The sequence below is a fragment of the Bombina bombina genome, chromosome 2 (genome assembly GCF_027579735.1).
Source record: "Bombina bombina isolate aBomBom1 chromosome 2, aBomBom1.pri, whole genome shotgun sequence".
In the NCBI taxonomy this organism is placed as follows: Eukaryota; Metazoa; Chordata; class Amphibia; order Anura; family Bombinatoridae; genus Bombina; species Bombina bombina.
The window spans coordinates 127,666,607-127,810,785 of NC_069500.1; the positions used below are offsets into that span (position 1 = coordinate 127,666,607).

At 35.1% G+C, this 144,179-nt stretch overlaps 1 protein-coding gene across 1 annotated transcript; it reads right to left on the minus strand.

The window, feature by feature from the left end:
- Positions 1–8,147: 8,147 nt before the first annotated feature.
- FGF10 (fibroblast growth factor 10) lies at positions 8,148–103,944 on the minus strand. The gene is made up of 3 exons (XM_053701259.1): positions 102,884–103,944; positions 13,523–13,626; positions 8,148–12,594 (listed from the first exon to the last, which is right to left on the minus strand). Exons 1-3 carry the CDS (start codon positions 103,308–103,310, stop codon positions 12,394–12,396), a joined length of 732 nt encoding a protein of 243 aa, XP_053557234.1. The 5' UTR covers positions 103,311–103,944; the 3' UTR covers positions 8,148–12,393.
- Positions 103,945–144,179: the final 40,235 nt, after the last annotated feature.

The window sequence follows — 144,179 nt, forward strand, 5'->3', positions numbered from 1 at the left end:
CTCCCCATGAATCATAATAGACTCTGGGTGAGACTGGAACATGACCTCACCAACTCAGCACAGTTAGGGAAATACTGTTGGCAACCTAAGGGAAACCAACCTTTGCTAGTTAAAGATTATCCAATCATAAAAGAAACACTTGATACTTGGTTTAACATACTACATAAATATCCACATATATCCACGATCCCTTCCCCCTTGACAACTGTGTTGTCTAATTCCGACTTTCCTATAGGGATACCATTGACACCGAAATTACCGGGTGGACTGGATGACCTGCTCCCATTATACTCCCTACTTGAAGAGGGTAAATTGATCTCGAAACAACACCTAGAGGAATTAGAGGTCACACAATTCACACCCTGGTTCAGATACCTTCAACTCAGACACTTTGTTGACTCTCACAAGCTCAAAAAACAAATTACAAGGGAGCTTACCACACTTGAGAAACTTTGCATTCAAGACTCCCCACAGATACACACAAATCTCCCTCCTATATCAACTCCTAATCACCCCTCCCAAGACTTTACACACCTCAACAGTCATGGCATAAAGAACTCCCTTACACTCTTACAGAGCAAGAATGGCTAAAAATCTTTCAGAACACAGCTAGATCCGCACATTCATCAGCCCTACTGGAAACAAATTATAAATTCCTGCTCCGCTGGTATCTTACTCCCCACAGGTTGAAATTTATGTTTCCCGAAGCATCTGATAGATGTTGGAGAAAATGTGCAGGAAATGGAACCCCTTTTCACATATGGTGGGAGTGCCCCAAAATAGCAAATTACTGGAAGAGTATTAACTCAGAGATGAGTAAAATGCTAAATTGTAATATTCCATTAGACCCTATGGTATACCTGTTTCATACAATCCCCAAATTCCCCTTCAAACAATACATGTCACTTTTCCAATTAGCCATATGTAGTGCAAAGCAAGTCATCCCTAGGCTTTGGAAATCAGATACAGAACCCACATTAGCTATGTGGGCAGCGCAGATGAAAACTAACTTATCGCTAGAAAGATTCTATTATTACACAGTAGGTAGATTAGATTACTATGCAGAAATGATGTTCTTCTGGGACTCCTACTATCATCCTAGACCCGGGGAGAGGGGAGACCTGCAGGAGTAGGATTATGTGCTAGTGTAATGCAAATGCAAAACAGCAAAGTATCTACCCACGTTGAAATCAATTTTGCAGATTTAACTGTCTCACTGTTAAAGACAAGAAAACTGTAGATAAACAATCTTGTAAGAAACATGTTGATGTTGTAACTTGAGTTTGATAGCCTCTGACTGTCTATTAATGTTGTTTTGTGGTGCCATACCTAGATGTCACAAACAAATCTGGGATATTCGAACTTTGGAAGCTAGGGACAAACTGATGGACTTGAACAGTAATGCAAATATAAAAAAGCCATAATTTTATATTCTGTGGAAATTCTTGGAATGTTTTGAAAATTTCTGGTTGTTTGTAATTTTCTTTTGTTTCTTTGTTGTTGTATAATTTTTTGAAACACCTAAATAAAGAAAAGATTAAACTAAAATTATATTACAGAGAGGCACTAGACAGGGGTGTCCCCTGTCCCCTGTGCTTTTCAATATTGCTTTGGAACCTCTAGCAATACGATTTAGAGAGGCTCTATGTGGAATTCCGCTTGGCACACAGCACCTTAAAACATTGTTATATGCAGATGATGTGTTAGTATTTTTAGTCAACATGCAACAGGCTATACCGACTGTTGTACAAATTTTGAAAAGCTTTAGCTCCTTTTCTGGGTACAAGATAAATCTTGAAAAAAGTGAATTATTGTGTTTTAATAACACACAGATAGTAGTTCCTAATGTTCCATTTAAACGTGTCGACGCTATTAAATATTTAGGTTTAGTCCTGCACAAAAACCCTACTTTTTGGTATAAAGATAATTTCGGGCCACTATTTCAAAAGATTGAAGCTGACCTACAACTCTGGGCGGCGTTTCCATTATCTTTGATAGCACGAGTCAATTTAATTAAATCTATTATCTTTCCACGGTTGTTATATCCTCTGCAGAATCTCCCTCTATTTATATTAAATAAGGATCTGAAATTAATCAATGCTCTTTTTTCCAAATTAATTTGGAATAATAAAAAGCCTCGAATTGCTCTTGTAAGATTAATGCAAAGTATTGGAGTAGCAGAACTTGCTCTTCCTAATTTTAAACTGTATTTTTAATTTTTTAATTTTTAATCTGGCTGCCATGGTCAAAACAGCGATAGATTGGCTCACAGGATCTAATATAGTAGCATCTGAAGAAATAGAATCTTTTCTAACTGCGCCGTTTTCTTTAAATGCTATCTTACATGTACAAGTACAGAAACTGCCGCAGAATGTGAGCTGTCTTATCTCCATTAAGAACATAGTACAGGCTTGGCAAAAATTTTGTGGAAGTTTAGAGTTAGATTACTCTGTTTCAGAATTTCTACCGATTCTAAGTAATCCAAGTTTTCTTCCGGGTCTATATCAGAGAGTTTCCGAAAAAGGGCTATGTTGTGTAAAACAACTACTTGATGAAAACTATCAAATGTTATCTGCGGAGGTTATCTTTAGTAAATACGGATTATCTAGATCTAGTTTATTTGCCTATTTTCAAATCCGTCATCTCATTTCAGAGCAGAACTGGTATGCTTCTTCTTTTGCGGTTTGGTCGGATATTAAGCTATGTATACAAAAATTCACAACAGGGGACTCTTAGATTTCTTTGATGTATGACATTATGCTGAATAAGCAGAGCTTGCCTATCTGTGACAATATCTGTAAATCTTGGTCACCCTTAATCCCTTCGGTAGAGCATGGAACAATTAAACAGAGCTTTGAGTCAATACGCAAATGTAAAGTCCCGGTAGCTTGGAATGAATCACATATGAAATTGATTAATAACTTTTATCTTTCACCATGGAAATTAACTAAGTTTTATCCTTCCTCGGTTAATATATGCCCACGTTGCGCATACATTAGAGCAGATACACCTCATATGTTCTGGACATGCCCTAAAGTTAGACAATTGTGGCTGAAAATTATTTACTGGTTCAATAAACTATACAAAGTTACAATAGGCCTATCTACGGAGGATATCATCTTTTTATTTCCGCCAGAAGATGCTTTCAATAGTAGTACCATAAATAGTCTAAATACAATAATACTGGTAGTTAGATATTGCATACTTAAAAATTGGAAAGCTAGATATGTACCAGGATTAGCCATGGTTATTAAAACACTTCAAGATCAAATCCTTTTTGAGTCATACCATCTCCATGATGCTTCTGAGAATAGTATTAAGAAGTTTCTATGGAGATGGTCCCCTGATTTTTTTATCCTATTCAAATACGCTCCAAAAATTGATCCTCTCCCTCTTTCTTATCATCAGTGAGCTTTGCGGAATTTACCTTATTAAATATTTCCCATATGATTGGATAGTGCAGCTTAGTGGGGAACATCATAGGTGATAGCTGAGGTGGAGGTGGAGGGGCGGGGGGAGAGGAGAGGGGAAATATACACTTTTTTTTCCTCCACGTTTGTTTCTGTTTTGTTTTGTTATTGTCTTGTTTTATTCTATGGTTATTTATCTGCTGATGTATATATTTTCCTAAGGAAGGATTAGGAAAGGAGTCGGAGCTTGAGGCCCGTATTAATTTATTGCTTACTTAAGAGTATCCTATTCAGTAGGTTAGGTATTCATGGTAATTTGTCCTAAACATATGCTGTAAAGTTATTTTGGGAGCTTGGACTCTTTCATATTTTGGAAGTCGTTTTTATATGAATATTTAATATATGATATGTATTTTTAAGTTGTTATTGTTATTGCTTTTTTTTTTTTTTTTTCTGTTGTTATGTGTCTTTGTTAAAGAGACAACAATAAATAAAATATAAAAAAAAAAAAAAAAAGAATGTCAGTAGCGCTTATTCTATTAACTGATTTGAATTTGAAGGCTAAAATCAGCCAATAGGAATTCAAAGGATGTCATTTTTAATTGCGTACCTTGAATTCCTATTCAGTGTACGGCGGAGATCGTATGAAGAGGATCCTCCATGCTCCATGGCTCCGCGGTCTTCAGTTCCAGCGTCGCCGATCTTCAGTTCCAGCATCGCCGGTCTTCAGTTCCAGAGTGGACAGTCTTCAGCTCCGCGGTCATCGGTCTTCAACGCCTCCGCTCCGCGCCGGCTGGGGGGCTTTTTTATTTTATTAGGGGGCTTAGATTAGGTGTAATTAGATTAAAATTCTTGTAATTTTTTTTTATTTTTTGTAATTTAGTGTTTGTTTTTTGTAATATAGTTTAGTTTATTTAATTGTATTTTAGTTTATATAATTGTAGTTTATTTAATTAATTTATTGATAGTGTAGTGTTAGGTGTAATGGTAACTTAGGTTAGGATTTATTTTACAGGTAATTTTGTAATTATTTTAACTAGGTAGCTATTAAATAGTTATTACCTATTTAATAGCTATTGTACCTAGTTAAAATAAATACAAAGTTAGCTGTAAAATAAATATAAACCCTAAAATAGCTACAATGTAATTATTAATTATATTGTAGCTATTTTAGGGTTTATTTTATAGGTAAGTATTTAGTTTTAAATAGGAATAATTTAGTTAATAACATTAATAGTATTTAGATGTATTTAAATAATAATTAAGCTAGGGGGTGTTAGGGTTAGACTTAGGTTTAGGGGGTAATATAGTTAATATAGGTGGCGGCGGTGTAGGGGGCTCAGATTAGGGGGTAATATAGTTAATATAGGTGGCGGCGGTGTAGGGGGGTCAGATTAGGGGTTAATATAGTTAATATAGGTGGCGGCAGTATAGGGGGCTCAGATTAGGGGGTAATACATTTAATGTAGGTGGTGGCGGGGTCCGGGAGCAGCGGTTTAGGGGTTAAACACTTTATTAGGGATTGCGGTGGGGGATTGCGGTTGACAGGTAGATAGACATTTCGCATGCGTTAGGTGTTAGGTTTTATTTTGCAGGCATTTAAAGGAGTTACTGGGCTCCAAAACTCAGCGTAAGGCTTGCTACACCTGCATTTTGTGGCGAGGTGAAAAGGGAGTAAGATTTCTCCATTTTCGCCACGTAAGTCCTTACGCTGTATATTGGATACCAAACTGCGCGGGTTTGGTATATCAGTCTATGGGGCAAAAAACTACGTGCGAAGGCAGAAATATACGAGCATAACTTTTATGTTACGCCGTATATGTGATACCAAACCCGCGCAAAATTTGGCGTTGCTGGCTTTTGCGGGCAACGCTGCATATCGGATCGGGCCCCATGTAGGTCTGGATGTAGCTGTCTAGGGAGGGAAATTGAGGCAGTAGCCTTCTTTGTTTTTTCAGTGTTATAAATTATTTTCTTGTCTTTAGGTACCACACATAGCTTGGGTGATTATAAACCTCTCAGACAGCTTTTGAAAGAAAAAATAAATCAGTGGAAATTTAATGTAATAGCTAATAGTAGTCTATACAGTTAATTATTGTCAAATTATAATGAATAAGGTCCATATCAATCTATATCACAATACATTTTTTTATCAAAAAAATATGAAAGAGTTCATTTTGTCTGATGCTACAATAGGCATAGAAATCATTTATTAATATACATGGACTAATGAGTCAACATGTAGAAGTCAAATCAAGTGTCTTCCTTCTAATATTTAGATTTTATTATATGTTGGCATAAATCCATTTATTTTTTAAGCAGACTACATAAAATTTGTTTATAGAGAAATTATTTATTTATTTTTGTATAACTTGAGTGATAATCTAGAATGCGCTCCAATCTGCATGTTGGATAGCGCAGTGAGCTAAATCCCTCACATAATAGACTTCTGAGAGGGCTTCCCGTAAAATCCATATAAGCTATAACTCAAACATTAAGCCAATGTGCAATAAGGGGAGTTCTTCATGTAGTTCTGTGCTTTACTTTTAATAACAATGGTTTACTTCAAGCCTTAAAAAGCTGTATTGTGATCAAGCTCAACACTTAAAGGGACAGTCTACTTGTTTTAATGTTATAAATATAGATAATCCCTTTATTACCCATTCCACTGTTTTGCATAGCCAACATGGCTATATTAATATAGTTTTTACCTCTGTGATTACCTTGTATCTAAGCCTCTGCAGACTGCCCCTTTATCTCAGTTCTTTTGAAGACTTGCATTTTAGACTGACTCATAAATATCTCCACAGGAGGGAAGCGCAATATTATCTGTATGGCACACATGAACTAGCGCTGTTAAACTGTAAAAAAAATTCAAAATGGACTGCGATAAGAAGTGGCCTTCAATGGCTTAGATATTAGTATATGAACCTACCTAGGTTTAGCTTTCAACAACGAATAACAAGAGTGCAAAGCAAATTTGATGATAAAAGTAAATTGGAAAGTTGTTTAAAATTGCATGCCCTATCTGAATCATAATTTTGACTTGACTATCCCTTTAACATACCACTTGTAATACAAACATAATAAACTATTAGTGCTCCTTGGGTTTTCCTTTACAAGGATAAGGCATGCTAAATAAAATGTAGCCACTTCAAGTTTTTTTGTTAAGATATTTAACCATCTTCTTGAAATACCAAATTGGTTGTTATTCTTTAGGTAAAGTTGCGCAAACGATAGCACACCCTGCACTATCAGTTGCACTTCACTTGTAATCTAACTGTGTATTTGTTTTCGTGTTACAACATATTATTTGCATAAGAAAATACAGCAATGAAAAAAGCAGAAAGTTGTATTTTGAGGACATTAAAGGGATACTAAACCCACATTTTTTCTTTCATGATTCAGATAGAGCATGCAATTTTAAGCAACTTTCTCATTTACTCCTATTATCATTTTTTCTTTGTTCTCTTGGTATCTTTATTTGAAAATGCTGGAATGTAAGGTAAGGAGACGGCCCATTTTTGGTTCAGCACATGGGTAGAGTGGGTAGAGCTTGCTGATTGGTTTGCTACATTTAGCCACCAATCAGGAAGCACTACCTAGGGTGCTGAACCAAAAATGGGCCGGCTCTTAAGTTTACATTCCTCCTTTTTCAAATAAAGATAGCAAGAGAATGAAGAAAATATGATAGTAGGAGTAAATTAGAAAGCTGCTTAAAATTACATGTTCCTATCTGAATCATGAAAGAAAAAAAAACAGGTTTAGTATCCCTTTAATACATTTCTTGTTTCTGTTTTATTAGATTATTGCAGTTAGAAAAATGTTAAGATCCAACTGTAACAATGTTGGAGCTCATAATATCAAATCAATCTCAGGCAAAGTTCACAGTTATGGTTAGAGTTAAAGATCAAGGGTTGGAATTTAGATTAGGGTTAGTTTTGGTGGTAGGTTTAAAGGGACACAAAAAACATCTTTTTCTTTCATGATTCAGATAAAGTATGCAATTTTAAGCAACTTTCTAATTTACTCCTATTATATTTTTTTATTTGTTCTCTTGCTATCTTTATTTGAAAAAAAAGTTTGGTTCAAAACCTGGGTAGTGCTTGCTGATTGGTGGTTGCTCACATTCCTTTTGTTCTCCATGTTTATCTGCTTTGTCTTCAGGCCATAAAAGAGGTAGCTCTCTTTCCAGTGAGAGGCCTATGTGCATTTGGTGACGTAATCTAACTATGAAGTTCAGGATTACATATATCATTTTTGGAGAAACCTATCTTTTGATGGAAGCAGAACAAATTAGCCAATCTAGTTGAATGCCTTTATTTAAAGGGGTATGAAACCCATTTTTTTTTCTTTCACGAATCAGGTAGAGCATGCAATTTTTTTAAAAAAAACTTTCAAATTCACTTTTATTATCAATTTTCTTTGTTCTCTTGGTATCTTTTGTTGAAAAGCAGGGATGTACGCTTAGAAGCCAGCCCATTTCTGGAGCACTATATGGTAGTAGTTTTGCAAAAATGATATCTATTTGCAAGAGATGCAAATTTAGGAAACTCTTCAACAAAGAATATCATGGGAACTAAGCAAATTTAATAATATAAATAAATTGGAAACTTTTTTTTAAATGGTATGCTCTGTCTGAATTAGGAAATTTTTTTTTTTTCTTCACAAATAGATGAGTCAGAAATAACGAGCATAAAAAAAAGAGTAAGCACAATAAAACACATGACATTGATATATGGTATAGGAAATTAATGTTACCAATCAACTTTATTGAGGAACACAACAAAATCTAACCATTTTGCAGTTTATGGGAAAGCTCTTTTTCAACAGCTAATATTTAAATAACAGATTAACATTGGAAGTGCTGATAAAAAGCATTGACTCAAATAACTTATAAGACGACAAGAGATCAGTATTTCTAAGGGTTAACTTTTTTTTTTTAGTAAAAAGACACATTGGTAAGTCTCTCATTTGTACCAAAATACAGTTTCCAAACAATAAAAATAAAACATACTTTTTTTTTTTTTTACAAGAACTTAATAAAACTGCAGCATCAATATAATCTCATGTTATCACGTAAAGTGTTTTTGAATAAAAATAATATTATTAAACTACATTTATCTGGCTAGGACACGGCATAGTAGGCTTATGTTTTTATTTAGTGGAATACAACGTGAAGCCTGTGGTATGTATAATAGATGAACTGTTTCAATTTATCTGCTCTAACAAAAAGAATGTTATTATGCATAAAATGAACTTGAAAACGTTCTCTAGAAGAACACAAAAAAGAATTGACCAACATATTTGAGATTGTTAGAATATTGAATTTCCTCAATTTAAAACATATTCAAAGCAGCAATATCTCTCTTAGCTCACCTACAAGGCATTCTATATTTCAGGGCAAACATAATTATAAAATAAAATAAAGCAGCACATAACATTTAGATTTTTAGCATAGATGGAATAAATGTGTCATCTTTGTTACAAATCATGGATAAATTATTATTTTTGTTTGAATTTGCAGTTGTTCATGCTGGGTTTTTTTTTTTTTTTTTTTTTTTTAAATATCTTATTTAAAAGGGACACAAAAAAAACGATCAAGATTCAGATCATGTGATTTAAACAATTTTTCAAATTGATTCTGTTATTTAATTTGCTTGGGATCCTATGTTTTTAAAACTATACCTAGGTAGGCTCAAAGGAAGCAATGCATTATTGGGAGATAGCTGCTGATTGGTGGTTGCATAAATATGCCTCTTGTGATTGGCTCATCCAATGTATTCAACTGGCTCCCAGTAGTGCTTTGCTGCTCCTTCAACAAAGGATACAAAGAAAATGAAGCAAATTTGATCATAAAATTATTAAAATTGTATTTTCTTCCTGAATAAAAAAAAAGTGTGTTTAATGTCCCATTATTAACATATTAACTCTTTAAAGGGACATGATACTCAAAAATGTTCTATGTTCCATGTAAATCAGAGTATTTCATAATGTATCACAGAACTTTTTTTTTTTTATTCCTGGGCTAAATAAACCAGCTTTTTCTTTGGGAGTTGTCCCTGTCCAGTCATTGAGAGATAAACACATTTATTGTTAGTTTCACTTCAAACTTAAATAATTTTTACTTAAAGGGACAGTTTACCATAAAACTTTCTCTCCTTTAATTTGTTCCCAATTATCCATTTTACCTGCTGGAGTGTTTTAAATTGTTTACAAATAGCTCCTTAGCCTTTATATTGGCATTTAAAATAGCTGATTTAGCTTGTAGTATCCCTACCTATACTGACATTTCTATACCTAGGTACAGGCTTTTGACAAACTATGTAAACACAGCCAGCAGAAGAAACTACACTCACAGTAGGAGGTGGAAGAGATAAAGCTCTAAAATTATAATTTTCCATTGTTCTTTCTAAGTATTGAACAGAGACAGAGATAAGAAAGGAAAGCATTTGAGTGATAAGTTAATGAGATCTTATCTGTCAGCAAGCCAAACCTCTTTTGATGGGCTGTGGTTTCATAGAGCAAATCCAGCTATTTCTTTCGCAAACAGAAGCATAAATGAGCAATTTCTCATACACTGTGGCTGGTATTACATTTCACGGGGAACACATTCAGGGAAAAACTAGTTTACAGTGAACTGTCCCTTTAAGATTTTTTCATGCCAAAAAAATATTTTTAACATGTTACTCGTTCATATACATTATATAAATTTTGTGAGCATGTTATCCCTTTATTTATAAAATTAGAGCAAATGGATTTTACAAATGGCTACCATAAATTGGGAAAGAAAGCTCACTTATATCAAAAAAAAGTTATATATAAATTCAAAAGTAACATGCTTCTTTGTGCAAAATACTTAAAGGGACATACTACTCATATGCTAAATCACTTGAAACTTTTGCAGTATAACTATAAAAAGCTGACAGGAAAATATCACATGAGCATCTCTATGTAAAAAAGGAAGATATTTTACCTCACAATTTCCTCAGCTCAGCAGCGTAAGTCCTGTGTAGAAAGTTATACTTCAGCTGATATTCAGCTGCTGATAAAAAAAATAAAAAATGAAGAAATGAACTACAGCCAATCAGCATCAGCAGTGCTGAGGGAGGTCATGAACTCTTTTACTGTGATCTCATGAGATTTCACTTAACTCTCATGAGGTTTCATAGTATACTTCCTTTAACTGAATAGGGAAATAACATGAGTGGGCACGAGGCTCACTCCCTTGGCTGTCCCAGGACAGACATACTGATTTGCAGCTTATGGTCTTTTACAATGGGGTTTGAATACTTTTGAGGACATTTTGAGGTAAAACATCTTTCTTTTTTACATAGAGATGTTCAGGTGATATTTTCTAGTCAGCTTTTTGCAGCTATGCTGCATCACTTTAAAGTGTTTCAACATTTGTGTATCATGGCCCTTTAAGCAATTGTAACAATTCAAAAACATACCTACTGGAATTAGTAGCAATTTTAAATTGTTCAAATTTGCACCACCTTTGAGTTTATACATAAACCTCTGGATTAGCATCCTCTGTGTTATTCATATAGTGGATTTATAGAACCTCTAACAGTAAAAAATATACCCTGTCTTTAAGGCAGGCAAAATGTGTTATATGACATATCTCTACATCTGAGACATGCAGCTTATATAAAATGAATACAGTAGCAGAAGCTGTATATATGATCTTTAATTTTACTGTTGATGGAGCAAATAAGGAACTATCCACAACGTAGATACATTATATTATTGGTGAAAAATGAATCATGTAGAGCTAAAGCAGTATATATAGCACTGGATTTTATTTGTTAACAAAAAATAGCACTGATTCATCTTCTGCATTGCCTTGCACCACATTGACATTGAAAGATAGCTTTCATTAACCTAGATGGGAACAGCCCAATGTGATGAACAGCAATGCGCTTTGTTTTGAACGTAGGCCAACATGTTTATTTCATTATCTGCAATACTGCTGATCACAGTGCAATCCTTGCATGCAATATATCTGCAATTGATTTGTATGCCTGCTTATATTTCTGCAACCCGCAGTATTGTTAATTTATGCCTGATTACTCTCTAAAGAGCTTTCAATCCTTAACTATATAATGAACAGGTTAAGGAGTTCTTTAAGGGCATTACTAAAATTTTATGGACATTTATAACAAACAGATTTATCAAATTAAATTCCCTAAAACCTATATCACTTGCGCCTAAATGTTATGCTTTATTAGTGAAGATTAAAAAAAAACTAATACACTATGGACTTACTGTCTAGAATGAAGTAAACACCTGTGTGAATGTCTGATAAATAATGTTTTCTAATTGTAAATGTTAATCTTATTTTTTTTTAACAGTCACATATAATGATGTTGAAGCAGAAACAACTATCTATGATACTGATAGTAAAACAAATATGGAATTGTAGACAGACAACTCAAACATTGAAGACATATTAAACATTCTATTAAATAAATAAGTTACAAGGAAAGAGATGAAGGTAGAGTACACAGGCATACCATAATATTCATTTTGTTAGAACAGTTGCAATACATTTATATTTTATACTCCTATTTATTCTTCATGATGCCTCTTTTAAAAAAAAAAATCCTTTACTTTTTGCAATTGACCCAAGTGCTTCCAGTAAATTCTTGCATATCTAACAACTCATTGGATCCTTGGGCGTGAATGAGTAAAGAAGGTCTTTGATTTGAGTCAGTATTCCATAAATAACATTCCCAGAAGATCAGTTTGTCTGATTGTCTTATGTCCTCGAAATTATATCGTACAAATATAAACATTCTTCACACAGACTGTAGCTGCTTAACCATCTGGCCAGTAATTGACACAGAACAAATTAAAGTCCCCTTAAGGTCCAAAATACTTATGCCATCTAATAGAACTTCTCACTGTTTCCTATAAAAATGGAAATCTGAGGTGGAAGATGTATGAAAATGATTTGCAAGAGCGTAACGCATCTCCTTTACATCCCTTCTACAACGATGGGAAGAAAGTGAGCAGCTGTATTTCTTCTCCTTGTTTTTGGTCCAATTTTTGGTGCTCCTTTTCCATTTAAGGCAACAAACATTTGTCTTTTATTGTTCTTCCATTTAAGTGATGCATATGTGTTGTAACCGTTTTCCTCTATTCTCTCCTTTAGCTTGCAATCAATATTAAAATCTTTCTGTGGAAATATAATAAAATGTTAACACGTTTAGAAATGTAGCATATTCCAAAAATATATAAGAATACTATTTCATTTTTTTCATATCTATTACTGGTAAAACAAATAATACAAAATTGACAGTAAAAATCACTAATAATTACATATCTTCATCAACTAGAGGCAGGCAGGTAGAAAGACTAACCAACTGATCCATAGATAGATGATAGATTAGGTAGGCATGTAGATAGATAGATGATAGATTAGGTAGGCATGTAGATAGATAGATGATAGATTAGGTAGGCATGTAGATAGATAGATGATAGATTAGGTAGGCATGTAGATAGATAGATGATAGATTAGGTAGGCATGTAGATAGATAGATGATAGATTAGGTAGGCATGTAGATAGATAGATGATAGATTAGGAAGGCATGTAGATAGATAGATGATAGATTAGGTAGGCATGTAGATAGATAGATGATAGATTAGGTAGGCATGTAGATAGATAGATGATAGATTAGGTAGGCATGTAGATAGATAGATGATAGATTAGGTAGGCATGTAGATAGATAGATGATAGATTAGGTAGGCATGTAGATAGATAGATGATAGATAGATTGTGTTGGAATCATTGTATTCGGTCTATTTGTGTAACATAAACAAACCATGAATGCATTATATCATGTAATGATCAAAGTAAGTAAAAAGGAATACTGGCTACATTTTTGATAATCACACATATGTGTTCAAATGATCATATAGTTTTAGCTGTTTTATAAAATTTGCAATCATTTAAATGACTGGAAGAGTTGATCGATTATAATATCAGCATAGAAAATTCTTCTTTCAAAAACACTGGCCCCTATAATGCAATTAGGTATCAGTGGTAACTAATGGTATCAGTCATATATAGTACAGTATCTATTAACAAATAATGTTATACTTACAGATCCATAAATCTTTCCTTTTCTGTTCATGGCTAAGTAATGGTTGCTCTTAATGGCTTTCACTGCCACAACACCCACGTCCACTGATGCTATCTCCAATATACCTAAAATAAGATTACAAAGGTCCATTAACTTACAGTAGCAATATAACATAATATAAATTTAAATTTAAATTACATTGTATTACTTTCCATTTTAGTTATTCTTAAGAAAATATGAGTACTGTATATTAGAATTAAGAAAGAAAATTTTGCAACATTTAAAAATTATCTAATGTGACATTATGTCTTTGCAACATTTTTAAATTCCGATAAGTGAAATCTACTACTGAACAATATCATATTTCTAGCTCTCAACAATTTTGCATGAACAGAAACCATGCGACAATCATCTGAAATTTACCATTGGTACAACTGAGTGGGCAGAAAATTATTTTTTTAATGTGGATGAGCTACCATTTTTAAAATGATTTTCAACACTTGTAGAAAAACCACCTTCATACTGTTGAACAGATTGACAACCAAATTATTTATTCTCCCCTCTGAATCAATTGTTCATTATCATCACATTTTCTATGCAATGTGCAATTTCCAATATAATGTTAATTATTCTGCAACTATTAACATTAAAGATAAACTAAAACTTTGAGAATGTAATATAAACTGCTTAATTATACATAGTAAAACCACTTTGCCATATATTTTAACTATTTATTTGTTCTTTTTTCCTGAAATTTAATTCTGAAATTTGTGAATTTTCCCAACCTGAAAACTGAAAGAGCACATGGCAGGCTTCCCAAGCCTAAACCTGCCACATATCTTTCTCTAATTTGCAGTTTGCTATTTTTTTATTTCTGTTGAAGCCAAACAATGGATATTTTGCAAACACAATAACAGTGGCTTCTCCAGACGCAAGTCCCGATTTGTTCCTCAAAATATGGAATGTGGTGGGTGCAGTTTGAGTATTGAAAAATAAAGTGCAAATCTGTTCCAGTAACATTAAAGTAATGGTAAACTTTAGCTAATCAATTGCCATATATGTAATCTTTGCCATTAAAAAATGTATATGTGTACCTTTTTTTGAAATCTATCCATAAAAAAGGGTTAAATCTGTACTTATATTAATGCTTCTATAACAATGCTGGCCCATTGGGATGAACTTTTTTTTATGACAATTCAAATTAACATCCAATCAGTGTGTGTGTGTCATATGACACTCTTAAAGTCCAGCTCTTTGAAATCCCCTAGGATGTAATTTGTAAAAGAAACACATAAATATAAAAAGTATAATCCTAATTTGTTACACAGAAACTGAGAAAGCATAATCTGAATTTTTAAAATCACAATCATAAATACACCGCTATATACAAAATAAAATACAATTTTTTTTAAATGTAATAAAACTTAACCTGAAGTGTGAGGTAATATAAAATACAACAACGTGTAAATGCAGCTGAACTGTCATGTCATTGCACTGGAATTGTCTCTCCTTCATATACAGCAATGCAGGGAATGCCCCTTGGAGAAGTATAGCAAAATTTGTCTTTTAAGAATTTCACTAGGGATTTTGCAGTGCTGGGGGATCATTTTAGATCATCTCAAATGAGCCGTGAGGTTTAGATCATCCGGCCCTTACAAGATGGGTCTCTCCTCGCCAGCAAAACCAATGCTGATAAGATGATAATTAGGAAGTACAAAACTACAGTATACAATTTAATTTAAATTTAAACAGCTTTTTTTTTTTTTTTTAAATAAGTCAGACAACAACATGTGTTTGACATGTCTTAATAAGCTTTAGGAAGATTGTTCACAAATCTCAGGCATTTTCTTATTGCTAGTAATATTACCCTTTACTTAAATAAGTATTATTATTAATAATAATAATAATGATGATGATGATCATCATAAATCTAATAACAAAAGATCTTTTGAATAACTAAATAAAACCTTTTACTTACTATATCAATTTTAGCATAAATAAGCCTATGCAAATCTATTTATGCTAGTGCTCATTACAGAGATAAAAAAATAATAATTATGCCGTTGGCTATGTAATATTACTGTGCAGGTGCTACACAGGTCTCATTCTGTTAAGAAATATTTTAATGGGGCACATAAAAGCCTAATAAAATGTTGAAATGGCCACTGGAAAATCTGACTAAAATTGTTTCACATGGAATTTCACACATCATTAAAATACAGACACAGCCATTTATGTGAAGTGTTGTGAGGTGAGTGAAATCTATACAAGAATATATATGTGAAAGGAGTGACACAAAACACCACATGCCAAAACATATGGGTTACAGATAGATGTCTTTTTTTCTGAATAGTAATATAATAATCCAAATATTGCAGTTGTGATTGGGTAGAATTTTATTTAAATTTTACATTGTATTTATTTGGATTCATTTATTTTTCTTGTTTATTTTCCCCAGTTGTCAGCATATTTTACATGGTGCAAAATATACTTGTTATATTTTGTTATCATATTAAAGGTTTTGAAGCCAACTAACTAATGTGGAAAGTGCATAAATGTGGTTAAAGTGAAGGTCCATTTTGATGAATTAGTGCCCGGTTTTTAATAAACCTATTTAAAACAAAGGCACTTTAATTCATCAAAATTGACATTTTACTATTTTGTTCAAAAATTTACCTTTTAATCCTGGCAGCTGCTCCAGCACTTCCTCCGCCCGTCGCAAGCCATCATCGCGGGTCCAAAATGATGAATCTGGCTTCCTCCAATCACAGCGTTGCATCAGGCCAAGATTCCCCCGGGGGGGGAAGCTGTGATTGGAGGAAGCCTGATTCGTCATTTCTGACGTCTGCGGAGGCTTCCGACGGCCGGGGGAATCGCTGGAGCGGCATTCAGGATTAAAAGGTAAGTTTTTGAAGAAAACAGTGAAATGTCAATTTTGAGGAATTAAAGTGCCCTTGTTTTTAATAGGTTTATTAAAAACCGGGCACTAATTCATCAAAATGGACCTTCACTTTAAAAATGCCCAATATCATCCCTTCATTTTTTTGTTGTTGTTTCTTTTGGGGAGATGACTCCTATTAAAAACACTGGAGTTGTAAAGAAGTTTAAGATAGTAGCAACTGTCAAAATCTGTCTAGAGGAAATAGTAGTGAAATTTGCCAGCAACAGACATAAAAAAGTGTAGTGGTTCTGGTTAAATCATGTGTCTCCATATAAAATCCCTAAATAAGCTGATAAAAAGTGCAGAATTTCAAAGTCATAATTAGACATTTATGATTCGGACAGAGAATACAATTTTAAACAACTTTCCAATTTACTTCTATCATTTAAAGGAACAGTCTAGTCCAATTAAACGTTCATGATTCAGATAGAGAATGTAATTTTAAACACTTTTCCAATTTACTTTTATCATCAATTTTGATTTGTTCTCTTGGTATTCTTAGTTGAAAGCTAAACCTAGGAGGTTCATATGCAAATTTCTAAGCCCTTGAAGGTCGCCTCTTCTCTCAGGGCATTTTAACAGTTTTTCACCACTAGAGGGTGTTAGTTCATGTGTGACATATAGATATAGACACTGTGCTCATGCATGTGGAGATCCAGCGAGCCATCTCTGGCTAAACTGGATGTCTGTCAAAAGAACTGAAATAAGGGGGCAGTTTGCAGTTGCTTAGATACACAGAGGTAAAAAAGTATATTTATATAACTGTGTTGGTTATGCAAAACTAGGGAATGGGTAATGGGATTATCTATCTTTTAAAACAATAACAATTCTGTTTCCTTCTCTCGTTATCCTTTGTTGAAGGGTTTATCGAGGTAAGTTAAGGAGCAGCAAATCACCTGGGTGCTAGCTGCTGATTGGTGGCTGCATATGTATACTGATTGCCATTTGCTCACCGCATGTGTTCAGTTAGAAACCAATAGTGCATTGCTGCTCCTTCAACAAATGATACCAAGATAATTAAGCAACCTTGATAAAAAAAGTAAACTGTAAAGTTGTTTAAAATTGAATTTTCTACCTAAATCATGAAAGAAAAATTTGGGTTTTCATGTCTCTTTAAGTCATATGCTTATTTAGACTAATTAGGCAGACAGATACTGAAAAACACTAAATTATGTTCTGTGCCATTATTAGGTCTCTTAGACCAATAAGAAGTTAGTTTATGTAATTTAAAGGGACAGTAAACACCTTGTAATTAGAAGATATCTCTGTTGTGTTGCTATAGATTGGTATAGAATAACAAATCAGCCAAGTCTCAACATTTTAAAACAAATTTAATTAATTTTTCACTGCAATTTTTCAATACCCAAACTCCTCCTACCATTTGCCTTATTTGGAGTAGTCAATCTGGACTTTAGTCCGCAGACAACAAGGTTAGTCACTGTCAAAAAGTTAGTATAAAATTAAATGTTTTGCAGTTGCTATCTAATAAGCTAGAAATAGAATCATTTGAATATCAGGACCTGAGCCTTAACAGGACATATTTTTAAGTATTTCCCTTCTAAGGCTGTACATTAGCTCAATCCGTATAACTGTCTCATCTGTGCTCGGGTAGGGAAGTTCTTTAAAGGGACAGTCAAGTCCAAAAAAAACTTTCATGTTTCAAATAGGGCATGTAATTTTAAACAACTTTCCAATTTACTTTTATCAACAATTTTGCTTTGTTCTTTTGGTATTCTTAGTTGTAAGCTAGACCTAGGAAGGCTCATATGATAATTTCTAAGCCCTTGAAGGCCGCCTCTAATCACATGCTTTTGTATTTGCTTTTCACAGCAGGGGAGAGCTAGTTCAGGTAAACCCTATAGATAACATTGTGAGCACGCCCGTGGATTGTGGCAGACACTGCACTAATTGGCTAAAATAAAAGTCAATAGATAATAAATAAAATGTCATGTGATCAGGGGGCTGTCAGAAGATGCTTAGATACAAGGTAATCACAGAGGTAAAAAGTATATTAATATAACTGTGTTGTTTATGCAAAACTGGGGAATGGGTAATTAAGGGATTATCTATCTTTTAAAACAACAAAAATTCTGGTGTTGACTGTCCCTTTAAATGTGGCCTTGAGGACTGGAATTGAGAAATACTGATCTACATGACACTACACAGGATATAATTATCCTCGAAATGTTTGATACTAATTATATATATATCTTTTTTTTAACAAACACATTAATTAAGCAACATGTATGGAAGATTTCCACCAGGAATTAGAAATACCAGTGTACCACTTGGATTTGAAAGTCCAAGTTCCCCATAACATCCATTGTATGTTGTTGTTGTTTTTTTGTTTCATTAGATTGAAACAACTGTAATTTACTGATGTTGCATGAGGCAAAAAAAGGCCCAAATAATTTGTCTCATTTACCATCTCACAATACATTTTAAGGTGTTAAATTATATTCATAACTTTGTTAAACTTTGACTTATTTTCAGAATTTCAACTTATTTAAAAAAAATAAACAGATTTTGACATATTTATAAAGTAGCTGCATTTCATTGACTCAAGTTCACTAAACTGGAATCTGATTGGCTAAAATTTGTTTACCTGAGATTTTACCTCACACATCTTAACTAAAAACAAATTCAGGGGAATTGTGTTTAAAAATGTATCTATATAACTAATATAAATTAATTTATATTAGAAGTATATGTTAAAACAAAATTAAGTATTGTTTGCATTTGAATTATTATATTTAATGCTCTCTCCATGTAAATTGTCCTAATTAATTGACATATGTCTCTGCTAACCATTTTACACCTGATGCTTGCTTTAGGTAGGTTCTTGAGTCTTTGTTGTTTCAAATCAGCATGTGAAGAGTATGCAACTTGTAATTAGATATAAATTTTGCTGGATTTAATGTCAGTTTGAAGTTGCTGCAAGTTTATTCATAGATAACACTTAGATAGATAAACGTACTATATTCTTTTAAAAGCAAGTCAGATTTTTATTCTTTAAACAGACTTGGACCGACTTATGATATGCAAGTGTGTTGCACAGGGAGCCTTTGCAATTGACTTGCATTTATAGCAGGTAAATCCAAAAGGATTTACCAGTAGATCGCTAGTGTTTTGATTCACCAGTAGATCACTAAGAGTTTGCCAGTAGATTATATGAGTGTTTTGTGTGAATTTAAAATTATCTCTCAGCCAGTAGTGATACTATGGGACAAGATAAAAATAAAAAATTGTTTTGCACAAGGATATCTGGCACCACTAGAAGACCCTTAATTATATAAAAAGTAAGTCAGCACAATAATATTGGCCTTTGGCTGTATTTTGCAACCAGTAAGAATATGTGGAGCCAAACAGTGGTATTTGTATATAGATATTTTGAGAATAACCCAAAAATTAGGAGCCAGTGGTAAAATTCTAGGAGCCAGGGGCTCCCTGGCAATTGGGTTTTTCTAGCCCTGATTTAAGCTATATTTATATAGGAACCAACTTGTATATTATATTTTAAGTGAGCATGTTCAATGCTTAAAGGACCATTAAATTCAGTAGAATTGCATAATTACCAAGTGCGTAATAAAAAGACAATGCAATAACATCTACTCACAATTTCAAACAAGCAGTAGATTTTTTCCTGACAAATATATTTTTGTACTCATTTGCTGTCCCCGTGTATCATGTGATGCAATCAGACAATCAGAGACTAGTATATGTATACACTGTGAACAGTAGGATCTGGTGCCTCAGAAAGTGTATATATAAAAAGACTGAGCAAAAATTGATAATGGAAGTATATTGGAAAGTCTCTTAAAACTGAATGCTCTATCTGAATCCTGAATGTTTAAAGCAGCTCAGGTGACACAGGTAAAATGCTATTGAATTAGAAAAGTCCAAACATAATTTGAAAAACTGCTTGGGGAGTGTTTTTCTGATCATTTGGAATACTACTGTCTATGCGGTCTCAATGGTAAAGTTAACACAATGCAAGCCATTGGAAGACACACTCGATTACTAGGGATCCTAATGAACTGAAATAGTTTGATTTTTAATATCCTATAAAACAGAGCTCAACAAACCCAGGAGTCTGGGAGCCACTGGCTCCTAGAATTTTACCACTGGCTCCTAACTTTTTGGGTTATTATCCATATATCTATATACAAATCCAAATATGCCTGGCTCCTAAATATTCTTACTGGCTCCTAAATTTTGAACATATTCGTCAACCACTGCAAGCCCTGCAAGACAATTTTCACAGCTCTTCTATTGGAAAGGAACAGACCTCAATGAACCATAAAACTCCCAAACAATTTCCATTAAAAAGAGTTATTTGAGAATATGTTTGCATTTTCATGCATTTCTTAACAATGAGGATTTCTTAAGAACATGCTGTGCACGTTATATAAACACAACATTTGTCTTATATGAGATCCTCATGAGAACAAATGAATATAGACAGATAAATGGAAATAAGCAAATACCCAGCTTACAACTCATTTCAAATAAAAAATTGATTATTTTTGTTTTGTAGTCAATATTGGATACAGCATGTGACACCGGAATGGGTAAAGAGTCAGATGATTATATAGTTACTAACATTTGAAAAAGAAAAAAACCACTTTGGGGCTAAAGAAGGTAAGAAGGTATTAAAGGGACACTGAACCCAAATTTTTTCTTTTGTGATTCAGATAGAGCATGACATTTTAAGCAACTTTGTAATTTACTCCTATTATCAAATGTTCCTTATTCTCTTGGTATCTTTATTTGAAATGCAAGAATGTAAGTTTAGATGCCCGGCCCATTTTTGGTGAACAACCTAGGTTGTCCTTGCTGATTGGTGGATAAATTCATCCACCAATCAAAAACTGCTGTCCAGAGTGCTGAACCAAGAAAAAAGCCTTCTTTTTTATATTAAGATAGCAAGAGAATGAAAAAACATTGATAATAGCAGTAAATTAGAAAGTTGCTTAAAATTGCATGCTCTATCTGAATCACGAAAGAAACATTTTGGGTTCAGTGTCCCTTTAACTAGCTACAACCACTAACAGTTTCCATAGCTCTGCCCACTCTTCTCCTGTAAATATAAATCGCACATATCATGAATAAAATAATTAATATTGTATTATTCAGTCTCATCTGTGAACTGCAGGAGACACAGATTCCAAAACAATCTAACAAACGTATGACCAACAAAGACCTTATGTCTGATCTCCACACTGGCATCTATGCCAAGATGAAACTTCAGAGTATTTTTTCCAATGAGGGACAGACTTCTAAGATGAATATATCATGGGACAGTTGGACAAGAACAAACAATATCATGGGAAAATCACTACATTTTAGAAATTATTCCCTGTGGGGTAAGTAATGTTTGCCCTCCATTACCATTAAAAATATAGGTAGCCTTCTTTGACCACAAAATAATTTCTGCAAATATAATAATATTTATAGAAGCAAAGAGATGGAATATCTCAAGACCTATTGTATATTTAACAATTTTGAAGAACAATACATATCAAGTGTATAGTACAATTAGGCATGGAAGACATATTGTTTTATGTTTTATAAATATGCAGATTTCTTAAATATTAGTTCAAAAATATTTTGAGCTCCTATTTAAAACCTCTATTATTAAGCCTATTCCTTTTAGATATTGTTTGAATAAGAACTGTTTTAGATGTCTCATTTGTGAAGTACAGATAAGATACCAAGGCATCTAAAGAAATAAAAATAAGCAAAAATGTAGTTCAAGTGCTCTCTTTGAACATGAAAGTTTCTGATTCTCTAAGATTATTGTCAAGCACCTGCAGGTACATACCACTTTATTACGTGATAACACGAATATGGGGTGTGTGATGTCAAAATGCGATCATTAAAATAAAGAGTATTATAAATAAGCCTGTAATTAGCTTTCATTTATATTGATTTGCTTTTATATTGATTCACAGATTTTACTATTCATACATTTCTTCTGCAGCACTTTCAAAATAAACAGAAAAAAAAAAAAAAAATCACATCTCATCATAAATATAGTCACAGGTAATTAATTGTGGGAAGAAACATACTAAAGCATTCTTAGCTACTATTTCAATTAAATACACGGAAGAGCTATTTCAAACATATCTGTCAGTTGATTTGTTGTGTTACAATAAGCATTTTAATCGGAACAGTGCCAATCGAGTACAACCGTGGACTTTTTCCCAAATTATTTCTTCATGAAAAATGAAAAACAGCTGCAAACTGTGCAGTATACCAAGAAGAGAAATTAATTATCTGGTGATTCTGGAGTAGATTAGATTTAAATAATTGTATTCTGTCCTGTAACATAAACAGTTTCTTTTTCCCTGAAGGTCTACAATGCACACTGATTTCATAAACATTCATTCAACACATCATCAGAGAATGACGAAGACTTAAAACTTACAAAACATTCTTAAAGGTCTATCGTATGGTAACAGTCATCAGCTTACACCTCAACAAATTCATTAACATCATGTGTCTTTTTCAAAAAAGACAGGTGATCTTGCGGTTAGATCACATAGTCTGGTGTCATAATGACATCCAGACATACTGTGATCATAACCTTCGTGTGAATTCAGCTGGTGTTTACCTATGGGTGACTAGAATGGTATAAACCAAGTAAAACATAAACAAATGCAAATTTCGCACTTTGAAAATTACAAAGTAAGACATGAACGTTATATTTAAGTACTTTTCTCCCATTCGCTTTGTTTGCTTGTATATTGGAGCATTGGTAACTTATACTTAGTGTAGAGCGAACATTATTTATATATTTATATTTTTAAACAAACGCTCTATATTTTTTTATGTCATCTATTAAAGGGACATTGCTGTCAAACTAGAAACAAAAAGAAGTATATTTGCAATATACTTTATTAAAGTGGCATTAACATGACATTTAATATTTCCATAAAATATTTAAAAAAGGAAAAAAAGACAAAGTTGTGACATGCATTCTTTATTTATTCTGTCACTTTTGCTGTAAAATACCTTTAAAAAACATGTGCTTGCTATATTAACACATTTTATTAAGTTAACAGGAAGTGCAACTGTGCCTTAAGGACTGATTGCTTACTGGGTAATAAGCCAAACTTGGCTAAATAAATCTCGCATGTAAAAAAATAAACAAACGTTTTTTTTCTCAGAACAAAAATATCTAAAAAAAATAAAAAAATATTACATGATGTATATATTTAAAACAAAATGACTTTTGTTATGTTTTAACTACTCTGTTATTTTACAGAAACTATATTTTTTATTCAGTATAATCTCTAAATCTATGGTATACAAATCTAAGATCAAAAAGACAAAAAATGAATCATTCATCTAGCATAGTAGGTAATTTTACATATTGTAAAATGGGTGAGGTAGAGGAAAAGTGTATAATATAAGAGAATGTAAAAGGTAGGCCAAATACAAAGCTTTGGATGACCTTAAGTTTTAACTTGGTAGATTCATAGAATATTTCAACTTTTTTTTTTTTTTAGAAAAAGTAAACATATTTTTTTTCTGAAATATAAGGCCACATACTTTGGAAGTGAACTGATGAGTCACAATCTAAAACTGACATATGTTTAGACATGATTCAGAATGGAATGCATAGACAGTTTTGCTGTTTTACATAACTGTTTACAGGGAACAACAGATTTTTATTTATTTATTTATTTTGGAGGGGGGAGTAATGCTGGATGTGGTATCTTGAACATAACATTGTATTTTAGGTAAGGGTCATGTAAGTGCAATATGGGTTTAAAGGGACATTAAACACTTTGAGATGGCAATATAAAATGATAACCTGTATATATAAAATAAAGTCTGCAATATACTTCTATTATTTATTTTGTCCCCTTTTCCTGTAATTCCATTCTGAAATTGTGAGTTTTTCAGTTCCTATTAGAATTGGAAGTGCAGAACACTGTTATATTCCGCACAGCCATTGGCTGCACACTCTAGTGACCTATTTATAGCTGTCCCTAATTGGCCACGGCAAAGAAGGTAACCTAAGTTACAACATGGCAGCTCCCATTGTTTTATAGACACTAAGGCCCCTATTTATCAAATGTCTTGCGGACCTGATCCGACAGTGCAGATCAGGTCTGCAAGACCTCACTAAATGCGGAGAGCAATACGCTCTCTGCATTTAACATTGCTCCAGCAGCTCACAAGAGCTGCTGGTGCAGCACCGCTCCCTGCTGACTCACGTCCAATCGGCCGCCAGCAGGGAGGTGCGGCGATCTTTGTCCGTCTGCTCAGAGCAGGGGGACAGGTTATGGAGCAGAGGTCTTTAGACCGCTGCTTCATAACTGGTGTTTCTGGCAAGCCTACAGGCTTGATAGATAGGCCCCAATAACTTTACACTTATTTTGTCAATATTTAAACAGCTAATAAAACGTTAAAAAATACATCTACAGTACATGCTATTCTCAGACTAATCTTTTCTTTGAATGCTTCATTCGATCTAGCATTTATTTAGTGTTTAATGTCCCTTTAACCACTACGGGCAAAGTTGCAAATTTAGTGGCTTGCGCAGGAGTGGCAATGCATTGCAACTCTTCAGCAGATTTTAAAGGGACCTTAAACACTAAGGGCTAGATAACAAGATATTAGCGCTCCACTTTGTAATACCAGTGCACGCTAATGTGTGCTCGTATTAGTTAAGCGCAATGTGAACGCAATCTCACGTTCACGTTGCTGGGAAGCATTGTGCTCCCTAGAGCACGCTTCTATAAGCTCCAATGGGTACCTTGCTCTGATGCCGTCAGAGATAGCATCAGAACCTAAGCAAAGCGAACAGGGTAAGTCGCTCAGTGATTGCAGCATTTTTAAATATATAAATATATGTTTATACACATATACATTTATGTGTTAATATGTGTATATACACTTATAACACATAAATATATATGTATATAAGCATATACAGTACATATATATTTACTGGGAACACACAGTTCCCATAGACCGCAATGTAAAGGCACTTTTCAGTGCCGTTTTTTTTCTAACACCCCACACCTGCCAACTTTACCCCAAAAATGCTGCCTAGTGCAGTTATTTTATTAACAAATAAAGATGCTACTATCTTCATGTTTTAATAAACTACACTGCACAGTATTTTGGGGGCATTTGGAGCACATTTATAAAATTATCTAGAGATCTGATCTCTGGTTAATTTTATAAGCGCTAATTGCTATCGAGAGCTCACGGTAGCAATACTTTTAATGGCTGGTTAGGTTAATAATCTAGCCATAAATATATTTTTATAAACATAGTATTAAGGTTATTCTCCACCTCCCTCTATTTATGGGTGTTGCCATCATACCATGTTGAAATTTAGCTTTCACTGCTTTCTAGTGCAAATGTGTTTTCACATGTGCAGCAACTCTCTTCTAGATACCTGCAGTGAAACCTAGGTTCCAAAATGGAGGCACACTGAATTAGAGGGAGGTGGATGAGATGTATTTAATATCCCTTTAATGCTCTGAGTCCCTTTAATATAGAGATTTCAAGAGCAAATAAATAATTTACATAAACAACAACAATGCTCATACAAGCATGCAGATACAGGCAGCTCAGAATTAAACTACCAAACATTTTAGACGCAAGAATACTGGTACTGTATATTCATAAAATCTAAGTAATTGGAGGTAAAACATTTTTTATTATTTTTTTTTTATTTAACTTCAAGATTTTGAATAACCCTGAAAATTATTAAGTTAAAATTATAAAAACTCTTTTTACGCACTGTAGAAGTAAATGAAAACAATCAGAGTGTGGCCCCTTTTGTATTGAATTTGTTAAGTGCAAGAAAATTGAAACCACATTTACGAATGGTTTTGTAATGCACATTCTTTTTGTATATATATCTTTATATACTTTTCTTAAGTCTTTTTTTTCCTTCCTTGTCAAGCAACATATGTATTGGACTAGAAAATAAATTGCTATGCTATAGTCCTACTTACTTTCCAATTGTATTGTTTTTAACATGTGTGGTTTTATGTGTGTTCTTCATTCTCTTATTATTAGATTCTTCATTTACAGAGAGAGATGGTTAAAGGAATTTTACTGGTAACATTTGTTCCAAAAGAAAACTTTTGTAAGGTTTTGTAAAGCACACTATGAGCAAGGTTACAAATTAAGCGCACATATGCACTTACACAATTGCGATATGTATGCTTAACTTGGCAATAACAGCGCATGTACATGTGCAGTGGTATTACAAGTAAGGCGTAAGGCGCATGCATGCTGGCATTCGCATTGCTGGAAGCTAAGCACTCATGGGAATGTGGTTCCTTAAGCTCTAATATGAGCCTCATTTTCATGCCAGCAGCCAGAAACAAACACCTTGCGCAGTGTAGGGGGCAAGTGGGCAGCGTGGGCAGCAGTAAATACATATGCATATTTACATATATAGTTATGTGTTTATATGTGTAAATACATATATATTTATGAAGAATAAATAGAAAAATACAGTCCCCCATTGACTCCTATGAAATGGAAACCATTACATCCCCTCACTTTAATCCTTTATATCTGCTTAGTGCAGTTATTGTTTGGAAAAAAAAAGTCCAAATGCTCATGTTTTTATTTTATGTGAATGTACTGTCCGCTTTATTTTGGGGGCAATTGGAACAACTTTTTATTTTTAACCAGAGGTCTGACCTCTGTTTAATTGTGCTTAGCGCAAAGTGAAAACATCAGCTTGCGGTTGCATTAACCAGCCACTTGTAATGCCTGGTTATTTAAAGTATAGTAATCAATAAGCAAGCACTATCCAGGGTGATGAACCTAAAATAGGCTGGCTCCTAAGCTTTACATTCCTGTTTTTTAAATAAAGAAAGCAAGAGAACGAAAAAAATAATAGGAATAAATTAGAAAGTTGCTTGAATTTGCATACTCTATCTGAATCATGAAAGATAAAATTGGCTTTAGTGTCCCTTTAATGTTTATCAACAGAAAAACACCTTTAATGTCTAGGGGGATTTTATAAAGTATTGCGATCAACCCCATAGTTGCCAAGGGACATTAATGTAATAATAAAGTATTCTAAGAAGGTAAACTAATGCCACTTTTTATTGTTGTTTTTTAAAAATAAGAAACTATTTTTCATAGGAGGTTTTAGAAAAGAATCACGTTAGTGGTTATTTTCTACGGAAGGTTGTTTGACCTATGTTACTAAAATATAATTAAAGGACCAGTAAACACAGCAGATTTGCATAATCAACAAATGCAAGATAACAAGACAATACAATAGCATTTACTCTGAATTTCAAATGAGTAGTAGATTCTTTTCTAACACGTTTTAAAGTTATATATATTTCCCCTCCCCCTGTACCATGTGATAGCAATCAGCCAATCACAAATGCATATACGTATAGTCTGAGTTCTTGCACATGCTCAGTAGGAGCTGGTGACTAAAAAAAGTGTAAATATAAAAGACTGTGCACATTTTTTTTAATGGAAGTAAATTGGAAAGTTGTTTAAAATTAAATGCTCTATCTGAATCATGAAAATTTAATAAAGCCTGAGTGTCCCTTTAAAGGGATATGAAACCCCCCAAAAAATTGTGATTCAGACAAAAAATACAATTTTACAAAAGGTTTCCAATTTACTTTCAAATAGTTCCCATGATAGTCTGAGTTGAAGAGATACCTAAGTAGGCTTTTGGAGCACTACATGGCAGGAAATAGTGCTGCCCTCTAGTGCTCTTGTAAATGGATAACATTCTTGTAAACTGCTCCAGAAATGTACCAGCTCCTAAACATACATCACTGCTTTTCAACAAAAGATACCAAGAGATCAAAGAAACATTTTATAATAAATTAGAAAGTTTTTTAAAATCCCATGCTCTCTGATTTATGAAAGAAAAGTTTTGGGTTTCATATCCCTTTAATCAGTTATTTTTATATGATCCTTGCTTGCACTAATTCCATAATTATTTTCATTTATTTGTAAAGTTCTACTACAATACAGCACTGTGCATATCATAACTGCGGTATACAGTGCAATACAATAGGACTTAAAGGACCAATCAACACAGTAGATTTGCATAATAAACAAATGCAAGATAGCAAGACAATGCAATAGCACTTAGTCTGAACTTCAAATGAATAGTAGATTTTTTTTCTGACAATTTTAAAAGTTATGTCTTTTTCCACTCCCCCTGTACCATGTGACAGCCATCAGCCAATCACAAATGCATACACGTACCATGTGACAGTTATCAGCCATTCACAAATGCATACACACTTATTCTTGCACATGCTCAGTAGGAGCTGGTGACTCAAAAAGATTAAATATAAAAAGACTTTGCACATTTTGTTAATGGAAGTAAATTGGAAAGTTGTTTAAAATGGCATGCTCTATCTGAATCATTAAAGTTTAATTTTGATTGAGTGTCCCTTTAACAAAGCAAAATGATATGAAAGTGTAGGACACAGCCCAGCAAGGGTTAAAAATCTAGAGTTTTTATCATTATAGTATAATTATAGAATGATTTCAGCACTTACAAAGGGACAGCATGCAACACCAATTGCTTGTGTGCAGGACATGGCTATTTGATGTTATATGATGAAAGCTACTTCCTGTGATCACAAAATACAAGCTGAATGCAGGACATGGAGTACGATTTGCAGTTTGTCTCTACAACTGACTCAATAATATTCTTTTGAAGAACGCAGTGCATATCTTGATGATTTGTATTTATGTTTAAGTGTTGTCCTGTTACAAGAATAAGCAATGCTAACTTGTCTTTTTTTAATGAATGTGATTTTTTAAATTTGTTCACCAATTCCCCAAGTGAAAATAAATCCAATAAGATTCTTTGTTGAAGAAGGTTGGTTAAACCAGCTTTAAATTTTAACCATACTTTTGTAATGAGCAAACAGAGTGCATGATGACTTGTAAAGAAATGTGGTAAATGTAATAAGCTGTTCTTTGGCATATGGATGTAATCTTCTAATTAGATAGATATTTCCTAGAAAACAAAATCTGATAAAGTTCTAATAAAATGTGAACCTGTTCAAAGGCACCCAATGCATAAGGCGAATCAGACTATAAAAATAATTCGTTTTTTTTTAGTTTGAAACTTTGAAACTAATCTGACTCTCAGGGGTCGATTAATGAGGCAGTGAATGCTGCTTTTGACCCACTCTGCTTCAGTTCCGCGTGAAGAGGAAATTAAGCAGCAGCGGTCTTAAGACCGCTGCTCCTTAACTCGTCCGCCACCTCTGAGGTGGAGGACAGTAATAACCCCGATCTAATACGATCGGATTGATTGACACCCCCTGCTAGTGGCTGAGTGGCGGCGAATCTGCAGGGAGCGGTATGGCACCAGCAGTTCACAAGAACTGCTGGTGCAATGATAAATGCCAACAGCGTATGCTGTTGGCATTTATCGATGTGCGGCGGACATCATTCGGTTTAGAGGATCATGTCTGTCCGCACCATGATAAATTTACCCCTCAATTTGAACTGCTTCTTTTAATGATTAAAAAAAATAAAATTTTCGTTCAGCTTTGTAAAGTACTTTATTCAACCAGCGCAACTGGCAACGACGCACTACTAGGGCATAGCTGAATATATCTGGTGACCCAATGACAATAAGCACATGTGTATATCCAGCAATCACCAACTAGGTCCACCAGTGCATTGCTTCTCTGAAGAGAACTTCAACAATGTATTTTTCCTATTTGCAGTGGCTAAACACATGGTTCTATGGAAGCAACAAATCAATAATAACATTTTGTAACACATTACTTTTTTTATGTCCCTTTAGGTATATATCTCTTTGTTTAAATTATTTCAACTATCTGTGGTCTATTTCCAAAGATCTGACTTTAGGATACTAACTTCTTTCAAATCAGGTGAAACAGCCGACTTGGAGAAAAAAAAGTATTTACTAACGTTGTCAGTTGCAAAGTTGCCAATTTCAATCAACTCACTTACTTATAAGCTAATTGAAGTCAGTTTTACTTGAAAACTGACTTGCTAGAACAAGCAGGATATTCTCAAAGCCCAGACTTCTGACCTGTCTGAGAGCCATGAAGGATTAGCAAACAGTCATTTGTTTTGCTAATCTATTTGAATATATTAGATACCAGTATTGATGCAGTGTGTGAAATAACATGGTAACTAATATTCCTTATTTATTTTGTCTGATTTTACTTACTGTAAATCACCTATGGAAAGCGTGCTTGGTCTCTCCTCCCAGAGAGACTGCAGTGCCTCCATCATACTTACATACAATCGCATTTCTGGCCATGCACCATTCTAGACAAAGATGGGATAGCTCAGAGCTCAATCTTATTTGCATTTGTCCCTAACTGGACACAGTAAAGAAGGCCATAAACATATATTCTATCAGGCATTTCAAGAGGTTTATTTTTGAACTGCTCTTGATTTGCAAAAACCTAGTTTATTTGAAAAATTAGCTAGAAATTCGCCTTTAGCCAGACTTGGGATTTATTATCAAATCCAGACAACTTTATGGATAAAATATTATTTTCATCTATTCAACTGGAATATTTAGGATCTAAAGAGATATAAAACTTGACACTGAATTCCTCTTAAAATCAGGGACGGCTCAAGAAATTGTGCTTTCTGGGTCCAAGAATGCAATGACGCCCCCCAGTACTATCATCAATGATTAGCATATAAACCTACTAGTCTGGCCGCTGTACTAAGCCTGCCTACCTGCATGCAACCAATGCTTATGCACAATTGCTCAATGAGTGCAAAGGGGGTTATGGAAAAGATGCACTTGTCCAACCTTAAATGTCACCCCTGACCAATTCTGTGTTTTTGTGTATGATGAGGTTATGCTGCTGGGAACCTGAATTCCCCCCACTGTGACAGAGAACAGGAGTGATCTGGGTCTGACAGTATTGACCTTATCAAGTGCTCCTTCTGTTCATTGGACCTATTTGGTCCCATGGTTGAGTCGGCCCTGCTTAAAATTTGAACAATATTTACCAATGTATGTTAATCAATTATTTTACAAGCTTTTCCTATTTTTTAATTCTGAGCATTGTGTTTTTTCAACTTCTTCAGAAAAGCAGACTTTACAGATTCTATAACATTAAACAGTTAAGTTTATTTGAAAAATGAGCTAGAAATTCGCCGTTAGCCAGACTGGGGATTTATTATCAAATCCAGACAACTTTATGGATAAAAACCGTCTGGTCATATTATTTTCATCTACTCAATTGGAATATTTAGGATCTAAAGAGATATAAAACTTGACACTGAATTCCTCTTAAAATCAGGGCTGGCTCAAGAAATTGTGCTTTTTGGGTCCAAGAATGCAATGACGCCCCCAGTACTATCATCAATGATTAGCATATAAACCTACTAGTCTGGCCGCTGACCTTACTTATGCACAATTGCTCAATGAGTGCAAAGGGGGTTATGGAAAAGATGCACTTGTCCAACCTTAAATGTCACCCCTGACCAATTCTGTGTTTTTGTGTATGATGAGGTTATGCTGCTGGGAACCTGAATTCCCCCCTACTGAGACAGAGAGCAGGAGTGATCTGGGTCTGACAGTATTGACCTTGTCAAGTGCTCCCTGGGTCCATTGGACCTATTTGGTCCCATGGTTGAGTCGGCCCTGCTTAAAATATGAACAATATTTACCAATGTATGTTAATCAATTATTTTACAAGCTTTTCCTATTTTTTAATTCTGAGCATTGTGCTTTTTCCACTTCTTCAGAAAAGCAGACTTTACAGATTCTATAACATTAAACAGTTAAGTCAAAATGAAACATCCATGATTCAGACTGGATACAATTTCAAAATTACTTCTATCATAAATTGTGTTCTTGATTAAAATCATTAGGTAGGCTCATGAGTAGTTATGCATTACTGGGAGATAGCTAAACACATTGGGTGAGCCAATGAGGCATATATGTGCAGCCACCAATCACCATCTAACTCAAAGCAGTGCTGCTCCTGAGCCTACCTAGGTATGCTTTTGAACAAAGGATACCAAGAGAACAAAGACAATTTACAGAAGTAAATTGGAAAGCTGTTTCAAAGTACATGCTCTATATGAATAATAAAATTTTAATTTAAACTTCACTTTTATTATTCAGTAAGATTATGCAATTTTAAAAAAAACTTTCCAATTTACTTCCATTATCAAAATGGGCACAATCCTTTTATATGCACACTTTCTGAGATACCAGTTCTGTACTGAGCATGGGCAAGAGTGTACAGTGTATACGTTTATGCATTTTGTGATTGGCTGATGGCTGTCACATGATACTGGGGGATGGAATTAGCTTTGGAATTTGCAGAAAAAATATCTACTACTCATTTTAAATTCAAAGTAAATGTTGCTGCATTGTTTATTTATTATGTATTTGTTGATTATGCAATTCTACTGTATTTAATGATCCTTAAAGGGACAGTTTACTCAAAAAAATTCTCCCCTTTAATTTGTTCCCAATGATTCACTTTACCTGCTGGAGTGTATTAAATTGTTTACAAGTAGCTCCTTTACCCTTATATTGGCATTTGAAATTGTTGATTTAGCATGTGGTATCCCCACCTATTCTGAAAGTTTGTGGCCGCGCGTACCAGCTATAGATAAACTTTGTAAACACAGCCAGCAGAAGAAATTACACTCCCAGTGGGTTATAGAAGAGATAAGGTAATACAATGTTGATTTTCCATTGTTCTCTCCAAGTACTGGTGATTGTTTTATGGACAGATATAAGATAAAGAAGCAGGTATATGTGCACAATGTGATACAGTAATGAGATCTGATTATACCTACAAGCTCAACCCATTTTATTAGGTTGTGGCTTCAAAACACAAAATCAGAGCTTAAATATACACAAAAAAAACATAAAAAGCTATTTTTCATACATTTTTTTTCTCTGCAGTTGGTAAAAAAGCAATTGTAAACACATTAAGCGAAAAACTATTTTTCAGTATACTGTCCCTTTAACTTAAAAGTACTGTTCTGTTGCCTTATATGCTGAATGGTTTACAAGTAATTTTAAACAACTTTACAAAGTTTAAAGATCTTTATGTATAAAATTGGTATTTGCTGCTATATAGTACAAGAAAAAAGATTGATAGAGAAAGAGGCACAGTTGATAATATAATTTTTTTTTAATTTACATTTTTTAACCTTGATCACAAAATATTATTTTGATAAGCATATCCCTTTAAAGGGTACAATTTGTTTTTATTTATTTTTTTACTTTTGCAGATAATTCCTATCACTCTATGGTTGATTAGAAAACGTAATTATTTTGAAAATGATTTAATGTTCACAAGACTTTTCTCAAACAACAGTATCTCAAGTATTAAACAGTTTAGCTTCTCAGTTACAAAGTATCTTGACCAGATCTGTTAATGTATTCTGTCTTTCATTCCACATGTTACAATTAACAGATGTCTTGTCTTGTGTTACTTTCATTAGCATGCATTGATGGCTACATCCAGAAAACGTCCTCACTGCTTTAATTAATAAAAACATATGTGACATTTATTTTCACTTTAATAATTTCTTTGCTCAAGTGTTGTACAATTACTTTACTGTTGCATATTACAATGATTACTGAAAGGAATGCTCTAAAAGTAGCATTTACCAAAACCCACAAAGAGGCAAAACAATATAACAATTGCTAGAGAGGGAGACAGATAGAGAGACAGACAGAAAGGGTCAGAGAGACAGGCAGGAAGAGACAGACTGATAGAGAGATAGATAGACAAAGAAATAGATAGATAGATAGATAGATAGAAAGATACACAAATAGATAGACAGATACACAAAAAATAGATAGATACACAAATAAATAGATAGATTACTTTCACGTAATTCCTGTGGTAATACCGATGAGCACAAAACCCTGTGATAAACCCCTTATTGCTCATGTACAAACATTTGTTCTCCACTCGTAATCTGGTCTAATCTGGTCTAAAGGGACACTGAAACCAAATTTTTTTTCTTTCGTGATTCAGATAGAGCATGACGTTTTAAGCAACTTTCTAATTTACTCCTATTATCAACTTTTCTTCGTTCTCTTACTATCTTTATTTTAAAAGCAGGAATGTAAATCTTAGCAGCCGGCCCATTTTAGGTTCAGCCTCATGGATAGCGTTTGCTTATTGGAGGCTTACATTTACCCACCAATAAGCAAGCATAACCCAGGTTCTCAACCTAAAATGGGCCGGCTCTTATGCATCACATCCCTACTTTTTAAATAAAGATAGCAAGAGAATTAAGTAAAATTGATAAAAGGAGTAAATTAGAAAGTTGCTTAAAAATGCATGCTCTATCTGAATCATGAACGAAAAAAATTGGGTTTAGTGTCCCTTTAAAGGCAGCTCCAGAGCTGCTATGCACTAATTAGTAACTAGCCAAATACATCTGTTGAGTCAAAGACAAGAGACACCAGTCACTAGCAAGCTCACAGCAGTATATTCATCTTCAAAAAAGGATACCAAAATAATAAAATACATTTGAAAATAGAAGTGAATTTAAAAGTGTCCTAAAATAACATGCTCTGTCTGAATCATGCAACTTGAATTTTGACCTTCCTGTCCATTTAATTTATGAATAACTAAAAAATGATCCTCTTAACTAATGGGAAAAATGATTTAAATGGAAATGTATGAAGTAAATGTCTTTAAATGTAGTTTTAATTTACATGAGTGTATAGTGTTTATAGGAATGTAATTGTATTATGTATGTTGTAGGAACCAATACTGTAATAACATATATACCTAAGGTAACCCAGACAATTGAAATGATTACTTTTATATGATCTCTTTTCACTACTGCAAGAATAGACAAAACACGCAGATCAGTTGTTTCATACTTATGTTAAAAACAAACCAAAAAACCTGCAAAAGCTTTTTAAACTGATGTTAAAACTAAAAAGAAATGCAAGTTAACACTCAAGTAATATTTAGGGACCATTGCTTAGTGGCTGATAAGGAGATAAATATATATTTACACAATATGTATAACAATAGTTAGTCATTATTATTAAGATTTTTCAATATTTTATATTTATTATTTCAATAATGCACATTGAACATAGCAAATCATGTGCATGTTCTTTACAAAGATTTTGTTTTATTTTTTATTATGAAATATATATTTCTATATATATGTGATAATGTTAATGTAAAATAGATATCTATACCTATATATCTATAGGAATAGATATACAGCCATATATCTTTGAGTCTTTATAACTTTTTAATAATTTTTTTTAAAATAATGTTTATAAGATAGTGTTTATATGAGCGCAATAATACTTTAAAGGGACATTATACACTAGATTTTTCTGTGCATAAATGCTTTGCAGATGATCCATTTATATAGCCTGCATGTGAGATACAATGTTTGCCAGTTTGTTCTTATAGTACATATTTTTTTATTTATTTTGTCCTCTTTAAATGAAGTTTTCCTGCAAGAATTAGAAGTACAGACACTGCTATATTTCACAAAGTCCTTGTCTGCTCAGTTAAAGGGACACAACCAAAAAAAAATTATTTCCTGATTCAGATAGAGCATGCAATTTTAAACAACTTTCTAATTTACTCCTATTATAAAATGTTCTTCATTCTCTTGGTATCTTTATTTGAAATGCAAGAATGTAAGTTTAGATGCCGGCCCATTTTTGGTGAACAACCTGGGTTGTCCTTGCTGATTGGTGGATAAATTCATCCACCAATAAAAATGTGCTGTCCAGAGTTCTGAACAAAAAAAAAACCTTAGATGCCTTCTTTTTCAAATAAAGATAGCAAGAGAATGGAGGAAATTGATAATAGGAGTAAATTAGAAAGTTGCTTAAAATTGCATGCTCTATCTGAATCACGAAAGAAAAAAAAATTGGGTTCAGTGTCCCTTTAACTAATTTATATTTTCGTCTTCTTTTCCTTGTTTACTCCAGAATTGTTATTGTTTACAAAGATAGAAAATCCCTTTATTACCGATTCCCCAGTTTTACATAACCAACATGTTTAGATAAATATACTTTTTACCTCTGTGATTTCCTTGTTTCCAAACCTCTGTACTGCCCCTTATTGCAGTGCTTTTGACAGACTTGCATGTTAGCCAATCAGTGCTGAAGTTTAATTTTAACTAGATTGTCCCTTTAACTGAATCAAGGTAATAAAAGTTGGCCTATTCTCAGAAATGAATCTCAATTTGATCAACTCAGACATTAGCTGAGACTAACCAATGTATAAAGGGACTTCTCAAATCAGCTATCTGATTGGCTGGAATTCATTAATGATGTTATCTATCTTTGCACCAATTATAAACAAAATGATTCTTGAATTTGTATAATAAATATAATTGTCCCAAGCTCCCTAGAGATGCTATAAGCTAATTCTTTAAACTTCTGCAAATACCTTAGCCACCTATTGATTTGCAGCATTTTGAGGGAAATTTAGCTTACATGATTTTGGCTTCTCTATGGATCGTTTGGCAACTATAATTTTTATTCAATCAAAAAAAAGTGATGATTAATAAATCTGAAATAGATTTTGATCTAAAAGTTAACTAAAAATCCTGTCCCTGCAATGTATTATATCTTCATTCTTTAGTGAATGTGCTGAACAAAACAATATGAAACTGAAGAGACTGTAGTGTCTTTTAGTGGTCTACAGAGTAACTAACACTCAGACATTGGCTTGGTATGACAAGTTTGGTATGCAGATATTATTAAATTTATCTTGATAATAAAGTTTAAAAAATGAGTAATAAAAGCTGTGGTTTGTTTTAATTTTTGCTAAAACATTTATTTCTGGCATTTAAAATACGTTAGACATGAGACCAACACTGAAAAGATTATAGGTCATTACTTGTCCATATACAGGTTATTATCCTTTCCTGAAAAATAATGAAAGTTAAAAAAATAAATTTATGTTTCAGTTGAATTTCACTTAAGTATGAATGAAAAACAAATTGTTATTATGTTTGTATAATTGAAAATAACTTGGAAAGCCAAAGCAATATGTTACTAATCAAGCAGGAATTTTCTTAGAACAATAACTGAGGAGAAAACAATAAATGAGGCCTAAATATTAAGAGAGGGATATTAATGAGTTCTTTATGTGTTTGATGTTTTGATTTCAAACTAAATAGATCCAGTGAGGTTGGACAGGAAAATAGTTTGAACTGATGGGCCTCTCAAATAGCATTACATTTTAAAGAGGTTACAAATATTAAAAGAACAGTACATGCAAAATGTAATTTTCCATAAAATGTGTAGTAGAAAACCTTTGTAACATATTTAGTAATTGTATTAAGCCCACAAGTACCTCTGAGGTTGCAGTTTATCCCCTTAAAAAGACTTTATCCCCTTAAAAAGACTTTAAAGGGACAGTCAATATAAAACTTTAATATCTAATTTACTTCTATTACCTAATTTAATTTGTTCTCTTGGTATTGTTTGTTGAAAGGCATATCTAGGTAGCCTCAGGAGCGGCAATGCACTACAGCTAGCTTCTAATTGGTGCCTACATATATATGCTTCTTGATATTAGCTCAACCAATGTGTTCAGCTAGCTCCCGGTAGTACATTGTTGATCCTTCAACAAAGGATTCCAAGAAAATGAAGTAAATTTAATAAAATAATGAAATTGCAAAGTTCTTTAAAATGTTATGCGCTACCTGAATCATAAAAGGAAAAAAAAATGGTTTTCATTTTCCTCTAATGGATCTTGCAGCATTTTTTGCTGACCCTGTAATATTGAGTAACTGGCTAATCAGCACAGGATCTCCTTTATATCTGCCCCTAGTTGGCCACAGCAAAGGAGATCATATAAACACACACATTAGCCTTTTCAATAGTAATATCTGAGGACTTCAAAACAATGCAACTTTTGCTTACAAAATACATTTTCTATACTTTAAAGGGACAGTCTACACAAAAATTGTTATTGTGTAAAAAGATAGATAATGCCTTTACTACCCATTCCCCAGCTTTGCACAAAAAACATTGTAAGATTAAAACACTTTATAACATTTAAACCTCTAAATTTCTGCTTGTTTCAAAGGCTCTATTGACAGCCTCTTAATCACATGCTTTTGTATTTGCTTTTCACAACAGGAGACTAATAGTTCATGTGTGCCATAAAGATAACAATGTGTTCACGCCCGAGGAGTTATTTAAGAGTTAGCACAACACAGTATTAAATGCAAGTCAATAGACTACAAATTACAAGGTCATGTGATCAGGAAGATGCTTAGATACAAGGTAATCACAGAGGTAAAAAGTATATTAATATAACTGTGTTGGTTATGCAAAACTGGGGAATGGGTAATAAAGGGATTAGTTATCTTTTAAAACAATACAAATTCTATTGCAGACTGTCCCTTTAAATAAAAAACACAAGCAGCTTAATTGCTAATTTATACTATGTATACATAAAAAAGGAGCTTAATGTACCTTTTGGTAAATTAGCGTTAACTTACAGCTTAAAGTACAACAACATTAGATGGTATTATTTATGCAACACCTGTTCATTTATTTATTTATCTTGACACTTTATTCTCCAATTAAGGACCGTCTGTGGGGATATGAGAATGATTGTATCCAATACACCAGTGTTTCCTACAAGATCAAGTTCCCGAACTCAGAACAGGTAAAATAATAGCTTTCCCTCCTCAGCCTGAGGTTCAAACTCCACGAGTAGGGAAGGGTGACACATAATAAACAAAAAAGATGCTGAAGAATTCATTTTAAATCCTCAATGATCAAAGATACTAGTCGTCCAATACAAAAGAATTTCATGAGAAGCATGTGGGAGTTTCGCTAGTCATTGACGCTTCATCCACTTGGCTCATTATTTTTTCTTAGATAGATAATTCTATGCTTTAGAGACTAAGAAAATGAGGTACAATTCACTTTAACAAAAGCACATGCCCTGCTTGTTTAGGGTTTCTTAGACTTTGATGTGGTGTTAAAAACATCAGCACAGTTTTATCCCGGCCTATCCTGATTACAGCACAAGTTCAAAGAAACACTTACTGCAAACAGTTCAAGTTGTTGTGACAGAAAATTAACCCAAGCTTTGAACATCAACAGTTTTTAATAGCCTTTTTCTTCTTCATTTAAGAAATAAATTATGTAGGCTTAAATTGTAATTGATGTAAAAATATTTATATTTCACTTGTAACTAAAGTGTAAGGCTAGATATGGTTTCACAGCATTAAAATATGACTTTCTGATTAAATGTAAGTCTTGTGTTGCTACAAATGAGCTATATAATATATAACTATGACTATGTCGATCTATCCAATAACTAATTACCCATTTAACATCTAACTATCGATCTTTATATATATATATATATATATATATATATATATATATATATATCACGTTATCTATTTTTTTCTATCTGTATACCTAATATCTATCTTCATCTTTCTATCTATTTATTTATTCATTCAATACATATTTTTATCCATATATCTTTCTATCTATCTATCTATCTATCTATCTACCAAGCAAAGACGCTCCTGCCACATAACACCTGTTCTCCACTCCCTGCACTGGCTCCCAATTAAATGGCGAACATATTTTAAAATTGGCCTGCTGACCTTCAAAGCCTTAAACAATCTAGGCCCACAGTACCTGAAAGAGCTCCTAACACCCTACATCCCTTCCCGCTCACTTCGGTCAGCCAGCACATCCCTCCTGTCAGTGCCAATAATAAAGACAATCTCAGGCTCCAGGGCATTCAGCCACGCTGCCTCTACCTTCTGGAACTCTTTACCGTGCGCAACTAGAGACGCACCGTCCTTACAGAATTTTAAAAAAAGCAAAAGACCCACCTCTTCCATCAGGCATTCAGTCCGCTTATCTGACCTTCAGAAACTCCTAACTTTTATGTCTTATGTTCGTATCTATCTATCATCTATCTATCTATCTACCTGTCTGTCTCTCTATTTCTGTCTAATATATATCTACCTATCTAATTAATCTCTCTGTCTATTTATTAATCTATCTTTGCAAATTTAAGGTATACAATTATTTAAATTTTATATTTTTATTAATCGTCATATATGCCAAAATATATGCACGCAAATACATTTTAGCAAGCAAATAATTTTTGCCTAAGTACACAAGTATTCTTTTTAAAAGATAACATTAAATGACATTTTTTCAACAAAATTATTTTATTTACGTGACAATCATATTTAGCAAAGAATGTTTTGTTTGAACACTTAGGAACTGGTACAAGCAAAACTATATAAGACATGCACAATTACCACCCACCATTTAAAGGAAGGGAGGAGACCAGGAGCAAAACTACAAAAAGGACAGTAGTAAAATTGTATGTGGTGCTTCCAGCCTTTGGAATCCTGCTATCTAGCAACTCCACCTGCTCATTGTGTGCTCAATAAGGTGATAATAGTTTAGCCTTGAAAAGATACTGGGCGTGCATACCTCACTTATGTTATTTTCTGTAGCTTTTCAAAGACTTGCAATGCAGAAGGAAATATATAAAGATGTGGTCAATGTTAACAATGTTTTTTTTATTTTGTACACTTTAAAGGGAGAATATATACAATATCCAATGTATTTAAAGTCTTTGTGGCATACAGTATTGTTTTATTTTGCAAAGAAAATAAAAAAATAAAAAGATATTTTTTTCTACAAAGCTTTAGAAATTGGTTGCATTGATTTAAATCACTGGTTTTAAAACCTGTCCTAGGGCCTCCCTAACAGGCGAGATTTTGAGGATATTTGAACTGGAGCACAGGTGAAATAATTAGCTGAATAATAAACATGGTTATTTTACCTGCTCTCAGCCAAGGTAATCCTGTAAATCTGGCCTGTTGGGGAGTCCTAAAGACAGTTTTAAAAACCAGTGATTTCGATCAATTGAAATAGATTTGGACATTAAAAAACAAAAAGAAAAAAAACCCAGTACTTATATATAGATATCTACTATTCTCCATTATGTTTACAATACAATAATCAGATATTTTTATAACCGAGTGTTAACAAAAAAAATCATAATTTTCAGAGAGTAAATTGGGAGGGGGAAAAATCAACCAAAATTAAAAGAATAGTGAATTTAATTTTTTTTTTTTAAAAACAATGCATATAAAAAGTACTACTTAAAAATTTTAAACATTGGTAAACAAAAAGGTTAAAGCTGTTCATTTTCATTTTGAAGCTAACAGGAAATTCAACTAGACATTAAAGGGATGTTAAAGTCGGTTTGATTATTGTAATAAAAAAACACTAAGCAATGGCATATACTTTATAGAAATCATTGCAATATGTATTATTTATCAATTTTAATGGATTTTTCCGTTTATTTATTTTGTTAAACTTCCTTTTTGCAATGTTCATTATTTCCTGTCACAGCCCTACAAGGAGGCTGTGGTCTTTACAGGAAGTTTATTTAGCATGATGTCATAAAACTTCCAGAGTTGGTTTAGTATTAAAGGGACACTGAACCCAAATTTTTTCTTTTGTGATTCAGATAGAGCATGAAATTTTAAGCAACTTTGTAATTTACTCCTATTATCAAATGTTCCTTATTCTCTTGGTATCTTTATTTGAAATGCAAGAATGTAAGTTTAGATGCCGGCCCATTTTTGGTGAACAACCTAGGTTGTCCTTGCTGATTGGTGGATAAATTCATCCACCAATCAAAAACTGCTGCCCAGAGTGCTGAACCAAGAAAAAAGCTTAGATGCCTTCTTTTTTATATAAAGATAGCAAGAGAACGAAGAAACATTGATAATAAGAGTAAATTAGAAAGTTGTTTAAAAATGCCTGCTCTATCTGAATCCCGAAAGAAAAAATTTGGGTTCAGTGTCCCTTTAAGTGAATAGACTAGATAAACAGGGAGTCAGATTTGCTCATGCCCAGGACTACCAGAATAAAACTTAAAGGGACATGAAACCCAAAAAATGTCTTTCATGATTCAGATAGAGAATACAATTTTAAACAACTTTCCAATTTACTTCTATAATTTAATTTGCTTCCTTCTCTTGTTATCCTTTGCTGAAAAGTTTATCTAGGCAGGTTCAGGAGCAGCAGAGAACCTAAGTTCTTGCTACTGATTGGCAGCTGCATATATATACTGATTGTCATTGGCTCACCCATGTGTTCAGTTAGAAACCAGTAGTGCATTGCTACACCTTCAACAAAGCATACCAAGAGAATGAAACAAATTAGATAATATAAGTAAATTAGAAAGTTGTTTAAAATTGTATTCTCTATCTGAATCACGAAAGAAAAAAAATTGTGTTTCATGTCCCTTTAAGTTTCAAAATTGTTCCACTCTTCCCACACCGGGGGCAGAGATTGCAGTGAGAAATTATAAGTGCTAATTTTGCAAGAAAACAAGTAAGTTGTTTGCTGTTGGTTTTTTACACAATATGTTTCTTTTAAAGTTTACTTTAATTTAACATATTTGTTTTTACCAAAGGAGCACTGTTTACTATCCATTTAAAGGGACAGAAGACATTTTGAAAAATAATAATAAAATGGTTATTGTGCACATAATAAAACAACATCGTTTTGCTGTTTATTTTTTTCCCCAGGCAGAAAACATACGTTGAAAACTGCATCAATCATTGATACTGTGTGATAGGGACACCTCTGATTATTGGTGAACAAATAATGTAGCTTTATTAATTAAAGAAAATAAAAAAAAACTTCTATTATCAAATTTGCTTCATTCCCGTGGTATTCTTTGTTGAAGAGATACCTAGGTTGTGTCTGAAGTACTACATGGCAGGAAATAGTGCTGCCACCTAGTGTTCTTGCAAATGGATTACATTTAGTGCTCCAGATAAATGCATACGCCTGAGATTACATCCCTGCTTTTTCAACAAGCGATACATGAGAACAAAGAACATTTGATAATATAAGTCAATTAGAAAGAGGTTTCAAACTTATCTGAATCATGAAAGAAAAAAAAACTTGGGTTTCCTGTCCCTTTAATTACCTATTAAATATAATAACTTTTTTTTTTTTAACAAAATTACTTGCTTTCTTCTACTTGCATAATTGACTCCGCATATCAGCCTACCTAGCTTTATTATTCAACAAATGAAACTAAGAGAATGAAGCACATTTGAAAATAGGAGACTATTGGAAAGTTGAATCATAAATGTTTAATTTTTACTTTACTTCCCTTTAAGCTGTTTATTTAGAATTTAAAACTAGTAGGAACTATATGTTTCCGATCAACTGGTCTGTTAAGCAACAGCTTAAAAGGACAGGAAACCCAAAATTTTTCTTTCATGATTTGAATAGAACATACAATTGTAAACATATTTCCAATTTACTTTTATTATCAAATTTGTTTCATTCTCTTGTTATCCTTTGCTGAAGGAACAGCATTGCGCCACTGAGCACATCTAGATAGCCAATCACAAAAGACAAACGTGTGCAGGCACCAATCAGCAGCTAGCTTCCACTAGTATAGAATATGTGTGTATTCTTTTTCAACAAGGGATACCAAGAGAACGAAGCACATTTGAAAATAGAAGTGAATTTAAAAGGGTCTTAAAATTACATGCTCTATCTGAGTCATGCAAGTTTAATTTTGAGTTTCCTATCCTTTAATAAAAATATGTTGCAAATAGCCTATTTGTACTGCAGAACTTAAATGATAATTATGAAAATTGACTGCAGTGCTTGGCACATCCTTTACAGTACATCTGCGGTAAAGTTAACTGTGCATTTCCTTTCTGGCTGACATTATATCTGTGTTTACTACAATTGATAGTGGCTATTACCTTTGATCTAGCTAGTAACTGATATGTATCTCAAGAGCTTTTGTAGTTTTAGCAAAAGGAAAATATATTTTGACTGGTGATAAAATATACTGTCATTACATAGGTACAACCCTTCCTGCAGCTTTCATTAGGGCCAAAGTGTTAACAACATATTTAAATTGCAATGTTGAGCTTGCACTGAATATTTCCACAGTGCTTCCAAAATTTCAGGACATTTATATTTTTGATATCATACCAAAAATGTTTAGCTTTAGTGTAATCATTTTTTTTTTAAATTCTAAGTCCTAATCACTTATTTTTCAAATGTGCCAGAAAAGGACATACAAGGTGGGACATCCAATGTGAGGGGAAATCCTACAATTTATAATAAATGAAAGATTTAGAATTTGCCCGCTGGCACAAAATTACCTTGACTGAAAATAAGAAGAAACATACATGTGTGTAGAATTTTATTTTATTACACTGTTTTTCAAGAATAGCCCATGTTTTTCTAAAATTTGCTATGCTGATCATTGCCTCGCATACAGGTATAATTAGATTGCAAGAACTATGTAAACCTGAGAATACAGTAGAATTACATAATCAACAAGCCATTTTCCTTCTAGCTGCATCATGTGACAGCCTTCGGCCAATCACAAAATGCATATACGTATATACTGTGAATTCTTTCACATGCACAATAGGAGATAGTGCCTCTGAAAGTGTGCATATAAAAAGATTGTGCACATTTTTATAATGGAAGTTAACAGGAAAGTTTTTTTTATATTGTGTGGTTTATCTGAATCATGATAACTTAATTTTGACTTAAATGTTCCTTTAAAGGGACAGTATACACCACTGTTCATATAACTGCAAATAATAGACACTACTATAAAAAAGAATATGCACAGATACTGATCTAAAAATACAGTATAAAACCTTTTTAAAAACGTACTTAGAAGCTCCCAGTTTAGCATTGTTGATGAGGTAGTCTGGGACACCCACTGAAAGGGGCTGGGAAAACAAAAATAGCAGACACTCCTCACCTCCCCCCTTCCCTGCATTTGAAAAGACAGATAATATACACAGGAGCCTGCAGGAGTCTGTAAACACGAGTATACATCTGGCACTGTGGGGCTTGGTTAGAAGTCTGAAAATCATCACAATGTTTTTAAAAAATATGCAAAACTATACATTTTTATAAACACTCCCAGATGGGCTATATGAATGGACTAGTGTACAATGCCCCTTTAACCTAATTGCGAAATGCCCCCCCCCCCCCCCTTAGGCACCTCTAGCAATAAAATTAACAAAGGCTGAAAATGATAAAGAAAAGTGATTCAATATTTGAATAAAGTACGAAGTTCAGTCCAGTAGAAAAAATGGTTCATATATATGGTTCAATTCCTGGAAAAAGTGCCATCATTTTAAGCCAATAGCATGCACATACTGTATGTCCCTTAAGGAAAGGGACATTAAACCCACATTTTTTATTTCATGATTCAGATAGAGAATACCATTTTAAACAACTTTCTAATCGTATTTACTTCTATTATCTAATTTTCTTCATTCTCTTGATATTCTTTCCTGAAAAGCATATCTAGATAGGCTCAGTAGCTTCTGATTGGTGGCTGCACATAGATGCCTCATGTGATTGGCTCACCAATGAGCACTGCTATTTCTTTAACAACGTATATACAAAGATTGCAGCAAATTAGATCATAGAAGTAAATTGGAATGTTGTTTAAAATTGTATTCGCTATCTGAATTGTGAAAGAATTTTTTTGGGTTTAATGGCCCTTTAAGTACAAATGATGTATGGCAGATAAATGTATTTTTCAAAAGGACAGTATATAACAAATAACACAAAACATAGATATTAAAGGGACACTGAACCCAAATTTGTTTCTTTCGTGATTTAGATAGAGCATCTATTATCAAATTTTCTTAATTCTCTTGGTATCTTTATTTAAAATGTAAGAATGAAAGTTTAGATGCCGGCCCATTTTTGGTGAACAACCTGGGTTGTTCTTGTTGATTGGTGGATAAATTAATCCACCAATAAAAAAATGCTGTCCAGAGTCTCAACCAAAAAAAAAAAGCTTAGATGCCTTCTTTTTCAAATAAATATAGCAAGAGAACAAAGAACAATTGATAATAGGAGTAAATTAGAAAGTTGCTTAAAATTGCATGCTCTATCTAAATCACAAAAGAAAACATTTGGGTTTGGTGTCCCTCTAAGAGAGAAAAAAAAAGAATGCCAGCCAATTTGTATTTAAAAATGATGATGGTACAAGACTGGATGAATTTGGAATAATACTAATAAAATAAAAATGGAAGCGCCTGTCAGGAAGAAAGCGTGCATATGCCATTTTTTACTTTCTTTTTCTTTTACCCAGTTTTTGAGCCTTGTATTTCAGGACCATTCATCTTGAAATGTAACAGTGCATAACATTATTCGTTATTGAAAGTATAGCATTATTGCAGTATATTTTGCTGTCTTTTTTTGTGAAACACATCTGAAAATTGTGCTTGTTCCTCTTTTTCTGAGGGATGCTTAGGCTATTATTGGTATCTACTTTATATGGTCACCTCTAAACTAACTAGTACAATAGAAGAAAGAGATCCTTTTCAGAAGCGTCCAAATGTTACACACAGAAAAAACTAAATAAATTCCATAAAACCTAAAAATAGGTAATAGTTGTTATACTAAGTGATACTTTATTTCCACCTACGGTTACACAGATAAATAATACGAACGTGGGCCCACTTATAAAAATGATTTGCAGGATTTTAAGATAAAGGAACTCTGTTGCCAAAAAGTCCCGTTCATGATATAAGCAACATATGCATTCAACATATGAATATTAGTCACTGCTTGTCAGATATCTGATAATTTGTGAAGCAATATTGAACGTTCTGTTCTTTTATTCGTAGTGGGAGAAAATTACGGGACTGAATGAACTCAGTCCCTGTATATAAATTGAACTATTACCCATGAGTGTACTAGCCCTGTAATTTTCTCCCACTATGGATAAAAGAAAAGAATGTTCAATATTGCTTCACAAATTATCAGATATCTGACAAGCAGTGACTAATATTCATATGTTGAATGCATATGTTGCTTATATTATGAACGGGACTTTTTGGCAACAGAGTTCCTTTATCTTAAAATCCTGCAAATCATTTTATAAGTGGGCCCACGTTCATATTATTTATCTGTGTAACCGTAGGTGGAAATAAAGTATCACTTAGTATAACAACTATTACCTATTTTTAGGTTTTATGGAATTTATTCAGTTTTTTCTGTGTGTTACATTTGGAGGCTTCTGAAAAGGCTCTCTTTCTTCTATTGTACTAGTTAGTTTAGAGGTGACCTTATACTCTGGTGCTGGACAAAGGGAACTTTGGTGTGAGTCCGTTTGGGCCTACACACTTTCTTCTTAGAGTTAATATATATATAAATATGTGTGTTTTATATATATATATATATATATATATGTGTGTGTGTGAGTGTGTTTTATATATATATATATATATATATATATATATATATATATATATATATATATATGTGTGTGTGTGGGTTTTATATATATATATATATATATATATATATATATATGTGTGTGTGTGCGCGCTCACTCATCAAAAAAGAATTATAGAAACCAAGTGTTTGACATAATGACAAGGATAGGTCTATATTTAAAAGGGCTTTAAAATGTCTTTTGACCCAGGATCTCACATTGTTACCTATAAATTAGTAGCTGAAAAGATGATGAGTGAAAATTCACAGCAAAGACCCTTTGTGCAAGCTTGGTTTTATTAAAGAATGGGGATTTAATACTAAATCTGTGATGGAGAAACTCCAGGACTGCTAAATCTGCTACTGAATGTTCTTAGTCACACCAATCAATCTATGCAACACATGTAACATATTAAAAATCCAGTAATTAGTACATATTCCCGTCTGCTACTAAAATCTTCCCTCCCAGATGCTGTTTTTGTATGACCTTGTTTTTATTACTCTCAATGATTCACCAAAGTGTGCATTGATGTGCATTGATATTGGCTAGATAACTATAAATTTCAACTTTTATAGGTTAAAAAATATGTTAATCTTTCATCGGTTTTTTGATGACTAAAGAAAATAACAGGAATATAATAATGGAAATACCAATGAAATATTCATATGCTGTTTTATCTCTATTGTTTAATGGAAAAAAAATCAAGTTGGAGTGATATAAAAGTATTCAGAACAAAGGAACCTTTATCCAAACTCTTTTGGGACCAGAAAAGGTTTGGATTTTTTGAATAGTTTTGATTTTGAAATATTTGCATCTGTAAAATGGGACAATTTGAAGAGGGGATGGAACCAAATGTAAACAACAATATCTTGTCATAATACAGCTTATACATGTAACCTAAAGGTTGTTTTATATTATGTTTAATACTTTTGTATACATAGTACTGTAATCAAAAAAGTAAGCAGAGATGATTGTAATTTACGGATATGGAAAAAAGTAATTCTTGATAATTTTATTTTTCAAAAAATATTAATTAAAAAGTTTTGATTTCAGAATATGTTTGGATTTTGGATTTCCGGATTTGGGGATTTGTACCTGTGTTTAATAGTTTTTGCAAATGTATTGTATTATTTTATTTATTTTGGCAAAACATTCACATTACGGAAAGCATTTACAACAGTCTTGACATAGGATCATCTCAAATATATTAAACTCAAATATTATTATTAAATTACTATCTATGTGTTACTGTTGCCACAAAATAGTAATATGTCTATTATAAAATAATGGGGGGGGGGGTTCTAACACTGGTATGATCTAACACTGGTATGATCTATTAAAGATTCACTTTACAAATCAAGACCGGTATATTTTCAAAATCATTATTATATATATATATACACACACACACACACATATATATATATATATATATATACACACACACACACACAAATATATATATATATATATATATATATATATATATATATATATATATATATATAATATCCCTATGGTTTACTAGTCAGGGGTTAAAAGCTACTAGCCCAGAGGGAAAAGGTTACTAGTCCACTGAATATTAAGGATTGGACAAAGTCGTCCTGGACTAGTGGACTACTGGATATTTCAAGCCCTGTGTATATGTATATGTTGAAATATATTTGGAAATCTACATAAATCATGTCAAATATAAAGTGAAATAATTCTGCTTGCTCACTAGTTTTATCATTTCAACATTATTAATGATTCTGCCGTAAAAATCACAACTCACCACATAATACCAATATAGTTTAAAATGTTTCTAGATTTATTACCAAAGTGGACATTTGGTTTCTATCTATCTATCTATCTATCTCTATATCTATCTATCTTTCTGTCTGCCTGTCTGGCTATCTGTATTTCTGCCTGTCTATCAATCTAATGAAAAGTATGTATAGGAAAATATAGTCAGTTGAGTGATCCACTGTTTTAAACAAATAGTCAGCTAACTGGGTGCATAATCTGATATCTATTTATCTATCTATTTAAAACAGGGGTTTTACATTTTATGGAGTAATGGAAGAAGACAGAATCATGTGTAAGCAAGCTAATAAGCCAACAGTGTGCTAACTGGTTGATAAATCAATATTTTCCATATTATCTATCTATCTATCTATCTATCTATCTGTCTGTCTGTCTGTCTATCTGTCTGTCTATATTATATGTTTATTCATATACAAATGACAATACATTAAAGCTCGGGTAACTGTTATATAATACATTACTTGATGTCACCTGAATACATTAATAGATTTGAAATAGAGCAACAGCTTTATATATATATATACATATTCTGCTAATCTAATGTCACCTTGGTATTTTGTGTTCCTTTAGATATTAAAAAAGTCAACTAATGTCAACTGCAGTACAAGTTATTCTTTCTTTTTTTTCCAAAGTTGTTCTAGATGGTATCCATATGCAACTCTCAGAACACCTCAGCAATTGGCAGCTATTAACCTCTTTCCCAATCATGTTTTGGGAAAGGTCATTCCACTTCACTGAAGTAACAAATGACATCCTCTCAAGCGTGGTCCAAGGTCAAAACTTCTTTTATTGACTTGCCAAGGGCTCTTGGTCTGATAAACCATAACTGTTTAAGACCATTAGACAAAAAATCCAAATGACCAATCAGTTTATTTACAAAATTGTTCCTGAAATCCAGACAAAAATTAGCTTGGTAATGTATTAATAATGATTTGACTGATTTCTTTTCCTTCTTTTGCTTCATCAAGATATGTAGGAACCACACACATAAACCATTAATAATATGTCTCCTTATAGAAGAGACGTGATGGCCAGTACAGTTGCCATTTTAGCTACATCTGGTTTTGAGATATCACAAATTAAAAAAGGAAGTAAGCTTTTAAGCTGTAACATTTTTGGACATATCACAGAAACAAGATTTGCTTTAACCCATTGACTGCCAGAGGTGATTATGTAATGGGTAGCAGCTCTCTCTTTCTCTGTATGTCAGGTAATTAACAGGGGCATTGGGTGAGATACAATAAAGATCGCCTTCAGGGTTAATGAGAATGAGGTATTTAGCTGTCAATGAGTTTGTTATTCACTAAGAAAGAGGTTGAAGTGACTGTAAGCGTCTCTCAATTCCCTTAAAGCTAATGGGCTTCATATCCTTTGTTTTTAAAGGTCTGCTTGCATTGGTTGTGTCTTTGAAACCAGTTTAAAGTATTGTAAAATGTAAGAAAATAATACTTTAACTTGCATATATTATAAATAAGATTTTAAAAGTTTTTGAATTCTAATAAAAGTGTGTACTGTAGCTAACCTCACCAGTTCTGACTGAAGAGAGAGAATTATGGGGCTTCTAGCGGGGGATTATACATTCCCAATTATTATTATAGCACCCCAATCCTCAACCTGCCCTGTGATGTGTCCTGAATGTAACCAGTGCTTTGCAAAGCAAGGAGAGAGGTAAAGGAGGGACTTAAATAAATAAGGTTAGGAATATAATAATGACAATAATAATCATAATAATAATAGTAGACACCTGCCATAAAACATCAACCACACCCAAAGGATACCACACTCAGCTCACTAGCTGACAATACAATATCTACTTTGCTGTTTAAATACATTTTCCTTCATACTTCTATACAAATATGCATTTTTTAATAAATCTCAATAATGCAATTTTTCATAAGATAATCACTAGTGCTACATACATTTTCATTAATACTATTTATTCTCTCTTGGGAGGTGCCTGGTGAGGACCTTCAAAATGCCTTATGTGCCGTTGGTTACTGAAGTATATTTCCAATGGGCCTACATGGCTGGTAGATACAATGACATCTCTAGAAAGATGGAAAATAGTAAACGTCTTTGAATAAATTTAGATTTAATAAAGAATTTTCTAACAGTTGAGGGGGCTCTTTATTATTGTCCCAGCCATCTCTGGCAGGCAATGGTTTAAATGTTTTTACAATGACTTTAGTTTTCTATTCTTTAGTAAATAACCCTAGGTCCAGAACAGATAGTTTGTTTTAAAAACATTGTTCTGGCTAGTAAAGTGATACATCACAAATATGCAGTGAGCAGGCTGCAAGGTAAACATACTGGCAGTACTATTTTGGCATGTATTATCAACATGACTGATGGTAAAGTCAATAGACAGCTACCAAGATCTCATTCCTAGGGTGCAGTGATGACATGTTGATTTACTCAACACTATTCAATTTCCCTATTGCAAATAGTACAATATTTGTTTTACTAGTATAAACTAAGCTTCACAAAACTATTGGGTCGATATCATATCAATCTAGGACCATATAAATATTAATGCAAAACTTATTAATGGATATGTAACTATTTTTTTAATTTTGATCATCAAAGAGAGCTTTTTTACTAAAGTGTATAAACTGAATTAATGTTTAAATACTAAATATGTTTCATTAAAAATGTGTTTCAAATCTAGAAGCCAGCCCATAAATTTAGAAGCCAGCACTCTTTGGTCATCCTTTTGTGTTGTTTGCATGTAGACCTTCTGCATTGCAGAGCAGTGCTTCATATATGCTCATAGTTTCCTGGCTTCTTGATCCTCAATCTGTCCATCATGTTGTATACAGATCTAACTTGCATTGTAAGTGAAATCAAGTGATATTAATTCCTTCTCCCCCCATCCCATGTTGTGACATTGGTAAACAGGCTTCACAAGCGGTATTAGAAGGTGGGCAACATAGCCAAAGTTGGATTTGAATTTCACAGCTACAAGGTCTAGAAAGAATCCAGACACACTAGGCTAAATTTTATGTGTGACTGGTAGCAGCTGGCGGGGAGAAGTAGGGGCATCAATAGGTGACAGGGGTATGCTAAACTAGGGTGTGAGGGACAAACTTTAAGTTACCTGTAGCTCCCTGGCACCTGGTTTTATCTAGCCCTGCTTTAAAGTCCTTTAAAAATCAAAAATATTTTCTACATTGTATATAGACAGAACACATAATCAGCTATGAATTCATGAGCATAGCTTACTAAAGGTCCGAAGATCTTAACATCTCTGGTCTGGCAAGATTATCTAAAAACTCGTTTCAGTATTGTGAGGTCCCTCAAATAATTTTGGAAAACCATATGTTAGCTTGAGAGATGCTTATCTCACTATATTGGATGTGAAGGTGACACTGCACTACAATTTAATACTAAAAAAATAAATAAACCCCATAGATTTTGCATAATTTCTCTCTACGCTTGTGAGTTTTTGATCATCAAGGGCCCAGGGCAGGTAACCCTCTTGGCCTGCTAATAATACAATTAATAACATATCACTATAGTGAGCAGAGAATCGGTTGAATTTATTGGTTGGGCTTCTTTGTTAGGCCTAGATTTAGAGTTCGGCGGTAGCCGTCAAAACCAGCGTTAGAGGCTCCTAACGCTGGTTTTGGCCGCCCGCTGGTATTTGGAGTCAGTGATTAAAGGGTCTAACGCTCACTTTTCAGCCGCGACTTTTCCATACCGCAGATCCCCCTACGCCATTTGCGTAGCCTATCTTTTCAATGGGATCTTTCTAACGCTGGTATTTAGAGTCGTTTCTGCAGTGAGCGTTAGAGCTCTAACGACAAGATTCCAGCCGCCTGAAAATAGCAGGAGTTAAGAGCTTTCTGGCTAACGCCGGTTTCTAAAGCTCTTAACTACTGTACCCTAAAGTACACTAACACCCATAAACTACCTATGTACCCCTAAACCGAGGTCCCCCCACATCGCCGCCACTCGATTAAAATTTTTAACCCCTAATCTGCCGACCGCCACCTACGTTATACTTATGTACCCCTAATCTGCTGCCCCTAACACCGCCGACCCCTGTATTATATCTATTAACCCCTAACTTGCCCCCCACAACGTCGCCGCAAGCTACTTAAAATAATTAACCCCTAATCTTCCGACCGCAAATCGCCGCCACCTACGTTATCCCTATGTACCCCTAATCTGCTACCCCTAACATCGCCGACCCCTATATTATATTTATTAACCCCTAATCTGCCCCCCACAACGTCGCCGACACCTACCTACACTTATTAACCCCTAATCTGCCGAGCGGACCTGAGCGCTACTATAATAAAGTTATTAACCCCTAATCCGCCTCACTAACCCTATCATAAATAGTATTAACCCCTAATCTGCCCTCCCTAACATCGCCGACACCTAACTTCAATTATTAACCCCTAATCTGCCGACCGGAGCTCACCGCTATTCTAATAAATGTATTAACCCCTAAAGCTAAGTCTAACCCTAACACTAACACCCCCCTAACTTAAATATAATTTTTATCTAACGAAATAAATTAACTCTTATTAAATAAATAATTCCTATTTAAAGCTAAATACTTACCTGTAAAATACATCCTAATATAGCTACAACATAAATTATAATTATATTATAGCTATTTTAGGATTAATATTTATTTTACAGGCAACTTTGTAATTATTTTAACCAGGTACAATAGCTATTAAATAGTTAAGAACTATTTAATAGTTACCTAGTTAAAATAATTACAAATTTACCTGTAAAATAAATCCTAACCTAAGATATAATTAAACCTAACACTACCCTATCAATAAAATAATTAAATAAACTACCTACAATTACCTACAATTAACCTAACACTACACTATCAATAAATTAATTAAACACAATTGCTACAAATAAATAAAATTAAATAAACTATCTAAAGTACAAAAAATAAAAAAGAACTAAGTTACAGAAAATAATAAAATATTTACAAACATAAGAAAAATATTACAACAATTTTAAACTAATTACACCTACTCTAAGCCCCCTAATAAAATAACAAAGCCCCCCAAAATAAAAAATTCCCTACCCTATTCTAAAATACAAATATTACAAGCTCTTTTACCTTACCAGCCCTGAACAGGGCCCTTTGCGGGGCATGCCCCAAGAATTTCAGCTCTTTTGCCTGTAAAAAAAAACATACTATACCCCCCCCCAACATTACAACCCACCACCCACATACCCCTAATCTAACCCAAACCCCCCTTAAATAAACCTAACACTACCCCCCTGATGATCTTCCTACCTTGTCTTCACCATGCCAGGTTCACCGATCCGTCCTGGCTCCAAGATCTTCATCCACCCCAAGCGGGGGCTAGACATCCACTGAAGAAGTCCAGAAGAGGGTCCAAAGTCTTCCTCCTATCCGGCAAGAAGAGGACATCCGGACCGGCAAACATCTTCTCCAAGCGGCATCTTCTATCTTCTTCCATCCGATGACGACCGGCTCCATCTTGAAGACGTCCAGCGCGGATCCATCCTCTTCTTCCGACGACTAGACGACGAATGACGGTTCCTTTAAGGGACGTCATCCAAGATGGCGTCCCTCGAATTCCGATTGGCTGATAGGATTCTATCAGCCAATCGGAATTAAGGTAGGAATTTTCTGATTGGCTGATGGAATCAGCCAATCAGAATATAGTTCAATCCGATTGGCTGATCCAATCAGCCAATCAGATTGAGCTCGCATTCTATTGGCTGATCGGAACAGCCAATAGAATGCGAGCTCAATCTGATTGGCTGATTGGATCAGCCAATCGGATTGAACTATATTCTGATTGGCTGATTCCATCAGCCAATCAGAAAATTCCTACCTTAATTCCGATTGGCTGATAGAATCCTATCAGCCAATCGGAATTCGAGGGACGCCATCTTGGATGACGTCCCTTAAAGGAACCGTCATTCGTCGTCTAGTCGTCGGAAGAAGAGGATGGATCCGCGCTGGACGTCTTCAAGATGGAGCCGGTCGTCATCGGATGGAAGAAGATAGAAGATGCCGCTTGGAGAAGATGTTTGCCGGTCCGGATGTCCTCTTCTTGCCGGATAGGAGGAAGACTTTGGACCCTCTTCTGGACTTCTTCAGTGGATGTCTAGCCCCCGCTTGGGGTGGATGAAGATCTTGGAGCCAGGACGGATCGGTGAACCTGGCATGGTGAAGACAAGGTAGGAAGATCATCAGGGGGGTAGTGTTAGGTTTATTTAAGGGGGGTTTGGGTTAGATTAGGGGTATGTGGGTGGTGGGTTGTAATGTTGGGGGGGGGTATAGTATGTTTTTTTTTACAGGCAAAAGAGCTGAAATTCTTGGGGCATGCCCCGCAAAGGGCCCTGTTCAGGGCTGGTAAGGTAAAAGAGCTTGTAATATTTGTATTTTAGAATAGGGTAGGGAATTTTTTATTTTGGGGGGCTTTGTTATTTTATTAGGGGGCTTAGAGTAGGTGTAATTAGTTTAAAATTGTTGTAATATTTTTCTTATGTTTGTAAATATTTTATTATTTTCTGTAACTTAGTTCTTTTTTATTTTTTGTACTTTAGATAGTTTATTTAATTTTATTTATTTGTAGCAATTGTATTTAATTAATTTATTGATAGTGTAGTGTTAGGTTAATTGTAGGTAATTGTAGGTAGTTTATTTAATTATTTTATTGATAGGGTAGTGTTAGGTTTAATTATATCTTAGGTTAGGATTTATTTTACAGGTAAATTTGTAATTATTTTAACTAGGTAACTATTAAATAGTTCTTAACTATTTAATAGCTATTGTACCTGGTTAAAATAATTACAAAGTTGCCTGTAAAATAAATATTAATCCTAAAATAGCTATAATATAATTATAATTTATATTGTAGCTATATTAGGATGTATTTTACAGGTAAGTATTTAGCTTTAAATAGGAATTATTTATTTAATAAGAGTTAATTTATTTCGTTAGATAAAAATTATATTTAAGTTAGGGGGGTGTTAGTGTTAGGGTTAGACTTAGCTTTAGGGGTTAATACATTTATTAGAATAGCGGTGAGCTCCGGTCGGCAGATTAGGGGTTAATAATTGAAGTTAGGTGTCGGCGATGTTAGGGAGGGCAGATTAGGGGTTAATACTATTTATGATAGGGTTAGTGAGGCGGATTAGGGGTTAATAACTTTATTATAGTAGCGCTCAGGTCCGCTCGGCAGATTAGGGGTTAATAAGTGTAGGTAGGTGTCGGCGACGTTGTGGGGGGCAGATTAGGGGTTAATAAATATAATATAGGGGTCGGCGGTGTTAGGGGTAGCAGATTAGGGGTACATAGGGATAACGTAGGTGGCGGCGATTTGCGGTCGGAAGATTAGGGGTTAATTATTTTAAGTAGCTTGCGGCGACGTTGTGGGGGGCAAGTTAGGGGTTAATAGATATAATACAGGGGTCGGCGGTGTTAGGGGCAGCAGATTAGGGGTACATAGGGATAACGTAGGTGGCGGCGGTTTACGGAGCGGCAGATTAGGGGTTAAAAGTGTAATGCAGGGGTCAGCGATAGCGGGGGCGGCAGATTAGGGGTTAATAAGTGTAAGGTTAGAGGTGTTTAGACTCGGGGTACATGCTAGAGTGTTAGGTGCAGACGTAGGAAGTGTTTCCCCATAGGAAACAATGGGGCTGCGTTAGGAGCTGAACGCTGCTTTTTTGCAGGTGTTAGGTTTTTTTTCAGCTCAAACAGCCCCATTGTTTCCTATGGGAGAATCGTGCACGAGCACGTTTTTGATGCCGGCCGCGTCCGTAAGCAACTCTGGTATCGAGAGTTGCATTTGCGGTAAAAATGCTCTACGCTCCTTTTTTGGAGCCTAACGCAGCATTTGTTTGAACTCTCGATACCAGAGTTAAATTTATGGTGCGGCCAGAAAAAAACCCGCGGAGCGTTAACAGCCCTTTTACCGCCGAACTCTAAATCTAGGCCTTAGACTTTAATGTTTCTTGTAAATAATAACTCAAGATTCAAATGCTCAAAGCTAGATAAAATAATAACTGAAAAAGAAAAGAAAATTTGTAGTAATAAAAAACAAACAAAATGTATGTGCGTATCTGTTTAAAATATGCTACTAATTGCAGAAGGCTATTGGCAATAATTTTAAAGAAAAAAAATCCTTCAGCCAGTTTTTATTGTTACATAGCAAGCTGCATATACTTTTACACGGATCACATTTCAGGGCAGCATGCCAGGGTTGAAGTGCTGAACACAACATGCGGATGCTGAAATTCTTGCATTTGTATATAACAGTATAACATAAACAAATCCTGACATTATCTGCTGCAGCAAAATAATACAATTATGTGTTCAGTTCTGTGCTATGCTGTTTTCACAGTGGAATTTATTACACATTACCACCAGACACATTGTGACAATTCCCAAATATCTCACATCATATCTCAAAGCTAATGTTGTTTCCTTATTTAATTCATTCTGCTCAATAAATTCATTACTATGTGGTTAGAGTTAGCAGAATAAAACACATGTACTTCTAAAAGCAGTTTTATACCTGTTTTCTGTTGCATACTGGGATTTATTTCTAGAGTAGCTGCACAAAGATAAATATGTACCTCATAGAGCAATTCATTGCTAATTTTTGCTGATATCAGTGCAGTTTAAAGGGACAGTAAAGACAAAATTTTACTTTTATGGTTTAGATTAAACTTTCCAAATGACTTCTATTTTCAAATTTGTTTTGTTCTATTGGTATAATTTGTTTAAAAGTAAGTTTAAATAGGCTCATAGGAACTCAGGAGCGTGCACATGTCTTTAGCACTCTATAGCAGCAGTGACTGCAACAATTTATAACACTGCTACATACACTGTTGCAAAACACTTCTGCTATAGAGTACTAAAGACATGTGCACGCTCCTTAGCCCATATGAACCAATCTAGATTCACTCTTTAACAAAGGATACCAAAAAAAACAAAGCAAATTTGATAATAGAAACTGGAAAGTTGGTAAAAATGACATGCTGTATCTGAATCATAAAACATATTTTTTTTACTTTACTGTCCCTTTAAACACTTTCGCATAAAAGAAAGGACAGCAATTAGGTTAAAATTTGTTTTGCATGAAAAGTAAGTTGAGTTAAACATTTACATTAAAATTAAAAGGAAATGATAGTTGTGCACAAATTATTCACTGACTACAGCATAAGAAGTAGTTTTATTCAGAACAGAAAGCTCCACAACTAATTGCATAATCAACAAATGCATAGTAAAATGGTCATTTCAAATAAGCAGTAGATTTTTAAAAGATTTTCTTTTATAAAATTGAAATTTCTTCCATTTGCCGGCCCCTTGTATCATGTGACAGCCATCAGCCAATCACAAAAGTGTGCACATAAAACAATTGGGCACAATTTTATAATAGACGTAAAGAAGAAAGTTGTTTAAAATTCTATGCTGTATCTGAATCATGAAAGAAAAAATCTGACTTTATCGTCCGTTAATCTCAAAATACCCTTGTTAAAATGGAACAAATACATTACTTGAATGACCTTTTAATTTCAACAGAAATATATTTAAAGTTTGCTATCCTACATTTTCTTTATTTAAAAATAAGTACTTTTTGTATTTTATAATCTCAGCTTAAACTATTGTATTTGCCTGCTACTAAAATAAAATAATAGTTGTGCCTATTTATAAAGCAATATATTATAACCTGATGATTGAATTAAAGGGACGTGAACCCAAGTTTTTGCTTTCATTATTCAGATAGAAAAGATTCCAATTTACTTCTATTATCAAATTTGTTTTGTTCTCATGTTATTCTTTGTTGGAGTGGACTGTTATAAAGAGAGATTTTTCCCATTTTAATTCATTTGGTCTGTTGGTTTTGAAGGCAATTCCTTTATAATTTAGCGTGTTCTATGCGCTGAACGGTGAACATTATAAGACAGCTGGTGTAGATATCATGAGGGACGAGTACAAAGTTTCTTTAATTGTGCAATTTTTGAGCAGTAGCACATTTTTTCAGAGATTTGTTTCAGGTTTTATTGAATGTGGGCCATTAAATATGTTGCTCTCTTTCTATGCGAATGTCACCCAGGGGTTAGTTGGTCCAGAGTCAAAATCAAAGGAATTTTTTTTAAACGTTTTGTACACGTAAATCTTAATGTCAAGGTTATCTGTGCTTTTGTTTAACAAGTAATTGTGGTATGTGAATTTCTTTTGGAGGTCATGCTTTACAGTGTTTTTAAATCAATTTAGTATTATCATTGTTCCTAGTTTGCTAGCAAATGCTACACACACACAAATACACACATACACACAAACACACAAGCACACACACACACACATTGGTACACACACAACCACAGGCACACACACAAACACACAAGCACACACTGACACACACACATTGGCACCCCCCCACACACACAGGCAGACACACATACACACACAAACACACAGGCACACACATACAGGCATGCACACACACACACATGCAGAGACACACAAACACACACAGGCACACACACACACAGGCACACACACACACACAGGCACACACACAGACACACACTAATTTAAACAGATTTAAGGTGATTTTTTATATATATACATGTATTTCACATTAGCAATTTTCTATGGAGAGTTATTAGCAATGTTTTTCTTACGCAGCTTCATTATGGCCAATTAGGGTTGGCTGTACATGAGTTTGTGCTCTGCTCTAAGAAATCACTGCATCATATGTAGCTTGTTTGGGTCGTTTGCAGCAACATTCTGAGGTTAGAGGATTTCACACCCAGCCTTTCTACGGAGTGTAGAACAATAACAGATTGAACAGTAAAAACAAGCAAAATAAATAATACATATATATTACAATATTGTTTCATTTTAATTATTTAATTATTTAATATATGTAATTAATTAGTCAATTTATGGGGAATAAAATATTACGTTTAACCAGTACTCTGCCATACGTAAGATACGCTATTTTGAGCTTTGCTTTCTGAAAGAAAAATCACGTTAATGTAATACATGACACTTGTTATGTAAAAACATTTTTAATATGTAAACCATTAGGGCAAGGTTCTACTCTCTCCCTTTGGATTAAAGGGATATGAAACCAAAAACATTTCTTTCATGATTAAAGGAATAGTCTAGTCAAAATTAAACTTTCATGATTCAGATAGAGCATGCAATTTTAAGCAACTTTTGTATTTACTCCTATTATCAAATTTTCTTTGTTCTCTTGGTATCTTTATTTGAATGTAAGCTTAGGAGCCGGCCCATTTTTGGTTCAGCACCTGGGTAGTGCTTGCTGATTGGTGGCTATAATTAGACACCAATCAGAAAGTGCTACCCAGGTGCTAAACCAAAAATGGGCTGGCTCCTATGCTTACATTCTTGCTTTTTCAAATAAAGATACCAAGAGAACGAAGAAAAATTGATAACAGGAGTAAATTAGAAAGTTTCTTAAAATTGCACGCTCTATCTGAATAACAAAGGTTTAATTTTGACTAGACTATTCCTTTAAGATAGAGTAAGTGATTTTAAGCAACTTTCTCAATTACTTCTGTTACCAATTTTCTTTTTTTTTTTTAAAAGGAGGGATGTAAGATTAGGAGCCTGCCCATTTCTGGGGCACTATATGGCAGCAAGTTTGCAAAAATATTATCCATTTGCAAGTGCCCTAGAGGGCAGCACTATTTCCTGCAATGTAGTGCTCCAGATTCCTACCTAGGTATCTCTTCGTTAAAGAATATCATGGGAACGTAGCAAATTCGATAATAGAAGTAAATTGGAAACTTTTTTTTTTAAATTGTATGCTCTGCTTAAACACTAAATAGACTTTTTGGGTTTTATATCCCTTTAATTAAATGCTGGGAAGTAACAAATGCACACTGTATCCTAAAGTGACTGTTCCTACTGCTGATGCTACTTACTAGGCTAAATCATGTCAGCACAATTTATAGCTAAAACCATAATGAAATAAACAGAGTTGTTCCCTACCTGCCCCCCTTAACCCCTCCCCTCCAACAGCTGTTTATTTCTTGTTTGAGAAGCTCTGTTCTGCTCATAATGTGAAGGCTTACAGTATGACAGCCTTGTTTGTTTTTTTTTTTAAAAAAAAGATCTCACTTTAATTATTAATAATAATTCTATTGCAAAAAAAAAAAGAGAGGAATTTAAACTTCTGAATATAGATATAAAACGGTTTGAATTGTTTTCCAATCAGCGCTCTCCCCATATGGCACTTTTGTTGTAGCTTGACCGCTGATTGGAAAACAATTCAAACTGATAGCTCACATAAAAATTGATTTTTGAAGTGGGCGGTGGAGCACGGGGCAGGTTATTTGAATTTCATATCTATATTAAAAAGATAGTTATTGCGCAACTTCATTACAACTGATGAATTAAACTCCTTCTAAAATATCATTAACATTCCAGATCTGATTTTAAAAAGGGCAGAGTTTACCTTCACTTTGAATGTCAAATGATTCAAGATTGTATGACCTCTCAATAATTGCATTATTTTTAATTTGCAAAATAGAGCATTTCCTCTTATGAACAATTTAAAATAAATACTTTAGATGTTTAGAAAGACTATATTGAAAATACAGGCCCCAAAAGTAGACACTCTATCCATCATCTATAGGTGTTTTAAAAGTGCATAATTAATCATTTGCAGGTAAAACAGGCAGAATTACTAAACGTTCAATTAAGAATACCAAGAGAAGGAAGCAAATATGATAACAATAAGTAAATTGGAAAATTGTTTAAAATTGCAAACTTTACTTGAATCATGAAAGAAAAATGTGGGGTTTTATGTCCCTTTAAAGGTAGTAATGCAAATTTGCAATACCTTCAAGTCCTCAACTACTTTATTCAGTTAAAAAAAATGTTCTTTTGTAAATCCCATTATAAATCTTAACTGGTTCTAAAAGCATGAGCAGAAAAACATCAAAAAACAGACAATACTAATTGATAATAAAGCTGCAAATTAATTCCTAAAAATCTCTACAAATAACTTACTTTGTTAACAACCACACATGGGGCGCTATCCGATATAGATCGCAGTTTGCGGCGCAAGCGAGGGAACCGGCGTCGCCCGCAGTTTCAGCTCGCAACTCGAGCTATCCCATATAAGTCGCCGTCAGATGCTAACGTGCCGTAAGTCTGACAAACCAGCGATGTCCAGAAATCTGCGCAAGTACAAATTTCTGGCGTCGCCAGTGACTTGCGGCACGTTAGAAACTGCCGGCGCCTATAAAACCTGACTAAAGTCTAAAACACCCGCACTGTCTAACACGCCTCCCTAACATAGCCCGACACGTCTAACACGCCTCCCTAACATAGCCCGACAAGTCTAACCCTCTATCCGCTATCCCCCCTCACTATCCTAACAATAAAAAAGCTATTAACCCCTAAACTGCCGCTCCCGTACCCCGCCGCCAGCTATATTATATCTATAACCCCCTAAAGTGAGCCCCTAACACCGCCGCCATCTATATTAAAATTATTAACCCCTAATGTAAGCCCCTTACACCGCCGCCATCTATATTAAAATGATTAACCCCTTATTTAATCTACCTACCCCGCTGCCAGCTATATTATCTATATTAACCCTAAGTATATTATAGTTAATATAGGTATTACATTATATATATTAACTATATTAACCCTAATTATATTAGGGTTAATATAGTTAATATAGTTACTATAGTATTTATATTAACTATATTAACTCTATCTAACCCTAACACCCCTAACTAAATTTATATTAAATTAATCTAATTCATTTATAAACTAAAATATTCCTATTTAAATCTAAATACTTACCTATAAAATAAACCCTAAGATAGCTACAATATAATTAATAATTACATTGTAGCTATGTTAGGGTTAATATTTATTTTACAGGTAAATTGTTAATTATTTTAAGTAGGTATAATAGCTATTAAATAGTTATTAACTATTTAATATCTACCTAGTTAAAATAATTACCCAATTACCTGTAAAATAAATCCTAACCTAAGTTACAAATACACCTACACTATCAATAAATTAAATAAACTACAAACATCTATCTAAAAATACAATTAAATTAACTAAACTAAATTACAAAAAAAACAAAACACTAAATTACAAAAAATAAAAAAAGATTACAAGATTTTTAAGCTAATTACACCTATTCTAAGCCCCCTAATAAAATAATAAACCCCCAAAATAAAAAAAATTCCCTGCCCTATTCTAAATTAAACAAATTTCAAAGCTCTTTACCTTACCAGCCCTTAAAAGGGCCTTTTGTGGGGCATGCCCCAAAGAATTCAGCTCTTTTGCATACAAATACAATACCCCCCCCCATTACAACCCACCACCCACATACCCCTATTCTAAAACCACCCAAACCCCCCTTAAAAAAGCCTAACACTACCCCCCTGAAGATCTCCCTACCTTGTCTTCACCACACCGGGCCGAACTCCTGATCCGATCCGGGCGATGTCTCCTCCAAGCGGCAAAGAAGAATTCTTCCTCCGGCGATGTCTTCCTCCAAGCGGCAAAGAAGAATTCTTCCTCCGGCGACGTCTTCCTCCAAGCGGCAGCAAAGTCTTCATTCTTCCGGCGGCATCTTCAATCTTCTTTCTTCGCTCCGCCGCCGCGGAGCATCCATCCCGGACGACTACTGAACTTGGAATGAGGAAGACGTCGCCGGAGGAAGAATTCTTCTTTGCCGCTTGGAGGAAGACATCACCGGAGGAAGAATTCTTCTTTGCCGCTTGGAGGAAGACATCGCCCGGATCGGATCAGGAGTTCGGCCCGGTGTGGTGAAGACAAGGTAGGGAGATCTTCAGGGGGGTAGTTTTAGGCTTTTTTAAGGGGGGTTTGGGTGGTTTTAGAATAGGGGTATGTGGGTGGTGGGTTGTAATGGGGGGGGGGTATTGTATTTGTATGCAAAAGAGCTGAATTCTTTGGGGCATGCCCCACAAAAGGCCCTTTTAAGGGCTGGTAAGGTAAAGAGCTTTGAAATTTGTTTAATTTAGAATAGGGCAGGGAATTTTTTTTATTTTGGGGCTTAGAATAGGTGTAATTAGCTTAAAAATCTTGTAATCTTTTTTTTTTTTTGTAATTTAGTTTAGTTAATTTAATTGTATTTTTAGATAGATGTTTGTAGTTTATTTAATTTATTGATAGTGTAGGTGTATTTGTAACTTAGGTTAGGATTTATTTTACAGGTAATTGGGTAATTATTTTAACTAGGTAGATATTAAATAGTTAATAACTATTTAATAGCTATTATACCTACTTAAAATAATTAACAATTTACCTGTAAAATAAATATTAACCCTAACATAGCTACAATGTAATTATTAATTATATTGTAGCTATCTTAGGGTTTATTTTATAGGTAAGTATTTAGATTTAAATAGGAATATTTTAGTTTATAAATGAATTAGATTAATTTAATATAAATTTAGTTAGGGGTGTTAGGGTTAGATAGAGTTAATATAGTTAATATAAATACTATAGTAACTATATTAACTATATTAACCCTAATATAATTAGGGTTAATATAGTTAATATATATAATGTAATACCTATATTAACTATAATATACTTAGGGTTAATATAGATAATATAGCTGGCGGCGGGGTAGGTAGATTAAATAAGGGGTTAATCATTTTAATATAGATGGCGGCGGTGTAAGGGGCTTACATTAGGGGTTAATAATATTAATATAGCTGGCGGCGGTATAGGGGGATTAGATTAGGGGTTAATAATTTTTATATAGGTGGCGGCGGTGTAAGGGGTCAGATTAGGGGATAGATAAGGTAGATGACAGCGGTGTAAGGGGTTCTAATTAGGGGATAGATAAGGTAGATGGCGGCGGTTTTAGGGGCTCACAGTAGGGGGTTAGTTTATGTAGATGGCGGCAGGGTCCGGGAGCGGCGGTTTAGGGGTTAATAACTTTATTAGGGATTTCGGGGGGGTCGCGGTTGACAGGTAGATAGACATTGCGCATGCGTTAGGTGTTAGGTTTATTTTAGCAGATCGCGGTTGACAGGGAGATAGACATTGCGCATGCGTTAGGTGTTAGGTTTATTTTAGAAGATCGCGGTTGACAGGGAGATAGACATTGCGCATGCGTTAGGTGTTAGGTTTATTTTAGCAGCCAGTTTAGGGAGTTACGGGGCTCCAATAGTCAGCGTAAGGCTTCTTACGGCTGCTTTTTGTGGCGAGGTGAAAATGGAGTAAGTTTTCTCCATTTTCGCCACGTAAGTCCTTACGCTGCATATTGGATACCAAACTGTGCGGGTTTGGGATACCTGCCTATAGCCCAAAAAACTATGGGCGATGGCAGAAATATACGCGCGTAACTTCTAGGTTACGCCGTATATAGGATACCAAACCCGCGCAAATATTGGAGTCGCCGGTTTTTGCGGGCGACGATTTTTATCGGATGGACCCCATGGTATTACAAAAGCTACTTTTCAATTTAATGTAATATATAATATGATGTATATAGTGGTAGAAACTATCACTTAAAGGGACAGTCTAGGCCAAAATAAACTTTCATGGTTCAGATAGAGCATGTAATTTTAAACAATTTTCCAATTTACTTTTATCACCAATTTTGCTTTGTTCTCTTGGTATTCTGAAAGCTTAAAGGGACAGTCAAGGCCAAAAAAAACTTTTATTTTTCAAATAGGGCATGTCATTTTAAACAACTTTCCAATTTACTTTTATCAACAATTTTGCTTTGTTCTCTTGGTATTCTAGTTGAAAGCTAAACCTAGAAAGGCTCATATGATAATTTCTAAGCCCTTGAAGGCAGCCTCTAATCACATGCTTTGTATTTGCTTTTCACAACAGGGGAGAGTAGTTCAGGTAAACCATATAGATAGAATTGTGATCACGCCCGTGGGTTGTGGCAGACACTGCACTAATTGGCTAAAATGCAAGTCAATAGATAATAACTAAAAGTCATGTGATTAGGGGCGGTCAGGAGATGCTTAGATACAAGATAGTCACAGCAGTAAAAAGTGTATTAATATAACTGTGTTGGTTTTGCAAAACTGGGGAATGGGTAATAAAGGGATTATCTATCTTTTTAAACAACAAAAATTCTGGTGTTGACTGTCCCTTTAAGCTAGGAGGTTCATATGCTAATTTCTTAGACCTTGAAGCTCACCTCTTTCAGATTGCATTTTAACAGTTTTAACAGCTCACCACTAGAGGGTATTAGTTCACGTATTTCATATAGATAACACTGTGCTCGTACACGTGAAGTTATCTGGGAGCAGGCACTGATTGGCTAGACTGCAAGTCTGTCAAAAGAACTGAAAATAGGGGCAGTTTGCAGAGGCTTAGATACAAGATAATCACAGAGGTTAAAAGTATATTATTATAACTTTGTTGGTTATGCAAAACTGGGAAATGGGTAATAAAGGGATTATCTATCTTTTAACACAATAAAAATTCTGGTGTAGACTGTCCCTTTAAGTTTTTTTATTACTTGTTTTTTGGGTAGGAATTGTTATATTGTTTCTGACCTGAAGAAGAGGAAACTCTTGAAAGCTTGTCTTTTAAAATGCATTGTTAGTCTAATTAATAGGTATTGCTACTCACTGAAATATTCTTTCTATTTTTTATTTTTATTTTGGAAGTAAGAGCACCATTTGGTGATACTTTGATACTTTGAGATGTAATCTATACAGTTAGAGATATAACTTTGTTTACCTACTCGTACTAAAGAGCTTAGATGGGGATTAGTAGCTTTAGCAGAAAGGGGAGATACCAGTGTGCTTGGAACTCTCTGTTTAATAGAAGGAGGAGCATCAAAACGTCTACATCCTTGAAGCTTATAAAGGTTTCAAAACAAAAAATTTTTTGAAGGGAAGAATACATTATATATTTTAAATATTTGTTTAGTGCGCCAGTATATGTAAATGTATAAAAAAGGTGTTTTAAAACAAATTTAAAATGAGGTCATATGAAGTTAAAAATGAAAATCTGTTGAGCTCATAACACAGCTTTAGTTGTGATATTATGAGTCCCCGAGATTTAGGAAGCAGCAGACTTTTCCGACTGGGAAGATTGAAGGTCCTTGCTCGCACATGATTGGTTGCGTGCGAGCAGGGAGCGGCATTGCACAATAGCCATAGTGTGCAATGGTAAATGCAAGCAGCGTATTGCTGCACATTAGATGCGAAGCCGGGCAAATATTTACGCCCCTGTCTGCCTTACTTTCTTAAATCTGGCCCTATGAAGCAAAAGTTCAGTTTAATTATATTACAATTTGTGAAACACATGCTTGTTAAATGAATAAAAGCTATTAAAAGGGACTTTAAATAAGAAATCAATGCTAGATATGATGTATTCAAAGCAAAGATGATCCTGAGAATAATATGAAGATTTATTTTTTTAAATATATTAGTTGTTTAAATATTAAAGAAATAAGTGCAATGGTTTTAGTTTTATAAAGTATTTGTCACCACCATATTGAAACCTAGGTTTCTCTTAATCTCTTCTGCAGAGGACAATTATGCAAAGACAAAGTATGTAAGCAAATGCTGTGTGAAATTCACCAATGTTAAAGTTGTTCTACTGTAGGTTTAAAGTCACTCTAACATTACTATATTCCCCACACTATCTGTCCCTAATTGTCTTCAGCAGAAGAGATTAAACAAGGTAAATTGATATTATTTGAATACTAACCTAGGACAAGTACTGATAAAACCTGCCATATTGTTTAGGCAAATAAAAAGAATGAAAAAACAGAAAAGAAAACAACAATATATATTGACAATAAATCTAGAAAGTTATCAGATATTCCAAATTATAGATTTATAATTCAATGTTCCTGGTTTCCTCATTACTAAAAAGGACCATGTCAACAGATTTTATATTTGCTTTGTGACACAAAACACATTGTTCAATTCAAGCCACACAACTGATGGAGAATAGAAAAATGATGACAACTGATGGTTTCTCTTTCTGTATGTAACTGTATGGATCATACCATCCTGTGTTCAGAAATAAAAGCTGCAGCTAAGAACAGTTAAAAAAGGATATAGAGACATAAGCACTGCCTTATGTCATTCTTTATAACAGTAATGCTCCGGATGTGGTTTCAAAGGCATTTAATAGGCCCCAGCGCTGCTTATGAGGCAGGAAAGGAAGCCAGTGGGAGTTACGCTCAATAAAGAGATAGAAGGTCAAGATGGGCTGTGAACAAGTGCAAAAACAGGAGAGTGAAGAAGATGGAGCTAATTTACAGTATTGCTATTTGCTTTTTTATACCGCAGACTGGCGACTAGCGTGAATTACTCCCACATCCCCCTCTTCATAAAACTGCATGAACACGGTTTCATCTTTCACTTCTTGGTAGTTTTGTTTTTCAAACACGTGAATGTAAAGCAAGACATTACTGAAAATGTACAGGCTCCCTTCTGTGCTATCCCTTTTTGTTGACCGCTCACAGAGAGCTCAATATGCTGATGCTTTTTGTTTTTGTGATACGTCTCATTAATATAAACTTTATTGCATTTTAAAATGCTGTGTTTTATTGGTATCAAATGGTTTCTGTTTAGCAGTAGTTTAATAGTTTAATATAAAGAAAGAAATAAAAACATTAAGTATTCACATTTCTGTCAACAATGTCCCTCTTAAAATAGTTTGGCTGATATGAAGAAGATCTCATTATAGAGAGGCAGGGGCCGATCTTATTTAATAATAGACTACATAGTATAACAGAATTAAAGGACCACATAATATGACAAAAGTGTTATATATATTATATACACACACACATATACCTTTATTCAATATTGATATACCACAAAATCACTTCATGGCAAAAAATAAACAAAAAGGTAAAAATAAAATGAATACTCAAAAACAGAATTAAAGTTCACATGATTTAGAAGTCTTCTTGAGTCTTAAATGGACAGTAATATAAAATGTTTAAGTATAATAAAGCAACTTTACAGTATACTTTCATTATTTTTGCCACCTTTTACTGTCATTTATACTTGAAAATTGTCCTGAAATCTGAAAGAGCACCTGGTAGGTTTCACAAGCCTAAACTTGCCAAATATCTCAATACATCTTGCAAGTTTATTTTTTAAATAATTTATTTTCTAAAGCCAAACAATTGTGGTTATGTTAACATAATGACAGTGGCAAGTCCTGTCTTCTTCAGACTTTAGATTGGTTCCTCCAAATAAGGAAAGTGCCTGGTGGAGTTTGATCAATGAAAAGCAATTGCACCAAGCAAGGTGTTAATTTGTTCTTGTAAAGATAATATTCTGCTGATATGTTAATCTAATGGAAAACTGCAGAAACGAAATATCAAGGTGTTTACTGTCCCTTTAATTGTTCTATACATACACACTATCAATGTTAATCTCAATTTTTAGGTGCTATAATAAGAAATTCCTAAAAGTTACAGAGCTGTCCCAAAACAAGTTACTAGATATTATGTGGTAATAGATATAGAAAAGAAAACTTCAATGTTAATTTTTGTTTCACACTAATATCTAAAATACTGTACTATTCTTTATATGCATTTATTTCAAACTGGTTAGCAATAAACAAACTATTTCTGTTATTCATTAAGACATACAAAGTTGAAATAATAAATATATAAAAAAGTATTTTTTAAAGTTTCTTTAATTGGGTAATAGCATTATACATATATAAATATATATATATATTTTTTTTTTTTGTAACTTTATTTTTAAAAACCTCCCATAGTGTTTCAGTATATGTAATCCATTTCAAATGCTGATATTTCATTTGTCTCAATTATTAGCTAAAATAGTTGTCTTCGAGTTTTATACGGGAGAACCATTAGAATAATGAGGGCAAAAGGTCAGCCATGCATCTGGTTTCTGGCTACATGTTAAAGAACATTTAACTATGAGAACAAATGTACTAGATAGTGAAATATTTACTAGTGTTATGGGTCAATTTTCTTTTAATATATTTTTTTTCATTGCGTAGGGAAGCATGTTTTTTGTTTTTTATTTGAAAAATCATAATAGAAAAAAAGGCAAAAGATAGAAAATACTTAAGGGATTAAACTTTCTATTCTATCATTCATGTCTACCTAAAAACCAAATGTAAATCAACTGAAACCTACCCAACACTTAACCAAAAAATATACAAACAACACATGAATTGTGGAAGAGGCCATACTTGGCCACTTTTATTAAACAAAGTGATGAGGCAATTAACTAATTAACTTATTGACATTTGGAAGAAAATCCAATGGAGTGGATGGCAACCAAGTTCCCTAACAATAACCACAAACTTGAAGCTAGATGTTAACTGCAGAGCACTTGCTGTACCCTGCCCTATCTGTCCTACAGCTTCGCAGGACAGTCGCCCGACTACCCCCCTTCCGGTCTCCTGTCTCAGCACAGGCTGAAACCACTGCCTACAGTCAGGGGGAAGATAAACACTGAAACATTAAGGGACTCCGCTGTTGTGAGCCTTAGAACATGCATACATGCAAAAAAATTAACAGCCCTGAAATGGCAAGATTGATTTAGACTAAACATTCTCACACCAGAAGCGACTAAAGCAACTCTATGCTAGCCGTGTTCAAGCTTGTGTTGCCGCCCAACCTGTAATAAAGAAAAAAGGGGAAGATGGGTGGGGAAACTGGAACTGTGAACATGAACCAAAGAGAAAGCTGAAGGTTTGTCATCCATATTTAAGGTAAGGCCTACGACCTCCCCCTATACTGCAACAAATTTTCCATCACATTCATCCCCCAGAAGACTAAACCTTAGGTCGTTCCACACACACGAGGTGCCCTACACTATCATTTTAATTAATGTAAAAATATTATAGTTTGGCCAATAAAATACAAATATATTTTGAATTATTTTAAAATAAATGCCAATTTTGCAGTTAAGGGAAGAACATGTTATATTTTTTAAATACTTGTTTAGTGAGACAGTATATGTAAATAAATTAAAAAATAAATAAGAAAGGTGTTTAAAACAAATTTAAAAATCAAAATCTATTGAGCTCATAACAGAGCCTTTGTTGTGATATTATGAGCCCCATTTATCAAGGAATCGGAGCGCCGTTGGCTGAGGTTCTTTTATTATATTACAATTGGTGAAACATATAGGATTTGTGATACACAAACCATGCTTGTTAAATGAGTAAAAACTATTTAAAGAGACTTTAAACAAAAAATAATTGCTAGATATGATGTATTCAAAGCAAAGATTATCCTGAGAATAATATGAAGATTTATTTTTTAAATATATTAGTTGTTTAAATATTAAAGAAATAAGTGCAATGGTTTTAGTTTCTATAAAGTATTTGGCACCACTATATTGAAACTTAGGTTTCTCTTAATCTCTTCTGCAGAGGACAATTATGCAAAGACAAAGTGTGTAAGCAAATGCTGTGTGGAATTTACCAATGTTAAAGTAATTCAACATATCAAATTAGAGGAAAAATTGGCAAACTTATTAATAAAAGTAAATTGCAAAGATAATATACCCTACATAATTAAACATTTTATATTACAATCTCAAAGTGTCTAATGTCCCTTTAAATACATATCTTTCTGGTCTAAAATAATAATAAAAAACATAAATAAAATTCTCTTTTAAGTTTTCATAATATAAACACTATTCAAATACATAATGGGGTCGATCACAAACCTTTGAAAAATGTATCTAATGTTTTTTTCTATAGAGATCAACCATGTAGATAAATCATTTTATACATTTTCTAAAGGATTGTGAGCCACCCCAATATGTTGGTCAGACCAAGCATGTTGAATCCATGAGTAGCAAAATGTAGTCAAGGGTACCATAAGGATCAGGTGTGGTAGGTAAGTTGATCTTAATTGAATACTAACCTAGGACACGTAAGAGAAAAAGAGAGGAGCGCCGACTCAAATGTAGGGATAAAACAATTTATTAAAACATATAAAACGGTTCAAAAACACTCACAAGATAGAAGGGGTAAAGTTCATATCAAGGCTGTCTGCCGTGAATATTCCCCTGGTGTCAGTTCACAATCACTCCGATGTTAGGAGATGTGTAGTCAAGGTGTTGAAGTCTCACGCTGTGTAACCAGTCCTTACCATACCGCTCTGCAGTTGCGGGTGGTGACGTAGACTGCAGAGCGGTATGGTAAGGACTGGTTACACAGCGTGAGACTTCAACACCTTGACTACACATCTCCTAACATCGGAGTGATTGTGAACTGACACCAGGGGAATATTCACGGCAGACAGCCTTGATATGAACTTTACCCCTTCTATCTTGTGAGTGTTTTTGAACCGTTTTATATGTTTTAATAAATTGTTTTATCCCTACATTTGAGTCGGCGCTCCTCTCTTTTTCTCTTTTGTGTATAGTTTCTTGGGAACTTTGGAAGTTCTTCTTAGAGGAGCAGCGGGACCATACACACTTTTGTTCATCTCTCTCTGTGACTTTGGAGACACATTTCAGACTAAATTATCACCTATTTGGACTCTGGACTTTGTGAGTACCTGTGTACTGGCTGTATGTATAATCCAGTTACCGGTGTACCCATATGTTGTTAATTATTTCATTGGTATACACCCGATTTTGACCTATCGCATACAGGGTTATTATTATATCATATATTTTGGGATGAGTTTATAGCGCTTTACCGTATATTGTCATATATACACCTGTTTCTTTGTAACCTAGGACACGTACTGATAAAAACGGTCATATTGTTTAGGCAAATAAAAAGAATAAAACAAAAACAAAAAAACAACAATAGTCAATATATATTGACTTTTTATTATATAGACTTTAATGGAGATACTTGTTGGTACCACAACTTTACATAGTTTCTTAAATCTGGAAAAAGTTCAGTTTTATTATATTACAATTGGTGAAACATAGCATGCTAAGGCAGTGTGGCTGAGCTCTGTAGCAACCCAAGGATTGCAGGTTCGATCCCCGGCGAGGTTCACTCAGCCTTTCATCCTTCCGAGGTCGATAAAATGAGCAGCGCCTTGAGACCCAATACATACATACAATACATAGTTTACAACAGCAATGGAAACTAGGCCATAATAAGCTAGCACCAGTAATTTACCACTCCTTGTACTAGGCAGAGCACATGACAGATAAAAAAAAAGACTACCATGCAAAATTATGTATGTTGACAACTTTAAGAATTGGGGTTCCTACAATAACGATGGGGAGTCTAGAACATCCACGCTACATGCTCTAAGTTGTAGATAGAATAGATCACATTGTTTTTGGGGAAAGAGCATTCAAAGGACATCAAACACTTAATACATTTTATAAGCATAGTATAGAGGTTATTCCCCAACTCCTTCTAATCATGGGTGCTGCCATGTTTAAATCTATCTTTCACTACATTCCAGTTCTGACCTGTTTGCACATGTGCCGCAGCTTTTCTTCAGATACCTGCAGTGTAACCTAGGTTCCAAAATGGTAGCACCCATGAAATGTATTTTATTTTGTGATCAATGTCCCTTTAAAAGGTAGAAAATATTACAGTACACTGTCCCTTTAAGGAACAAATTAAGAAAAGGTTATAGCTTTCAATAGCTAACTGAGAAGTACAACATAGCAAGCTTTTAGAACACATATTTCCCTTTTTCCAAGCAATAGTTCTGCACAAAACCATTGTTCATTGAAAATATAATCTTTTCTCAAAATCTTTGAATACTAGGTTACACATTTTTAATTTCAAGTATCATAAAAACAGCAAAAATATGGAATATAGAGCCCATTAATGTAATTAACCTGACAATATTGCACATATCATGATGGTATTTTGAGTGACAAATAGGCACAACATTGCATCATTTGATAACAGGAAGAACATATTGTTTTATTTTATTATTATAATGAGGTTAGTAATGTCTTAATAAATATTAGCTTTTGGAAAAATATAAAAAAATGTTTGTTTAGGATATTTAAATGTTCCCCTTGACATCTGTGCTATATTTCAAATGCGTCTAACAAATGAAAGCTATCCTTTATATATTGAATGTAACATCTTACAAATCTATTTGAATTCTATATTTGAACATTGAATCTTAAAAGATTTAAACAGAGGTCGATGAGAATCAGTATTTAAATGTAAATATTCAATTATTTGAATATTAGCATTTTGGCATTAAAACATTACATTCAATATAACCATCACCTTTTATTCCACTAAACCCACCATGCAACATTAAATGTGTAATAAAACCAATATTTAGCAATAAATCAATACAATAGCACCCAATCAAATTATTAACTTACATTTGCATTATGTCTCATATTCAACGTTCTTATACATCACTATAGATAAAGGCATAAAGTGACATAAAATGTATTTTGTAGAAGATATACAATTCTTAAAAATAATATCGCAAACAAATTCATATTTGTTTGTTTTTTCTTTTTTAGTATAAGGTAGATGTGGAGTTTTTGAATTGTACTAAAATATTGATTAAATAATTAATTAATTAGGAGGTGTACAATAAATGAATCTATATCATAATATATATATATTTAAGAAAAGAAAAAACGTGAGTCTGACAAGCCAAAAAGAATGTAGGAAACTATTTACTATGTGAAGAATGGTTTTCATTATGTTTAAGTGAATTAGTCTGTTTCCTTTAAACAGGGGAGATTAACAAGCTACCATGGGTCTTCTGGGATTGTGACACTTTTAGTGGCTTGTGACATATGAGTTGTGAATGGTCAACCTCCTTCAAAAGCAAAAGTATTTTGCCATAAGTAGGAGAAATTTACCAGCTGACCTGCATCTTTTAAAATAGTTGGGAAGAATTGCACCGGAAAAAATATGAATTTTATTTAAAGTAGTTTTACATTTCTTTGTCTCACTTGCTCTCTCCCCCCCGCAAAAAACAAGATAACAGCCTATTTGTGGGGAGCCATGTTCTACATGCATTCAAATGACCGTTAGGAATAATTTAATATTGTTGTAGAAGTTTAATATTTTATATATATTGTAAATAAACAGTTTAACACAACAGTCCTGGCAAAAAATCTAGGCAAGATTACTGGAAGAGGCCCTGTTAGAGGAAACTCCTTGGATCCTCCATGATGAGCAGGGGAAATATATTTATGTTGAATACAAAACAGTAAATGGTTCAGTCTGTAAATTCTGGTGGCTCTACAGAAATGAGAGAAAAGCATTTTACTAGAATACATGCATATGAAGATACCAAGGCAATAGGAATCCTTAAAGGGACACCAAACTCAAAATGTAAGTCTCCATTAAAAACTTTTTATTCATAGTATAAACAAAAAGCAAAAACTCTGCGATTTAATTTCATTATTTAACTTGTTCATTTTACTTAGTAAATTATGCCTGAAAGTTGTTCCCCCCCCCCTCCATGGCCCTCAAAGAGACTGGAATGTATCCTGCAAGTTTCAGAGCAATATTCTGAATTTATATCTGTTGCTAATTGGCTACAAAAGATAAGCCACAGTCATGGAGATTTTCAAAGAGTATATCATACTAAGAAAATGACAGTTTTAAATGTTCAAAAAACAACAATTGTTTTTGAAGCAGTGCATAATTGTTGATCGATGCTATAAAGGGGAGGACTGGCAACTGTGGGCTCAGAGGGCAAATACAATGCATGGCCCAAAGAATGGCAACTTCATCTAATGGAAATGTGTGTGTGTGTGTATATATATATATATATATATATATATATATATATAATATGAGTCTGTGTGTGTATATACGCAATTATCGCTTACCTCTATCTCACCCCAAGTTTTTAACAATAAAGAAAGTGTTGAAGCCTTTGACTCCTCTAGTTCCACAACCTCATCACATGATTCAGTATATCAGAGGCATATAGGGAATTGCAACTCACAAGTGTGGGCCAGGCAGAGCATGGGGCTGTGTTCTTTCACAACACCTGCCAAGTGCTGGCCCTGAGGAAATTAGACAGTGCTGGATCACGAAGTGACTGAAGTAAACTGCAGCCATTGGGCTCCATAAAAATAAACCATGATATTGGGCGAGATTACATATGTGGCGCAAGCTTCAGAGTAACTGCTGAAACCCGCGCCACCCGTAATTTCATCTTGCACATCGGGGTATCACATATACGGTGCCAGCAGTTCATAAAGTGCCATAAGTCGGATAAACTAGCGATGTCCAGAAATGAGTGTAAATACAATTTTTTGGAGTCGCCAGTGACTTACAGCACTTTAGATAATATCAAATCTCCCTTAAATGTCTAACACGTCTCCCAAAAATACAGCCGTCAAAACCTCTATATCCGCCATCAAACCCACATCAAACTAATAATAAATGTATTAACCCCTAAACCGACAACCCCCCACAACGCAATATGCCTAATTAAACTATTAACCTCTTATCCGCCATTAACCCACATTGGAAAGTACCTATTAAAACCATTAACCCCTAATCGGCCATTAACCCACATCACAACAAACCTTATAAATCTATTAACCCAATAAGCCTACTAAAACTATTAACCCCTTATCCGCCAAACGCCCACAACGCAAGTACCCTAATTAACCTATTAACCCCAAATCGCCAAACCCCCACAACGCAAGTACCCTAATTAACCTATTAACCCCTAATCCGCCAAACCCCCAATGCAAATAACTAATTTAATTACTAAGAGCCCTAACCTAACACCCACTAAATTAACCCCAAATTACATAACATAATAAAATGCTAAATTACAATTAAATATAAAATCCTAACAGTACTAAGAAAAATAAACCTAAGATTAAATTAAAATAAATTAATCTAAAATTACCAAAAATAAAAAAAGTCTAACATTACAGAAAATAATAAACAAAATTATACAAAATAAAAAAATTAAACCTAATTCCTATGAAAATTAAAAAGCCCCCGCAAAAAAAAAAACCTAATGTAATGCTAAACTACCAATAGCCCTTAAAAGGGCCTTTTGAAGGGCATTGCCCTAAGCTAAACAGCTCTTTTACCTTAAAAAATATTAAGTCCCCCCTCTAAAAGTAAAACCCACCACCCAACAAACCCCCCAAAATAAGAAAACCTAACACTAAAAAATTCTAAACTACCTATTGCCCCTAAAGGGACATTTGTATGGGCATTGCCCTTAAAAGGGCATTCAGCTCTTTTAAGAGTGCCCAATAAATCCCTAATCTAAAAAAAAAAAAGATCCTAACTCTAACCCCCAAATAGGCACTCACCATTCCTGAAGTCCGGCAGAGAAGATCCTGTTCCAGCAGTGAAGTCTTCTTCCAAGCGGCCGACATCTTCTTCCAAGCGGGGACCACTTCCTTCTTCATCCAGGACCAAGCCGGCGTGGAGCGAAGACTAGCGCGGAGCAGGACCGGCTACTGCGGAGCCATGGAGCGTGGAGGATCCTCTCCGTACGATCGCCGCCATACACTGAATAATGAATTGAAGGTACGCGTTTAAATATGGCGTCCCTTGCATTCATATTGGCTGATTTGATTCTTCAAAATCAGCCAATAGGATGAGAGCAACACTGTTCTTAGTGTTAGTTTTTTTTATTTGTGGGGGTTGGTTGGGTGGGGGGTTTTACTGTTAGGGGGTAATTGGTATTATTTGTAAGTAAAAGAGATGTTTAACTAAGGGCAATGCCTTACAAAATGCCCTTTTAAGTATACTATTAGAGGGTATTTTTATTTGGGGGGGCTTTATATTTTCATAGGGATTAGGTTTAATTTTTTTATTTTTGATAATTTGGTTTATTATTTTATGTAATATTAGACTTTTTATTTTTTGTAATCTTAGATTAATTTAATTTTAGGTTTTTTATTTTTAAGTAATGTTAGCTTTTTTATTTTAATTGTAACATAACATTTTTTAATTTAGGTAATTTGGGTTAATTTAGGGGGTGTTAAGATAGGAGGTTTAGTAATTTAATTAGTTATTTGCGTTGTGGGGGTTTGGCGGATTAGGGGTTAATAGATTTATTAGGATTATTGCGTTGTGTGGGTTTGGCGGATTAGGGGTTAATAGATTTATAAGGTTTGCTACGATGTGGGTTAATGGTGGATTAGGGGTTAATACATTTATTATGTTTATTGCGATATGGGTTAATGGCTGATTAGGGGTTAATACATTTATTATGTTTATTGCGATGTGGGTTAATGGCGGCTTAGGGCTTAATATACTTTATTAGTTATTGCGGTGGGGGATTGCAGTTGACAGGTAGATAGATATTGTGCATGCGTTAGGTGTTAGTTACTATTTTCAGGGGGTTACGGTGCTCACATACTCAGCGCAAGTCTTGCTGCACTTGCCTATGTGTGGCGAGGTGAAAATGGAGTAAAATGTCTCCATTTTCACCGTGTAAGTCCTTGCGCTGAATATGTGATACCGATTTGCGAAGCGGTTCTATGTTAGCTTATGGGAGTAAAAATTGCGGGCGACGGGTGAAATTTATATGCGGCGCTGTATATGTGATACCAAAACCGTGTAAAAACCTGCAACGCTGCTTATGTAATCTTGCCCATTGTTTGCCAAGTTCTACGTAATGTTTTTCTGCACTAGCCCTGATTTCATCACCAGTGTTGGAGCATGGGACAATTACCCACCTGCCCCGTGGTCCAATCGACCCCAGACTATGTATATGTAGCAAATGACTTTTGATGGGACTATGTAGGGAAAAAACATCTTCTATTTATGTATAAAGCAGTTTATTTTCTACTTGCTGCCCTATAATAATGTATGTAATGAAAAGAGTAAGAGAAAAAAAATAAGAAAATTACAGCAGAATAAGAGGTTTAGCATTTGCCAGCAAATTCCCACACTGTAGATCACATGACTTAATTGCTAATTTTATTAATGTTATTATTTTTTTAGCAGTGAGTTACTGAGGTGTCTAATTGTGTATTTGCTTTTTTTTTTTTTTTTTTACTACAACACAACTTTTTTTTATAAAGGAGGATTCAGTATATTTTTTTTAATAAAAGTAAAATTTAATTTAAATATTAAATATTTAACTATCTATAGTAATACAACTTTGCATTATGCTTTTGTTATACATTTTAACCCTTTTTCCTGTAATATAACTTTGAAAATGGTGGGCTTTACAATTTCCCAGAGTCAGATATTGAAAACCTAGGTTTTCCTGATCGAATCCCATCTGTTGATGAACATGAATTAAAGGATAGATGCAGTGTGCAAGCAATGACAATTTATATAAATGTTAAAGTACTTTAAACTCTGCTTAATAGTAACTTTAAATAGTTATTTTAAATTTGATGTTATCCACATTTTATCTGTACTGAATTGTCCTCAGCAGAATATATTAGATAAGGGAAACCTAGGTTGCAACATGGATGCAACTATTAGCTTATAGAAACTAAAGTACTTTAAAGAAACTAAAAACATTGTATTTAATGAAAGAAAGAAAAAATTCATACTGAAATTGTGCATGAAAAAACAATTTGAGGTGCACAATAGAGATTGTAATAAAACTACGCTGCACTTGCATACAAAAGATTTGAAATTCGTATTTACATTGGGAAATTTAAAGCTTATTATTTTCCTTATTGTAAAATAAGTTCCCGGCCTTTGCTAGTGGACTTAACAGGGCGATTAGCTTAAATTTCTCTGCCGTGTGTGGCATATTCTAAAAACAGATATCTCTATTTTTTTCTTGCAAGATGAAAGACGGAGAGAGTCTGTCATAATACATAAAGCATTCATTACCCTCATAGAAAAACACATACATATGAAAATAGGGGCGATTGTAAGGTCTATAAAAGCAGAGTCATCTGATTTGCATTGGCAGCAGGATTTCATTTTTAAAGTGTACCCCCAACCCCTGCTAACCTCTCTCTCCCCTGTGAAGTTTCCCTTCCCACCGAGCTCCATTACTTTCTAAGGGAGACATCTCGCAACTTTCAGGGACAGACTCTTTTTTATAGAATCCCCTGAGGGCGGTTCCTGTGAGTGTCGATGTGGAAAACCAAATCTGACCCAGCAAAGGTTTTAGAATCAGGTCCTATAAGAGAAAAATTACTTTTTTTTCTCCAAAGCATCCGCTATGGACCTGAAGCCCAGGGTAAATCAGTACTATATCTCAAGCACCACCTGTGGCCTATCACTTGTTTAGAACACTACAATACTGTTATGTAAATCAGATTCTATTGTATAACAAGTAAATGACATCTTAAAAACCTGCCTGTTTGACTTTTATCTGAGTAAGTGACATATTAAATGTTTTATTATTTATGTGGCATTTCCAGATATTAATTAATACTATATGGTGCTCTGTGATTAACGTCAAACTAAAGTAACCTTACAGTCATTAAAAAACATTCATAAGGATATGAAATAATAAAAAAACAGTATGTTCTACAGACTTGACAGCATGATGTGCCAACAAAGAATTAATTCAGTACTAAACTAGGGTACATTTTTATTCCTGACACTTTAAATGTATCACACTATAATTGGATGCACATGTTGTAGGCAGTACTATGTACTGTCCAGTTGTTCAATTTGCTTGGGTGTCACATTTAAATGCTGTCATTTATATGCTGCCTGGATTAAAAGGGGGTGTTCAAAGAACTGAAATAAGTAACCTAATCACTATGTATGGGAACATGTTAACTGCTTGCTTAGATTACATTTGTCCTTTTTTTGAATGTGTCTCTATTTTTTGAAGTGACAGGATTTTTTTTTCTATTTTAAAAGGGTATTTCAAAAAGAATTTGTTTTCTTGTGGTAATAAACAGATTTTATTCTACAGTTTGTTGAAGCTTTAACTTGTCTTATAATACAAATGTGGAAATTGTCACTATTAGACACAACATCAATTCTGCAGGGGAATATGTATACAAATATACATATTCAACTTAAGGTAGGTACAATTGTATTTTATCAGTCAATAATTTATGGGTAGCAAAATAACGTATTATTTGTTGTACCTGCTGTTCTTGTATATTAACACACACACACACACACATATATATATATATATATATATATATATATATATATATATATATATATATATATAAATAAATATACATATACCCCAATAGTCCTCCAGACCTCACACCGTAGTACCTGAGAGGGAGGTCTTTTTAAAATGCAGAGCTGAATATGGCCATCAAAAGTTACATTTGGCTATTTTCAGAGCCAGATTTCTTCATGTAAAAGTGAAACACACTAAAATCTGGATTTGGACAAACCTTAGTGTAGTATATTTTCACAAGAAGAATCCAGTTTAAAAAATAATTGAATTCCACTGGCGGCGGACATATTCAGCATTTGTTTTATAACAAAACATCCAAATGCACATTCCTACTGATAATCAAAATTTGTTGAAATGTAACATTTCTGTTGCATGTGTTCCTTTTTTTTTTAAATGTCTACAAGTTTCTCTGGAAGAAGAGTGAAGCAGATTTAACGTATACTGTTTTTTTTATAGTGGTCTTTCAATCAGTTTGAATCATGTAAGTGCATAAGCTAGATCCCTTCATTCCCCTTCCTCTTTTTTAAACATATAACTATTTTTCTTTTCTTTATATTCTTGCACAGACTCTAGAACTTCAATCCTGCAACATTCCACACAGTGATTGATTGATCTGTGATGAGCTCACTTAAAGGGATATTAAACCCAAAATTTTTCTTTCATAATTCAGACAGAGAATACAATTTTAAACAACATTCCAATTTACTTCTATTATCTAATTTGTTTTATTATTTAGATATAGATGAGCCAATCATATGAGGCATCTATGTGCAGCCACCAATCAGAAGCTACTGAGCCTATCTAGATATGCTTTTCGGGAAAGAATATGAAGAGAATGAAGCAAGTTAGATAATAGAAGTAAATTAGAAAGTTGTTTAAAATGGTATTCTCTATCTGAATCATGAAATAAAAAATGTGGGTTTAATGTTCCTTTAATTGACGCTACAACATTCCACACAGCTGTTCTTTAATCTATAGAGGAGCTAATTTATAGAGCTAATTTAGATGAAATACAATCAAACAATCAACAAGCTTTTTAATGTGTATGTCCCTGTATTGCAAACAGCTTTAAAGTAAGCTTTAAAACAATTATTTTGTATGCAGATCCTTTGCAACATTGTGCTTTATTGCTGACCTATAATATGTATATATGAAATAATGTTATTGTTCCATTAAATAAGATTATAATTTTCATAAAATAAATATTTTGGAATACCCATTAAACTTTTGGGAAAGGGCTGCATCAGTTTTTAAACAACAGACATGATGGTGACCAGATGGATGTGTTGCACAGTAGGATATTTTGGAAAGTACTCGAGGTGCCATCAAAACTGTAGAGATAAGTACAGATAAACAGGAAGGAAAGGTGAGGAAAAGTCTGATATGTTGTTGTTTAAGGAGATGCGGTGCCAGATTAATACGACTGTTAAACACTGAGAAACAAAAACATTGTTGGGGGAGACAGACGGAAAAATAAGCAATTAAAAGTCATCTAGTGACAGGTCATTGGACGCCGCCTGTAACACTATAAAGAAATGAAAGGCTACAAAACTAAGATATAATATTGTGTAAACTGGTTATTTAAAATGTAAAAAAATATTCAAATAATTATTGATATTCTAAAATTATAGTATGGATGCTATTCAAATATTATACTGTTGTTTCAATTGATTTAAAGGGACCGTCTTCTCTAGAATTTTTATTGTTTAAAAAGATAATCCCTTTAGTACACATTCCCCAGTTTTGCATAACCAACACTTGTATATTAATATAATGTTTACCTCTGTGATTGCCTTGCATCTAAGCTTCTGCAGACTGCCCCCTTATTTCAGTTCTTTTGACCGATTTGAATTTTAGCCAATCACTGCTGACACATAAATAACTTCACGGGAGCAAACACAATGTTATCTATCTGGCACACATAAACTAATAGTGTCTAGCTGTAAACAGCTGTCAAAATGCACTGAGATAAGAGGAGGCCTTTAGGGCTTAGACATTTGCATATGAGCCTACCTAGGTTTAGCTTTCAACAAAGAATACCAAGAGAAAAAAAACCTAATTTGATTATAAAAGTAAAATGAAAAGTTGTTTAAAATGGCATGCCTTATGTGAATTATGAAAGTTTAATGACTAGTGACTAGACTGCGTATTTTGAATTTGAAGTTAACAGGAAGTGCAACTATGCCCTAAGACCTGATTGCTTATTGGGTAATAAGCAGAACTCCTGAGAGAGAGAGAGAGAGAGAGAGAGAGAGAGAGAGAGATGTTTGTTTCCATTTAAACATAGTTGCAGAGCTATACAAAATAAAGGAATAATCTTGGTCCCTGGGGAAAAAGAAAAGTATGATCCTTCTCATTAGTTCCACCTTTTCAGCCTTTAAATACATACTTAAATAAACACCCATAACAAGTAAATATGTGTTTGTATTTATTTATATATACATATATATATTGATTTCTATTTATATCGGCAGCCTGTGTCACCCTAGATCGGTGGCCCTGGTGCCAGTTATACCTAGTGTAGGTATGCCTGTATATGAGAGCTCTAATGAGCTATTGCACTTTTGATTGAATGCAACTGTTTAACGCAAATGCATTAAACACATAGTTAAAGTCAGCACCCGACGGAAAATGCATTGCTGATCCTAAGCTGAACACAGATATTAATTGGTGGCTATTTAGATATGCCATGCCCGATTGGCTAAGCAGCCTACGTTCAGCTCCAGAGTCCATACCAGCAATGAACTGTTGATCTGGGGCTGAATTTAAAGGAACATTATACACTCGATTTTCCTTTGCATAAATATTTTGTAGATGATCCATTTATATAGCCCATACAGTTGTTTTTTTTTTTTTTAAATGTATAGTTTTGCTTCTTTTTAATTAACATTGCTCTGATTTTCAGACTCCTAACCAAGCCCCAAAGTTTAAGGAGAATACCGACGTATGCCTACTCCAGCTTGCTCCTGTTTGTGTAAATAGTCTTTTCATATGCAGAGCAAGGGGGTGGGGGGAGTGCCTGATATTTCCCACTTAAAGTGGGTGTTTTAGCTACCTTTTTAACAGAGCTAAACTGGGAGCTTCTAAGTAAGTTTTTAAATGGTTTTATACTGGATTTTTATATCAGTATCTGTGCATATTATTCTTTATAGTAGTGTCTATTACATGCAGTTATATGAAAATTGGTGTATACTGTCCTTTTAAGTGTTTAACAGTTTTTAGGAGTTAACTGCATATGTTTCTGAAAGCAAAAGAACAATAGTAAATTACTGACAATTATTAGATTTTTGTATGATGGCTCTTTCATGTACCATTAAATATAATGACAGGAATGAGCAAGAAACAAATTGTTAAAGGGACACTGAATCCAAACTTTATTGAAATGCAAGAATGTAAGTTTAGATGCCGGCCCATTTTTGGTGAACAAACTGGGTTGTTCTTGCTGATTGGTGGATAAATTCACCTACCAATAAACACGTGCTTTCCATGCTCTGAATCCAAAAAATAGCTTAGATGCCTTCTTTTTCAAATAAAGAAAGCAAGAGAACAAAGAAAATTTGATAGTAGGTGTAAATTAGAAAGTAGCTTAAAATTGCATGCTCTATCTGAATCACGAAAGAAAAAATGTGGGTTCAGTGTCCCTTTAAGGAGAGTCTTGATGGACTGGTCCAGTTATCAGCCTGGATTTTGTGACAATGGGGCTGTGCATTTTATGAAATATTTTTTGTATTAATTCTAGATATCACATTTACTGGAAATAGAGAGGCCACAGATGAGCTGACCTACTGAGTAATTATGAGTAAGTCATGCACAACAGTTATGTGCAACACAATTTGGCAGAATTCATGATGATCAGGCGTTGAGACATTTTTTTGGTTGGGATAGTCATTAAAAGGAAATATTTTAGTAAACAATTTCTTATTAACTCAATAACCAAGTTCCAAAACGTGTTTCATTCCTGAAACACACACACACAAAAACTACCACAAATTTTTATTGTGTGTATAAAAAAATAATAATTATAATAATCATGACTAAAAAGATAAGGGACATTAAACCCCAAAAATGTATTTCATGATTCAGATAGAGAATACAACTTTTAAAAAGCTTCCAATTTACTTCTATTATCAAATTTATTTCATTCTCGTCTTATTCTTTGTTGAAGAGATACCTAGGTAGGTAGCGTGCACATGCCTGAAGCCCTACATGACAGGAAATAGTGCTGCTAATATATAACATTGTTGCAAAACTGCTGCTATATAGTGCTGCAGACACGTGCACACTCTTGAGCTTACATTTCTGCTTTTCAAATAAGAATGCAGGGGGGGGGGTTAGAAAGGGTCTTTGCCGGCGGTCTACTAGAGGCTGAAGCCCTAAGTGTTTTCCATTATAGTCCCGTGGGCATTACTGGTGCACAGTCCAATTATGTTTGATCTAGTGTGGCATTTATTGGTGTTATTGTCACTGGTGTAACAATGTAAGTATAAATGTTAGAGCATGTGTGTGTCATTGTATGACAGCGGATTATTATTATTATCATTATTATCATTTATTTTTATAGCGCCGTCAAATTCCGTAGCGCTGGATGTTTATTTGTGTGATTCTCAGCATATTAGCTTGTTTACTTGTGACTGTGCAACTTCCACTTTAAAGGGATAGTGATTCAGACAGAACATACCAAAAAAAGTTTCTAATTTACTTCTATTATCAAATTTCCCATGATATTCTGTGTTGAAGAGATACCTAGGTAGGCATCTAGGGAACTACATGGTAGGAAAATGAATAACATTCTTGCAAAACTGCTGCCATATAGTGCTCCGGAAATGGGCTGGCTTCTAAGCATACATTCATATCCCATTAAAGCTAGAATGCATGTAATGTAACTGATCTCCTTATGTATGATTATAGAAGAGCTGTTTATGGGATAACAAAAGTAGGTGCCACTGATTGTCAATTCCATTTGGGACTATTGAGTCTTTTCACGGTTCATTTTGGAAACTAGCCATATACCAGTAAGTAAGGAATATATTTGATCAAAGATCTGTAAGATCATCAATGAAATAAGTAACAAAAAAAGGAAAACCCCCAAAAACATTGCATATATCTATCAAACCTTTTAAAGCTTTTTAAACCTTTTAAAGCTATATTTTAATCTTTCAAGTTAAATTTATTAATACATTGCCCCAAAAACGGGCTACTGATTTATCTTCAATGTTTTTTATTCTATAACTTGAAGCCAATTTATCACCTCACTACTCAGGGTAAATATCTGGGCTGGATCCATTCAGAATCAATTACAGATACAGGTCCCCAAGCCAGGTCAGTTTAAAGGAATTAATACTCAATAGCAGCAATTCAATTATATGTATTTAATGCCTTGAATATGTTATTTTTATATATTTATATTTATTTATATATTTTACATTAAACTATTAGTTAAAAACATTTTTAAATCTAAATTGAAATAAGCAGGATTTTTTTCTTTCATAAAAAATCAGTTATAATCATTCTATTATCAGCACTATAATCATTATATTATAGTTATATTTAAATACCTATTATTATTAATGGATAAGAGTGATGCTGAACTTATTTAATTACTGCAACTACACATATTATTATTATTATTATTATTATTATTATTATTATTATTATCAGTTATTTGTAGAGCGCCAACAGATTCCGCAGTATTTGCCTATTTGATATTCAGTATTTTGCTATGTAGTCCCCATTTACTTTCATACTTTACAACTGCTTTGGGAAATGTAAAAAACTAAAAAAGTGTGTTTAAATCTTTCAATTGTGTAAGTCTGCCTACCTGCACATCCAAAGCTTGTGTGTTGTTGTAGGCACCTGGGAAGAATTAGGTTAGTTTCAATTGAGATTTGAGCTGGAAAACTCCTCTCTGCATAGGTTAAAGGTCATAGCATTTCCTCAGCACACAACTCAGATCTCAGAGGTTTGCCTTTCACAGTAAATTAGGAAACATTAAGCCATTCACTTCATGGAACTGAAAAGCATTGTTTTTGACACTAAGGTAGCATGTAGTCCATTCTTTTTGTTTTACTCTTTTGAGAGTAATTCATTAGTTTCATGGTGGGTAAATAGGGAAACCCCTTACTGAACAAAGTACAGGTAGCCCTCAGTTTACGCCGGGGTTAGGTTCCAGAAGGAATGGTTGTAAATCGAAACCGTTGTAAATTGAAACCCAGTTTATAATGTAAGTCAATGGGAAGTGAGGGAGATAGGTTCCAGGCCCCTCTCAAAATTGTCATAAGTAACACCTAATACATTATTTTTAAAGCTTTGAAATGAAGACTTTAAATGCTAAACAGCATTATAAACCTAATAAAATAATCACACAACACAGAATATATAATTAAACTAAGTTAAATAAACAAAAACATTTGCTAAACAGCATTATAAACCTAACAAAATAATCACACAACACAGACTTCACATGCATTTTTCTGCAAACAGTTCTTTCTATGCATTCCAATCTGGACTGATTTATAGACAGGAAGATCTTGTTCCTTTGAAATCTGCTCGATAGCTCAGGTCTGGTTAAACTGATTAATTTCAGCTTGCTTAGCTTTGCTGCAACACAAGTGGACAGCTCCACCTAATGGCTATTTTAATAAATGCACTGCTTCTCAATGCTTTTCAATAGCAGTCACATGACTGGAAAAAAGGTTGTTATTCTGAAACAGTGTAAATTTAATATTTTTAAGTCATAATTTACACGTCAGAATCACGATTCTAGAACACATGCATGATTTCCATAACAATAAAGCACATGATTTCACTGTCTCCCATACTTCCCACTGGCATCATGATTTAGAAACAATTTTACACAACTTTCCAGTCTACTTCAATTATAAAGTTTGTTTTGTTTTCTTGGAACCCTTTGTTGAAAAGTATACCTAGGTAGGCTCATGAGCAGCAATGCAATGATGGGAGCTAGCTGGTGATTGGTACAGCATATATATGCCACTTGTCATTGGCTTACCACATGTGTTCAGCTAGCTCACAGTAGTGCACTGCTACTATTCTTGTTCTTCAACTGAGCCTACTCTGTATACAACTTTATGAAAACAAACATTAAAAACTGAATCAGAAATAGAGAAAAGGGGGATATGGCACAAGTTTTCAAAAGTTTAATACAATAATAATAATAATTATAATAACTCATTTAACCCTTTGCTGATGGTACTTACTTGTCTACATTGGAACTAAATTCCGATGTAAACAAATAAGTACAAATTGAAACCACCCAATCGTTCATGTGATTGGATGATTTCAATGATGGGATCGTGTCAGGGGGGAAGTGCCTATGATGCTAAACACCCCCTCCAGACCGCAATTGAAATCAGGAAGTGCCTATGGCTTCAGTACAGCCAAATGGCTAGGACGTTTTATGCCATTCTAAGGGCGCTAAAGCCCAGTGCAGTTAGGATGGCATAGAACGTCCTAAGGGCAGGAAGGGGTTAATGTGCAGACAAGACAAATACAGGTAATTATTGGAAGAGTTAGACTAATGTCCTGAATAGACAACTATTATCATATACTACGGATGCTGGTTACTGCATTAACTCTTCTCCATAAGATGTTCTTGCTTACAATAATGCATTAGTATAACATAATATGCATTCATCACTGCTACCTCAGATTAGCTGTACTGGCACCAAAGGCTGAGAAAAAGATAAGGGGAGCAGACAACAAAGAAGCATCATGTGACTAGCTAAGGTTCCACCCTTGTATGGTTCCAACCTCTTAAGACAAGTGCCCCTATGCAGCTGCCTAACTTGCTTTTTGACAAATACATCAAATATGTTTGTGTTACAAACCCCTGTAAACTAAATACAAAAAAAATCCCTGTAGAACCATATTTAAATAATCAATGAGAAGTAGGAAATGTTTTCTTATTAAAATGGAAAATTGTTATGGAGGGCAACTCATGTATTTTTAATATTTGTATTATATTTTAATGTCAACTTAATCTAAAACTGTTAAAAAGTATATGTAGAAAAGTAAGGTAGATTTATTAAAATAGTGTCTGTTTTTAGAGAGGAAATATCAGCGTGAAAACGCAGATGATAATATCTGGTTAACCATAATAATGAGGTAATCCATGAGGTTGAAAGATATGCTAGTTACTTGTTACAAAGCTTTTCTATGTGTGTGGTATAGTGTTTGAAAAATTATATTATTATTGCCGCTTCTGAAGTGTTATTCCACAGGATAAATCCAGGATAAAAAATGCCAAATACAGATCTTTTCTCCATTCTTTCTAGAAAACATAATCTACTCTCTTTCGTGCAAAAGCTTTAGCATTTAGCTTTTACTTAGATGTCAATCCACTTAATCCCAGATACTGGGCCTGTAATAGCTCACATTAATATAGCTATGTTTCTTAGAAACAATATATTTTTTTAAATAAAAACACACCATAAAATATAAAAGACATAATAATATTTTTTTTATATAAAATTTTAATGAGAAGGAAAGATTTATTAAGATTTATATAGCCAAATTTTTACCATCGTGAATGTATCTATCCTGGTAGAGCCAACTGGACAGTCTACTTTTTGACTGAAAATAATTGACTGAAGATTCAGCTGCTCTAAACTGATTGGACTGACTGTAAGCAAGATATGAAACAGCATCGTTTATCCAACATCCTAACTTACTGGTTGTTTTTTTGTTGTTGTTTGTTTTCTTTATAAAACTCGCTTTTCACTGTTCACTTGGTGAAAAAAACTGGATGTAATTTATAACCAATGCCACTGTCAAAAAGAGTAATATTAGCAGGGGTAATTTTAAGGCAGACGCGCTACTGTTAAACAGTAGTAAGTCCACTTTAAAAGAAATGCTTTGGGTGTTATTTGGCATTAATTATAAATGAATAAATATATTTTTTGTTGTACTTTTGAAGCTAAAGCCATGGATTTCAAGTCCTGCACTTGTCACCTGCTGGCTATAGTTAAGGAAAAAAAATGAAATTATAGTAAGTCACAAGTGTAAAATTATTAGAAACAGATATTTACAACTAAACATTTTAAACCAGAGGCTTACTACACTTAGGTTTTAAGCCCTAACTGCCACAAGTCAGCAAGTTCAGCTTATGCAACTTGAAACCCCAACTTTAGCTTTAAATGGATATTAACACTTCTATTTATTTTGTTGTTGTTGTTGTTTGTTTGTTTTTTGTGTGCTTTTCCCGAGCTCCTTAGAGAGGCCAAAACGAAAGTTCTGTACCCTAGGTTTTAAAAAATCTGCAATTCAACACATATCAATATGTTATCAATTTCCTTAGTATAACATAGGGTATAGAATAATTGTTTTGTCCTCTAAGAAATGTGTGACAAGCACATTTTATTTACACAAAAACAAGAGGTATTTAATGTCCCTTTAAAGTTTGCTGGATTTGTGGGTATCCATCTTGCTATACTTGTAATAGCAAGTTTGCCATTTTTCTTTGTTAAAGGATTACTAAATTTTTATTTTTTATTCCCAAAATAAAGCCACATTTAGAAATATATATATAAAATTAAATTGACCTACTGTATTCCCAAAACAAAGCTGCATAACGCCATATAATCAATTTATATTATTCCTTTATGACGTCACTCTATCCCGCCCTCCAATATGGGCAGTGCATGTCCCAAAACTTCAACCAATCAGACGTTTACTTTTCGCATATAGTTAAAGGACTATTGCGTAGCATTGCACATGCACAATTTGATTTTTTCTGTAGCGCGTGCGTGATTGATCCTTCCAAATCCAAACTGACTAATATTCCAGAACCAATCTGAAGAGAGTGAAGTATTCAATGACGTTGCGGTATATTGCAAATGCGCATATCGGTTAATGCTCGCCATCTTGGAAGGAACCTGGGTTCTCAGCACAGATTAGAAAATGATAACAGCTAGCAACGAAGTGGGTTTGGAAAGGATAACAAATTTGGGGACAAATATCTGATAAACGATAAGTATTTGAAACATGAAGGGCATTATAAATGTATTTATTTCAGTACTTATTATTATTGTATGATATATTTTTTCCAGACTACAGTGTCCCTTTAACCAAATTGTGCTGGCTTGTGATGTGCAAATGAGTTATTAGGTGAAGCCTTACATCAGGTTTGCATTTACAGAACAGCCGATTTTTTAGAAGTGGGTTATTTATTTTACCCGAGTTTCCTTAACTTGGTTCATAGTCAGTATTTGTGCAGCTATAAATAGACCCCAAAATATTGCAGAAATCTATAGTGCTTAATAAGGGGGGGTTACATAATGTGTATCACTGATTCTGTACAACATGTTAAGCACTAATATTGCTTACATCGCACCTCCCATATTAAGACATAAAGAAACATTTTATATACATAGCACATCATCAGTAATCAAGCAATGCACAGCAAAAAGATCAGCATACAAAATAAGGGCTAGGTTACAAGTGGGGAGCTATTGATACCTGCACTAAAAATACAGACAATCTAGTACTACAATTCAAAGGTAAAAATTATTAACCAGAGAATCTTCATGTGGCCAACCTGATTTTAGCTTTTCCTAGACTTTTAATGAATAGCGCAATGATCGCTATCAGCTCTCAAATTGCCAGTGGTGAGTTAAAGGGGCAGTTTACCCCCAAATTTTTCTCTCCTTAATTTGTTCCTAATGATATATTTTACCTGTTGGATAGCTTCTTAGACTTTATATTGTATTTGAAATAGCTGATTTAGCCGGTAGTATCCCTACCTATAATAAAGTTTCTATACCTAGGTATAGGCTATTGAGAAACTATGTTAACACAGCGAGCAGAAGAAATTACACTCACAGTGGGAGGTGGAAGAGATAAAGCTCTAAAATGTTCATTTTTAATTGTTCTTTCTAAGTATTGTACAGAAACAGAGATAAGAAAAGGAAGCATTTGAGTGGTATGATAACAAGATCTGATCTGTCAGTAAGCCAACCCTATTTTGATGGGCTGAGGTTTCAAAGATAAAATCCAGATATTTATATTTTGCAAAAAGAAGCATTAATGAGTAAATTCTCCTACATTTTATATGCTGCAGCTGGTATAACAAGTCATGTGCAACACATTCAGGAAAAACAAATTTACAGTGAACAGTCTCTTTAAGAGTTACACAAAATAGTGCTTTTTAGTTTTGTGCTTTTGGAGTCCTGAAAATATGCATAACAAAACACATGAAAAATATATTGTTATAAAATATTTTAATAACTAAAGTTTCATTATAGAAAAATATTGTATAAGTGCTGCAATGGGAAGGGCTCAATGGTGCATATGTGTGTGTGTGTGTGTGTATATATATATATATATATATATATATATGGGTGTGTATAAATATGTGTATGTATGTGTGTATGCATATCTATGTATGTGTGCATTGTTTTAAATTTTCATTTCAATACAACACCATAGTTTATATCTAATTGAAGAAATCCACTACTAACTGCAATTTAGTGTTCGTGTGATAGCCAATATGAGTTTTTCCGAGCGCCCCATAGAAGTCTATTACATGAGGGATTTATCACACTTGTGCTATCCAATATCCAGATGCTGGTATGACCTAGACTTTCATTAAGAGTTCTAAAAAAGATACTTTCAACTTATTATGAGTGCAAAAATAAAGGCGCTATTGATTTAACTCTAGTAATCTCAGCACACATTAGTACTAATATTTTTGGATTCCACTTGTAAGAATTTAAAACATTTTATTGTCAAACATTGCATTTTTATTGCAGTCACTTATATGTTCTTTAATTTCACACTGTAGAAAGAAATAGCATAATAAACAGCCAACTTTACTTATCTTAGCTGAGAAACATGCCAGTTTTTCCTGGTATATTTCTTAATCTTTGATTTTAAAGGGACACTAACCCCAAATTGTTTCTTCCATGATTGGGATAGAGCATGTAATTTTAGGCAACTTTCTAATTTACTCCTATTATCAAATTGTCTTCATTCTCTTGGTTTGTTATAAAAAAAAAAACGAAAAAACAAAACAGGAATGTAAAGCTTAGGAGCTGGCCTGTTTTAGGTTCAGCACCTAGGATAGAACTTGCTTATTGATGGCTACATTTAGCCACCAATAAGCAAGCACAACCCAGGTTCTGAACCAAAAATGGTCTGTATCCTAAGCTTTACATTCCTGCTTTATTTCACCATGGTTTATATTTTTATCATGAATAAATATTTTATTTTTTCTTATGCTGGTGGACAGTTGTCACTGCCAAACAACAGAGCTTTGGGAGCTGTCCTCATCAGCCCATAAGCAATATGTGCATACATGTGAATTGTGTGCAATATATATATATATATATATATATATATATATATATAAACTATTAATAAATAGCTCTATTTCATAACACTGTATTGTTAACAAATTACATTCTATCACTATATTTTTAACTGCTAATAAGGGGTTAAACACAACAGTTGTGTTACCATGCTGCTCTAGAAGAAAATAGTCTTGTAGGCCATTCTAGGGATGCATACGTGTGTATCTTCCAGTAGTATCCTACTCTGAAATGTTTACTCTTAGTAGAAGTTAGACACATAATGACAGAAACAATATATATATATATATTTAATAAACCTAACAAAAATGAGCAAATTCATTTTTCACTACAGTATGTCCCTTTAAATAAGAGAGGTTGTATGTTACTTGCAATTAAAGGACCGTGAAACTCACAATGTAACAACACATAAAATGTTTCATTACACGTTCTCCCATAGCTGTGTGTTCCTCCTCCCTCCCCTTGCATCTCTAGTCATTTACTCTCATAAGGTGGACTATCAGTTTTGTATCAACAATCATGATAAGAAAATAATTACTTGTAATAGCAGGGGGCATACCAAATTGATGGAAATTAGAAAGGAGCTTATGTCTGATTCAATACTGGTTTAATAAATATATATGTATCAGTTTGTGATTGATTAGATTTATTCTGGTGGACAGCGTAATCAGAAAGAACATTAAACAATATACTAATTTGAAAAAATAAAGCTGCATTATTCATTGCAAAATTCATCTCAGATATGAGGGTACATTATCATGTATCTCACAATTTGTGTTTCATGTCCCTTTAAGATTTAAATGAATTTGTCTAAGCCTTTGGAAGGACGCAAGGAATGGCATTCAACACGCAGAACAATGATGACTGATAAGTACGACAGATGTGATGATTTGGAGTGGAATTTTTATTTTTGTACTTTAAAATTCAATTTAAATAAATATCTCACATCACTGAGTGCTGAGTGTTACACATCAGTCTATAATACATTGCATCTGTACATTTTTTTATGGTGCTCAGCTGAGTCATGATAATATATATCAGTGAATATAAAATATGAGCTGTGTTATTTTAAATGACACACTAACACATTGGAAACAAAAAATTGGTTTACTCTCCAGACTATGACCTGTAAATGGGATTATCTTAATATGGTGAGAATTCTGGGGTGCCAATGTTCATAAATGTTTTGGGTAGAGGGATTAAGTGCTGAGTATGTATGAGTTTAATTTTGGACAGCCATAGTATAACAAGATTTGCTGTTCTTGGAATCTTGCCGAACTATGTCAAACTGCACCAGCTGCTGTCATATTTAGCAAGATATATTAGAGTTGCAATATAGTTAACGCACTCACCCTTGTAACATTGGTTTCATGATTCAATGCATACTTAATTGGTTTATAAATCTAAATGTAAAAAGTTATGTTGACTTAGTCAACATATATAAATGGAAATTTATGTTTGTAATAAAAAAGTAAATTTACATAAGACTTACAATCCTAAAAACAACTCACAGATTGCTGACACAGAGAGTTGCTAATGACCTTGGGTTATGTACACAGTAGTGTGTATCAAAACCTCTATTTTAACACTTAACATAACACACTATTTTGGTCTAACTATTGTGATATGATATGAAAGATAAACACTAAATAAAGTAAGTAATTGAATCCTACACTTATAGTAACATATTTTAATACAGTGATTTTACATTAGATCACCATGTGCTTCAATGCTACATATTTTAAAATGTATTGTTCATATCTCCATGACATTAGTTTAAATATGATTTAATTTATTTTTTTAAATATATATTTTGTATTACAGTCAATGGCCTTTCTAGAGGAGAGCTGTGAGCGCTATCACCTCCAAACGTATGTATAGCACCCCCTAGAGCTGCAAAGGGCTCCGTATATTATGTCTTTCAAAGTTTTTACCACCTTTGTTATATTCCCAATTAGTTCCCCCAAATTTTAAGTACTGGAACCTCCACTGATCAGAGCCACAATCTAACCCAGTTTTTTGTATCTACTTAATATACTTTCAAGATTACAATATGGGTAACATCAACATAGCAACAAAGTTAATGGCAAAGTATACACAGGAATGCAAGTCCATAAGATCATGTTCTAAATCTAAATAAAAACATCATTAAAGTGTATCAGATTCATTGGGCTTTATACAATTACGAGCTAGAACCTATTTCAAGAGTATTTATTTCTAAATAGGAAACACCATAAATCTTCTGCAAATAATATTTGTGACGATCTAATATATTAATGGGCTTAGGAAATAGATATTTCCAAAGATGAATTGATTTGTGTAAAAAAGAAAATGATACTGGTAAATAAATATTAATATATATGCAAGACAAGAGCAGCCCTATTTTCTGTCCATAGGTGAGCCACTCTTTCTTACAGTGTGACTTAATTAGATACTAGAAACCATTCAAAGAATGGCTACTAAATGGTACATTGTCTAGGAAATAAAACTTACAAGGAAAGACTTTTTACTTATTACATATAGCTCAGAGGAGAAGTGAAGAGAGGTAATAGAGATCATAGTCTCACTAGCACCATCCCCTTAAATTGTAGCTGGCCACTCCCAGCTGCTGTGACCTACTGGAAAATCTCCTGGTGTCCCGGTAGGCCAATCTGGCCTTGTCTAAATATATATTTATTGGAGCCACACACAGATCAAAAGAAAATAGCTAAAAGAATAGGAACGCTTTGTGTGTTGCATATTGGGAGATATAGAAATGTAGCTTATTATAACTGTGAACCACAGGAAGGCCATATTTTGCCTCTGGGCCATATATTGGACAACCTAAGTACAGAGTTTGTTATTTACTTCTCAGAAACTTGCAGACATAGACAGATGTTCTATAGAGCTACTAGCAGCCAATGCATTTTTAGGGGGAGGATGTAGGATAAAAAAGGAACATATCAGGTGTGGGTTAGGATCAAACATTTCTAACAGTTACTGGAGTATAAACATCCTAATTGGCTACAATTTACCATTTGGTGGGCTAACTGACTAGCCTGTGGGCATGGCACAAGTTTGTTCCCATGTAATTAGGCAACATTTTAGACAATATCTTAATGATACCGTGAACTTGTGCTGAGGCAGTCCATCTGGAAATTATGGCAAACATCTGATTACACAACCACATGTGAAATTATGACTTACAAAACCTATATCTTTTACTCCCAAAATTTTGACACAGATGTTCATAAAATACAAATTAGAAAAGTTTCAAGTATTTAAGTTATTATTAGTGTATTATTTTTTTTTTAATGCAACAGGCTAAAAAACACATTCTATATTTTGAGGAAAATGTAAAATAGCAGATGTTCTTTGATCTTAAACGTCTTAGCATGGTCCGACTGATTTCTAGTCACTAATTACTCTGAAGTTGTTTAGATAATTATGGTAATGAATATCATTCAAGCCTAAATAACTTCATGGGTATATATTTAAATGAACAGACGTCTATATTTCCACTTCCTTATTAAATCATTAAAGTAAACGTCATATTTATTTTTACTATTATTTATCCAACAAAAAATATAAAACATTTATAGAATAAGATAGGTTCAATTAAAAAAAAAATAACGTGTAATTAAATAAAATAATAAAGAGAAACTACAAATTGTATAGCTAGAAAATGTCTCTTAAAGTATAACATAGTTACAATAGACCAACAAATATTTTGCATCATTACACTGGCATTTTATATCATGTTATTAACACAAACAAATGATGAACTAGACAAGCAGTACTATATTATGGTCATATGTCATCCATATAAAATCAATAAATTACTGTATTGCTTTTATTAGCTTCCAAGAAAACTGACAATTACTTGATCTCATATATACTGTATATATATGTATATATATATACTGTATATATACTGTATATATATATACATATATATATATATGTGTGTGTGTGTGTGTATATATATATATGTGTGTGTGTATATATATATATTTATGTGTGTATATAGATTAATATATATATATATACTGTATATACTGTATATATATATATATATATATATATATATATATATATACAGTATATACAGTATATATATATATATATATATATATATATATAAAGTGTTGGTGGTTAATAAACAGCATTTAGAAATAATAAATAGAAATAAATAAATAAAAATAGCATAAGGGGAAAGATGAAAACACCCACAGAAGTAGTAAGAAATATTCAACTACACTCTAATGTCTTTGGGGCTGTACAGCTATCAAAGGACTATGCTGTGATGCAGAGACATTACAAACAGAGATCTAATAGCTACACTGGGTGTCTGACTAGAGAACAATCTGCTGGGATTAACAAATAGGAACGGTAGCACGACAGTGCAAACATCAAAGGAAATGGGCTTTATTGAGTTGATTAAAGAGAAGCCAGCACTACACAAGCAACATCACAATTACTGGGAGTATGTAACACTTAGTTTAAGGAGAGGTCAAAGAAAAATATAGATATTTGTATGTTGCACCCAGATACTAACATAGTAGCCCAAGCAAGTCCAGCTGAGTAATGTAGTTAGATTAAAAAAGGTGGCTCACAAGTGGTCATATTTTAAACCTAAAATATTTAAGGTTCTGGGACTACACTGATGCTTTTAGAAACAAAACACCAGTTGATACCAAGCGAGAAAACCAGATATGCAGTGAGCAGAAGACAGACAGAAGGATCATATTACCAGACAAAGCAAAAAATGCCAACAGCAGCAGCATAGAGCAGTGATAACACACGCTGCTGAACATTTCACATTGCTCATTACAGTGACTGCCTTTTCAGCTTCAGTACCTAAGAAAATATTTAAGATTTAAGTAGATGTGAAATAATATTATGTGAAGAACCTTAGTTGAAGCGTATGTACTTATACACACTCACACTAAAAGCACTACACACACATACAAGCATTACATGCACACACATTCTATACCAAGACTACACACACTATACATATATTAAACACACACACACACATATTAGTTACATACACTACATACAATACACACACACTATACTTATATTAAACACACACACACTATACTTATATTAAACACACACACACATACTATCTACATACACTACATACAATACACACACTATACTTATATTAAACACACACACACATATTATCTACATACAATACACACACACACACACTATGCAAAGATTACACAGGAACAAGCATTCTATAGAACCAATACAAACACACACATTCTATACAAAGGCTACACACACACACTTTACATATATTAAACATACACACACACATATATTTTATACATACACTACACACTATGCAAACATTATACAGGAACAAGCATTCTATAGAACCAATACAAACACACACATTTAATACAAAAACTACACACAAACACCATACAAGCATTATACAAACACAATCATGCTATACAAATACTGCACACACACTCTATATACAAACATTATAGAAACCCTCACACATGCTATACAAACACTGCACATGCAATCTACACTAAAACTGTACACAACTGTACACAAACACCCACACTATACAAATACTACACATAAACACACACTACCCAAACATACAAACACAGACATGGTATACAAACACTGCATACAAACACACACACTATACAAACATTATACAAACACACATGCATGTTATACAAACAATGCACACACACACTCTCTATGCAAACACTGCACACACTCTCTATACAAACACTGCACACAGACACACACTAAACAAACATTGCACAGAAACACACTATACAAATATAATACAAACACACATACATACTATACAAACACTACACACACACACACACACATTCTTAACAAACACTACACAACACTGAACACACACACATACATTCTATACAAACACTGCACACACACATTCTAAACAAACACTACACATACACATTCTATACAAACACTGCACACACACATTTTATACAAACCCTAAACACACACACATTATATACAAAAACACATTCTATACAAACACTACACAACACTGCACACATACATTATATACAAACACACACTTTATACAAACACTACACACATGCTCTATAGAAACATTAGACAGTAGTCACATTCTATACAACCAATACACACTTTCTCTAAAAATATAAACACAAAAAAAAATACTAAACTCTCCACCTAGATTCCAGTTTATTTCAAAGTAACAAATGAAATTAATTAAAACACTGTCCTTACTTTAAAGTAACCACCACCGGTTTCTTAAATCCCCGGTATGAATATTAAATGTAACATTTCCAACTGGGCATAGACGGCAATTAAATGTAACAGACTTATTTAGACATTCAATGTAACAATAAAACACATTCACATAGACACAGACACACACACAGTGTATAAACTCACGGATACACAAATATACAGACACATGAATACACACAGATATACAAACACATGTACACATGTATATACACAGATACACAGACACATGCACATATGTATATACATAGATACACAAACACATGCACACATGTATATAAACAGATACACAAACACATGCACACACATATATATATATATATATATATATATATATACACATACACACACACACACACAGATACACACGCACACAGATACACACACATAGATACACAAGCACATGCACACATGTATATGCACAGATACTACACAAACACATGCACACATGTATATACACAGATACACAAACACATGCACACTCGTATATACACATACACATGCACATATGTATATATACACACACAGATACACAAGCACATGCATATGCATATAGTCACACACACACACACAAATCATACAGATGTCATATAGATGTCCCTAACTGTTTCTCAACAGGATGATGCCTAATTGTCCTTATAGCGGTTCGTGTATCAGGAACAGATCGCGTTAGACAGGCTAGTGCCTCACCCCAAGCCGAATACTATGATGATATTTAATAATTAAATTGCCCTAAATGTAGATGCAACCAGTCATTGGTCTGCATTAACCCCTTGCCTGCAAAAGGTTCCTGCAAGTCTCTGTGATCGATGCACTACAGAAGTCTCTGGGAGCCAAGGAGTTAAACGGCAGTGGATTTAAGCACACTGTCATAAATCTGCAGTATATACTCAGAACTGTAAAAAAATCTGGCAATGATCAGCATATGTATGTTTGCTGTGATTGCCTTTCGTCACAGCTCTTGAATGTACCCAAACAAGGCAAAAGAAGTAGAAATCTGTACATTATTGTATTTTCCTAGTTGTAAAATTTGTGCATACTCCTTTTTTTTTAACCAAAGTACTTCACTGAAATCAAAACCAGAAACCCCCCCCTTTAAGCAAAAATCACGTTTTTTTCTGTCTCTCTCTCTCTCTCTCTCTCTCTGGATCATGTAAACCCCTTAAATAATAAGGGATAATTATTGTCAGACTTAGTACTTTTTCTCAGATCTCTGAAATCTTGTTTTAGCCAACTATATACAACCAAACAGAAATGAACAAATGCATGCTGAAAGTGACCCCCCTGACTACATAGGTATATGAATTGCAGAGTGTCAGTTTCTGTAGTCAGTCTCATATTGTTAATCTTGACCATTATCAATTTCATACTACTCACATTAAGCAGTTATAAGTATATAATAGCGAAAGTTAGAAATAGAAAGAGATCTGGGAGTTAACTAGTTAAAAATAAAATATAAACTAATCAGAACTGTCACTGGGGCTGGATGTCTGGCTCCTCTAGAAATGGATGTCTTTATATGGGAGGTAATTGCTGTACATGTATGATACCTGGGTCTTGTAGGGCAGATCCCAAATGTTTAAATCTATTGTCTAATGATTGCAAGCTCTGTGACGTTTTTGACACTTGATCTGGGGTAATTTACAACCCCAAGCTTTCCCATGCTTGCTGGTGTTGAAGTGCAGAAGTTAGAGTTTGGTTAAATCCATAGAAGATGCAGCTGGCTGAGAGGTGTCAGGCATCTTACACTCCAGTTTACCCACCTGACAAGACTACTACAGGCTATAGTTAAAAGACTTGTGAAGCTTTTGACAGTGCTAGAGAGACCTGGACATTAGAGGATAATTTAAAGGTTCGTGTGAAAAGGAGGTTGAACAAAGCAGCAATAGTGATGCACCCAGAGTACACGCACTGTAATCACTGACATTTCACACCCAGGTCTATAAAAGGGGTCATTTATAAACCGTTTGAAGTTGGAAACTAAATAATCACAGACAATTCTATGATGTTTTTGGGATGAAATGCTCCCTATTAGAATGTGTGTTTTCATTTCACTCCATCCACAAATTTAGCAAAAACTAATTCATTTACATAGGGGTATGGGACTCATTTCAAGTCCTCTCTGGCAGTCAATGCGTTAAGTTTGTTGAATAGTGAATTAACAGAACGACTCTATTAGACCCAGCAATCACTTATTCTCTCTATAGAATTAAGTCATCTAAAAAAATTGCAAGTACAAAGCAAGATCTAAATAAAACCCAAATTTATTAATGATATGAAACTTCTTTTTCATTCTAACTTCACCTTACTAACTGAAAAGCACAATCAGTATTAAATTCAATATGTGCCAAGTGTTGGGTCTTTGCCTTAAACAGATTTCTATTTACCTGCCATAAACTGGTAAATGTCCATAAAGGCAGTACCATCCCATAGCAATCCATTCACCTATACACATTTGCAGTTGTGGAACTAAGCAAAGTTTCATCTTTCTCTATGCAAATCTCTCCATTGTGCACATAATATATTTATTAATTTCCTTCAACACATTTAATGTCCACCAACCTTTACCAGGATTAAATGCATGCCCTCCTGATGACCCCTGCGGGCTAGATTATATATCTACAGAATGTATAAATGATGTGACTACAATATATATACAATTAATTAACCCTAAATGTGTAATAAGATATATTAACACTTTTAGCAATACATCCAGCATTGGATGTTACCTCAGTCAGGCGTATTGGGGGGTCTCAGGTACTTACTGTATGGGCAGTCATTCTTTTTGGTCCCGCTGACCTTGCCACTCTCATTAATGGTGAGGAAGTATTTGTTGAAGGAGAAGAGTTTCCTAAATCGCACATCTCCTTGTAGGTGGTTGTAGCTTCGCACATGTCTCCCAGAAGAAGAGTTAGAGGAGACCTCTGGGGAGTCCTTGCTCCTGGCGTCATTGCAGGTGACAGACAAAGTGGATACGAAGAAAAAGAGCAGCAAGGAGCAGGGCAGGTGGGAAAAGCCTGAGGCACCATTTGTCAGTATCCATTTCCACATTGTACTGAGGCTGTCGGCATCAGAAAATGCCTCATGAAAAGAAACATACTGAAAAGGTAAAAATGTATATAGAGTAAAATGAGTGGTCTCGTATCTCCAGGAATTCTCTACTTTCTGATGTACAGAATAATGCACCAACATCCATAACTCCAGTAACAAAACTCATCTACAGACCCATAGTCCTCAGATATCCTTAGAAACGAAATCTAGTGTATTGTTCCCTGTTCTATTCTTTGCTCTTTCTCTCACAGCAGTTGCTTCCTCTCTCTCTGCAGCATGAAAAAGTGTACAGAGCCCAAAAAGGAATAGTTGACAACATATTCAACCCCCCTAAATGTCTGAGTTAGTGTCTATTCCACCTCCTTTTGCTCTCTTCCCTCCAGACCAGGCTGTAAAAACCCTCTCTCTTAGCATGGGAAGAGCAGTTTGCTTTGAAGAAGAAACTTCTCTTGATGTAAAAAGGATGGAAGCCGGAATAAATGTCAATGATTCCACTCTAGAGGTGGGATGTTTCTGGTGGTCAGTCAAGACTGCTGGGGTCAAGCAGCGGTGGACATCTGAAACCCAGTAGTAGGGGAGGAGACGGTCGGGAGGGGGGATTCTTCTTGGAAGCTCTGGAGATTACTGATCCCTTCCACTGATCTGAAACCTACTAATTGATGCTAAACGTTCCTCTCCTCTGAGCTGCCCACCAGCATGCTTGGATACTCATGCTTTACAAATCCTGCTGTCTTCCAGCCTGAGCCAATCCCCACCAGGGAGCCCCTTTTTGACTTGTTTTGCACTGTAACTTTTTTTTTCTTCGTTTTTTTTTCTGGCAGTGAAGTGCTTGAGAGCCACCTGGAGATTGTTGCTTGCTGACTTTTTTTTTTCTTTCCTCTGCTATAGAAAATCTACAGACATCCCATCTAATGCTGATTACAGTACATGCTGGTTTAAAGGAGATGAAAAAGACATCATTAGCTTCTCTTTCTTAAAGCAGCCAGCCTCCAAGGAGGTCCTAATTTATTCCCTCTTAGCTTCCGTTGCTGAAATAAAAAGTTCACACTTAGTATGTTCTTTCTTTTAGGTACACAAGATTTATGTCTAAGCCTCCTTCCCTAATCAAGAAAGAAACAGGGACTAAAAATTACCAATTTCTAAACTGCCTGCATGACTCATTTACTGAATCACTTTTTCACTTCAAAGCTAAACATTTTACTACAATTTAATCATAAAATCTGTCTAGTGTTTGTGTTTTTTTATGAAATTTATTTCCTTTAGGATTTATCCTATAGAATATTTGTTTCCATTTCAATGCAAAATCTTTTTTTAAAGATTATTTTAAAAATACTTTTCTGAATGGGTTACATTATTACATTTTTAATTTTATTTTTAATATACATTTTAAACTATATATGGCATGTTAATAAATACTCATAGTTGTATTTGTGAATAAATATATTAAATAGCTCACATCTAAAATTTCCAGCATACAGGAAATTTTTGATGTAAGCAATTTTTTCAAGGGACAGTCTACTCCACAATGTGTATTGTTTAAAAAGATAGATAATCCCTTTATTACCCATTCCCCAGTTTTGCGTAACCAACATTTTTATATTAACTTTTTTTTTTAACCTCTGTGATTACCTTGTTTCTAAGCCTCTGCCCCATTATCTCAGTTCTTTTGACATACTAGCATTTTAGCCAATCAGTGCTGACTCCTAGGTAACTCCATGGAAATTTGATGATAAAAATAAATTGTAACGTTGTATAAAATTGCATGCCCTATCTGAATCATGAAAGTTTAATTTTAACTAGACTGTCCCTTTAAGTAATGGTATGCATTTGGGATAGGGTAAGTGATCTGTGAAGAGTTATCATCAATAAATCAATAAAGGCAGCAATGGAAGATAAAGGTTGTTATTTAATCTATGGGAAATATATATACAAAAATATTGCAGAAGATCACAAACTTTCTTTTCTCTGAAACAATTTAGTGTGTATATAACTGTAATACATATATATATATATATATATATATATATATATATATATACAGTATATACATACATATAATGATAAAGAAAAATGAAATAACACACGCACACAGATGCACATACATGCTCACATACACACACACACATACACGCATGCACACACGCACACATACACACACCACATAGACAAACACACATGCATGCACGCACACACACATACACACCCATATATACAAACATGCACACCACATACACTCACACTACATACACACATTCACACATACATACAAACACACACCACATACACGCACATACACATACCACATAGACAAACACACATGCATGCATGCACACACACATACACACCCATATACACAAATACATACAGACACACACCACATACACGCACACCACATACACTCACACTAAATACACATGTACACATTCACACATACATACAAAGGCACACCACATACATGCACATACACACATACACAAAAACAAACACATGTACACACGCACACACACAGATACATGTGTTAATGCTCTAAGAAAGATACCCCAGATATGAACCTCTCAGGTAAGACTGGGACACAGAAGATAGTGTTATTTTTTTCAGCAGTGCAACAATCCCTTTTTATTACATGCTTATTTATTTTGGAGCAAATGCATGTATGGAATTATATGAAGAAATGACAATGTGGCTGTATAAAAACATAACTATTTTGTAAATATATTTTTTTTGGCAATTATGGATTGATTTATTTCACCCATGCCTAGTGAACCCAAATGATGAGTAATATTTTCTATTTTTTTCTGTGACAAGCAATATATTTTTTGCATTTTTCCATTGTTTATCTTTGTGTATGTAACCTGTTGGTACTTAAAGGGACCCATTTCTCATAAAATGTTTAATTATGCATAATTAAAAACAGCTTCCATCTTTATTTATCTTGCCTGTTTGTCTTGTAATTTATCTTTGACAATTGTGGCATTTTCTTCACTGCCAAAGAGGCTGGAATGGATCCTGTGGAAAGCAGAACACAACTCTTCTACATGCTGCACATTGATTGGCTGATATGTGCTGAAGCTAGTTTATACCTGTCCCTAATTGGTCACAGCAAAGGTAAAGCAACATCTAAGAGGCTTTTCAAGAGGTGTGTCCCAGGCCTGCAAAAATGCATCAAAATAGCTTTAAATGCTTTTAAAACTTTTATTTATTATGCAACTCTTTTGCAATGCATTAAACAATTTCTTATGCATAAATAAAAAATAGTTTAATTTCTAGACATATGCTTGGGCAAACAATTTGTTATGTTCACCAGATTAGTTTTTCAAAAATTTGGCTCTGCCAAATTTTGTCCGTGCTGGCATTGGGTTAGAACAAATATTGCATTTGTTACCACTATTTCCAATGTGAACAACTAAAATAGACAATTAATATTAAAGGGACAGTCTAGACAAAAATAAACTTTCATAATTCATATAGGGGATGTAATTTTAAAGAACTTTCCAATTTACTTTTATCACCAATTTTGCTTTGTTCTCTTGGTATTGTTAGTTGAAAGCTAAACATAGGTAGGCTCATATGCTAAATTCTTAGATCTTGAAAGCTGCCTCTTCTCTGAATGCATTTTGACAGTTTTTCACCACTAGAGGGCGTTTGTTCATGTGTTTCATATAGGTTCACAAGTGGAGTTACTTAGGAGTCAGCACTGATTTGCTAAAATGCAAGTCTGTCAAAAGAACTGAAATAAGAGGCTTAAATACAAGGTAATCACAGAGGTAAAAAGTATATTAATATAACTGTGTTGGTTGTGCAAAACTGGGCAATGGGTAATAAAGGGATTATCTATCTTTTAAAACAACAATTCTGGTGTAGTCTGTCCCTTTAACAAAAATCTTACATTATAAGATTTAAACAATTAAAATAACCCATTTTCAATGTTTAAAGAACATAAAATTCCTCTATGCCTAAAATCTAGCATTTTGTGCCTGACCAGCTGTCCCTACCATCATTCATTAGTAATACTATTACTATGTAATTCTGTACAACATTACAAGTAAAGCAGCTTATTAACTGAACAGTACAACTCCTTCCCCACATCTCTGCACCTTTTTCTGATACCAAATGGCATAAAGGAATCAATTTAATCATTTTTCATCCATCGCATACAATAATGTATTTGTCTGTTCATATATAAAACAACGACTCCTCAAAATTTGCATTAGTCCGAAGACTGAATGCGCATTTATATTAATTTCCCTTTATTTATTTATTATTATAATTATTAATATTCATAATAATATATATATAAATATTTTATACATTAGTGTTTGAAAGTGACAGGAAAAAAAAACAACTAACACCTCTCACAGTTTCTCTGCAGTAGGTGATTCACTAACAAAAAATAAGATGAGTGAGTATTAGTGAAGCAACTGCACAGAATAATTTAGGTACTTGGAGTAGCAGATTTTCAGCTTCACCACATACTAAGCTAATAATATTTGAATATTGTCTGCTTTGGAGGAGGTGTGGTAAAAAAATCCATGCACAGAATTACTTTTTTTTCCATACTGTGTGATGACAGAGAACGCATTAACAACACCGAGATTATATTAAAAGCTGACACAGCCATTTAGATTATATCTAATTTCTTTTTTTCTCTTTTCTGTATAGCCTTTCTTTGACAGCACAGTCAGATCTCTAAATAACTAGCTACTTTGCATTGTTCGTCACCATTTTGGGTTAGCCTGAAAAAGCCTGAGAAAAGTTCTACAGGAAAGATGCACTATTTAACGGAATTCAATCTGTCCCACTAGATTTGAATCACTAACATAAATGTATGAATGTAGATTATATCTCTGTAATGAGGCCTGAATCATTCTCAGTTACTTCAAAGGATTGAAATCTAACCTCCCTTTTTAGCAGCAATAATCAGAGGCTTAATGGGATCCTTTATTAATTGTTTCACTGCTACGTTAGAAAAAGTCAACCAGTGCTACAGGACTCACAAAAAAAGTGGTACCTTTACAAATGCCCTTTTTCACTTCTCTCCTCCCTCTCAATTTAATGAATCTTTTAGATTTTTGTGGGAGCAGAAAGTGGTTTGTATAAAACATAATGAAAACAACACTTCCTGTAGGACAAACTTCTGTCAACAGAAATTAGGCACACTAACATATTTTTGTATGAACAAGTATAGATTCACTAAAAGCTGATTTAAAAGTAGTATGAAATGTCAGGTCTATATTGCAGTATAAATTAAATAATAGAGACAAGTCCTCTATGTATTGGTGGATAATGCCTAGCCTTCACGTGCCTTAAAGGGACATTATACACTAGTTGTTTCTTTGCATAAATGTTTTGTAGATGATCCATTTATATAGCCCATCGGGGAGTGTTTTTGTACAAATGTATAGTTTTGATTATTTTTAAATAACATTGTGCTGATTTTCAGACTCCTAATCAAGCCCCAAAGTTTTAGATGTTTACTGATGTATACAGACTTCAGACTGCTTCTGTTTGTATATAATGTGTATTTTCATATGCAGGGGAGGGGAGTATTCTGCTATCAGCCCCTTACAGTGCGTGTCACAGGCTTATCTCATTAACAGTGTTAAATTGGGAGCTTCTAAGTAAGTTTTTAAACGGTTTTATACTAGATTTTTATATCAGTATCCGTGCATATTCTTTATAGTAGTGTCTATTATATGCAGTTAAATGAAAATTGGTGTATACTGCTCCTTTAAAGAAACAAAATGACCTTCTTTATATACATTTTTACAGAGGCATCCCATAACTGTTTAAGTTCCATGTATTATGCATTACGTCAGTATTGTATATATTGTTTAGAACTAGAAATTATGAAAACAAGAGCAAAATGCTTTTTAACAAAAAATAAATAAAATCCTGGCTCAGTGAAGGCTGCAACGCTTTGTGTAGCACTGCTTTGTTGTTATTTCAGAAAGCTCCCCCACACACTAACTTACGTAGACTGAAAAATATATTAAAGGGAAATTAACTTCAAAATTTAGTTTTTAAAATATATTTCAAAATGCTTTACAGTTAGTTTCAAATATTGTTTCAATTATGTTTTTTTTATTTTTTTTTTATTTTCATGCTTTTTGAATAGTATCCCCATCCTCCAACACAGCTATGGGAGGTGTCTTTCTATTTAATGAGCATTTAATAATTGAAAATTTGTTGTTTACTAATATCTTGTTCCTGTTAATGTTATTTTGTAGCAGGTTTCACTATTATATTTTATTGCAAAATACTTTAAAATGTATGATAGCTGTTTTTTTTTTTTTTTATAATAGTAAATGTTTAAAGGGATACTAAATCCAAATTTTTTTCTTTAATGATTCAAATAGAGCATGCAATTTTAAACAACTTTCTAATTCACTCCTATTATCAATTTTCTTTGTTCTTTTGCTATCTTTATTTAAAAAGCAGGAATGTAAAGCTTATTAGCTGGCCAAATCTTTTGTTCAAAACCTGGGTTATGCTTGATTATTAGGTTTCTAATTTGTAGCCACTAAAAAGCAAACACTATCTAGGGTGCTGAACCTAAAATGGGCCGGCTCCTAAGCATTTACATTCCTGCCTTTTAAATAAAAATAGCAAGAGAACAAAGAAAAAACGATAATAGGAGTAAAGTTAGAAAGTTGCTTAAAATTGCATTCTCTGACTCATGAAAAAAAAAGGGTTTAGTATCCCTTTGAGTTTAATAATTTATATTAATTGGTTTAGGATTTAAAAGGTCTGTTAACAATTAAGAGATAAATGAACAAATCTGCTAGCAGACAGAAGCATAGGCAGAAGCTTAGTATAAAAAATGAGACAAAAACAGAACTTATTTCTCATCTGAGTATGCTAAGTTATTTAGTTGTATACATTTTTTTTGTCTGGAAATGTATGTTCTGTGTAAAGTGCATTTGTGCTGAAAATGTGTATGTGATATAAAATATGATCCGTTTCTCTTGTAGCTTGGTAGGTCAATAGGTGGCAAGCACAGCACGCTCACTGCATTCTGCTATTCTGCTGCGAGGGGCTCAGCTTAGCTGAAATATTATTATTTTATAAAAACAGAGAAATAATGACTAATGAATAAGCATCCTCCAGCGATCTGTATGTTACCTATATTACAACTTTTTATTTGCTTTGTATAGCAATGCTTTGGATGCTTCTTTGGAAAATGTTAAAGGGACAGTAAAGTCAACGTTAAACAAATAGATAGAGCATGACATTTTAACTTTCCAATTTACTTCAGTTATGAATTCTGCTTAGTTCTCTTGGTATCCCCTTTTAAAGGGACATGAAACCCAATATAGATCATACAATTTTAAACAACTTTTAAATTTACTTCTATTATCTAACTTCATTCTCATAGCATCCTTTGTGGAAGGAACAGCAATGCACTACTGGGCGCTAGCTGAAAGCCAATGACAAGATGCATATATATGCAACCACCAATGAGAATCTTCTGAGCCTACCTCAGTATACTTTTCAACAAAAGATACAAAGAGAACAAAACAAGTTAGATAATATAAATACATTGGAATGTTATTCAAAATTGCATGCTCTATCTGAATCATGAAAAAAAAATTGGGGTTAAAGAGTAATCCTAGGTGAGCTCAGGAGCATGCACGTGTCTTTAGCCACCTGGGAGCAGTATTTACAACATTGTTTATAGCAATGTTATACATAGTTGCAAACACAGCTGCCATAGACTGCTAAAGACACTCCACGGCCACAGAGTTTGCAACTATATATAACATTGTTTTCTTGCAAACACTGTTGCCAGATGGCTAAGGACACTTGCACACTCCTGAGCTCACCTATGATTACTCTTTAACAAATGATACCAAGGGAACAATGCAAAATTGATAACAGAAGTAAATTGAAAAGTTGTTTTAAATTGTATCCTCTCTCTAAATTATGAATGCTTAATTTTGGCTTTACAATCTCTTTAAACAATATCGTCTGCTGTAATCAGTTTGCTCATTAAAGGGCCATGATACCCAAATTTTGAAACACTTGAAAGTTTTGCAGCATAGCTGTAAAAGCTGACTAGAAAATATCACCTGAACATCTCTATGCATTTAAAAAAGAAAGATATTTTACCTTAAAATGTCCTAAGTATTTACACCCCATTGTAAAGGACTTTAAGCAACAAATCAGTATGCTTGTCCCGGGACCGGTAAGGGAGTGAGCCTCGTGCACACTCATGTTTTTTTTCCTAATTCAGTTTAAGGAAGTTTACTATAAAATCTCATGAGAGTTAAGCAAAATCTCATAAGATCACAGTAAAAGAGTTCATGGCCTCAGCACTGTTGATACTGATTGGCAGCTGTTCATTTCTTCATTTGTTTTTTTGTTTTTTTTTTACCTGCAACTGGACAGTAACTGAAGTATAACTTTTTACACAGGACTTACTCTGGTGAGCTGAGGAAATTGTGAGGTAAAATAAACAGATAAGATATAAAGACTCAACAACTTTTTAAAGAAATATTTCCCTAGACTGCAAAACAATGCACATTTTGCTAACCAAATTACAGTTTTAAATGTTTGTTTTTTTAAATGTATTTTTAGGTAGATCATTTGCAATGTAGTGCTTATTTGCTGATAAATAAATTAGGTCATGCTAGGATTGAGATGAAAAAGTAGTTTGGACACACCTGGGATAAAAAGACTTTATATATGTATTACATATAGAAAAATAAAACAAAATAATAGTGAAATATGGCAAAAGACCAAATAAATAAATCTACATACAGAAATAATTTATAATGTATTTAAAAAAAAATGTTTGTCTGAATATGGATCTATTGTTATGTCTTGTAAAGTTTGATTTTTCCAGCCTCTTTTGAAATATAATGTATTCTTTTTTTTTATCATAGTACTGGGAACATTCTACCCACACATATTTATTGAATTCTTTCTGTACATAATGTAATACAAATAAAATAACTTTACAAAGATTAGCATATCAACTTAATGGCCTGGGTGCTGACCTTACTAAGTCTGCCTACCTGCATGCAACCAATGCTTATGGACAATTTTTTCATTAAGTAGGAAGTTATTTAGGGAAGAAATGCTCTTGTCCCGCCTTGAATGTCGCTCCTGACCAGTTCTGTGTCTTTGTGCATGATGAGGTTATGTTGCTGGGAGCCTGCGATTTCCCTCCCAGAGACAAAGGTCTGGGTCTGACAGTGACTGACACTGAAGTGCTGCCCCTTGTCAAATGCTGCCTGTGTCCATTGGACCCACTTGGTCCCATGGTTGAGCCGGCCCTGCATCTTAGTAAAAAGTAATACTAATAGAAAATATTTCTCAGTGCCCAGCGTGTGTGTCTCATTTTTAACTTCTTGAGAATTTTAGCAAGGCCCATCTGTAAAATGTATAATAATTTTGGGCTAGATTACAACTGACATGTTAATGTTAGAGCATGCGTAATATTGAAATATTGTGCCTGTGTTAACTTGTGCTCATATTTACAAGTTGAAAGTAAACTAAATTTGTGCTTGTCGAGTTATCGTAACTTAAGTCCTCGCGTGAAAGGTTAGGTCTAAATACAAAGTTGCACCAAACACAACATAAATACATTTAAATAAAGTAATACAACAAGGGGGTTTGGTTAAGCACACCAAAAAAAACTTTTTATATCTTAGCACACATATTGTGGGAGTGCTACCAAAGTGACCAAAATACTTTTTGTTGTTTTGTAATTAAAATAAAGTATAACACTCATATATACACTATCTAATAAAAAATATTCGTATAAATATATAAAAAAGCTATAAGGGTTGGGTTAAAAGGTATAAGGTATATGACAATGCATATATATATATATATATATATATATATATATATATATATAGATAGATAGATAGATAGATAGATACATATACTGTACGTGTCTAAATATATGTATGTATGTACAATACTGTGCAAAAGTCTTAGGTCACCATTAGATTTGTTGTTTTAGCAAAGTTCTAATGACCATCCATATTTATTATTCAGTCTCTTTATTAAGATACAAACATAAATTACAGGAAATATGTAAACAAAATATAAAATATCCACAATTTTCAGAACAAAAGGGCTTCTTCAGGCAAAAGTCAGTATTTTGTGTGACCTCCCTTGGCCCTAAGCTAATCTTGAATTTTTTTGGGGAGACTGTCCTGAAGTTTTCTTAAGTAATCTTCTGGTATATTATACCAGGCTTCTTTCAGCATTTCCCAGAGTTCTTCTTTAGATTTAGGTTGTCTTTTATTTCTTTCTCTGTCCAGGTGATTCCATACTGCCTCTATAATATTCAGGTCTGGACTATGTGGAGGCCATTTCATGACCGTCAGTGTTATATCAGCCGTTTTTCTCTCCAAATATGATTTCACTGCATTAGCAGTGTGTTTGGGATCGTTAGCATGCTGAAAAATAAAACCATTCACATTCAGGTGCTTTCCTGAAGCAATTACATGATGAATTAAACCTTTCTGTACTTTTCAGCATTCATGATCCCATTAATTCAGACAATATCACCAACACCACTGGCAGAAATGCAGCCCCCAACCAGGACAGACTCTCCATCATGTTTCACTGAAGGCAGCAAGCACTCATTCTTCCATCTCTCCACAACTCTTCTTCTCACATATTGTCGACGATTGGACCCAAAATTTTAAATCTTGGATTTGTCACTCCATAATACTCTTTTCCACTGATCTTCATTCCAATCTTTGTGAGCTTTAGCTTTTTCACCCTGTTCCCCTTCTGAAAAAGTGGGTTCTTGGTTGCTACCCTTCCACAAGACCATTCTGGATCAAGCTTCTTAGGACTGTAGAAGGCTCAATTTGGCATCCAGATGAAGCTGCCAGATGCTGAGCCAACTCCTTGCTGGACTTCTTCTGGTCTTTCAAAGAAGAAACACTGAGAACATTTTCATCAGATTTTGAAAGTTTTCTTGGCTTTCCAGTCCTTTTTTGTCCTTGACCTCTCCTGATTCTTCAAATAACAGCTTGAATACAACATCTTGATTATCCAGTTTGTTGCTGATTTCCCTTTGAGAGTGGCCTTGCTGATGCAAAAGTATGATTTTGTGTCAAATTCTGTGATCTTTGGCATTTTGAATAGAATTATGTAATTTAAAAGTTGTTTTTTATTGCATGTCTAGCACAAACCTGGTGTAATAGACATTTTTCACAGCAGTCAGTTTGACATGAAATAGTAGGAGGAATAAAGGCGTTAGCAATGACATTAAATAAGGTTCCGTTCTATTAAGGGTTTACAAGAGACAGGTTTCTGCTATTGCTCAAGTGTAAGGGGTCACACTAAATACTTGCTACTTTAGCCTATAGAAGTTGTTTTTTCAGGGGGGTTTTCAGTTTTTTAATACTTCATCAAAAATATCCTGTATTTTCTGATTGTAATCTAATAAAGAGACTTAGAAATAATGGACATTATACCATTGATAAAATAACAAATCTAATGGTCGCCTAAGACTTTTGCACAATACTGTATATATACATATGTATATAAATATGTGTGTATACATGTGTATTTATGTTTATATGTGTAATATAAACTCATGTATACACATATATACATATGTAAATATACTTTGGAGTTTTTCCACTCAAAAACCTGAAAGAAAGGAAAATTATTTTTAATAAACGTTAATATATTATAATGTGTTTTAGTGTGTATGCACTATAAATATTTTACATTGCAACGTTCTTCACAGAGTGGAAAATGTTCTATATATTTATTCAAATAGCTATATAGGTATATATATATATACTTTACAAATAATACATCACACATCAAAATCATTTTTTTTTTTTGGTGTAGTGACATATAGAGCGGTCTCACCCAATCTATACATATTAGTAAATGCACGCTCAAGAGAATAAGAAGCTTTGAGCATGCGCAGATCTTGCCCTCAGCCACTCTAATGTAATCTTTGAGGCCTCAATACTCAAAAGGGATCTGACACAATTTCGTGAATGCTGATGAAATATTCAGAAGTGCCGACATTACTGTTTAAAGGCAACATCACCGAGAGGCGTTTTAATTTACATCACAATGGGTATTGATGTTGGCAAAGTATCCCAAGCAGCATTGGCACCTACATTAGTGATGTAAAGTAAAGGATCCATTATAAATATATAGCACTGCGCCTAATAAATATACCTTTATACCCCTAAACCGACATAACCCACCACCGCAAACTAACCCTACACTTCTTAACCCCTATATTGCCAATAGCCCACTGCAAAAAACTTCCTAACCTATTAACCCCTATACTGCCAATAGCCCACCTCAATAAACTTCCTAACTTATTAACCACTATACCGCCAATAGACCACCACAATAAACCTCCTAACCTATTAACCCATATACTGCTAATAACCCACAGCATTAAATTTCCTAACCGATTAACCTCTATACCGCCATAAACCCCCATCGCAAACACCCCCAAATCTATTAACCACTGACAGCCACAACTCCCAATGCAAACTAGCCCTACACTACGTAACTACCTAACAACTCACCCCCCCAATACCCCTAACCTAACATCCCCTAAGTTACAAAAACTAACAAACACTAAAATTACACAAAATAAAATAACGCATTATCAAAAAAAGCACTACAAAAAATAGAAAACAATTCACAGTTAAGCCTATCCTAAAACCAAAGTCCCCTTTAAAAAATGCCCTACAAAAAGCCCTTCTAAGGGCTATTGCTATAGTAACTTTTAGTGTTTAGTGTTATAGGTTTTTTTCATTTTGGGGTCTTTAGTTTTAATACAGACATAACTGTGTTTTTTTTTATTTTTGGTAATGTGTTTTTTTTATTTTCAGTAATTTTTGTGTCTGTTATTTTTTGTAACTTAGGGGGTGTTAGCTTAGATTTCTGATGGCTAGCTGTTAGAAGGTTTACAAGTGTAGGGGTATTTTGCATTGTGGAGCTGTAGCTGATTTGGGTTTAATTGGTTAGGGGGCTTATTGCAATGGGGGTTGTGACGGTTTAGGGGTTAATTTGTTAGGGGTGGTTAGGTCTTTAGGTTATGGTAGTTTAAGAGTTAATAGTGTAGGTGCGCTGGGGGGTGAGGGGATGTAAGGGGTTAATATTTTTTAAACATAAATATATATTTTAAATGATATATTTATGTTTAAAATAATAAAATAAACAAGCAACAATAAATACATTTTAAATTATATACAATACTTAAAATAATATGCATTATACATGGAAATGCATATTATTTTAACATTGTATAGAAGTGTAGCAACATAGCTTCTATAGTTATAATAGGGATTTTTTGTGTATACTTTATTAGTCAGCCATGTTTGTCTCACCACCTTTTCAGTTGTAAGACTTTACAGTGTGAGGCAGGTAGTGTAGGTTTAGGGAAAGTAAGGTCAAACAGGCATTATTTGAAGTGTCCCAAGACAAAAATAATTACTTTAGAGACCATCCTGGAGTCATCTGATGATCATCAAACAACTTTTAAATACATTTGCACATCATCAGACATCATCAGGAATGTAAAGTCATCAGCTAAGGTAAAACATTCTGGGTGATGACTTCAGAATGATTAGCATATCACCTTACTGATTACTTCACAAGCATGAACAGCCAGTGAATGACTCTAGAGTCATCTTATTTAAATATTTCAGCCTGTGGGCATAGTTCAGTATGGTTTCTGATGACTACTTCTGAATTACTCCAATTACTTCTAAATCACTCCAGGAAGATCATACTTTTTGACTAGGGTGTTCCTACACATGTTTGGTTTCAGTGAGCGCACTGTCTGCACTGTGTAGGAACACTGAAAAAACGCCACCCACTGAAAGTGCCGATAAGTGCAGATGTTGCGATGTTTTGATGACGTAGCGCTCCCGATTATATCCAATGGGGGACACATCGCCACTCACCAGCACTTTGTTGGTCAGCCAGTTTTTTACAATATATCCACAGACCACCGAACTGTGAGGCCGACAAGGCCAGAAAGGCAGTTTTGCGTTGGTCTGTAGATGCTTTGAATATCAGGTCCTGAATCATGAGATTCAGGGACATATTTATCAAGCTCCGTATTGAGCTTGATGCCCCGTGTTTCTGACGAGCCTTCAGGTTAACCAGAAACACAAGTTATGAAGCAGTGGTCTAAAGACCACTGCTCCATAACCTGTCCGCCTGCTCTGAGGTGACGGACAGACATCGCCGGAAATCAACCCGATCCAATACGATCGGGTTGATTGACACCTCCTGCTAGCGGCCTATTGGCCGTGAATCTGCAGCGGGCGGTATTGCACCAGCAGTTCACAAGAACTGCTGGTGAAATCATAAATGCTGAGAGTGTATGCTGTCGGCATTTATCAATGTGCAGCGGACATGATCCGCAATATCGGATCATGTCCGCTCGCACCTTCTTAAATAGGCCCCTCAATGTTTACAAAGAGTGCTAGGCTGCAAGACATTCTGCTAAGTTAGGCGTGCATCTATAGTACCCCTTAAAAAATAAGCAATTGAGTCATTTTATTTATTTAGGGTTTCATCACTTCTTGAATGTGCACTATATACAACATAAGTGCCAGTGATAACACATGAGTGTATCTAACTAATTACAGCTACGCTGAAAATAGTGAATTGTGTGGCTTAGATTATGATTGGGCTACAAGGTGTTATGTCAACATGATGAAAAAGAGTCACACGGGGGGGGCAGATAAGAAGCGGAAAATATTTGCAATATAAGAATTTAATAACAAGTTGGGAAATTCCTAATAAGCTAGATATTTTTAACGTAACATTGTATCATAAGGAAAAGCATCATCAAATCAGATCATCAAAGTTTTCATCACGTTCCTTTAATATCTGTACAGAGAAAAGAAAGATGGTGCCTGTGTACGAATCACAAAAGAATGAGAAACAAAATGAGAAATAACTTTAGCACAAAGTTTTCTAGTATGAAATGATTAAGATGAATGAATATAAAGCCATAAATATTTACAGATGAGCTTTTTTTTTATCAGTAACATTTTTAAACATCATTTGTTTAATCCATGAGATATGTTGAAGGTACACATATTTGTATCCCACCTACACATCCTGGTAAAGAACCATTAGACCACAGAAAGCTAGAAAAAAAAATATAGTAATAAGAAAAATGAACCTCGGAAAATACAGTAATTAAAATGCTAACACAATTTTTAACCCCTTAAGGACACAGCCATTTTTCAATTTCTTTCCCTTAAGGACCAGGGCTATTTTTACATTTCTGCGGTGTTTGTGTTTAGCTGTAATTTTCCTCTTACTCATTTACTGTACCCACACATATTATATACCGTTTTTCTCGCCATTAAATGGACTTTCTAAAGATACCATTATTTTCATCATATCTTATAATTTACTATAAAAAAATTTATAAAATATGAGGAAAAAATGGAAAAAAACACACTTTTTCTAACTTTGACCCCCAAAATCTGTTACACATCTACAACCACCAAAAAACACCCATGCTAAATAGTTTCTAAATTTTGTCCTGAGTTTAGAAATACCCAATATTTACATGTTCTTTGCGTTTTTCGCAAGTTATAGGGCAATAAGTACAAGTAGCACTTTGCTATTTCCAAACCACTTTTTTTCAAAATTAGCGCTAGTTACATTGGGACACTGATATTTTTCAGGAATCCCTGAATATCCCTTGACATGTATATATATTTTTTTAGAAGACATCCCAAAGTAATGATCTAGGCCCATTTTGGTATATTTCATGCCACCATTTCACCGCCAAATGAGATCAAATAAAGAAAAAATTCACTTTTTCATAATTTTTTTTCACAAACTTTAGGTTTCTCACTGAAATTATTTGCAAACAACTTGTGCAATTATGGCATAAATGGTTGTAAACGCTTCTCTGGGATCCCCTTTGTTCATAAATAGCAGACATATATGGCTTTGGCATTGCTTTTTGGTAATTAGAAGGCCGCTAAATGCCTCTGCGCACCACACATGTATTATGCCCAGCAGTGAAGGGGTTAATTAGGGAGCATGTAGGGAGCTTCTAGGGTTAATTTTAGCTTTAGTGTAGTGTAGTAGACAACCCCAAGTATTGATCTAGGCCCATCTTGGTATATTTCATGCCACCATGTCACCGCCAAATGCGATCAAATAAAAAAAAATGTTAAATTTTTTTACAATTTTAGGTTTCTCACTGAAATTATTTACAAACAACTTGTGCAATTATGACATAAATGGTTGTAAATGCTTCTCTGGGATCCCCTTTGTTCAGAAATAGCAGACATATATGGCTTTTGTGTTGCTTTTTGGTAATTAGAAGGCTGCTAAATGCTGCTGCGCATCACACGTGTATTATGCCCAGCAGTGCAGGGGTTAATTAGATAGCTTGTAGGGAGCTTGCAGGGTTAATTTTAGCTTTAGTGTAGAGATCAGCCTCCCACCTGAAAGATCCCACCCCCTGATCCCTCCCAAACATCTCTCTTCCCTCCCCCACCCCACAATTGTCCCCGCCATCTTAAGTACTGGCAGAAACTCTGCCAGTACTAAAATAAAAGGCTTTTTTTTTTTTTTATGAATTTTTTAAAAAAAAAAAATATATGTTTAGCTGTGATGGACCCCCCCCTTAGCCCCTAACCTCTCTGATCCCCCCCAAACAGCTCTATAACACTTGCCCACATCCTATTTGCTGCCATCTTGGGTACTGGCAGCTGTCTGCCAGTACCCAATTTGCCTCCAAAAAATGTTTATTTTTATTTTTTTTCATGTAATTAAATGTTTTCTGTAGTGTAGCTGCCCCCCCTAATACCCTCCTCCCTCTCCCCCTCCCAGATCCTTTTGAAAATTATTTCCCCCCCTCCCTCTCCCTCTCTCCCCCCCCTCCCTCTCCCTCTCTCCCACCCTCCCTCTCCCTCTCTCCCATTCATAAATTCATTGGTGGCAGTGGCTGTTACGCGATCGCGCGCACATATGCGCGCGCACGCGCGCTCCCTGCAGGCCCCGCACGCTCCCGGCACCCGGCTTGCACATTGCACATTCAGGAACCGGATGCCGGGTAGCGATGGGCCGCCCACCCGCCTCCCTGAAGCTGCTCCCACCCACCAACGATCGGGCCCATCGCAACCGGTGCAGAGAGGGCCACAGAGTGGCTCTCTCTGCATCGGTTTGGGAAAAAAGGTATTGCAGTGATGCCTCAATGTTGAGGCATCACAGCAATACCTTGAAAGCGGCTGGAAGCGATCAGGATCGCTTCCAGCCGCTTTAAACCCTGATGTCGTACAGGGTACGTCGCTGGTCTTTAAAGACCAGGTTGTGTGCGACGTACCCTGTACGACATGTGTCGTTAAGGGGTTAATTAAAAAGTAAAGTTAAAACTGTTTGAACTTATTTTGAAACTATCAGGTAAGGCAAGTTGCATATCTAAAGATTCACTGTTCATAGGCTGATAAGGTTATCTCAGACAACAACCCTATTTGTGGACAGGGACAGCATATAATTATAACAAAATATTTTAAGCACAAACATATCAAGAGAACATACCAAGAGAACGAAGACAAATTGATAATTGGAGTAAATTAGAACATTTCTTAAATTTGAATGCTCTATCTGAACCATGAAAGAAAAATGTTAGGTCTCATATCCCTTTAAGGTACCAGAAAATTAATTTTTAGCTAGAATTTTAAGAAACATATTGCATTCACAATAGCAATGAAAATTACAGTAAATCATTTTAAAATAAAAGTTTACAGGCAGCTCATGCAAAAGTGATATATTTATGAAATGAATTATAAACAGTATGATTTGTATTTACAAAACTTTCCAATAAACTTTCATTATTTATTTTCCCCCATTTTCTTGTAAATTAATTGATGGTTTTCTAAATTCCACAGAGTTTTTATAAAGTCATAGGGATACGAAAGATAAAATTACACTTTCATGATACAGACAGAGCATGCAATTTTAAGACTTTCCAATTTTAATATCCCTTTAATTTCATATTTTTCTATCTCATTTATTCTAACAAGGTACCATCATTTCTCAGTGATTTCTTTTTAGGATTCTTTAAACTAGGAAGTTCTTGTCAATCAAATTTGCTTTACCCTTATCAAGAAAACAAAAGGCACTTTCATCCTATCAATTTGCCTCAAGCAGGTTAGAATCTGTTTCCCACAGAATAACCCAGGAAACAGTGTTTCCACTGCAGCCAAGTATTATGGGTTGTGACAATAATAGTGTAGCACCTCTATTACTCTTATCCTAGTCCTTATCAGAGAGCCACTAAAGATAGGGAGAGGGGTTTAAGTGAGAAGTTATTCTGTGAAGCATATGTTGAATTCCCAGTGATGACAGACAGATGGGAACAGTCTGATGAAAACAACACCAAGGTTTAATTATTTTATTTTTTTAAGATATTAGATTTATCTAAGAGAAAAAAATCACTCATCCAGATTTGTTGATTTAACTATGTGATTAAATGTTTGTTTGCTTTTAAATAGGAACACATTGTAATATTATTTATATGGCTATTATTTTTATTAATAGTTTGTATAGAATTATCAAATTCAGTTGTGCAGGGCACAACAATAGATTTGTGGTAACAGACTAAACAAAATAAGTTAATACAGGAGGAAGTAGACCCTGCTCTGAAGAGATTACAGTTTACAGGATGAGGCTGCAGACGCATAAGGTCTGGGGTAGCTTGTCACATGGATTGTAGTTGCACAAGCGAGTCAATGCAGCTCAATATTTATTTGAATCAGGATGGAAAGCAGGTAGAGGAGAGACTGTAAGCCTCTTTGAAGAGGTGGGTTTTTATAGCGAGGCTGAAGCTAAACAAGGTTGGAGTCTGATAGAGCTGAGTACAGTGTTCCAGAGGAGAGAAGCAGTGTGTGAGAAGTCCTATTGGCTGATTGCAACAGCCAATATCAGCCAATCGGAATGTAAGGGATGCCATCTTGGGTGACATCATTTAAAGGGAAACTTAATACTTCAACAGCCATCGGAAGAAGAGGATGCTCCGAGCCGGATGTCTTGAAGATGGACCCGCTCCACACCCGATGGTTGAAGATAGAAGATGCTGTCTGGATGAAGACTTCTGCCCGCTTGGATGAAGACTTCTGTTGCCTGGATGAGGATGGATGTCCGGTCTTCAAAAACTGTAAGTGGATCGTCAGGGGTTAGTGTTAGGTTATTTTAAGGGTTTATTAGGTGGGTTTTATTTTTAGCTTAGGGTTTTGGGCAATGTAAAAGAGCTAAATGCCCTTTTAAGAGCAATGCCCATCCAAATGCCCCTTTCAGGGCAATGGTTAGCTTAGGTTTATTTAGATAGGATTTTATTTGGGGGGTTTAATTGTGTGGGTGGTGGTTTTTTTCTGTTGGGGGTGGTTTGTATTTATTTTTATAGGCAAAAGAGCTGTTCAAGTTCAATCCGATTGGCTGATCCGATCAGCCAATCAGATTCAGCTCGCATTCTATTGGCTGATTGGAACAGCCAATAGAATGCAAGCTCAATCTGATTGGCTGATTCCATCAGCCAATCAGAATATTCCTACCTTAATTCCGATTGGCTTATAGAATCCTATCAGCCAATCGGAATTAGAGGGACGCCATCTTGGATGACGTCTATTAAAGGAACCGTCATTCGGCTAGTAGGCATCGGGAGAAGAGGATGTTCCGCGTCGGATGGAAGATGATGGCTCCCGAAGAAAGAAGATTGAAGATGCCGTTGATAGAAGACTTCATCCGGATCATGGACCTCTTCAGCTCCTGCTTGGATGAAGACTTTAGCCGGATCATGGACCTCTTCAGCTCCCGCTTGGATGATGACTTCAGCCGGATCATGGACCTCTTCAGCCCCCCGCTTGAGCTTGGATCAGGACATCGGAGGAGCTCTTCTGGATCGATCGGTGAACCTGGTATGGTGAAGATAAGGTAGGAAGATCTTCAGGGGCTTAGTGTTAGGTTTATTTAAGGGGGGTTTGGGTTAGATTAGGGGTATGTGGGTGGTGGTTTTAATGTTGGGGGGGGGGGTATTGTATGTTTTTTTTACAGGCAAAAGAGCTGAACTTCTTGGGGCATGCCCCGCAAAGGGCCCTGTTCAGGGCTGGTAAGGTAAAAGAGCTTTGAACTTTAGTAATTTAGAATAGGGTAGGGCATTTTTTTATTTTGGGGGGCTTTGTTATTTTATTAGGGGGCTTAGAGTAGGTGTAATTAGTTTAAAATTGTTTTAATATTTTTCTAATATTTGTAAATATTTTTTTATTTTTGTAACTTAGTTCTTTTTTATTTTTTGTACTTTAGTTAGTTTATTTCATTGTATTTATTTGTAGGAATTGTATTTAATTTATTTATTGATAGTGTAGTGGTAGGTTTAATTGTAGATAATTATAGGTATTTTATTTAATTAATTTATTGATAGTGTAGTGTTAGGTTTAATTGTAACTTAGGTTAGGATTTATTTTACAGGTAAATTTGTAATTATTTTAACTATTTTAGCTATTAAATAGTTCTTAACTATTTAATAGCTATTGTACCTGGTTAAAATAAATACAAAGTTACCTGTAAAATAAATATTAATCCTAAAATAGCTATAATATAATTATAATTTATATTGTAGCTATATTAGGATTTATTTTACAGGTAAGTATTTAGCTTTAAATAGGAATAATTTATTTAAGAAGAGTTAATTAATTTCGTTAGATTTAAATTATATTTAATTTAGGGGGGTGTTAGTGTTAGGGTTAGACTTATCTTTAGGGGTTAATACATTTATTAGAATAGCGGCGAGATTAGGTCAGAAGATTAGGGGTTAATACTTGAAGTTAGGTGTCGGCGATGTTAGGGAGGGCAGATTAGGGGTTAATACTATTTATTATAGGGTTAGTGAGGCGGATTAGGGGTTAATAACTTTATAATAATAGCGGTGCGGTCCGCTCGGAAGATTAGGGGTTAATAAGTGTAGGCAGGTGGAGGCGACGTTGTGGGGGGCAGATTAGGGGTTAATATATTAAAATATAGTGGTCGGCGGTGTTAGGGGCAGCAGATTAAGGGTACATAGGGATAATGTAAGTAGCGCCGGTTTACGGTGCGGCAGATTAGGGGTTAATAATAATATGCAGGGGTCAGCCATAGCGGGGGCGGCAGATTAGGGGTTAATAAGTGTAAGGCTAGGGGTGTTTAGACTCGGGGTACATGTTAGAGTGTTAGGTGCAGACGTAGGAAGTGTTTCCCCATAGCAAACAATGGGGCTGCGTTAGGAGCTGAGCGCGGCTTTTTTGCAGGTGTTAGGTTTTTTTTCAGCTCAAACAGCCCCATTGTTTCCTATGGGGGAATCGTGCACGAGCACGTTTTTTAGGCTGGCCGCGTCCATAAGCAACTCTGGTATCGAGAGTTGCAGTGGCGTTAAATATGCTCTACGCTCCTTTTTTGGAGCCTAACGCAGCCATTCTGTGGACTCTCAATACCAGAGTTATTTTAAAGGTGCGACCAGAAAAAAGCCAGCGTTAGATACGTGGGTCCTTACCGTCAAAACTCTAAATCTAGCCGTAAGATAGCTACAATGTAACTATTAGTTATATTGTAGTTATCTTAGGGTTTATTTTACCGGTAAGTATTTAGTTTTAAATAGGAATTATTTAGTTATTAACAGTAAGTTTTGTTTAGAATTATTTTAATTATATTAAAGTTAGGGGGTGTTAGGTTTTCGTTAGGGTTAGGGTGAGACTTAGGGTTACGTTAGGGGTTAATATATTTATTTAGTGTAGGTGATGTGGGAGGGCAGAGGTTTAGGGGTTAATAACTTTAGTATAGTGATTGCTACATTGGGGGCGGCAGATGAGGGGTTAATAAATTTATGTAGGTGGCGGCGACATTGGGGACGGAAGATTAGGGGTGTTTAGACTCTGGGTTTATGTTAGGGTGTTAGGTTTAAACATACATTTTTTTTTTCCATAGACATCAATAGGGTTGCGTTACAGAGCTTTACGCAGGTGTTAGGCTTTTTTTTTGCCGGCTCTCCCCATTGATGTCTATGGGGAAATTGTGCACGAGCACGTCAAAACACTGCTTGTATTTGGGTGCGGTATGGAGCTCAATACAACCATATCCTCTTCACAAGCCGTTTTTTGGCAAACCTGTAATAGCAGCGCTATTAAAGGTGAGCAGTGAAAATAACTTGCAAGTTATTAGCGAGCAGCCATAACGCAAAACTTGTAATCTGGCTGAAAGATAGCGGTGGGAACTTCCGGGTGGCGTCCATGACTGGTCGCAGCTTCATGTGGGGCTACAGCTAAAATCTATTAATCTCAACATATCGCCTTCAATAGATGTCATCTAGCATCAAAACATACATATTTTGCTTCAGATGAATATCCGTTCTCAGAAAATATCAATATTTGCATATACTGAGCTCCAAGATCATATTGGAGACTGCGGCCTCCTACCAACCCACCAGCAGAGCACCTTCTGGCATTTGCTGTAACTAAACGCCTATTGCGCGTTGTATTTCTACACCCTCTATTTTAAAATACTTAGAGGCAACAATTTAGCAACAACAATCTTCCATAATGTCTGGTTCCTGAGCTTAACAGATCTCACGCCTGTCACTGGCAATGTTGTCATCAATAAAAAGAGACATTGAAGATCTACTCCTAAATATGGAGGTGCAGTTTCACGACCTTTAACAAGACATCACAGTATTGCACTCCCAAGCCTCTGTGGTTGGTACACATAATCCAGTTGATACTTACCTCCTACAACATTCACTCATTCTGGAGCCACACAAGAGGACCGGAGTACACCGAGAACAGTTGTCAATACTACAGCTTGGACATACTGCAGTTCCACATCTGCTTTTTCGAAGAGTCCTGGGGATGCGAAGGTCCATAGAGTCTGGCTTACCGATACATTGGTCCTCCCAACACAGAGGGTAAAGACGGGTGAGTTGTACTTTCAACTAAAGATCAGCAATGTTGCCACGAGGACCCAGTCTATAATAGAGACCCTACAGCAACCAGTTAGAACAGTGGTCCTTGTCCCATGTAATGATCTCAAAGAGCAGCTTATACGCAATATCTGGAGTTGATCCTTATCTTGAATCCAGTTTCACAATGATCTCACTAAAGGCAGCAACTGGTCTGTTGGCAATTTCATGGAGTTCTAACTTCCTGGGAGACCTTTTCAGCTCTTGTGTACTGGAGTTTGAGCAGTGCCATGGAGACTTTTCCAGACATACCTTTAAATATTGAGTAGGCTAATTTATTAACCTTATAAATAATTACCCAGAAATTGACATGTAGAATTGTTCGTGATGTTAATGAATCCAAGTGATGTTATTGGCTTAATATGTTTCAGTGGTTATATGCTTAGATTCCCTGTTGGATTGTTGTTGACAGAGACATTCTGGCTGCTATTGTTAATATTCTTTATATTAGCGGTTTACTATTACTGGTTATAGTATAATGCCTTTTCACTAACACCTATATATGAGTTTATATCCACTATGTCTTGTCTTACATGTATGGGGAGGTATAATGTTGCTACTATCACTCACATTACACTTTTGTTCAGTGGCAGGATGGACTTTCCCACATTTGGATGACCTCACCCTAATTAGGGGTAATAAGCTCCAGATAGTAGGGGGACCACACTTGGGTTTCTATAATCAGTAAGAACCCACAATAGAACACCTAACACTGCAGTCTTACCTCTAGGTGACTTGTGATTGGTCTGCTGGTGGCCAGGGCAGCCGGTACACTCAGTCTCCTAGTAATAGTTTACACTCATCTGTATTGGGAGAGAATAGACCTTCTCTACACAGAGATAAATATCATTGCTTCTAAAGTGTAATATACTCTTCAAAGCATCCTATCAACATATCTTCTCAGAATGTAGTAAGATTACCATACACATATGGAGTCCTTATTTTTACTGGATCAATGTTCCCAAGGGACTTCATAATAAGTAAACTATATGTTAATTGCTGCTCACACTTCATCCTACAGCAATAACATGTGTCTTCCTCATATCCCCCTTATATCACTGTCTCCCATTTGCTCACTACATCAAATGTAGATAAGATATAAGGTTAATTGCCATATTTCATTACTATCTCACTATTCAACTATGTGCACATTGCTATTTACTAAAGTTTATAATGGTTTGTACTATGTTCTCTATACTTTTCTCCATCAAGTCCATGAGTGGCTAGAAATCATTCTAGTTCACCTCCACTGAATTATAGCTTGGTCTCTGGATCCATGAGTGATCTGTTATTACCTCAGGAGGTCCTTAAAACTAAAAAATAGAGGTTTCAGTTATATTAGCCTAAGCATCTCTAATTTTACATGTGTAACTAGATATACATGCTATTGTTCTGCTATGATCACTCCTTTATTCTGTAACTATATATGCACAGGTTACATGTGGTTTATACTTGTTTTTTATATGCACATTTGTACTAACAAGTTACTATTACTCTCTAAGTTTGACTGAATTATAAAGTAGTATCTAATATTGTATTATCCTTTAACTACAGTACTATTAACTAGTCTTTACTACTATGGACTGTATTATCCCAGTATGTCTGTTATACTCATGTAAGACCATGTCATATATGTTATTTTCTCTTTGGAATTGATAAAAATAAAGAGATCAGCATTTTAGGGTTTTAGATTTCGTGGGGTGCTAGAAATAAAAGGTACTGAAAAGTCTATTGCGGTCTATTGGAACTGTGTTTTCCCAGTAAATATATAGGTATATTTTTATTATTATTTGTTTGTAGAGCACCAACAGATTCTGCAGCACTATAAACATAGGCATGGTATACAAGGCAACATTTATTGGGATTAAATTGGTAGAGGGCTCTGCCGAGAGTTGCACTGTTGTAGTCAGTTCTTATAAAGGTAATCTGCAAACAGATGGGCCCATAGGCTTACATGCTAAGGGGTTCAAGGGGATATCAAAGGAGGAGAGGAACTGGGGTTTGGAAAGGTTAGTGTAGGTTGTATGCATCCCTGAACAGTAGAGTCTGTAGGGAACACTTGAAGCTTTTAAAACTAGGGGAGAATCTTGTGGAGCGAGACAAAGAGTTCTACAAGATGGGAGACAGTCTGGAGAAGTCCTGTAGACAGGAATGTGAGAAGGTGACAAGAGAGTAGGAGAGTAGGAGGTCATGAGCAGAGTAAAGGGGATGGGGGAGAGAGTATCTGGAGACAAGATCTGAGATATAGGGGGGGCAGTGCAGTTGAGGGCCTTGTATGTCAGAATGTTGTGTTTAATCCTGGAGGCCAGAGGAAGCCAGTGAAGGGATTGGCAGAGAGGTGCAGCAGATGAAGAACAACGTGTAAGGAAGATGAGCCTGGCAGAGACTTTCATTATGGATTGTAAAGGAGCTAGGCAGCAGCTAGGGAGACCAAAGAGGATGGAGTTGCAGTAGTCGAGGTTGGAAAGGATTAAAATCTTTATTGTGTACTCCGCTCTATCAGACTCCCACAATGGGAGGTGGAAGAGAAAAACCACTATAATGTTCATTTTCAATTGTTCTTTGTAAGTGTTGTACACAGAAAGAGATAATTGTATGCTGGGTGCTGTGCTGTTAGGTTATGTGATTGTATATGATCATTTGGCATTTGCCTTGTCTACCGTATGTGATTGGTCACAAAATGCTTTTATTCATAAGTTTGATCGTACTTGAGGAAGTTTAAGTAATTGTACATGAAATACATTCAATTATCTGTTGTCATTAAATCTAGATTCCTTCTATTAATAGTTCTTGATTTGTTTTTTTTATATGTGTGACATATTTTGTTATAATGTTAGGGAACGATTTGTTTATATTGTGTCAATCTACATATAAATATATTTAAATTTTGGTTTTTTTATGAATACCTTTATAGAGTATTGGATAAACAACTTTAATACAGAGAGATGAATTGTGTGGATATAAAAGTGAGTAAAAAGGTGAATTGGAGATGAAAATAGTGATGAGATAGTTTACAGAATAAAATAATTATGTTTATAGTTTTATAATTGTAGAGTGAAAAATGTGAAAACAATAAGTGAAGACCATGGGGTAGATTTATCATAGTGCGAGCGGACATGATAGGATGTAGCATATCATGTCCGCTGCACATTGATAAATGCCAACAGGATATGCTGTTGGCATTTATCATTGCACCAGCAGTTCTTGTGAACTGCTGGTGCAATGCTGCCCCCTGCAGATTCGCGGCCAATCAGCTGCTAGCAGGGGTGTCAATCAACCCGATCGTATACGATCGGGTTGATTTCTGTCCGCGGCCTCAAAACAGGCAGACAAGTTATGGAGCAGCAGTCTTTAGACTACTGCTTCCTAACTTCTGTTTCCGGCGAGCGTGAAGGCTCGCGAGCAAACAGGCGCATCAAGCTCCATATGGAGCTTGATAAATTGGCCCCCATATTTAAATGATGAATTTGTATTGTAGTTTCAATGCCATGAAATTATGATATGTGTGAAATACATAAGATACAAAATAATTGTTGCTTTCATTGAGTCCTCTTGGTTGTATGGTATCTAATAGGTAGATCCATCTGCATTCAGCTTGCAACAGGGATTTTTCAATGTTGCCAACTCTTATTCCAATAATATTTTTTGCAACACAGAGAGGAGAAGTTACCAAACTGGGTCTGTTTTCTCTAGAAAAAAAGGAGCTTGAGAGTTGAGATGATTACTTTATATAAATGTATTCAAGGCCCATATACAAAGATGGCAGAAGCTCTGTTTATTCCAAGAAAATTGTTTGTGACAAGAGGTCACAATTTAAGGCAGGAGGAAAGAAGATTTAATCTCCTGCAACATAAATGTTTTTTTTCGTTTTTAGAGAAAACAAATTGTAAAACTCATTACCCGAGGAGCTAGTAAATGCCAATACCTTTAGATACATTTAAAAATGGTTTACATGCATTTCTGGCCAGAAACATAATTCAGGGATATGATTGCTTATGTTAAATGGGTCACCTTTTTAATGGGATTCATTTAACCCCTTGAGTGCTAACGACGGCTTTGAGCAGTCGCAGAGTTTCCCACTCTGGTGCTAACGACGGCTCAGAGCCGTCGCTAGCACTCTCCCACCTTGAGGGAGATCTGGGGGCTCCCACCCGCTCCTACCCTGGCGATCGGGCCTGCATAGTGACGGGGCTTCACGTTATGCGCGGTGACGTCACGCGCAATGACGTGATGACGTCACCGCACAACTTTATTTAAACTTAACAATGTTAAGTATTGGAGCTTTTTTGTAAGTATTAAGATTTGTCTAGGTTGAACTCAAGGGACTTCTGTCTTTTTTTCAACCTTATCTACTATGTTACTATGTTACAGAGAGTTTGAGTAGTTTTTAATTGTTATTATGCATTTTCTGAAAATGTCTGGCTACTGTTAATTTTTTGTCCTTTTCTTCATCTTTTGTATCAATTTTTTATATTATTCATGTGCTCCCTCACTATTTTTTATTAGGTGTGTTGTCAGACCAACGTATATTCTGTAGCGTGTGCAGAATAGAGCATATACAACTCCTTCAGTTGTGCATGAAAAATGTTGATTGATTTTATGTTCATATTCCCATTTATCTGTTATTTTCTTTAGAGGTTGTACCTGTGTACATATTGAACAACTACTACATGGAAACATTCCTGGGTATTGGGATTTAGTTTTTGTTATTGCTGTATAGTGACTTTGTACTAATTGGTGTTTCAAATTTTCAGTTCTTCTATATCCCACTAAGACCTTCTCTCCTATTACTTGGGATCATTTGGGATCATTCTGTAAAATGTATCAGTTGGTATTAATAATTTTTAGTACCTCTGATGTTTGTGGACTGTAAATTGTGATAAATCTGGGGGCTTTTTCTGGTAATGTCCAGGTTGCTGCAGCTCATATAACAAGTCATGAGGAACACATTAAAGGAAAACAATTTTACAGTTGATTGTCCTTTTAACACTGAGTTGTGGTTAAAAAAAAAAAGAAAAGAAATAAAGTTACATTAAAAAAGTAACAAAACAAATAGAAGACAATCTTAAGGTTGTGTTAAAGGGATATAACATTTTTAAAAAAAGTAAATACTGTAATGTGTTAGAGCAGGGATTGCCAACTGGTGGCCCGAGGGCTACATGTGACCCTCTGCACAAGTTCTTGTGGCCCCTGAGAAAAACAGAACTAACAATGTGGATCATAGTGTTTGTGGCTCCAGGCAAAATCAGAACAACTGGGGTGACCACAACTTTAAAAAAAGCCCTGGGGAGAGGACAACAAACAGAAGGAACCCGGCACCCTTACCTACATTTAGCCCTGTGCCACTGGACATTTTTAGGAACCTTATTTATTTGCTTAATAACCATGTATTTATATCCTGCTCTTAAAGGGCCATAAAACCCAAATTTTCTCTTTCATCATTTAGAAAGAGCATGCCATTGTAAACAACTTTCCAATTTACTTCTATTATCTAATTTGCTTTATTCTCTTTATATTCTTTGCTGAAAAGCATATCTAGATAGGCTCAGTAGCTGCTGATTGGGTGCTGCACTTAAATGCCTTGTGTGATTGGCTCACCCATGTGCATTGCTATTTCTACAACAAAGGAGAACTAAAGAATGAAGCAAATTAGATAATAGATTAAATTGGAATGTTTAAAATTGTATTCTCTATCTGAATCATGAAAGAAGAATTTTTGGTTTAGTGTCCCTTTAAGGCTTCTAAAAGATTGATCTGTGGCCCCCATGTGTTAGGAAATTGGCCCTTACTGTGTTAGAGCATTTTAAAACTATGTGCTTTATGTCTACGAAGGAGTTAAATACATAGTAAATGTCAGGTCCTGATTAGTAATAAACCTCTGGGAGCTATCTGGGGGTCGATCCGATATAAAGCGTCGCCCGCAAAAGCCGGCGACGCCAATATTTGCGCGGATTTGGTATCACATATACGGCGTAACCTAGAAGTTACGCGCGTATATTTCTGCCGTCGCCCGCAGTTTTTTGGGCCATAGGCAGGTATACCAAACACGCGCAGTTTGGTATCCAATATGCAGTGTAAGGACTTACGTGGCGAAAATGGAGAAAACTTTTCACCATTTTCACCTCGCCACAAAAAGCAGCCGTAAGAAGCCTTACGCTGACTATTGGAGCCCCGTAACTCCCTAAACTAACTAGAAAATAAACCTAACACCTAACGCATGCGCAATGTCTATCTCCCTGTCAACCGCGATCTGCTAAAATAAACCTAACACCTAACGCATGCGCAATGTCTATCTACCTGTCAACCGCGATCCCCCCCCCCCCCGAAATCCCTAATAAAGTTATTACCCCCTAAACCGCCGCTCCCGGACCCCGCCGCCATCTACATAAACTAACCCCCTACTGTGAGCCTCTAAAACCGCCGCCATCTACCTTATCTATCCCCTAATCTGACCCCTTACACCGCCGCCACCTATATAAAAATGATTAACCCCTAATGTAAGCCCCTTACACCGCCGCCATCTCTATTAAAATGATTAACCCCTAATTTAATCTACCTACCCCGCCGCCAGCTATATTATCTATATTAACCCTAAGTATATTATAGTTAATATAGGTATTACATTATATATATTAACTATATTAACCCTAATTATATTAGGGTTAATATAGTTAATATAGTTACTATAGTATTTATATTAACTATATTAACTCTATCTAACCCTAACTAAATTTATATTAAATTAATCTAATTCATTTATAAACTAAAATGTTCCTATTTAAATCTAAATACTTACCTATAAAATAAACCCTAAGATAGCTACAATATAATTAATAATTACATTGTAGCTATGTTAGGGTTAATATTTATTTTACAGGTAAATTGTTAATTATTTTAACTAGGTATAATAGATATTAAATAGTTATTAACTATTTAATATCTACCTAGTTAAAATAATTACCCAATTACCTGTAAAATAAATCCTAACCTAAGTTACAAATACACCTACACTATCAATAAATTTAATAAACTACTAACATCTATCTAAAAATACAATTAAATTAACTAAACTAAATTACAAAAAAAAACAAACACTAAATTACAAAAAATAAAAAAAAGATTACAAGATATTTAAGCTAATTACACCTATTCTAAGCCCCCTAATAAAATAATAAACCCCCAAAATAAAAAAAATTCCCTGCCCTATTCTAAATTCAACAAATTTCAAAGCTCTTTACCTTACCAGCCCTTAAAAGGGCCTTTTGTGGGGCATGCCCCAAAGAATTCAGCTCTTTTGCATACAAGAAATACAATACCCCCCCCCATTACAACCCACCACCCACATACCCCTATTCTAAACCCACCCAAACCCCCCTTAAAAAAGCCTAACACTACCCCCCTGAAGATCTCCCTACCTTGTCTTCACCACACCGGGCCGAACTCCTGATCCGATCTGGGCGATGTCTTCCTCCAAGCGGCAAAGAAGAATTCTTCCTCCGGCGACGTCTTCCTCCAAGCGGCAGCAAAGTCTTCATTCTTCCGGCGGCATCTTCAATCTTCTTTCTTCGCTCCGCCGCCGCGGAGCATCCATCCCGGCCGACTGCTGAACTTGGAATGATGTACCTTTAAATGACGTCATCCAAGATGGCGTCCGCCGAATTCCGATTGGCTGATAGGATTCTATCAGCCAATAGGAATTAAGTTAAAAAAATCTGATTGGCTGATTGAATCAGCCAATCAGATTCAAGTTCAATCCGATTGGCTGATCCAATCAGCCAATCAGATTGAGCTCGCATTCTATTGGCTGATCGGAACAGCCAATAGAATGCGAGCTCAATCTGATTGGCTGATTGGATCAGCCAATCGGATTGAACTTGAATCTGATTGGCTGATTCAATCAGCCAATCAGATTTTTTTAACTTAATTCCGATTGGCTGATAGAATCCTATCAGCCAATCGGAATTCGGCGGACGCCATCTTGGATGACGTCATTTAAAGGTACATCATTCCAAGTTCAGCAGTCGGCCGGGATGGATGCTCCGCGGCGGCGGAGCGAAGAAAGAAGATTGAAGATGCCGCCGGAAGAATGAAGACTTTGCTGCCGCTTGGAGGAAGACGTCGCCGGAGGAAGAATTCTTCTTTGCCGCTTGGAGGAAGACATCGCCCGGATCGGATCAGGAGTTCGGCCCGGTGTGGTGAAGACAAGGTAGGGAGATCTTCAGGGGGGTAGTGTTAGGCTTTTTTAAGGGGGGTTTGGGTGGGTTTAGAATAGGGGTATGTGGGTGGTGGGTTGTAATGGGGGGGGGGGGGTATTGTATTTCTTGTATGCAAAAGAGCTGAATTCTTTGGGGCATGCCCCACAAAAGGCCCTTTTAAGGGCTGGTAAGGTAAAGAGCTTTGAAATTTGTTGAATTTAGAATAGGGCAGGGAATTTTTTTTATTTTGGGGGTTTATTATTTTATTAGGGGGCTTAGAATAGGTGTAATTAGCTTAAATATCTTGTAATCTTTTTTTTATTTTTTGTAATTTAGTGTTTGTTTTTTTTTGTAATTTAGTTTAGTTAATTTAATTGTATTTTTAGATAGATGTTAGTAGTTTATTAAATTTATTGATAGTGTAGGTGTATTTGTAACTTAGGTTAGGATTTATTTTACAGGTAATTGGGTAATTATTTTAACTAGGTAGATATTAAATAGTTAATAACTATTTAATATCTATTATACCTAGTTAAAATAATTAACAATTTACCTGTAAAATAAATATTAACCCTAACATAGCTACAATGTAATTATTAATTATATTGTAGCTATCTTAGGGTTTATTTTATAGGTAAGTATTTAGATTTAAATAGGAACATTTTAGTTTATAAATGAATTAGATTAATTTAATATAAATTTAGTTAGGGTTAGATAGAGTTAATATAGTTAATATAAATACTATAGTAACTATATTAACTATATTAACCCTAATATAATTAGGGTTAATATAGTTAATATATATAATGTAATACCTATATTAACTATAATATACTTAGGGTTAATATAGATAATATAGCTGGCGGCGGGGTAGGTAGATTAAATTAGGGGTTAATCATTTTAATAGAGATGGCGGCGGTGTAAGGGGCTTACATTAGGGGTTAATCATTTTAATATAGATGGCGGCGGTGTTAGGGGCTCACTTTAGGGGGTTATAGATATAATATAGCTGGCGGCGGGGTACGGGAGCGGCGGTTTAGGGGTTAATAATTTTATTAGGTTGCGGCGGGGTAAAGGAGCGGCGGTTTAGGGGTTAATAGCATTTTTATTGTTAGGCTAGTGAGGGGGGATAGCGGATAGAGGGTTAGACAGTGCGGGCTATGTTAGGGAGGCGTGTTAGACAGTGCGGGCTATGTTAGGGAGGCGTGTTAGACAGTGCGGGTGTTTTAGACTTTAGTCAGGTTTTATAGGCGCCGGCAGATTCTAACGTGGCGCAAGTCACTGGCGACGCCAGAAATTTGTACTTACGCAGATTTCTGGACATCGCTGGTTTGTCAGACTTACGGCACGTTAGCATCTGACGGCGACCTATATGGGATGGCTCGAGTTGCGAGCTGAAACTGCGGGCGACGCCGGTTCCCTCGCTTGCGCCGCAAACTGCGATCGATATCGGATCGCGCCCCCGAACACATATTGTGAGTCAATGACAAGAGCTATATGTGCATAGCCACTAATCACCAGCTAGCTAGCTCCCAGTACTGCATTGGTGCTCCAGAGCCTATTTAGGTATGATTTTCAACAAAGGATACTAAGAGAAAGAGAAACTTGATAATAAGTAAATCATGCGCTATCTGAAACATTCATTATACTAAATGCAATTTAGTTTAAACTACAACTGCAACAGTAGAGTTTTAATAATGATAGATGTAAACTATATTGTAGAATCTATTCCAGTTGAAAATCTTCTTACCAACAAGTTTTTTTCAACATAATTTTCAATTAAAGTCCATGGTGATTTTTAAAGATAAATTCTGTGATGATAACTTTTTTTGCCAGTTTTAAACATAATTCTTTACTATTTTGCAGATAGATTACGAGTTTGGCGTTAAGAGTGAAAAAGCAGCTTCATAACTCTGCTTTTTCCCTACCGCTGCTATTACAAGACTGTCACCTTTTTCAATGGGACTTCCATAGCGCTGGTATTACGAGTTTTGCCTGGGAGACCAAAAAGTGAGCGGTACACTCTATACCAACAAGATCCGTACAGCCATCTAAAGTCAGTAGTTATGAGTTTTTCGTTACAAAAATGTAGCATAAAACTCATAACTAAAGTGTTAAAAAGTACACTAACACCCATAAACTACCTATTAACCCTTAAACCGAGGCCCTCCCGCATCGCAAACACTAAAATAAAATGATTAACCCCTAATCTGCTGACCCGGACATCGCTGCCACTTAAAAAATGTATTAACCCCTATTCCGCCGCTCCCCGACATCGTCGCCACTATAATAAAATTATTAACCCCTACACCACCGCCCTCCCGCATCAAAAACACTATTTAAATATAATTAACCCCTAATCTGCCGTCCGCCCACTCCGCCGCTATAATAAACCTATTAACCCCTAAACATAACCCCTAACTTAAATATAGTTAAAATAAATCTAAATAAAACCTACTATTAATAACTAAATAATTCCTATTTAAAACTAAATACTTACCAATAAAATAAAACCTAAGCTAGCTACAATATAACTAATAGTTACATTGTATCTATCTTAGGTTTTATTTTTATTATACAGGTAAGTTTGTATTTATTTTAACTAGGTAGACTAGTTAGTAAATAGTTATTAACTATTTAATAGCTACCTAGTTAAGATAAATACAAATTTACATGTAAAATATAACCTAACCTGCCTTACACTAAAACCTAACATTACAATAAAATTAAATAAATTAAATTAACAAAATACAATTATCTAAAGTACAAAAAATAATAAACACTAAATTACACAAAATAAAAAAATAAATTATCAAAAATAAAAACGAATTACTCCTAATCTAATAGCCCTATCAAAATAAAAAAGCCCCCCTAAAATAAAAAAAAAACCCTAGGCTACACTAAACTGCCAACGGCCCTTAAAAGGGCCTTTTGCGGGGCATTGCCCCAAAGAAATCAGCTCTTTTACCTGTAAAAAAAATACAAACAACCCCCAACTGTAAAACCCACCACCCACACAACCAAACCCCCCAAATAAAATCCTATCTAAATAAACCTAAGCTAACCATTGCACTGAAAGATGGCCATTACCCTTAAAAGGGCATTTAGCTCTTTTACATTGCCCAAAACCCTAAGCTAACAATAAAACCCACCCAATAAACCCTTAAGAAAACCTAACACTAACTCCCGACGTTCCACAGTTTTTGAAGACCGGACATCCATCCTCATCCAGGCAGCAAAGTCCTCATCCAAGTGGGCAGAAGTCCTTATCAAAGCCAGCAGAAGTCTTCATTCAAGCGGGCAGAAGTCTTCCTCCAGACGGCATCTTCTATATTCATCCATCCGGAGTGGAGCGGGTTCATCTTCAAGACATCTGGCACGGAGCATCCTCTTCTTCCGATGGCTGTTGAAGAATGAAGCTTCCCTTTAAATGACGTCATCCAAGATGGCGTCCCTTACATTCCGATTGGCTGATAGAATTCTATCAGTCAATAGGAATTAAGTGGGAAAATTTCAATTCAATCAGCCAATAGAATGCAAGCTCAATCATATTTGCTGATTGGATCAGCCAATAGGATGAAAGCTCAATCCTATTGGCTGATTGCAACAGCCAATAGGATTTTCCCCCCTTAATTCCTATTGTAACTAGGTCATTTTCATTAAGCCTATTATGTTTATAACCATAGGAAACTTTTTATTCCCATAGAGCATGTCATTTAAGCAACTTTTACATTTACTTATGTTATCAAATTTACTTTTTTTTCTCATGGAATCCTTTGTTTAAAAACATGAGTACATATCGTCAGCAGCAGCAATGCACTACTGGGAACTAGCTAGCGATTGGTGTCTTCATGCACTTGTCTCTTGTCATTGGTCCACTGAATGTGTTCAGCTAGCTCCCAGTAGTGCATTGCTGCTCTGGAGCTAACTTTATGTGTTTAATAGTGATGTCGCGAATAGTTCCCGGCGAATATAGCATGTTCGCGTTCGCCGCGGCAGGCGAACAACATATGCGATGTTCGATCCGCCCCCTATTCATCATCATTGAGTAAACTTTGACCCTGTATCTCACAGTCTGCAGACACATTCCAGCCAATCAGCAGCAGACCCTCTCTCCCAGACCCTCCCAGATCCTGGACAGTAGCCATTTTAGATTCATTCGGAAGCTGCATTGTTAGTGAGAGGAGGGACAGTGTAGCTGCTGGTGATGTAATAGGGAAATTGATAGCTAGGCTAGTGTATTCAGTGTCCACTACAGTCCTGAAGGACTCATCTGATCTCTGCTGTAAGGACAGCACCCCAAAAAGCCCTTTTTAGGGCTAGAACATCATTTTTTTCCCCTGTGTAATCTAATTGCCTGCCTGCCTGCCTGCCAAGCCACTTGCCCAGTGCCACCACTTATATCTGGTGTAACAGTAGTGTAAATTTAAAAAAAAAAAACTTTTTTGACTGTGAAACATCAGTCTGCTAGTGTAATATAATTTCAGTTGCCTGCCTGCCAGCGTGTATGCCAGGCCCACTTGCCCAGTGCCATCACTCATATCTAGTGTAACAGTAGTGTAAATTTAAAAAAAAACAACTTTTTGTCTGTGAAACATCAGTCTGCTAGTGTAATCTAATTGCAGTTGCCTACCTGCCAGCGTGTGTGCCAGGCCCACTTGCCCAGTGCCACCACTCATATCTGGTGTAACAGTAGTGTAAATTTAAAAAAACAAAAACTTTTTTGACTGTGAAACATCAGTCTGCTTGTGTAATCTAATTGCAGTTGCCTGCCTGCCTGCCAGCGTGTGTGCCAGGCTCACAGCGTATACTGTGCCCACTTGCCCAGTGGCCCCACTCATATCTGGTGTAACAGTAGTGTAAATTTTAAAAAAATAACTTTTTTGACTGTGAAACATCAGTCTGCTTGTGTAACCTAGTTGCAGTTGCCTGCCTGCTAGCGTGTGTGCCAGGCCCACTTGCCCAGTGCAACCACTCATATCTGCCGTAACATTAGTGTAAATTTAAAAAAAACTAAAACTTTTTTGACTGTGAAACATCAGTCTGCTTGTGTAATCTAATTGCAGTTGCCTGCCTGCCAGCATGTGTGCCAGGCTCACAGCGTATACTGTGCCCACTTGCCCAGTGCCACCACTCATATCTGGTGTAACAGTAGTGTAAATTTAAAAACAAAAAACTTTTTGGACTGTGAAACATCAGTCTGCTTTTTTGTGTCAGGCTCACAGCGTATACTGTGCCCACTTGCCCAGTGCCACCACTCATATCTTGTTTAATAGTAGTGTAAGTGTACATTTAAAAAAATAAAAACTTTTTGGACTGTGAAACATCAGTCTGCTTTTTTGTGTCAGGCTCACAGCGTATACTGTGCCCACTTGCCCAGTGCCACCACTCATATCTTGTTTAATAGTAGTGTAAGTGTACATTTAAAAACAAAAAAAACTTTTTGAACTGTGAAACATCAGTCTGCTTTTTTGTGTCAGGCTCACAGCGTATACTGTGCCCACTTGCCCAGTGCCACCACTCATATCTTGTTTAATAGTAGTGTAGGTGTACATTTAAAAAAAAATGACAGGCAGAGGCAGGCCACCCCACAGGTGCCGTCGTGGTCGTGGTGCTGTGAGTCCCATGAACTCGAAAATTTCTGAGGAAATAGTTGACTTTTTAACACAGGACACCCAATCTTCTATAGCTTCCGATCCGAACCTTGACGCACCATCCTCCTCCAGCTTATCTTCGGGCCCCTCTCAAGTTACCACTCGCTTGCCTGCCGCCACCACCAACACTAGCACCACAGCCGCTTCACTTGAGGAGTTTTTTACACATCAGTTGGAAGAAATGAGTGATGCGCAACCATCATTGACAGAGGATGTAGATAACAGTGATATGTCTCAGTCAGTCACGGTGTAATGATGATGATGTTGTACCCGCTGCTGCTTCCTTTGTTGATTTGTCAGATACAAGTGAAGCGGTTGATGATGACGATGCGTCCGTGGATGTCACGTGGGTGCCCGCTAGAAGAGAAGAAGAACAGGGGGAAAGTTCAGATGGGGAGACAGAGAGGAGGAGACGAGTTGGAAGCAGGGGGAGGTCGTCGCAAGGAGCTAGTGGCACAGTCAGACAACATGCATCAGCACCCAGGGTCAGCCAGACAGCACGCCAATCAACGCATGCTGTTGCCACCACCAGAATGCCGTCATCACAGAGCTCAGCAGTGTGGCATTTTTTTTGTGTGTCTACCTCTGACAACAGCGATGCCATTTGCAACCTGTGCCAAAAGAAACTGAGTCGTGGGAAGTCCAACACCCACCTAGGTACAACTGATTTGCGAAGGCACATGATCGCACATCACAAACGCCTATGGGATCAACACATGAGTAGAAGCAGCACACAAACTCAAAGCCGCCATCCTCCTCCTGGTCCAGCATCTTCAGCCACGTCAACCACTGCTGTCCTCTTTGCCCCCTCTCAACCATCCGCTACTCCGTCTCTCTTCCGGAGCAGTTCCTGCTCATCTGCCCACAGTCAGGTGTCTGTCAAGGACATGTTTGAGCGTAAGAAGCCAATGTCACAAAATCACCCCCTTGCCCGGCTTCTGACAGCTGGCTTGTCTGAACTCTTAGCCCGCCAGCTTTTACCATACAAGCTGGAGGAGTCTGAGGCGTTCAAAAAAATTGTAGCTATTGGGACACCGCAGTGGAAGGTACCCGGCCGAAATTTCTTTGCACAAAAGACAATCCCCAACCTGTACTCGATTGTGCGAAAAGAAGTAATGGCATGTCTGGCACACAGTGTTGGGGCAAGGGTCCATATGACCACTGATAGCTGGTCTGCAAAGCATGATCAGGGCAGGTATATCACCTACACCTCACATTGGGTAAACCTGCTCACAGCTGCCAAGCATGGAATGCGTGGCTCTGCAGAGGAGGAGTTGGTGACACTGCCACGACTTGCAGGCAGGCCTGCTGCCACCTCCTCTACTCCTCCTACTCCCTCCTCTTCCATAACCTCCTCGGCTGAGTCATCTTCTGCTGCTGCATCTTGCTCCACATCAATGGCACCCCACCAGCTCCCCAGGTACTATTCCACATCCCGGATACGGCAGTGTCACGCCGTCTTGGGGTTGACTTGCCTGAAAGCAGAGAGTCACACCGGACCAGCACTCCTGTTCACCCTGAACGCACAGGTGGATCAGTGGCTGACTCCGCACCAACTGGAGATCGGTAAAGTGGTTTCTGACAACCAAAGTAATTTGGTGGCAGCATTGAAATTGGGCAAGTTGTGTAATCTGATCGTACAACGCTTTGTGCATAAGTACCCAGGCTTACAGGACGTCCTGAAGCAGGCCAGGAAGGTGTGTGGCCATTTGAGGCGTTCCTACATGGCCATGGCGCACTTTTCCGATATCCAGCGGCGAAACAACATGCCAGTGAGGCGCTTTATTTGAGACAGCCGGACACGTTGGAATTCAACACTCCTAATGTTTGACTGCCTGCTCCAACAAGAAAAAGCCATTAACGAGTATTTGTATGACTGGGGTGCTAGGATAGCCTCTGCGGAGCAGGGAATTTTTTTGCCACGTTACTGGACGCTCATGCGCAATGCCTGTAGGCTCATGAGTCCTTTTGAGGAGGTGATAAACCTAGTCAGTCGCACCGAAGGCACCATCAGCGACATCATACCATTTGTTTTCTTCCTGGAGCGTGCCCTGTGAAGAGTGCTGGATCAGGCCGTAGATGAGCGTGAAGAGGAAGAGTTGTGGTCACCATCACCACCAGAAACAGCCTTATCAGCATCGCTTGCTGGACCTGCGGCAATGCTGGAAGAGGATTGTGAGGAAGAGGAGTCAGAGGAGGAATGTGGCTTTGAGGAGGAGGAGGAAGACCAACCACAACAGGCATCCCAGGGTGCTCGTTGTCACCTATCTGGTACCCGTGGTGTTGTACGTGGCTGGGGGAAGAAGATACCTTCAGTGAGATCACTGAGGATGAGGAACGGGACATGAGTAGCTCGGCATCCAACCTTGTGCAAATGGGGTCTTTCATGCTGTCATGCCTGTTGAGTGACCCTCATATAAAAAAGCTGAAGGAGAATGACCTGTACTGGGTGTCCACGCTACTAGACCCCCGGTATAAGCATAAAGTGCCTGAAATGTTACCGAATTACCGCAAGTCAGAAAGGATGCAGCAGTTCCAAAATAAATTAAAAAGTATGCTTTACACACCGTATAAGGGTGATGTCACAGCACAACGGGAATCTAACAGGGGAAGAGGTGAAAGTAATCCTACGACTCCCACGACCACGCCGGCAAGGACAGGACGCTTTACAGATGTGTTGTTGATGGAGGACATGAAGAGCTCCTATGTATCGCCACAGCCCTTCGGGGTCCACCCTCAGAGAACGACTCGACCGACAGGTAGCAGACTACCTCGCCTTAACTGCAGATCTCGACACTCTGAGGAGCGATGAACCCCTTGACTACTGGGTGTGCAGGCTTGACCTGTGGCCTGAGCTATCCCAATTTGCAATAGAACTTCTGGCCTGCCCCGCTTCAAGTGTCCTGTCAGAAAGGACCTTCAGTGCAGCAGGAGGTATTGTCACTGAGAAGAGAAGTCGTCTAGGTCAAAAAAGTCTAGATTACCTCACCTTTATTAAGATGAATGAGGGATGGATCCCGAAGGGACTGACATTGGGCGATACATTAGAGTAAAAAAGGCCTGATGAGATGAGCTGCCTTGGGCTAAAAATGGTCCACACGGTGCTGTATTTTATCTTTGAATGCCGGATGACTTGCATGACTTATCCGCCACCAACTAGGATTCAAGCCGCAATGTTTTAGAGCACTTTCTGCCTGGGAAACAAACATCAATTTTTCTGGCCGCTGCTACAGCACTGTGGCTTCAAAAACCAAACCAATAAAAAAGGCACATAACAGGGATTAAACTGATAGGAATAGTACTACTTAACACACCACTCCTATCTGGTGGCACATTAGATTGCACGCGCAGTGCCCCAAATTTGAAGTAGGAGGACCGACCAAGCATCTTTTTCCATCTCCCGGTTCCTAAAATCCATGCCATATACATGTCCCCTGATAGGGGACGGAACAGTGATTAAACTGATAGGAATAGTACTACTTAACACACCTTATAATAATGCAGAGAGAGGCAACGCAGAGAGAGGAGTCTGAAGAATAGGAGTCAGAGGAGGAAGGTGGCTTTGAGGAGGTGGAATCCCAAACACAGCAGGCATCCCAGGGGGCTTGTTGTCACCTTTCGGGACCCTTGGTGTTGTACGTGGCTGGGTGGAGGAAGAGACCTTCAATGACATCAGTGAGGACAAGGAACGGGACATGGCTAGCTTGGTATCCAACCTTGTGCAAATGGGGAGTTTGCGGTTGTGCAAATGGACTGTTTGCGGTTGTTTGCGGTGCGTTAAACGGGGAGTTTGGTCTGTCACTGTGAAGCGGGCATAACCCTTACACTACCTGATCGATACAAAATCATAACTGATTTTTTAAAGCACGTTATTCCAAACAATTTAGGAATGTTAGGTGATTTATGCCCTTTATGGATTAAAACCAGACTCTGCATCAACTATGTAATTTTCTGTGGGAGTTTTGCGATGGATCCCCCTCCGGCATGCCACAGTCCAGATATTAGTACCCTTGAAACAACTTTTCCATCACTATTGTGGCCAGAAAGAGTCCCTGTGGGTTTTAAAATTCGCCTGCCTATTGAAGTCAATGGGGGTTCGCCCGGTTCGCCCTTTCGCAAACTTTTGCGGATGCTCGTGTTCGCCGTTCGCAAACGAAAAATTTTAAGTTCGCTACATCAC

Excerpts from the sequence above, each read along its gene's own strand:
- FGF10 (XM_053701259.1), bottom strand. The coding sequence starts at position 103,310 with ATGTTGGTGCATTATTCTGTACATCAGAAAGTAGAGAATTCCTGGAGA. Across the intron at positions 13,627-102,883 it reads AAAGAATGACTGCCCATACA|GTATATTGGAGATAGCATCA; the intron begins GTAAGTACCTGA and ends ATCTTATTTTAG. Across the intron at positions 12,595-13,522 it reads AAGGAAAGATTTATGGATCT|AAAGATTTTAATATTGATTG; the intron begins GTAAGTATAACA and ends ATATTTCCACAG.